This window comes from Ambystoma mexicanum, chromosome 2q, assembly GCF_040938575.1.
Source record: "Ambystoma mexicanum isolate Mex_15411 chromosome 2q, UKY_AmexF1_1, whole genome shotgun sequence".
NCBI classification, from domain to species: Eukaryota; Metazoa; Chordata; class Amphibia; order Caudata; family Ambystomatidae; genus Ambystoma; species Ambystoma mexicanum.
Window position 1 is genome coordinate 563,979,540 of NC_090924.1, and position 144,179 is coordinate 564,123,718.

The window sequence follows — 144,179 nt, forward strand, 5'->3', positions numbered from 1 at the left end:
ATGACAATGAATGTATGTGTTTTGCATTAAGCATAAATATGAAACATACATTTGATCATTTGTGACCAAAAAGGAAAGAGTTGTAACTTAAATGCACATATCCAGGAGATAGAAGGAAGCAGTAGCTGAGGTGCAGTTCATGGTTTGAAGCATGTACAGGTTAATACCCAATGTTTCCATGCCAGCATTTTGAATCTGAGAGTTGTTTCCTCAGAAGCTTAAGAAACACATGGAATATAAAACAGTTCCTTCATGTGGCACTAACTTCAAACAGTAATAGCCAAATCACCTTATATTCAGCTTAGGGCCATAACTTTGCAGCTGCTGGTGGTGTCACTGTACTCAATGCCCAAGCCTGCCACGCCTTAATTGTCTATCTGATGAGGTCACTATTCACTGACACTCGTTCCTGTTCATTCAGCATTAGTTATTAATACACTGACACTAGTAAGCTTGGGGTGCATATTAAGATACAACTCCACTGACATCCTGACGACTTAACTGGCACGATCAACTGACAGGAGCTGCAAACCCCAGAGTTTTCATGATAGCAATGCGGATGTTAGCCGTGAAAGAAACCTCAAGATTGGAGAAATGCACAATCTGCGGATAAACGGATTAACTATCTGCTGAATATTTTAAAACACTGTAAACATATTTTCAGTTTTACTGCAAAAGTCAATTTTTGTTTCGAAAACATGGTATTTTTTCTATATGATTCCTGACAATCCATTTAAAAATTTAAATTAGTATAATAATAGTATAATAATAATAATAATAATAGACTATCATCCACTATTTCCCCCTCGGTGTGCTGCCCTTCTTTTTCCTCCCATGTCCCCCTTTTCTCTCTTGTGTTCTGAATTTATTTATAAAGTGTGGTTACGTATCATCCTGTTGCTGAATAAAATGCCATGATCAATCATCAATTACCAGAACGTTTACAATCTTCATCAATCTAGGTTTACATGAACATTAAAGAAGAAGTACTCATACACATTCAGAATGGAGGAAGGGTTATTTGAACAACCATGCAGAGTAAGTTCATTAATATCTATTAGGCTTTCTCTGAAAACATACTAGGGAAAACAATGGCCCTCATTACGAGGTTGTTGGTAGTCATGGCACTATTTGCACCATGACTACCACCAATAACGGTACTGTGTCCGGATTGGTGAAATGGGGACTTACCGGTCCAGTCCGACCTTGGCGGGACCGGTAAATCCCCATTCACCAAACCATTCCCCGTTCCCATTTGAGCCCCGATAGGGCTCAATGGGAATGGGGAGGGCGCAAATAACGTGCCGGCGTATGCCAAGCCCGTTATTTGCGCCCAGGTTCCTTAATGGGTCCCGTCCTTAACACCTGGTCAGACCAGGCGTTAAAAAAGGGACCCGCTAAGGGACCTCGTAGTAGGGCGGTAAGGGATTACCGGCACCGGTCTCCTTACCGGTGCCCGGTATCCCTTACCGCCCTACTCGTAATGAGGTCCAATGTTTTCCTCACTTCAGAAACATATCTGCGTGTTGGTCATAACTCTATGTTGGAATGTGGCTTCTGAGTTGAAAGCAAAAATGCAGGACATAGATTGGCAAATGTCATGGCCAGTAACTTCCCTTCCTTTATAAACAGCGATACCTGACATGTTGTACCCCAAGAATGAAAGCCCAGAACGCCTCATGGCAAAGACATCTAGGTGGGTTTCTGTTTTCATGTTTTGGCCAGACTATGGATTAGAGAGTGAAAGGAGATGCAGTACTTATCCATTTTATTTGAGGATAACTCTGTCCTTTACCTTATTAACGTAATAAGGCAAAAAGAAAAGGAAAGAATCCCAAACAATGGTTCAGGCAGACACCCACCCTCTTGAAGGACATCAAGAACGTTAGTTAAATTAAACTTTCTTTGTTGTCGAATGAGATATTAACTGTAATCTGTCTCCCAAAAATGTGTTAAATGAGAAATTATTCCTGGAAGGTGAGATGTGCTGGGTCCCAGGTACGGATTTTGTATCGTCTAGACGACTAAAACAGTTGGCATCTTAAATTGATGTCATAAAGTGTTCCCATTTATTTTGTTTCAACAATGACAACGTTGCAAAAGATCAACCACCTAGACCAGCATTTAGAAACGTTTAGTGTAGCACACATTTGTAGGTGAATACATGTATATGCCCTTGGTGATGATTGTTAGTCTGTTCAGTGAACAAGATTGAACACGATTCAAACAGTTTAGAAGTTTCAATTTCAAGAGGGTTGACTCCGAAAAATATGAATTTTAATGTGGCTAGCTGGATCCAGTGGGATTCAATTGGACTATACACATTTCTCCCAGATATGCAGGCATCAATCATTTCAACAATGGCAGAAATAATTCACTGTCCAACTTCTGACAGTCAGGGAAATCTACATAGGTTTGCCAGCCTGGTGCAACATGGAAGGTCCTATTTTACCTCTAAGACCTGAGTTCAAACCAAGAATCCATAGATAAGGACGTTGTATGATTAAAAAGCAGGAACACAAAAAGTATACTCCTCCATTTGGTAAATGATTGGCACTGATATTGACACTCCATAAGTCTATTTGAATTAGAAGAAACCAAAGGCCAGTTGTGCATCATTATGAAATAGGGTAAATGTCAGAAGACCTGGGGTTGATAGGGCATTCAGTGTTAATATCTTGGAGTCAAATCGAAGTGAACATTTTTAGTATTTGTATGAGAATAATAATGAGTATCGAATGGGCAAGTGCTGTAATCATCCCTTGTTTGGAAGTGAAATCCATGTTTTCACGGGGGACTCTTCCCCTGATTAAGTACCGATGGCAATCGACGACATGAATTAAGTCCAGACACACGATACACTTCGGTTCAGCATTTCTTTTCCTAAAATGATCTCTTCTACTGGGCCAGAGTAATTAAAATAGCTAATTTGGTAATGTCAGCAGGGAAAGTCCTGCCTATTGGAGATGGCATACCTATTGGCAAAGCAGGAATACATCAAGATCCAGCAATTACAAACCAATGTGCTATTTAAGTCATTAGTAAGATATTTGGCAAACGTCATTGTATTTGCTGCACAGGCAGTCTCCCACTCAGGGTTAACATATGTCTTTAATTGTTACAAAAGAGGTACAATTGAAAAAGGGGCATCTATATCTTGAATGTATAGACATTTGACTTGTGTTCAAAAGTATCCTGCTGCCTCCAAAGCGTTTAGTTGTCTTTTGTAGTATGTAAATAACAAGGCTGTCTTTATAACATAAACATTTTAATTAAAAACGGATTGAACTGGAACAGTTTTAAACAGATTATGTTTTAGGTGTAATGCAAAAGAAAATGGTCTCCCTAAAGTGAAAGCGTGTTCTCATGCTTTAGCTTTCACTCAGGTGTGTTAAACTGGATGTTGCCTGTTACATTGAAGGTGCACTGAACCAAATATCCTCCAAAAAAGGGAGCTTCTTGCTGAGAGAACTCTTGCTGTGAATGTTCCTGTTCGTTTCTGAAATCTAGATTGAATAGATACATTCAATGATTGAAAAAAAGATGTATGAAAACTGCAGGAATCACATGTTTATTTACAAGAAATGCATTTATTGGGAATTAATAGTAATTACTGCACAGAATACAGGGCTTCAATGCGCTACAATTGTATTGTATTGGCAGGGAGTAAATAAATGCACTGGACGTCAGTTACCTCCTGCAGAGGGTGGGAAAGACGTGGGATTATAGAAAATAAATCTACGTTGGCTATGTTGTGAGATAAAAGGGCGTGTTTATCTGCCCAGAGCACTGGGCTTTAGGTTTAAATAGAGACGGCAGGAAGAAATAATTCAGCTAGGTAAGGATGGCCAGAGTGATATCCACCTATAGAACGCACAATGGGCTCATTACGAGTTTGGTGGTATCTCAGCGGATATACCACCTAGATGCCACCAAGCGGTATTATCGTTACTGCCACTTGGTCCAGCGGTATTACCACTGGTGGTATTATCTCTGGCAGTAACAGCGCCAGATTCCAAGAGGCGGTTTGGCAGTGTAAATCCCCAAACTGTACTTTCATGCCGAAGGTGACCATTTAAAAAAACAAAAATAACTAATTAGTTGAGCAGAGTCATTCCCTATTCTGTGCAGAGCGGCATCAGTTCTAAACATAGATCCCAACATCTGACAGCTCGGTACTTGGCGTTCAGTACTTCTGTGGTCCACCAGAATTAATTCATACATTCTGTTCTTTTCATAATGTACCGCTGGCAGAAGTGTTATTTCTGGAATACCTCGTGTGCAATTCCAGAAATACCACCCCAACAGTGGTAACCTCGGAAGTTATTAATCTTAAATGTTGTGTTTGTCCGTTTCAGCCATCAGTATAATGAACGAAATGGCTAATGTACAGTAGTGTTTCAGACTAATGCTGTATATTTCTTTTAATCAGAAAAGGGGCACTACTGCATTACGCAGGGGACTTTTCGTGATATTACCTTTGGTGGAATTATCAGGTGGTTATACCGACGATGTTTGGAGGTAACTCTCTTTACCTACAAAAAACGGCAGTATTACCACCCGGCAATTCCGCCAGAGGTAGTACCGACACACGGGATAACGCAATTACCTCCACTTTTTTATGCGCACTCCAAAACACGTAATGAGGGCCATCTGGGCAGTAGTTGATGGTGCCATATCCCCATGCAGGTATGATCCATGCATGTCAATGTTCATGATGGGTGCGCAGTGCCACCCACGTGTATTTTGCCATGATGACATGTTCACCCATCAATCACGGGCTTCTGTTGTGAGCGAGACCCACCGCCTGCAGGCTTATCCACTAACACCTTGCATTATCAAATTCCCATTTGCTTAATGATGGTCAGAATGTGCCATGATGCCTGACAGCTGGATGTCCAACGTCATGTTACGTTTGTTTCAAAACATTACATTTATCTTGATTTTTATATTTCTCAGCTACACTGATATTTCATCAACATGATGTACTTGAGTCATTTTAACATGCCTTAACTCCTGTTTTCAATAATGTTAATGGTACAGGCTGTACTTTCATGCCGAAGGTGACCTTTTTTTAAAAAAAACAAAGATATCAAATTACTTGAGCAGGGTCATTCCCTATTCTGTGCAGAGCTGCATCCGTTCTAAACATAGCCCCTAAGATCGTACAGAGCGTTACTTGAGGTTTAGTACCTCTGTGGTCAGATTTCCCCCTGGAGAAGCTGCCTAAATGTTTTATGGTGTAATAGAACGTTCTCTTCGGAACATGCATTTTATAATAGTAATCTCTTTTCTTCTGAATGCCATTCCTGAATAGGCTTGATACACAATGTGCCGTTCTTAATGCCTTCAAGCATACAAAAGCAGGAGACAACCTTAGGACAATGCTGGAGTTGCTTACAAGGCACGCACGCGTATTGTTTGTGGAGCTTTTAAGTTTTAGTAGCATTTCCTATAACACAATTAAGTCTAAGATGTGCCAGTGTAATCATATGGGAAGATTGTGTGAGGCATAAACAAAAAAAACAAAAAAAAAACACTGTATGTGATCAGGCTGATCAATATGACATTCAAATAATTAGATTAGCCTCATTATTTTTCAAAGGGTTGAGTTTATGCTCATTCATTTATTTGGTGATGTTCCTTCCATCCCCATCTCCTAAAGCATATTCCTCGATTCACTGATGATCGGCCTGGTTTTCTCTATATCAAATGCGCTCACAATTGACAGAACATTTGTCCCATTTAGAATTGGGCAGATTTTGGTAAGACATATTAATTAATACATTTGGTCGTTTACAGAATTTACCACAGGCTGAGTGAGGTGTTGTTTCTGCAGTACCTCGTGTGGTGTTCCTGAAGCGCCACCCCACCAGTGGTAACCTCCGAAGATACTCATTTTTAATTGTTTGTATATCCATTTCAGTCATCAGTTTGATAGATGAAAGTGATAATGTACAGTAGGGTTTCAGACTACTGCTGTGTATTTCTTTTAAGCAGAAAAGGGGCAATACTGCATTACATGGGAGAAGTGGTTGGGAGGGATATCAGAGATGCCTACCTTTTCACCCCCTTCCAATGGCCCATTGCAAACATCTGTTTTATTCATTGAAGGAAAGTACCTGTGTTTCTCATATGTACAGTAAAAAAAAGATAAAAACATGTATGAGACATTTTCAGCACAGTGTCCACCTACACTACCACCTGATGTAATACCACTGGTATATGACCAAAACCTGACTTTGATTGATGAAAAAATAGGTGATATTAGACACACACTTCTGTCTTTACCATTACTGGCCAACTCATAATGACCCCATTAGCCTACTTATTTACACATCTAAGTGAAAACCAACCTCTTTTACTATAAAAAACAGGCAAATATGTGCAACATAAAATAGGGAGTCAAAACAATTTATAATTGAAATATATAGTTAGTAGCCTAACAAAATATTAACATTATTAACATTAGGAAAGGGAATTACTCTCTCTTTTCTCTCTAGCAACCCCAATACCTAGCTACTATACCTCCCACTCTGCTTTCTCCTATACTCCCTTTAGAGCATGCCATTCTTCCAGTCTCACTCATGTTCCATGTTCTTCCTCTCCTCCCTCCATAACTTATGGCCACTTGAATGGCTGCCCTACCTGTAATAAATCTCGCCCAGTGTGTCTTACTTTCATCTTAATCTTCACTTTCTGTGCCTAACCAAAACCTGGAACTCATATACTCTAATACTACTGCTCCTGCCATTCTTTTTTTCTCTTAATTCACATGATTCATCCACTCCCCCACCTCTTCAGTATAGGTTGTGGCACTGGACTCGTGTTTCATTCTTCAGTTACCCTGGCCACCGTAATTATTTTTTCCACCTTTGAATAACATTTCATGTGCACTGTTAGGGAGAATTCTCCAGAATGACTCATTTCCCTTACCTACTGAGTCCCTCAGCAGCTTTGCTGGATTTCTAGGATTTCTTTTTTTCACCTGGTAAGAGTGTGAGCCGTTTTTTCCACTCTTACATGTGTTTTGTTGTGTGTGTTTACCATTTTCTTGTGTTCATAGACTATGGAGCCTCACCTACTCCATAGGCATCATCTTTGTATTGTGTGTTACACAGCACCTTCAGTGCAGTGACACAGGATTGTCTTTTAGACTTCCCAACTCAGGCTCCATTTTCTGGGACTGACTACTGTCTCCCAGAACATGTAAAATTGCCATTAACTCTATTAGTCTTTTAAAATCCACATACCCAGTAGACCCTATCTTACATAGAGTACTGGAAAGGGTTAATACTAATCCCTTTTTGTCTGTTTCTCTTGGAGCATTGTTTAGCTCCCTTTTCATCAGGACTTGGCTGCTGGCAGTGGTAACTACCCTATTTTTCCTACTACGGTTATCTTAAATAACCTTGGTACTGTTTTAGGCTATCTTGGTAGCCTTGAACTTAAACCCGCTAGACCTACATGGTTCCAGCTGGGTTTATTCACCATTTCTTTTTGAAAATGTCTTTCTCGTGTTTTACTCTGCACGCCAAACCAGGTTTGGTTCCGTTGTTCACTGTCCTTTTGCGGGCTTCTGCACAGAAGCCCTCCTTAGGTGCCTGAAAGTCCGGGTAGGCAGGATGTGAGGGAGTGGTTTTAGGACCCCTGCCATGTATTCCCTTGTTAACCCAAGTCACACTCCTGTTTGATTGGCTAGGTGACTCTACCGGCGGGACAGCCACTTTGCTGTGTGATTGACAGCCAGGCTGTGTGAATGGGGGAAAACTGCATAAAAAGCAGGTCTCTGGGATTGGATAGGCAGAGTCGCCACTGGAATGAAAGAACCAACGAGGAGCTGACAGAAGAGGACCCCTACAACGACTGAACCACCCGGTGAAGCCCTGCTGCAGGTCTGAATCTTCAAGCTCCAACGACAGAGAAGATCTAGCAGGATTCTTCTTCCCCTGAGCTGGTGGGACCAACCAGTTCGCCCAAACTGCAAGCCAGGACTCCCTCCTCTGGTCAAATTTGCTGCACATAGCTACAGCGAACCAGATAGCTGCTTGAGTTTTAAGGAGTGCACCTTTTATTAGTTGCTTTGCTCTGCTGCTGGTTTCTTCCCTGGGCAGTGTAGGACCCTCCAGTCTCCCTACTTCGTGTAAGTCCGACAGTCGCTTCAGGAACCGTGAGCCTGCAGGAACTGCCAGGAATGTCTGCCTCAGCTACACCTTCTTTCCATTTAAAGGTACTGTGCAAATCCGGTGGTTCGTTTCGTTCAGCCGCGGTGAGGGTGTGTGAAACCTTTCACCAATCCAAGGGCTTGTCCTTCTCTACTCTTTAACTAACTTTTCTGCCGACCAACTTCGTCCGGAACTCTTGGCAAAGACTTAACTGTGTGATCTTGAGCAAAAGACTTTTGTCCTATTGACTTTGGCCCTAAGCCTTTTTGATTTGATTGCATCACCGTAGTTCCTCTTTCTAGATTGCCCTGCTTAATTACCTGTTGGTGCTGCTCAATTTCTACCTGATGTTGTCTTTCCCTCCCTTTTTAAATTACTGGAGTGCCATTTTTCTCATACGTCATTTTGAGTTTAACTTGTCCATAAACTATTGAGAGTGGTGTGGTGTATTAAGAGTGTGATTCTTATACTGCTTTACTTTAGTGAGATGTTATACACTTGATGTGTAAATAAATGTATATTCTTTTACTCAGAAACCTTGGGTCAGTGTTTGTTTGAATCATAGTAATTGCTGTCCTTTGTGTAACTATTGATACTGCTCGCCTGCTCTTGAGATAAGTCTGGCTGCTCAGCCATCGCTACCAGTTTACTGTGTAGAACAGGCTTGTACCAAAGGTGAATTTGTACTGTCACTTGTTGTCTTAATTGTGTGTGGTGTTCCCAAAGGGTACTGCATATAATTCTGCCTAACATGCACCATCAGATCGAACCCCCCCCCGGCATTCTTAATCGTCTACTGCCCTCGTGGCCCATTACTGTCCTTTCGCAGTGATTTGAACATGCTTCTATCCTCATTCCTAGCACTTGGACTTCCTTTTTTTTGCTAGCTGACTTAATGTAACATCTCCCTACTACTCACTTGGCCTGCCCCTGCTTTTTTTTTACTTTATTCTCATCATCCCTTTCAGCTCCCTTATATAGTTCAGACTCCTTGCTAAATCTTATGTTCTCATCTCAACACGTCAAGTCCCCTATCTGTATTTCCCTCTTCTTCTAGTTAGATCATTCTTATCTCTCCTCCTCATGTTATACATAGTATACATATTTGCCAGTTTCTTTTCATTCCCTTCACCCACTTTCTCTTGTGAACTTCATCTCTTTGATACCCCCATTTTGAACCAACATTAATAGCTCCCTTCCCTCTATTAACAACTGTTCTTGTCTCTCTGTAGACTCACCCTGCTCTTCTCATAAAGTGGCTTTACTCATCACCCTCAATGTTCTCCATTCTGCACACCCTTTCCCCCCTCCTAAAAAAACCCTCAACCTTGACTAACTCCTGATCTTTTTCTACTATGTACTTCACTCTGGTGAGCAAAACATTGCTGGAATAAATCACAGCCTTCCTTTGATCTTCTTACACGTTCGTCCCTGCATTCTTCCTGTGATTCTTCTCTGCTGAATGCCAAAAAATACTATTACTCTGAGTTAATTCTCCCTCTTTCTCCTGATCCATGCAAACTCTTTCAGACCCTTAATCTCCTCCTTCTTCTTTAATTGTGGGCCACTAGGCAATCCTCATCATCTTACCCTTCCCTTTCCTTCCCTTCCACTTCTCTGACTCTCTTGACTTGCTCATCTTTCTGTCTGACTCTGATACTGCCAGCTTTATTGCTCAGCCTTTTGCCTCTACCTACACCATAGCTCCTCGTCTATCATTACTAAAATCTTGCCTTGACCTCGCCCCTTTCTTATGGTCATCTTAAATCTTTCTCGCTCCACTTTACTTTTGCCCCGACCTTTAAACATGCAGTAGCTCTTCCCATTCTTAAAAAGCCTTCCCTTGATCCCTTCACTCTAGATAATTTCTGTTTAATCTTTCTTCTTCCTTTTCTCTCAAAAGTGCTTGAACGTTTTGCCTACTCTCAGATTTCTAGCTTCTTGTTTCAAATATCTCTTTTTTCTCCTCTTCAATCTGGATTCTGGCTTTCCATGTCACTGAAACTTCCTTTTTAAGCATGTCTAACTCCTTGCTATCGGCATGCCATGCAAACCAATCTTCCATTCCACCCCTTCTAGATTTTTCTGCCGCTTTTGACACAGTGGATCACTCTCTCTTTTATCTTATCTTGAATCCTTAGGCATCTCTGTCTTCCCTCTCAACTGGTTTCAGTCATTTCTCTCAAATTGCTCCTTTTCTATCACTTAGGGTGATGGCACCGCCCCATCCTTCCCACTTCTGTCTGGGGTCCCCCAGTGTCCGGCACTTGCATCTCTCCTTTTCTCACTATAAAGCTCCTCTCTTGCCAACAATATTAATACTTTTGGACCTTCTTGTCACTTATATGCTGTCGACTCTCAGCTCTCTCTTTCTCTTGTTTACCACCTCTATTCAGTCTACGATCCCTGCTTGCCACCTCTCCATTCAATCCTTGATGCACTCTTGTTTCCTGTACATTAGCTCTTCTAAAACTGCTATCTTATTCTATCCTTCTTACTCCATTTCGTCATCGCTTCCACTCACCTGTGCTATTTCTTTCCACCTTCCCTTATTACCCTCTCACAAAATGCTCATAACTTTGGCATCACCTTGGATTCCTCACTCTCCTTTGATCCTCATATCCAACACTGCTTGCTGTTGCTGGTGTCAGCTTTTTAGGCCCATCTTTTTTTGTCCTGTCAACTGATCAAACTCTTCATCTCTACTCTGACTCTAGCATCTTCATTACTGCTTCTCTCTCTTACATGGTTTTCCTGCCTACCAACTAGCTCCCGTTGACCAGCATGTAACGCTGCCATTCATGCCCTTTTCTTGCTCCCTTGCTCCCTCCTTGCACATCCATCTCCAGCTCCAATTGGTCTATTTCTTGGTTCCCTTTTCATGCACATTAACTCTTCTAATTGCTGTGCATTGTTTTCAAACACAGCCATGTTCTTGCTCCTCCTTAACTTTCCTCTTTCGTTTCTTTTAATGCCAATGCTCGCTCACTCCATTCTTAAGTACAAATTCATCTGGCAGTCCCTAAACCCCCTATACCTCTACCCATTTTCACTCGTCCTCCCTCTTGGCACCAATACGTTGGAACACTGTACCTTTCTCTATTTGGTCTTCTCCAACGTTGGCCTATATTGGTTCTTGTAAAAAAGAAACTCACGTACGATTCTCTTAATAGTTTTGTGACACTTATTTTTATCATCCACTATTGTACCATCTCTTTTTGTGCTGCACTTTGATAAAAGCACCATACAAATCCAATGAATATAAATACAAAATGCAAATACTTTTTAACTCCCTGAAATGATTTTACTTTTAGATAATAGTGTGTAAAATACTTTATGGAAACGTATCTGGACCTTCAGCCTCCTAGTTCCTAATGATACACAAGCTTGATAGTTCATCCATAAAACCACTGCCCTCAAGCTAATGAACACAAAAGGTTCTTCCAACACATAACCTATTAGAATAATTTCTGCCAAGCTACCAACCAAGATGCAGCACAGAAAATGCCACTATCCTGGTAGTTGACAACACTCTTCAAATCCTAGCCAAACCAAACTATTGTTTCTGGTCCAGCTCAAACTCTAAACTTCCATTAAGATGGCAGATGCAATGGCCTCCTCCAAATCATTTCCTCCTTGGAATCCACAAATCTGTCCCATGCGTGCTCACCTCCTGTCAGAAACAGACATCAATTCATACTAGACAGGTGTCAACAGCTTTCTTACATCATTCAATAACATCCACAGGGACCAATCCTCTCCTCAGTCTCCTCAAACCTCACTGTGGAACCCCTTGGGAAGCACCTGGGCAACTACACCAACAATCCACACTACTATGTCTGCATTTTATTCACTTATTTCTGTTTGCAGATGGCTATGGGTGTCATCAAATATCGCTACCACACTGTGGGGTTATGCTAGTTGCAGCCTACCTGTGGTAGGTTGAAGTGGTATTGTTTGTACTTCTTTACTTATTAACGAACCCTCTTTCTCTAAGTGGAGGTGTGACATCATCTTTACAAAAACCACCAATATGTTGATGATGCCTGGCTGTGTCTGAAGGTCATCTTTGTTTAAAATGAAACACGATGAAAGGCGGCAACTCTCTCATTTAGTACTAGATGTCAAGTGCCTATGTAAAACATATTTCAGCTCCTTCAGAAATGCCAGTAAGCCAGCCAAACTTCAAAGGAGGCTAATAGAAAGAAAGTTATACTGATTTAACCAGATGTTCAATTCCAGCACTGGATAACTTGGATTCATCATCATGGCATCTTCTGCAAAGCTCTCATATAAAACACAAGAAACATGTAGGTGTTTAGTAGCTTGCTCTACTTTGCAAAATCAAGCACTTCCTCCTAGTCACTAGCCGTATTCCAAGCCTTCATTTTCTCACACCTGTTTTTGAGCAATGCTATCCCTGCATGTGTCCCATCCTCATCAATGGGCTGATTAAACACCATCTGACAAGACATATGCCATCTCATCAGCGGTTTAAAGGAATTTAATCACTTCACTCTTAAAGAGCTGCACTAATTTCCCCTCCCTGCCTGCATTTCTTTCAACACTGATTTCCACTCCATGTCTGCATTACTTCCCCCTACTCCTACAAGAACAAAAATATGCAATGACAGCTTAAATAGCTGAAAACGTACAATATCAGGAGGCCACAGCAACACAATGAATGATCATATTCCGAAAAACTAGAAGTTCACAAAAGGAGGAAACATGGAGTAAGGCATGAAAGTAGATCTATTCCTTAAACCAGACTCATTTTCCTCAGCAGTGAAGTTGTTATTTTCAAAGAATTGTTTCAAGTCGAACTTACTCATGAACTGTCTGAATTCAATACTAAAAACAAATATGCCATGCGAATTGGTAGTCACAAAACCTAGACCTTTCTCTAGTACTTATATTTCATGTACATTAGGTCCATAGTTTGAGAGGTTGGTTACAACTGCCACTGATTGTCCGCCTGAAGATCAAACGCCTAAATGGGTTAGGCAAATATTTCCCCAAGCCAGACTCCCAGCTATGGGACTCCCCACCTCTGAATATTCGACAAGAATCTAATTTCAAGCTTTTCAGAAAATCCCTAAAAACATGAATTTTCTGTTAAATCTTTCTTCTCAGGATTGCTTAAGAGATATTGGGCCTCATTCCAACCCTGGCGTTGACGCCGTTATCTTTCCGACTCCGCCATGGTGAATGGCGGAATTACCGCCCCATTCCAAGGTTGGCGGGGTCGGTAATGCCCCATTCACCAAGGGCCCTTCCCCATTCCCATTTTTGCCCCATAGGGCTCAATGGGAATGGGGAAGGCGCTAATTACGGCACCGTAAATTACAGTGACGTAATTAGCTCCTAGGTCCCTTTGCGGGTTGGTTTTTTAACGCCTGCAGAAAGCAGGCGTTAAGTACCAACCCGCAAAGGGAACTCGGAATAGGGCGGTAAGGGTTTAACGGCACCGGTCTCGTTAACGGTGACCGTTAACCCTTACCACACTACTCGGAATGACCCCCATTGTATCTGTCTCATCCTTTCTGTTTGTCTTACGTTGTAATTGTGCACCCAGAAGCCTGTGGGTTCCCAGTGCTAGAGAAATAAATACATACAAATACAATACTCTCCTTCTTGTTATCCGTGGTTCCAACTCCCAGTCTCCTGGGTCTTGATTTTTCTCTAAAAAAGGTCTTTCATTGTATGGTCTCTGGCTTCTTCCTCTATTCCTACAACCTCCTGTTCTTCTGTTTCCAAAATTGCCACTTCGGGGTCCTGCTTTCATATGTGGTTCGAACTCATGAGCTCTTGGTTCTTCTCCAGACGTTTCCTCATTAGAGCTATAAAATGAGCTGCTGAATCTAACTCTTCTGCCACCACCTTGCCTGATCTGATCTGTATTTTCTCTAAGGATGACTGTACAGGTAGGTGCTTATGATGTTCACACGATATTCAAGTGCAGGATGCTTTTGGGAGCTAGTTGCAAAGTCAGGGACCTTCCATTTTGACCAGTCATTAGTGTGTATTTGTTGCTGTAGGACGTTATTTGGGAGCTAGTTTATCCCCAGGTTTCATTAATCCTGAGCAGCCGTGTCTGTGCATTTGTTACTTATACTAATTGTTACTGCATGATGCTACTTGTGAGCTATTTCGTAATTCAAATACCACAAATCCCTTGGGTAGCACTGATCTGTAGTTAGAGGAAAGACAACAATGCAGTGTTAATGTTTGATGTTGCACGCACATTGCTGGAGTGTACACTTACAAGGAAGGGATCACCAATGATTCGCACACTATGAAGGAGCAGCACTGGTTCTTGTTTCAGGGCTTTTCAGGTAAACTGCGAAATGAGACCACATTTACATTTTAATATACGCGCTTTCACCAGCCTACCTTTTTTCGGCACCTTTATTCAACGAGTGTACTGCGTTTTTCTGCTTGCAGCATTTTCAAAGCATGCAGCGCAGGCGCACAACATCATTGAGCTGACCTGGCTAAAGCCCCCCCCCAAATGTTAGCTATGGGGCGGGGCTTTTGTGTCCTTTAACAGTTCAAAGGATCAGGAACATGCTTCTGGGCGCATTTTGTTTCTTCCGAGGCAAATCTACTATCTGCTCAGGTCGGATGTTCAACCACTGCCCGTTCCCTCCAGTCACATCTTCCCTGAGATACACAGGCTGCGTCCCAGGCTCTGCAGCCAGTGATGTAATGAACTCGGCTACACGTTTATTTTGTCATCAGCAGCATAGCCTTTCTTATGCATGTTGGTGAATTTCCAATTGAAAGAACACTAGTCACCTTGCAAATGTGACTCTGTGACAGTTAAAGCGGGCAACCCAATAAAGCACCCTTTTAAACATGTGTTCATACCCATAACGTCTAATAGCTTGATATGCTAAAAAGTAAAGTTTCCTTTGATGTTCTTAGTTGAATGTTCTTAAAACCATACATAGCAACACGCTGGAGGTTTGTGACAAATCTCCAAACCTAAGTGAGTTTATGACACAATTTATTTTATTGTGTGTCTTAAAGCTCTGAAAATAAAGTGGGTAAATAGATATTTTGCCTTTTGCATCGTATAGTTTTCCAATCAGGAAGTGGAAAATAAAGGTTCACTGATATTACTTTGGCCCAACATGCTGCTATAAGCATTTACATGTTTCCATGATGCTTTACTATGCAACTTGTATATTTTGCAAGAAATCTCTATAGGACAGGATTATGGTAGGTTGACACCCAAAACATGCCCCTATACAAGTAAGTTTGCCACTCCTCCACCGTCTCTGAAGTTAGCACCTCTCCCACCATTAGAAGGGGTAGCTCCTGCCGAAATCCTAGCGTGGTTTCACCCCTGTATGAGCCTCCTTACATTTTGTTAGGCAAAGAGGTGAAGGAGCCAGTGGAGAGATTTCAGGGCTGGAGAGATACAATCCCAGGGCTTGAGGCCAAGGACAGGTTTCGCAGTCCTGTTCTGGATGAGTTGCAAATGGTCGAAGAGTAGAGACAGGTAGATTTAGAAAGAGGCTGTTACAATAGTCCAGCCTAGAGAGAACCAGGGCTCGGGAGACAGTGAGTTTGTGGGGGAAGGAGAGGAAAGGCAGAATACCTCTGACAAGGTGCAGTAGGAAGTTTGACTTTTTTGAGACAACAGTGATGTGGGCAGAGAAGGAAATCACTGAATCAAAGATGACCCTGAGGTTCTTAGGCTCGCAGCTGGGGGGAGGAGGAGGGCCAAGGGAGGCCAGACAGAGAGTGAGGGGAAAGGAGGGTGAAGGTGTGCCGATGAGGAGCATCTCTGTTTTGCTGGCATTCATGCAGAGATCGTTGGGGGCACACCAATCATGAATGGCAGTTAGGCAGTTAGAGATGAGTGAAGGAGAGGAGGTGGCTGAGGAAAGCCTGAAAATGAGTTCAGTGTCATCAGTATAGCACTGGGAATTGGAGCAGAAAATGGCAATGCAGTGGGCGAGAGTTACCAAGTATTGGTTGAAAGGCCAGGGCGAGATGTTTAACCCCTGGGGAACCGCAGGTAGAAAGGGAGATAGATGAAAGGAAGGTCCCAAGTTGAACCTGGGAGGGTCAATCAGAGAGGAAAGAGGTCAGCCAGGCCAAAGCCAGATCAGCGATACCCAGGTTGTCATGGAGATGGTTGAGCAGGATGGTATGGTTGACCTTGTTGATGGCAGAAGAGAGATCGAGTAGGATCAGAACAGAGGGAATGTTAGCGTTAAGGTTGGAGAGCAAATCTCCAGCCAATGTGCAGCATGAATAATCATGTATCTGTAGCAATCATATTTGTCAACTATATATATACATTTAATGTGGTTGCATTCTTTGATACAATATAACAAAGGTGAGGTGTATGTTAATGTTAATGAATAGAGTAGGTTCTACGACAAGCCTTGCATCTCACTCTAGGTGTGTAGTAGCCCCTGGTGAATTCCATTGAATTGCATCTCATTGCCTAATTGGAACGAAATATGTAGGGCAGGCTTTGGGGATGTTTTCCCTCTAATTTTCTATGCATAGTAAGTGTTTGTTATACCCTATGATATGATTATATTCTGTAGAGTGCTTTAGAATCCAGCATGTATCATACCAAACGGGTCTTCTTTCAATCGTTCTGTACTAGACACTTTATGAATGAATATGTGTATACGAATGAGGATTATTAAGAGTTGACATAGTATATTTGTTGTTTGCACACATCTGTTTTAGATGTTGTTTTATGTATACACATGTGATTTGCATACAGGGTCTCATACTTTTCATTAATCTAATTAAATACTATTACATTGTACAATAATAATAAAAATGTATGTACTAACTGTGTAGTATGTAACATGCATGTGGGTTTGTTGTTTATAAAGTACTAGAATCCAGGGACACCCACCTGCGTAGGACCCTGGGGTCTCTGTTTGTAAGTGGTCATCTGTGTTTTCTACTACCTTCAAACATGCTACAGGAATTCCTATCTTTAAATATATACTATCTCAACCCCTCTATTTCTTCTAATGTTCGTCCTATCTCCCTGGTTCCTTTTATTTCCAAAATTTTGAAGGAATCATTTGATCTCAGGTCCCCTCTTTTCTAAATCTCCATTCCTTGCTCCCGCAACTATAATTTGGATTCCAGCCATTTCACTGGAACTGCTCTACTTTCTGTTACTGACTCTCTTATCTGCTCGACATTCTAAGCACTCTTTTTCCACATCTTAGTTGTTGTCTCCATTCCTTTCAACACTATTCATCACACTATTATTTCTTCTAGACTTCTATCACTAGCTCTGTCCACAAATAATTCTGCTCCTATTTGTCTAACTTTACTTAAGCTGTCTCATGGGTGTGTTACTCATCTTCTATTCCTCTTTATTTTGTGTTTCCCAGAGGGCCTGTCCTAAGTCCTTTATTATTTTCTATTTATACTATTCTACTGTTGCTGATTGCTTCTTCTTATAATTCTCCCATATATTTGCAGATTACACCACATATTCTTATGTTTGTTGAGTCTGTGTATGATACACTTTCGCTGCCTGTCTTTCTTCTATTAACTCCTGTGTGTCCTCACATTTCCTTCATCTGAACTCATTCAAGACAGAACATTTTCTTCATGCATTCCTCCTCCTATTCCTCCTCTTTTTATTTAATATCTTTTACCTGAACTAAACTTGTTGCAGATCGCTCGCAATCATTTTTCAATCCCACCTTGACTAATATTCTCGCTACTGTGCTTGCTTGTGGTTTTCATCTCTTTAATATATGCAAAACCTGTCCTTTCTTAACATTCCCGGCAACTAATCTCATAGTTTCTAGTATTGTTCTCGCCCCCCTTGACCATTGTTCCTCTCTATTTCTTGGTCTCCCGGTTTCTCATCTTGCCCCACTTGGCTCCACGTTTCAATCATTTCTACTTCACATCTGCTCACTCTCCCGTCATAGTTTCATTTCTGTTGCACTTAACTCACTTCACTGGCTATCTTTTGAACATCATCTGCAATATAATTTTCTTTTTGTTGTTTTTAAATGCCTCTATAGCAAGAAACCTCCCTGTTTTAGTTCTCTTGTATCCTAGAACCAACCATTATACCACCTTTGGTGCCAAACTTGTTTTCTTTTCTCTGTTCCTCAACCTCTTTTTGCCAAAACACACCTCTTTTCCTTTTCTCTGCTAGCGCCAAAACACTGGAATTCCTTTCATCTATTCATTCTCTTATACTGTACTCTTCTTTCCTTACTCAGTTGAAATCTAATGTTTTCTCCACTTTGTAAGGCATAACCTTATTGAACTCATTAATTGTACCGTTTATTGATTTAATAGTTTTGTCTACTCTGTTCAGCACTTTGGAGATAAGCTATATATAGGAACAAATAAACAAACAAACAATGGCCCTCATTACGACCCTGGCGGAGGTCCATGGTGCAATTTGCACCATGGACCATGGCGCAGAGCTGCCAACTCCGCCATGGGGGTTGGCGGACTTACCGCCCCATTCCGACCTTGGCGGGGCGGTTAGTCCCCAATCCCCATTTACCCTTCCCCATTCCCATTTTTGCCCCATAGGGTATAATGGGAGTGGGGAAGGCGTTAATTACGCCACCGTAGATTACGGTGGCGTAATTAACAAGAGGTCCCGTAGCGCCATGGATTTTTCCGCCCGGAAAATCCGGGCGGAAAAATCACCATGGCGCTACGGAAAGTCTTAATCTGGCGGAGAGGTACGCCATGCATTACGCTGGCGTATACCCCTCTCCGCCAGGGTCGTAATGAGGGCCAATGTGTTTGAATGCTGCTCAGTTTAGTCGCAAATATTGTTTAGGCTTACGTAATTGGCACTCCTGTTTAGTTTACTTGGTTGGTGGGTGTTGGACCAGAGAACATGGCTCACACAATCAATTCATGACAAGAGCCATCAAAGTGAATTCTTCAACTATCACCAGATATGTGGGCAAGAAGAGGTTTTATAGCAGTGAAATGATTGTCATTCTTCCCTCCGTAAATTAAGGTTGCTTGAGAAACTGTATAAATAAGAGTCAATACATTACTTTGTCTCAGAACTTGATAAGGAGAGAAACAAATCTAATTGGTGGTCATATTAGTTCATTTCGTTTTTTTTTAAATAATCCATAAAACATCAAAATAATAATCAAAATTACAGTACTGTAGTCCGACCACATCGTTGTGCCAGGAAGTGGTTAATTAGTCCAGAACACAGCAGAGCGGTGAGCGGAGCTGCGAGCCGAGGTGAGAGCAGTCTGCAGCAGTCCGCTGCAGACGCGGAGTAGAAGCGCAATGGAGCCTGAAGTGCGTCCTCCCACACCCCCAGTAGGAAAGGCCAAGACGACCTACCGGGAGTCGGAGGAATGCGGAGAATCAACGTCTAAACCAACACAGAAAATGAGAGGACCGGAGGCTGATACCTCGGACGCCGCGGGGGCTGTGGCCAAGAGAGCGGAAAAAGCAAGAACCCCCAGAGGTAAGCTCACAATGAAAACGCATCAGAGGCAAGCACAAACGAGCTTACAAGCTTTGTGGGCTGCGGTCCCGACGCCGGCGAGTCCAAACGCGCCTGAAACTGTGAGTCCGAGTTCTCCCGTCAGGTACGCCTCCGTCCCCGCCGACGCAGTGCCTGCAGAGTGCGGAGTGCAAGGAAACCAGCCGGTGGAGACGGAGGTGGAAGAAGTAGAAGAACCCCCGCCATGGCTGGGCGGGAGAGAGAAAAAGAGCATACCTGACCCAGTTGCCATCCCAATCGTCCGCCACGCAGCGGGGGCCCTAGCAACCATCCTAGAGACGAGTGGTGGTGGCATCAGGGTTGTCGGAGGACCACCGGTGTCACCACCTTCGCAGGGCGCCTGCTGTGGGGCGGGCGGAGAAGGGCGGAGTGAGGAGGTGGACGACGTCTGGAAGAGCCTGAGTTTGGAGGTGCCAGTGGGTAACCTGATCCACAAAAACATCGACGGGTGGACTCCCCTTACATGTAACACCCCTTGGGAGAAACGCTCCAACCCCCCCGGCAGCCAAGCCCCAGTGGATGCACTGGGGACAAATGTGCAGATCCAAAATAACGTGGAGAAAGGAACAAAAAAGACATTGCTTTCCCCCGTGGGAACAGAAAAAAATATGGACTGCCCTAAGAAAACTTTGAACATCATGGCAATGATCCACTCAGACCATAAAAGCAAAGACACAGACCAGAGAAACACAACAGTTGTGTACAAAAATCAGGTAAAGGAACACAAGGAACTAGTTGAAATCAGTTCCGGTGAATCGCCCTCAGACAGAGATAGTGATGAAGTCTTTGAAGAAGATAACAAATGAGGGGACGCACACAGAGTAAGCGACCAGGAGGACTCAACCAAGGAAACAGAGGACGAGAATGTAAAAACCTGTGTAAATCAACAAAAAAAGAAAAAACTCAAATCTAAGAGAAACCGAACACCTCGGAAGGCATCTTCAACTCAGGAAAAAAAAGGTGTACAAAAGACTTGAACACAAAAAGTAAAGAAGAAGGAAAGATGTCTAAAAGAAAAAGACCATCAAAACTTCCAGCACCGCTACTATCCTGCCCCTTAAAAACATTCTTTACCCAACAGTACAAACGCAAACTAACAGTGGACTCAGAGGTATCAGATGCAGAGATGCTCGAAATAGCGAAAGAAATCATGCCAGGGTCAAAACTAAGAAAAACAGACGATACCCAAACCAAAAACTCCACACCTATGGGAAAAAAACCAAACGTTGCAGTATGCACAGAAAATAGCGATGAGAGAGAAACCGAAGCCCAGTGCAAGAGCAGGGAAGAGGATCAACCTCGAGAAAGACAAATGGAATCCTCTAATCCCAAGATCTCGTCGGACAATGAAACTCCAAACTCAGAGCCCAAAAAGAAGCAAAAAACCCCAATAACAAACAAGGATGAAAGGACAAAGGCAACCGTAGAAGATCATATATCAAGCCTGTCCTCAGAGGAAACCCAAATACCCGTGGACCTAACAGAAGACAGTGAACAACGGCCTGCATGCACGAAGCCGCACTTGATCATGGAACTACAAACATCGGCCTTACCATCCACAAGGAACTGGGAACTCCAAAGGACAACTCAGAAGCTACAGGCGGGGAGAACGTCAACAAGCCAGGACCCTACTTCACAAACAGAACACCGGGGCCCACAAAGTATAGGTATGTCAAAAAGAGCTGAGAAAACCCAAATCTCTCCTAAAAATCGCCGGCTAAGCGACATTGCCGCGGCCATTCACAAAGACACCTCAAACCAGAAACCGGACATGATAGCAACCATGTCGGCAATGTCAATTGTATTAGCGCCTTTCTGGAAATTATATGAAGCACTAAAAAATGAAATACAGGTCAATACAGCAATCCTCAGAAATATGAGCTCAAAAATGGCCCATGTAGAAAGCTATATAACGGCCATAGAAACACAGAAAAATATCCAGGAAATAAACTGGGAAAGAAAAGTCGAGGCGCTTGAGCGAAAAATTGAACGTCTAGAACAACAAACTAGAAACCCTACACCATCTCAGGGTTCAAACCTGGGAAATCCTCTAGAACTCCAAACACAGAAACTGCACAGTGGAACAACAGGCCCGGAAGCCCGAATCCAGAAAGTGCTCACTGTGATAAAAGGCCCAGAGGATATAACAGAAAAGATCCAGACGCACATCCGGCAAACTCCCTGGAGTCACTAAACTACTACCAGGACAATCAGTCATAACTCTAAAAAAAGGAGAGGTGAAAACAGATGAGATCGTAATCCTGGATGATCCCTGCTCCCCGAAGAACATCGCCCAAAGATCTCCACGAACAGTGGAAGAATTTATGACAGACTCGCCGCTAATGAATGTATCACAGCACCGGAACCTATTGACCCGGACAACAGAAAACAAGATTTAACTTCCAACGTAACAGCCAAAACAACGAGGGAAGTAGAAAACATTAGCAAAGAAAGAGGAGCCTCGAGTGAGGAAAAAGCCGAATGGAAAGAAACGAAACAAAGGGACAAATCCAGAAAGAAAGGCTACGCAGTCATGTCCACCGGTATGTATTTGAAAGGAAATACACCATCTAGACGGAAAGAGAGTGCGAGAGATAAAAGTAATCCGAGACTCCAATCTCCCGTGGGAGAAAAGAGGAAAATGGAAACGACAAACAAGAGTCACACCCGTTTATTTAAACTCGAACAACAAATTATCACAAAGGAGTACTTAATCTTAAACCGACCAACCATCCTTCAGATCATGAAAAAATCAAAAACCCTTAGGGACGTAAGGTCAAGGGATATCGAGTTGGTAGAGCCTTATCACAAGGGCAGGACGGCGAAAGCCTATTTACATGTAAAGGCTGAGAGCATCATCCACATGGACAAAGCAGTTTTTGAGGAAATGGCATCAATGGCACTCCAGCTGACTGAAATGACAAAGACCAAACGAGAGGAGCAAGACTGGAAAATAACAAAACTCAAAAACTACAAAGCGCATCATCACTCAAAAACAGAAGATCTATATGCGCACAACCGATGGAACAAGAAGAAGGATAAAGAAAATGTGCATGAAGACATCAAACAATACCATAGAGACGATTCACGAGACCAGAGAGGGGCCTTGAACCACGCAGACTCAAACTCGCGCAAAAGAAGTAACGTGGACGACAATCGTCTCCACACGAAACTAGACCAAACAGAAGGAGTGGAAAAGAAGACCGAACACCACAACCAGCTAGACATTCCATCGCAAAAGTGGACGACCAGAAGAGCCCTAAAAAAACACGGAACTTCCGACCTTCAAGAGGCCCGTGGGACTGGTTTGCATCTACCTGGTCTAAGAAAACTATATAATAGCAGCGAGCAGGGCCGGGCCTCGAAATAGTGGGAACAACGTCGACCATCGAGAAACACTTTGGCAATTGTAAATTGCTACTGGAATCCCCAACGAACAACCGTAAAAGATTTCTGCTCAACGATGAGTTTGACCTTCGATCAACTATATGAAGAGTTTGATGAAATAGAGATAATGGTATGTGGGGACTTTAACGCAAAATGCAACAAAGAACACCCGGGAACGTGGACAGACACATCTTTGGAACTTGGGAAAGCCTGGATGGAAATAATCAGCTCGAGAAACCTACAAAATATAGGCGCCCTATTCCCCAGCCAATTGAACATTCCAACTTGGGAATGGGGTGCCTCTAAAGCGACGTTAGATTACAATCATCTCCGCGGCCCTAGCAACAAATAAAACAAGATTTGAAGTCGTAAAAACGATTAATAGCGACCACAACCTACTTACATTCACTTGGCATGGGTGGAGACCAAGGAAACCGGTCTACACGGCCACGGTGGGAATGAATGCCCAGCAAACACGGCTATGCCTAACGGAAGCAAACCTCAAACAAATAAAATTGGTCTGGGAGAAAAAAACATCAGCTAACCGACAAAGCAAGAACAAAGAGAGACCAAATTATCTTGCTCTGCTGCTGCCATACAAGAAACCGGCAGGAGCCAGAAGGACGCCCCAACCACACACTGTCCACGCTTATAACAAAGAGCTGGTAGAACAAAGAAAACTAGGGCGCAAACTAAAAAGAAGGGCAAAAAACACAAAAAAAGAACAAGACTGGCGGGAGTGGAAAACTGAAGTAAAAAGATACACAAATTGGCGGAAAGAAACTAGAGCAGCGCAACACCAACTAGACGCTGAAGAAATGTTGAGAACATTGGCAACAAATAGATCTAGCAACTACTGGTCATTAATCAAAAAAAGCAGCCTTACATCGAACTCAGCTCCGATAAATGCTGTCCCAGAAGCGAAATGGATCGAGTACCTATCGAGGGAGTTTGAAGAGCCCAAGGCATCAGTAGAACAGACTAAAACAACCGCAACCACGACCTGGGTATCCACCTCAAACCCGGAAGTTATCGAACTAAAAATCTGAAAATTGAAATCATCTAGAGCTCCAGGTCCAGATGGATTAACAAACACCACCCTCAAGCAATTTCCAAAAGATTGGGCAGAACTGATTGGAAGGATCTTCGAGGAATGCGAAAGAACGCAACAAATCCCAGAGTCCTGGCTAAAAGCTGTTATTGTCCCGATTTATAAGAAGGGTTGTCGGGAAGACCCAGTAAACTATAGACCAATCGCATTACTAGACATTATGGGAAAGATCTTCTCTTCGATCATTCTGGACCAGTGGAGGATTTGGGAAAAATCAGCAAAGTGTAAAGACACTTACCGGCTTCCAAAAAAATGGATCAACAGCTAATCACATCTTGACAATTAACATCTTAAAAGCCAAAGTAAAAGAAGGAGCACCCAAGATCTATCTGGCGTTTGTTGACCTGTCAAAAGCTTTTGACAAAATAGATAGAAACCTGTTATGGAAAAAATTGGAAGCCTGGGATTGTCCCAAATCAGTGCTCGACCCTCTAATCGCACTACACTCGCACACAAATGTAAGAGTGAAGCTTAATCAAGAGGGCACCTTATCGGAGTTTTGATCTGTGGAAAGCCTTTCTAGAAAGAACCTGGAAAGCCGTTTTAGAAGAACCTGGAAAGAAAAACTCTTCAAATACAAGACTTCCTTTGATAAAATTACAGGTTCACCTGAAATATAAATCAAAATAAAAAAAAAATTAAAAAAAAATTAATACATTTCATATATATCATATAAAACATTTTTACAGACACTACTATGGCAAAAGTATATAAAACCAGCATCATCTTCAATTTAAAACACATATCAGGAAGTTACAGGGCCATTTCCAAGACGTTAAGTATTATATTGCCAAGTTGTTTTGAAATAACAAGTGGAAGCAAAGGCATTCTTAAAATCAGGAAGAGATAATAATAGCAACATATAAGAGGGTCTCCATTGCAGTATTCCACTTTCCCTGAGAATTGCAAATAAAAAATGATTCATAGCCTCATTGTACATGGGGCAGAACAGTACAAGCTGAGACAAAGTTTCTAACTCAAAAGCTAAAGAATGAGCATCATCATGATTTAAGTCACTCGGCCATTTACAAGTTTTAGCTCTTAGAGGAAAACGATTTAGCCCGGTCCTTAATTAAGCAATAAGCCCCGAGCCACAGGGGCATCACTGAGTCAGGTAATGCCCCCAGCCGGGCCCATAAAGCTGGGGTAATAAAAGTAATAAAAGTAACAAAAAAAATGTTTAAAAAATGGCCAACGGGGAAAGGAAAACAAAGTCTGCTTTCCGTTTCTATGAAGGCCATTGAAAAAAATAGAAATAAAGTAAACAAAAAATAGCCACCATGGAAATGGGAGAAGGGACTACAGGTAGTCCCTCCACTCTTTCCATGGTGCCCATTAAAAAAGTAAACAAAAAATACTATATGTCGTCCCTTCTTCCTTTCCATGACGACCTGTCACCGATCGGGAGCGGACGCGCTGGGGACAGAAGTGATCCCAGCACGTCCACTCTCGAAATGGACTTCAACAAAACTAAGTGGGTATAGGGGGTGGGGAGGGAATTCTGTGGATGAGGGAGAAAGACGGAGTGGAGAGGGGAAGTGGGACACCACTTACCTCATTCCCCGGAGGGGGAAGATGGCGGCCTCCAGCTCCGAGGCTGCTCGGAGTGGGAGGATTACCGCTGGTAATGCCCCGTTCTGAGCCTCCTCATTGGCTGAGAGGCTGCCGACCCTCCAACCCACCATCAGGTACTAATCAGGAATATCCAATGATATGTACATGTGACCAGTGAAAGGTATGCCACAGCACACATGTGTCATGATCTCTGCTTCCAAAAGATCAGGACTTGCCCGACTCCCTTGGAAGCAGACCCATAACCCCGGTTCCGAGTGCCAGCCAGTCCCAATTGGGACCTTTTGGACCCTGTCCTGGCGCCAGTGGCATCAGGCTCATAAAGATGCCCAGTCCCAGCGCTGGAAGCGCCGGGCTCATAATGCTTGGGTGGACTTACCTGCAGCAGACCATGCTGCTTACTTACCTGCCAGTTGAACCCCTGATCCTCTTCTGTTTGGGACTACTTTTCCTGTTGGGTGGGGCAGGAGCCACTCCCTAGGTTCAGAACACTGGAACTCTTCTGGAAAGCAGGAACTCTTTTCTTACCTAGGCGTGGCTGTGGGTGGAGACACCTAAGCACTACAGGAGGCTATTTAAACCACACCCGATGGATGAATCTTGCTTTGTGTTATTCTGCATTCTCTGCAGCAGAACGCTCATCGTGTCTTCTGCTTCTGATCCTGGGCCTAAGGGAACAAAGGCTTACCATCCTGGAATCCAGTCTTCAGCAGCACCTGTAAAGACAAAGAAAGAACAGGTTAGCACTACAGTCTTCAGTGGCAGCGCATCTCTTACCTGGTCCATCGGCTGTCACCAACGCCTCGCGCTGCATTGTGGCATCTGAAAGACAAAGGCTTACCTACTCTTTGCATGCTCCGGAGGTCTTCGCACTGCATTCCGGCATCTGAAAGACAAAAGCTTACCAGCTCTTCGCACGCTCCGGAGGCCTTCGGCGCTGCATCCCGCATCTGAAAGACAAAAGAAGGTGCGTTTAAAGACATTGGGCAACTTTATTACTCACGTGCCATTACTCCTTCCCACGCCGAATCCAGTGGGTATTCCAGCACCCTTCAGCTTCTCTAAAGCTCCGAACTTTTACCTGCAAGATAAAAGGGACAGTTAGTGCGCATCGTGAAGCAGGCTACAAGCGCTTACTTACGTGCTTCCAGGCGCTTCTATTCCTCACGCGGGTTCGATCCTCAACTCTCATCAGCCCGCCATCCGCCATCGCTGGAACCCTGCAAAACAAGAGATATCATTACAAAAGACTTTTAAGACATTTGAAGTGCCCAGAACTTACCGTTCGTGCAGTTAACGACGGACAGCAGTCCTCTGAGGTCAAGAGGCCTGCACCCTTATCCAGTGAAGAAACTGGTTACGGCACCCTGCCCGGAGGCAGATGGAGAGCTTGGCGTTCACTTACCTAAGGTGAGGGCGTTAACCTTTGGGGTTCTACAGGAGAAGAGAAAGGGAAGAGGAGAGAGGAACCCAATAACCCCAGTTCATTAATCCCATATTTTCTATCTGCAGACATCTTACTCTTCGAGTCAGACATACAGTGCACAGAGGTCCAGCCCAAAGAGCCAACCGTGTGTTACACATCACCTTTGAAGATACGGCATTCACCCAGTCAAGACCGGCGCCTCTGGGGGAATCAGGTGAGCGTTACAACATGCTAGAGGAGAAGGGGATATCCTCTCTATTATCACGGGCCTCCTCTCTATTATCTCTTCATAGGGACAACAACTATAACTGTTTTGGGAATCTAGCAATGCTTTTCAGGTTCTCTAAGTACCATCCAAATCCCACGTTCCTCAGAGATCTCTTGATGAAAGCCAGTCACCCATTATTTTGGTAATCCCCTAAGGCATGCAAATTGCTTATTAGAATTTTGGGCAGTTTGTCATCGTTATTTGACTACAGGGTATGAATTCAATGAGAGTACATCAGTAAGATGGGTCTAACCAGTTTCTAGGTGAGCAATATAGGTGGAAGTAGGGGGAGGGATGCCAAAAAGGCATGAAAAGAAATGTTTCTTCACACTGTAGCATTCCTAAGTATCTCATGGCTATAAGCCCCTGCGTCTAATCCCTTGCACCTGCAAATGGTCAACATGTGCTCAAACAAACGCTGTTGATACGTCTTCTTGGACCTCAAGAGACCACTGATAACTTGATTAATTTTGGACCTCTGGCTGTTTAGATTTTCCTTCCAGGTGAGCAGTTGATTGAAGATTATACCTACGTATTTATAGTTTTCACACATCATTTGCCTGTGGCTGTTCAAGTTTATTTGTAAGGAGCTCACTTTTTTATTTGAAAAACACATAAAAGAAAATTCTTTAATCAATGGTATGACATATCATTTTCGTATTTGTCAGCCAATACTTTAGGGGTCTTAGCAAAAAGAACTGCATCATCTGCATAACTTAAAACTGGAATGCTGTCAGAGCAGGTAGCAGCTTGAACTCCTATCTCCCTGATCTCTGATATTAAAAAGATATCATCAATACCAAAAAAAAAAGATTGATGACAAAGAGAATCCTGACGCCCCAAAAAAGCAAAGCTGATCTGGAGGAAACACGGAGCACCCAGGACATTTATTCTCTGCTTTTGAAGGTGGCCCAGGATATAGGTGAGATGAAATCCTCTTATGTAGATTTGAATGTTAAAGTCTCCAGTCTGGAGGGTAGAATTGGCCAGATAGAAAAAGATTCAGCAGGCCTCTCAACGAAGATCACTGGTAGCTACACAGCATATAATGATTTAAGGAGAGATCTAGAAGATTTGAAAATTAAGAATTTGACATTGGATTTGAAATAAAGATCACAAAATTTTAGTTTTATGGGGCTACCTGAGAACATAACTAAAGATGGGCATCTAGAGGATATTTTACATCCAGTGCTAACAGAAATATATGGGCAAGATGTTGTATACCCAGGATATCTGGATTACGCTTTTCGGGTTGGAAAGTCTGATAGTAATAAACCCAGACAAATATTAATGGTCTTTACAAAAATAAATGCTAAAGAAAGAGTGCTAAGAGCAGCTCGAGAAAAGGGTCAGGTTCTTTATCATAATGCACAAATTGCAATATTCCAGATTTCCCAAAAGAACTGGTTGAAAAAAGGAAGCTTTTCACATTGGCAAAGAAGCTTGCAAGGGAAAGGGATGTTAAAACCATTCTGGTAAAACCTGCAGTCCTAAAGCTCTATTTTCCAAATGGAGTTAACATCACAGAAGTTCCTGAGGAGGCAAAAAGGTCTCTTAATGGCAATAGGGCACAACTAAATAAAAGGATTTAGAGGGGTTGTCTGGTGCTGGAATGTGTATGTCTGTTGTTGGTTGTGGTAAAATTCGATTACAGTTAGATCGGAAAAAAACTGCTTACAGAACATACACTCCTTAGGTCTATTACTTACACACAATGGGGGTCATTCCGAGGTAGGAGGCTATTAGAGGCATGGCTACCCCCTTACCGGGTACCAGGTCTGGGTTTGTTGAATGAAGAATTACCTGGTCATTCCGACCTTGGAGGTCCTGGTAATTCCTCATTCAAGGAACCCATCCCCATTCCCATTTGAGCCCCCCAAAAGGGCTCAATGGGAATGGGGAGGGTGCTGACAACGGGCCCGTTGTTAGCGCACTGGTCTGCTCGTGGGACCCGCTAAGAATGCCTGGTTTTACCTTTACCGGCTCCATTAACCCCTTACCGCCTACAAAGCAATGACCCTCAATATGTTTTTAAGGTGCTTTGAAACAGTAGTATTGAATTCATACAGTCAAAATGGTGCCGATTAAAATGTGCAGTTTAGAATTATTTTGTTTTAAATCTAACCTTGTGTTCTTTGTGATGCGTGTCATCTCGAGGAAGTAGTTTAATGGCCGGGAATGGCACACATCACATTTTCACAAGGTGCATTTTTCTAATACGGATATGGCCTTGTTTTGATTGGGTGCATTGAGGAGGATTGGAGTGGAACCTGAGTGTATTACTGGTAAGGGAAAACATTTTAGTTAAGACATTGCACACATACCCCATGTGCAGACATTTCATGACATCATTTGCCTGCAGGCAGCGCCTCCAAACACCACGGTTGTAGTGTTAATAATGAGGCTTGCAAGCTGGCGCAACTCCACCGAACTGTGTGTGCACGTTGCCCGAAGGTCTCAACTAACAAGGGCTTGTGGGGGGAACGCCTGATCGTGCGTGGTTGTTCCTGCCCAGCTTCCAAGTTTACCCAGGGACTCCAGATGAATACGCTCTTATCCGGGTGCTTTGATCCCTTTCCTGCCATGCACGCAATACCATCAGGTAGCACTGTGTCCGTTGGTCTGTTGGCACTTCCTAACAACATCTGATGAGTGAACGATTTATTTTATTTTTTTGCTTCCCACCCTACCCCTCCAAATGTGCTCATGTTTCCATTCAAAGCGAGTTAACTATAGTGAACGGCAGACATTATGGCCTCCGCTAAGGCAAACGTGTGCTATGCCACATGTGGATAAAATAAAAAGCAATTGTGGGTTGATCGAAAAATTTCTTTATCATGTTGATAATGCACTTAGTTTACAAACAATTTTGAATTTGAATACATAAGTATGTTTGCGATGGAGGGGGGCGTGGCTAACCGCCATGTAGAGCGGACGTGTTTCCTGAGAGCTCCGCGCTGATGTGCCATGATAAGCTGTTTTAAGTGACTTTAAAGTGCTCCGGAACCCTACAAGTTGCACCATCTGCCGCAGAACCTCCTCAGCAACTTTTGCACCGTCTCCCAGGCGTGCGAAGAGGGTCGCCGAGCGGATTCAAAATGGCGGCTCCCGCGCCCTGATCCCTCAAAAGGCCGGAGCGCACTGTCACCACTGGCGACGCTGCCCGCCGGTGGGAGAAGAAGATCCTGAGCTGCCGACTTGCGACGGACCCGAAGGAGGAGACTGAACAGCTACACTCATCGATCGAGAGGACCAACCCGGACACCCCTGCCGGACCGCGCCATGCCCGCGGCGAGCGACTGAGCTGTGGTGTGGCCTGGATGGTCGCGAGGGCCCCCGGCGTGAGCGGTGGCCGACCGGTACCGCGGAGGTTGGCGGGCGCGGTGCTTGAACTGAGATACCTTTTGCTTCCCGAAATCGGCCTGCTTTCCCGCAGCCTCTTATCATCGCCCCGTCGGCCCTGCGGTGGGAACGAGGGGCTCCCCTGCTGCTAGCTGCCTCTTGATTGCGCTCCCGGCATTCTCGGTGTGGGGAGGCCCTGTGTTGACGACATGTCCGGCAGGAACGGCAGGCCCAAGCAACAGCGCCAGACCACGATGGACACTTTGCAGCCTGCAAATCCCCTAATTCTGACACAAACAAAGCGTCCTCGGACGCTCAGTCTAACCCCACGGCAGTCGCGGCTTCGGAGCCTAGTAACACCCAGATACTCAAAGCCATCAAGCTTTTCCAGGCAACGATGGAAAACAAAATAGATGCCGTCGCCACAGACCTGGGCCTCCTGCGTCAAGATGTCCGCTCCCTGGCCGGCAGGACTGAGGCGCTTGAAACACAAGTCCGGGAAAACACGGAATCCAAAACTCACCTTCTTTGGGACGTCGATGAGCTTCAGCAAAAGGTCAAGAACTTGGATGACCGAGCCGAGGAGGCGGAAGGGAGGGCTCGCTGGAACAATATACGTCTCCTCGGACTGCCAGAGGGTTCCGAAGGCTCAGACCCCACTAACTACATAGAGAATCTCCTGCTACAAGAAGTGGGAGCTGGCAAACTCTCCCAGGGCTTCACCATCGAGGGGGCCCACAGATGCTTGGCTAAGAAACCACCGCCGGGGGCCCCACCCAGGCCAGTGATAGCGAAAGTTCTCAACTACTGGGATCGTGAAGTTATTCTGGCCTTTTCCTGAGCTGGCGGCCAAATCCAACGGGACTCTGCTAAAATAGCCATATACCCTGATTACACCTTTCAGGTCCAAATGAACAGAGCGCAGTTCATATACACCAAGGCCAGATTGAAAGCCGCCGGGCTGCGCTATATGCTCCTGTATCCTTCTAGGCTTAAAGTACTGCATAACAATAAGGCGCACTTGTTCGACACCCCGGCCCAGGCAAGGGACTGGATGGACGGATTACAGATCCCTGATATTGAGGAAAGGAAATGGAGACCGAGATAACGATCCTCCTGTCATCCTGGTGGGAACTTTACTTGTTTGAACTGCTACACAGCTGATTGGATCCTCCTTGCGGAGACCCGGAGTCCAAGTTCACCTTATCCCCTGATTGTTCCCTCTTTTTTTGGGTATATATACCCCCCCGTAGGGCACCTGAAGACCAATGCACGGTTCAAATGGAGCAGAAACGGGACAGTCATAACGAGGGTAACCTCGCTGGGCCAGTTCTATGTTTGGAGTTCTTACAGTTAAGTTGGGAAGGTGGGAATTGGGGAGTTTTTGCACAAGTTGGGGACATATACTGGGACATATCGAGACCATGGGAACCATTCACATGCAACGTAGCACCTCCTAGATCCCGAGCTCCACCCGTTACACAATTTAAACCACACTACACCTATGGCTGACACAATAAGGGTCGTTACTTGGAACGTCAGGGGCCTGAACAGCTTCGTTAAACAACGGCGTGTCCAAACCTACCTTGAAAGATGGAAGGTCGGAATCGCCATGCTGCAAGAAACTCACCTAACTCCCAAGAAACTCGAAGCCCTGGCTAAAACTTGGCGTGGTACCCTAATAGGTTCGACTTACTCCTCCTACGCCAGAGGGGTTCTGATTTGGATTGCCCCTACTGTTCCTTTTAAACTCACTAGCACTAAAACAGACAACGAAGGTAGGATGGTGGTGGTGAGCAGCTTCATTGAGGGCAAAGAGGTATGCCTGGTCAGTACTTATGCACCCAACCATGGCGCGACTGCCTTCTTCCATTCCCTTCACACGCGACTCAGCCCGTACGTGGACAGAATTATGATATGGGGGGTGACCACAACTGTACCCTTGACCCTCTACTTGACAGATCCGATAACAAACACGATCGACCCTCCCCTCCAGCCAAAATACTTTTCAAACTAATCCAACAGTTGCAACTCAGTGACCTATGGAGGGTCCAGCACCCCGAGCAACGTGAGTATTCCTTCTACTCCTCACCTCACGCCGTACACACCAGGCTGGACTACATCTTTCTCAGCCTAACGCAACAGTCTATATTTGTTGATGCGCGCTACCTGCCTAGGGTGCTGTCGGATCATTCGCCCCTTCTAGTAACCTGGGAGGGGTTCCCGCCCACACCCCCTATACCCACATGGAAGCTGAGGGCTGAGGCCCTACTTGACTCTGCATTCAAGGAACGCATAAAGGATAGCACTGAGGAATATTGGCAATATAATCTGCATAGCGTTAGATACTTGAGCACATCTTGGTAAGCATATAAGGTGGTCATGAGGGGCGAGATGATTGCAGCAGTTGGGGGAGCTCAGAAATCCATTATATCCTCGCTTGAGCGCGCAGAAAGGGACCTGAGTACGCTCGAAGGCAGGGCTGACCCATCCCCTGACCACTTACAAAAAATGGCTGAACTCAGACAAACCTGCTTAACTCACTTGGAATCCCTCGGTAAACTGAGTTACGCCAAACACACAGAGAGAATCCATGCGATGGCGGATAAGCCCGGGAAACTCTTAGCTTGGCTCAATAAAAGGGAGACCCCCAGGCCACCCATCTGCCATATACTCACCCCTGAAGGCATGACCGTACATACCCAACAAGAAATCAATTCGGTCTTTACCGACTTCTACCATAACCTGTATGCCGAAGCCCCGCCCCCCTCTGACACCAGGATCGAAGACGCCCTTGATGTCATCGACCTACCTACATTAGACTCGCAATTGGCTAAGACCCTTGACGAGCCCGTCACCCCCAACGAGGTCAGGGTGGTAATTAGATCGCTACCAGCTGGGAAAACACCGGGTTCGGATGGGCTCCTGGGGGAATTTTACAAGACCTATGAGGAAACACTTGCCCCAATATTGGCCCAGGTCTTTAATGAGGGCTTTGAGTGTGGTGCCTTCCCGGACTCCATGAATGAGGCCGTGATTATACCCCTTCTTAAACCGGGCAGGGACGGGGCAAATTGTGGTTCATACAGGCCCCTCTCTATGCTTAATGTTGACTGTAAGATCCTTACTGCCCTGTTTGCGAATAGACTGTGCAGAGTTATCCCTCTGTTGATCCATCAAGACCAAACGGGATACGTCCCGGGGCGCTCCATCACCGAGAACCTGCGCAGGTTACATCATGTCATCTATAGCACTGAGGGACGGCCGCAGAAACTTGCAGTGCCGTCACTTGACACCACCAAAGCTTTTGATTCTGTGAGATGGGACTGGCTGTATGCCACCATGGCCAAAATGGGAGTAGGCCCTGTATTCCTAAAGTGGACCCAGCTAGTTTATGCCAGCCCCACCGCGAGAGTACGCACCAACAAAACCTATTCTGCTAAATGGTCTCTACACAGGGGTACCCGCCAGGGGTGCCCTCTGTCCCCCATGTTATACATACTAGCCGATGAACCAGTTGCGGCCTACCTGAGACAGGAATATGGGGAGGGTGGCATTAAGATAGACAGGGTGACCCACCTCATCTCTATGTATGCTGACGACACCCTATTGTACCTACAAGACCCTGAGCACCTCCTTCCCTACATCCTGGAAACCCTGGACTGTGTCCACAAGCTCACCGGAATCCAGATTAATAGGAGCAAGTCTTGCCTTTACCCCCTCGCAGCACTTTACACCGATGAATACAGATCCCTCCCCCTCTAGATCTAGAATGGCAGGCAACTTCTTTCAAATACCTGGGGATAACCATACACCGCAACCCAGGCACGGAACACATCCTTAATACCGTAAGGGCCAAAGATTCTCTCACGAAATCCATGGAGTTCTGGGGCCGGCTCCCGCTTTCGATGGCCGGGAGGGCTGGTCTCCTTAAAATGGTCGCCCTTCCCCGCCTACTACATAACTTCACCAACGTCCCCTTCAACATCCCCCCCTCATTCCTCAAAGAACTCAACAAACTCTGTAGGGGCTTCCTCTGGCAGGGGGGTAGGCACAGAGTGGCGTTGGAGACTCTTCAAAGACCATACGAAAGGGGCGGACTTAAGATCCCCAACTTTGAGCTGTACTTTCTTGCCAGCCACCTGAGACATGTCACGCAATGGATGGCCGACGAGAGCACCACGGACACTCGCCTCCTCCAACCGGCCCTTCCCCGGTTGTTACTCAGAGGAATACTGTGGGCTGGGGAGAGTGCTACGAGACACTGCCCTTACCTCGCCAAGCTCGGGATCCGGCTTTGGAAAAGGGCCTGCAAACTGGTTGGGTCGGACGACCCGTTCTCCCCACAGATCCCTATCGCTGCACTTATGGTTAATCATCCTTGGGGGAAAGTTGAAACTCGTACACAATGGGAGCCCCTCGGGGTGGCCATGCTTGGGGACTTGTTTCAAGAACAGGAAATGCTAACTTTTTCGGAACTCTGTGAGACCACGGGCCTCCCGGCAGGTCAGTTCCTGTTGCACAGGGTGGTCGTACAGGCCTTGTGCAGGAAATGGCCGGTCGCTGCCGACCTGACTGAGGAGAATGAATGCATTGAAATGATACTGAACTCCGCTGAGGGGGGTCATGAAACCTCATGAATCTACGATGCCCTGTTGTTGGGTATGACCAGGGGAGACCTCAAATGCAGGAGTAAGTGGGAAACGGAACTGGGCCTTGTTTTTGAAGACAAAGATTGGGGTGATATAACCCACTACCATAAGAAGGTTTCCAGGAACGGCCACTTGCAGCTTATTCAACTGTACATCACCAATAGAGCGTACCTCACACCTGAAGCCATATCAAGATTCACAGGTGCTGGAACCCAATCATACCCCAAATGCAGTGAACCCAGGGCGGGAATGACTCACATGTTCTGGGGCTACCCAGTAATCCGGGAGTTCTGGTCACAAGTGAAGGACAGAGTGGCAGGCGCAGACATCGTAGTAGAGGTGGACGAGCCCACGGCCTGCATCCTGGGCAGATATAGGCGAAACAGGAAGAACAAACCCCTATCTAAGCTCACTGACCTTATATACATTACAGCCAAAAGATGCATTGCCATGGGGTGGAAAAGCCCCAGAGGTCCACACATGCCCCTATGGTGGGGAAACCTTACGAAGTGGATTATAGCTGAAACCGCGGCATGGGAAACGGCTATCCATGTGCAAAGACTAGATTCTAGCGAGGAACTACACCGTTGGGTGGCCCTGACGGTGCCCTTGCTCCACCCGGAGGCTGATGATACGGAGCGGAGTGGAGAGAGTTGCCCGGATACGGGCACGGACTAGAGAGGAACAGTGAACTAACCGTGGTCTTGGGGGAGGGGGGAGGTTGGGGTGGGTTTTTGGGTTGTTTTCTTGATATGCTTGATCAATCACCAATGATGTTTGTTTTATTCTTGGTTTATCTCATGTTATTAAACCAATAAACAAATTAAAAAAATATATATATATATATATGTTTGCGATGGAATGTTTAGTTTGTGAGGGGGATCTGTCAGAAACAGAGTCTGCAGCCGCCAAATCAAAAAATGTGCTTTTCTTCATCAGCAGCTCATTTATATTTGGCTGAGGGGTTTGCCGTTTATGGTAATAAAGTTGCTGCGTGGACACTGGTGAGTTCCGCCTTTTTAGTCACTTCTCACTATTGTATTTAATAATACTTTACGCTGAAGCCATTTGACATTTAGGGGCCGATTCATGGAACAAATGTGCACCGAAATCCGTGGCGCAAGCGTGAAAAAGCAAGCGCACACGTGCGATTCATGGAAGGCCCGACACACACAGCGAAGGCGCACAACGTCAACGTCAGCGCACACACCAAAAAGGAGGCAGAACATGGGGCGGAACACGCGGAATGGGGCAAAACGTGTGAAAAAGAAGGCGTAACTGGGGAAGTACTGCAGGGAAATACACAGAATGCCCACACGCACGCAGACAACATGTATTCATGCAATCGAATACGGGAAACCCGCGCATGCCAAAAGACACGCACAGGCATAAACACGTCTAAACACGTCTGCCACACAAAGGCAGGCGGAAGCATCCCTGCTCAGTATAAAAGTGCGAGCAAACAACAAACACATATACACAGCTACGATGAATGCCCCATTTGTCACAGCACTGATTGTGGGACACTGCAGGAGGAGGAGAATAGCCAGGCCCCGCATTCTTTTGCCCAGGACCAGCCTTTTTGGGATGCCTGATGACCAGGTCTATGGCAGGTATAGGTTTCCACCTCGTATCACCCTAGAGCTGGTCAGGGAGTGGGAGGATGACCTCACATCACCCACCTTGTGCTCCCAAGGACTGAGCCCCTTCGAAAAGGTGCTCAATGTCCTGCATTTTTTGGCCACTGGGTCATTTCAGCAGACAACTGCCATAGTTGGGGGCGTCTCACAGGCCACGCAGTCATGCTGCCTACACCAGGTGTTGGCAATCATGACTGCACGCCACTCAGTCCGCAGGCACATATACATGTCCAGAACACCCGCAGAAAGTCAGGCCATGGTCCTGGACTTTTACAGGGTGGCACACTTCCCCAAAGTGGTTGGTGCCATAGATTGCACCCATGTGGCCCTACGTCCACCTAGGGCCCCTGAGCACATCTATCGAAACCACAAGCACTGGAATTCCATCAACGTACAGGTTCTATGCGATGCCAAGGGAATCATTCCCTATGTCTATGCAAACTATCCTGGGTCTACCCATGACAGTTTCATATACAGAATGTCCGCCCTGAGCCGGGCCATGGAAGCTGGGAAGCATGGCAACACATACCTCCTAGGTGAGTACAAATGCCTGTGCACATGCATGCATGTCACACACAGACAAACACACAAACCCAACTAATCACAACCATTATCACCTCCCCAGGGGATAGTGCCTACCCTCTGAACATGATGATGCCAATACGGAACCCCACCACACCACCCTAAGTAAGATACAAAGCTGCCCATATTGCAACCAGGGGCATAGTGGAGCGCACATTCAGAGTGCTCAAGTCACGCTTCCACTCCCTTGACCGCTCTGGCGGGCAGCTACTAAATGCACCCCCAGTAGTGTGCAGGATCATTGTGGCAGCATGTGTCCTGCACAGTGTTGCAACACGGCAGGGTATACCGGCGGACATGGTGGTGCCCCACATCCCCAACCACATGCACAGGTGCTGCCCATGGGAGGGGAAAGGGCACATGGGGAGGCACCCCAGACCCAGTTTGTGGCCACATTTTTCACCTCAACTCCCACCCCTGTGGAGTGCACACAGGCCTGGCACATACTAGGTGACAATCGATGATGACAAAGAGACAGTCAACTGTCACAACCCTACCACCCTGAGAATGTTGCCACGGAAGTGCCACATTGTGTGCATCCCTAGCTACTTAAACATAACCAAATCAGTGTGACCAAAAGGAACACATGCAAGGTGTACATCACACCACCCCCTGAAAAACAGGCCATGACAATCACTGGGATGTCACCCAAACCCTCCCACCCCACATCACCTTTGTCTGCCACACCATGACATGGCATGCAACAGCAAAAGCGAAAACCAAAAGCCCAACACATGACCAATTAAATACGAAGTGACATGTAATAAATGGAAACAGGCCTGAGACAATCACACCTGACATGGAATCAGGTCAAATGACTGACCAACAACCCCCCCCCCCCCATACAAAGTCATACACAAATGCATGCCACCAGCGGTACCATCAACAAAAGACAGAATGCCTGTTGGTATGCACATCTGCAAATTCCTAACCCGTGTGCTGTGTTGTGTCTCCTGCAACACACCGCTCAGCACACAGCACAGTGAGCAGCCAGTCTGTTAGGGATACACCTTGAGCATCATATAAAAAGGACAAGCAACAAAAATAACCCATTGACGCATGTACACGATCCCCAAATGGTAAGTGATTGTGTGCTGCAGAGACACAGCATGCCAGAGAAGGCAATCTGTGTGCATGTGTGGGCATGGAAGGGTGGTTGTATGTGTGGTGGAGCATTGTGTAAGTGTGTGTGTCAATAGGGACATGCATGCGATACATGCGTGTGAAATCAAGTGACCCTCAGTGTCCTGTACACATCACATGTGAACATTGCCCATGTGTACACCCCAGTATGTCAAACCACAACAATCCCCTGACACCTGAAATGTAAAGCCAACACAGGAACAGCCATTTACCAGAAGAACACATCATGTACATAGTACCCCACAATGACAATGCAATAGAGTGCCCAAACACTGTAGCCCAATGGTACTCTCCGACAACAAAAGCCCCTCCATCATTTACTCATCCCCATGACCTTCAGAAGAACTGTGACTGGGTCCGTTGACTTCTTCCTTCTAGTCTACCTGGCTTCAGGATCCCCCTAACTTTGCTTTCCTTGTTCTACCCTGCGTGGAAATAGGGTCCAGCCCCGTCAGAGGCCACCTTGACTGGTAAAAATACCAAATCGCAGAGAACTCCAAGGAGCCAAACCCCCAAAGCCTGTAGCCCACAAAAAACCCTGGAAGAGTCTCCAGTAGATGACTTGAAGTTGCTGAATATGGCCAAGAACATGTCCAAGCAGAATGACAGAAGAACTACCAAGGTAGCACAGTTGAAGAATGGATCAACAGGATGGGTAGCATTTTCAGTACACAATAATCAATGAAGATGCAACAACTGATGGGTAGTGTCACAGCTCCAGTCTCCAGGCGCAGGAGTGGCACAAACCAACCACCCCCTCCGCGGTCTGGGCACCTGCAAGGTCAAACTTACACAGGCCTCTGAGACCCCAGCGGGGAAAGAGGGTTAAGGATCCGTTATTTGGATAGGCATCGGTATTCAGGATTACCGGAAAGAGGGACAGGAGAGGGGAGGTGGATGGGCAAGGGAAAGTAGGCAAAACACAATATCCTACTATTGACAATTACACATACTCAATCAGAGAAACCATGTTCCTCATGCACATTGTACAAAATGGCTCAAAGCCGAGACAAAGAGAGACTTTGTCTGGGGTGAGTGCTGGCCTCCTGCCTGCGCACTCTAAGGTCGGGTAACAGGAGCAGTTCAATGCTGTGAAGAGAGCGTGAGTTACTATTCTGTGTGTGTTTTCCTCACACACATGACACCATTTATGCCTCAAACTTAGTGACTCCTCCACACACAAGCACTCTTGTCTGCTGCTTCATTCGTATCCTCTTGCTTGCGCCCCCGTGATGGTTCATACACTGTTAATGCGTTATGGCCGCCACACGTGGCCCCGCGGTAAATGGAAGACCATGTGGTAAGAATCACACATGATAGAATGGTCCTTGGGTGAGCTGCTAGGCACGTGTGGCGAGGTGCAACTTCAGTACAAGTTGCGTTCTGCCAGCCGTGGATTTCTATAGGTAGCGCACATGGCAATTTGCATATGCTAATGATATGCACTGCACTTGAGTTTGTGTGGTGCTGGGTGCCCCCCCTTGCGCTGTATTAGTTTGTGTCTAGGAACGCTACTGCGCCATTAACTTAGCTTCTATTGAGCAGGGTGGACTCGCGGATATGGCTGACGCCCCCTGTGTGTGCCCCTGACAACTGGGAAAGCTTCTTGACATTTTGTCCTCAGCGTGGCTTAGCTGTACTGGGTGCATCTTCCCCAAATCCTGGCCAACCTCCCCAGCACTGGCACAACTTAGTTTGCATGTGTGAGCGGCCTGGAGGAAGGTCGGCTGGGGCATAGCCCCTCGTGCTGCTCACCTTGCTTGAAGCTCCTGGAAACACGTCTGCTTCTGTCGGACGTCTGAGCACAAGCCCTGTGCTTCTGCTTGCGCACGCATGCGCACGTGTGCCCCACCCAACATGGCAAGGGTTTAGTAGTTCTTGGACCGGTGTCTGCTGGCAAAGGTAGTCTGGATGCTCCTTTTCCTGCAGAAAGGGCATAAAAGGCATCAATAAGTATTGAAAGTTTACTGTGAGTGTCATCATGCTGGTTGTTAATGGGCCAGGTCTGAGACCTACATCCCAACTCCTCCCACACAACCCCAGGTTCTGTACCCTGACAGGTAGAGCTGGAACTTGAGTCGAAAATAACCAAGGAGGCTGGCACAACAGGATGGTTGCCCTGAAACCCAATCATTCATAGATGGTGTGAACAAAGAAAGGCAGAGACAGCAGTCTTGAAAGGCACAGAGAATGTGACATAGCCGGAAACAGCTGACAGCAAGTCTAGAGCCAGTCTGGGGTGCAGGGGGGTGTAGGGCCAAGGGAGCATGCCTACGTGGAGTACCCGCATGCAGGCAGAACCCACATGCACGTCAGTCATGCGATGACATAGTCCCAGTGCTGTGTGAAAAGACACCCCAGGCTACATGCAGAAGGGCCAGTGAGCTGGAACATGGACCGGAGGGGCTGCCGGGTGACTAGCATGTGAGTAGGGTGCAGGTGTGGTGATGAGGACAGTCCCCATCTGCTCTACATGTCCAGCAAGCTGCACAACAGGCACGCATCAGTGAAACATTGCATGACTCGCACATGAGAACCATGTACACATAGCATGTAGTGGCAGTCAAGCACAGCACATCAAACAAGCAAACCACTCATGGTCTGTACAAACACGCGACAAAACTCACTGGACGGGGCATCCAAGTCCAGCATCTCTCCCACTCCTTCATACAATTCTGGCGGTATGATCTCCGCAGTGACTGACTTGTGCGGAGTGAGAGCTTCCCCCTCAGGTGGTGGCCCACTGCCAGTTACCAGAGTCATGTTGTTATAAAAGGCACGCTTTAGCTTAGCAGAGCGTCGGAGGTCATCCCAACACTTTTTGCACTCCTGAGCTGTGCGCACCTCATGGCCAATTGCACCAACACCCTCTGCAACATGCTTCCAGTGGGACAAATGCTGGAAAGTCGTAGTGTGACAATTCGAGCCCACTTGCATATCACGGTTGTGTCCCAACATGTAGCCTACAAGGAACTCCGGTTCCTGCTTGCAGAAAGGCTTCTTCCTCGACATGCCGGAGGCCGGAGCCATGTCTGGGGTCACAGTTTCTGCTGCAGATGCAACCTTCCTCCTCTTGGACAGTGGTCCGGACCCTGACTGGCAAATGCCGACCTGATCAGTATGGGCAGTCGCGCTGGTGGATTGATCCGAGGGATTGGCAGGTGGAACAAGGACGGAAGCCCTGACTTGCGTCAGTGGCTGCTGGGTGCCCTTGACTTGACCCTGTGCAGCAACATGTGCTGTGTCATGGTCATTGACCAGGACTGTCCTGGATGGTAGACTCACAGCCGGGGTGGTGTCGGCTGCATCTGCCCATGCACTTGCCAACACCCGGCTGCTTGGGGCAGCAGATGACAATACTGCCCCAGGGACATGTGCCTTGGTCAGGGCAGCCCTGCGTGCACTTACTGTGTCCCTCCCAACCTCCTGGAAATCATCCTGGGACTCTTCAGGTGCCAACGCAACATGCCCTGGCCGACAATGAGCCTGGGTGGTGGTGTCCACAGCTGCAACAGCAGCTAACACTACATTTGGGCCCGTGGCAGTCGATGAAACAGACTGCTGGGTCACATGGGCTCCAGTGCCGCATCTCCCGAAACCACAGGGGGTGGTGGCATGACTGCACCAACACGTGGCACAACATCATGCTGAAGTGGTGCACCCCTCTGCAGCCACCCTGGACACCCTGGATTCCCCATACTCCCTGGTCACCCCGGCCACGTCCCTGACCAAACCCCCACCACGTGGAGTACGCCCAGCTGAGGCACCCCTCACCTTTCGTGACCTCGCAACCATGGCACAGATGTAGTAGTGCCGGCACAGATGTAGTAGTGGAAATGGGAGGTGTACACGACAATTGTCCTGGGTAATTGGGGTAATTGGGGTGAAGGGGGTGGGATACAAGATGTTAATAGCACCCATGTGCACCTTCGAGCCTGTATTTAACCCCGGTGATAATGTGATGGGTCACGCAATGCTCAGGCACACGAAAACTGCAGTAAAACCCTGCAGGAAACTCCCGGTAGCCCACGTGTGTGGACACAGTGGCACCCAGGGACACGAAAAACACATACGCGTGGGACACACAGGCTACTATGACCTCGAAAATGGGTACGCGATACACAGCTGGACCCGCAGTGGAAAAAATAGCGTGTGCGACTAACCGTCTGACTAGCGTGATAATGAAAAACAAGCATAGCCAATACCCCGTGTTAGGGAGAATTCTTCTTCTACGGCTAATTTCCCTTACCTATAGAGTCCCCCAGCAGCTTTGCTGGATTTGAAGGGTTTTTTTTTTCTCCTGCTAAGAGTGAGACTCTTTTTCCCACTCGTAGACATTTTTTCTATGTGTGTTCTAGGCTATTTTTGTGTTTAATGTCTATGGGGTTTCTCTCACCTCCATAGGAACCATCATTATTCACATGTGTTAAACAACACCCTTCGTGCAGTGACACAGGGGTGTCGTAGCGACCCCCAAACATAGACTCCATAGCCTGGGACCGACTACTGTCTCCCAGGGCATGTAAAGTCCCCATTGATTTTACTAGTCGTTTTTTGTGAACTAAACCAGGACAACCCAGCTTACTATGGAGGTACAGGGAAGGGTTCATAGTTTTTCCCTTATGTTCATTTTTCGAGAGGGTACCGTACAGTCCCTCTCTCAAAGGTTTCTGGCTGGTGGCAGTAGTTACTACCATAAATATTCGACCACGAATATTTCCCTATGGGATTTTCCCATTGTTCGAGGCTACCACTTTTCTGACAGCCTCTAACATACCGCCGGTGTATTTTAATGTTAACTTTACTCCGGTAGGTTTTATTTGCCAGAACTTTAATATAACTTCTTTCTCGTGTCTTTCTCTAAACTCCTAACCCAGGTTGGGGATCCTTTGTTCGTCCTTGGAGGGCTTCTGCCAAGAAGCCCTCCTTTTGGTGCCACTGATTCTGAGGTGGGTCTGTTGTGTGGGCGGAGAGTAGGACCCGTGGACAGGGTTGCCTCAGCAACCCATGTCACACTCTATCCTGATAGGTTGGAGGGTCTACCGCCAAGATGACCACTCCACTGTGTGAGTGACAGCCAGGCTGTATGAATAGGGATCTTTTTGCATAAAAGCAGGGTCCTGAGGACTGGAAGAGCAAGACGTTGCCACTGGAACTAAGAAGCCGAAGAGGAGAGAATCCAAAGACATATGCAACGACTGAACCACCACTTTTCTCCACACAAAGAGAGAAGATCTTCATCCGAAAGAGCCTTCTTCCCTTGAGCTGGTGGGGCCAACCAGTTTGCCAATTGCCCTCCCGGACCTGTCTTGGTCGAATTGCCAGTTCCCTATACTTGGAGGCCGGATAGCCAGGCACCAGTCCACCCGGACTGTGATTTAAAGGAGCGTACCTTTTATTCGTCGGGCAGCACCACGGCTGGTTTCATCCCTGGGTAGTGCAGTAACTCGAACCTTCCTCCACGACGAGAGCCTCTCTTCCTCTGCTGGATCCCACAAACTGCAGGAACTACCAGGAACAACTGACACTGCAGGAGCCACTTCTTCATTTTAAGGTACATTGTTCTGCCAGGCCGCCCTTTCTGAGTGGTAGAGCTAAAGGTATTTTAAATACTTTACCTACCTGTTGGGTTGGCCATCCCTCTCTCTTAACATTGTCTTTCACCTTCTGCATCCACCTTTTTGAAATCGTTAACCAAAGACTTGACTGCAGCTACAAGAACATTTTTCTCCTGGGCCCTTGCCCTGTACCACTGACTCTGGCACAGGCCTGCTGACTCTAGCTAAATTTGTTAGAACTGCCTTCTCTAGATTGCTTCTCAACTAGAAATGTGTTGGTGCACCCACTTCCTATGACCACCCTTTCCTTCCCACTTTTAAACCTTGTGAAATGCCATTTTGTTCAGTTTTCATTTAAGTATTTTCTATACTGATGCACTGCCTTGCTTAAAATGGTTCACAAACTTATGGAAAGTGTTGCTAGGGTGTGTAAGAACATATTTCTGTATTACTTGTGCTTTCCCTCCCTTGTGAGAAATTGCTAGAGTGCCATTTCTGGTTGGTTTGCACTGTGCCGTTTTGCTCAGTTTTCATTCTTGCTCACACTTTTCTACAATTTAACTAGGGAATTGTGTATACTTTCTTTGACCGAATTTAACTTGCTTCAAGAATTATGATAGATGTGTCTAATTCGAAGTGTATAAAATATATATCTATATTCTTTTTTACTACAAAGCTTTAGTCAGTGTTTCCTTGTTCCATAGTACTGATGGCCTATTGTGTAAACCCTGAATACTGCTCATCTCCCTCTTGAGATAAGTCTGACTGCTCAACCACAGCTACCAACTTAATCTTTGTGGTACAGACTGATACCAAAGGGGATTTATTGCTCTCACCTGTAGTCCTAATTTTCTGTAGTGCTCCCTAAGGGAACTGCACAGGATTATGCCTAGCACTCTGCCAGAAGAAGAGATATGTCCTTGATCCGCTGTGAAGTTGTGATGGCGCACGAAACAACCAGAAGTAATAACACACGTCGATCTCTACGCAAGGCACGTACAGCGAACTGCTATCCCCGCTCACCTTTAACCCGTGCTGAGAGTAAATGCCAGTGCATCACGTCATTTCCGCGCTTAGTCCCTTTCCTCAAATTACACGCATTAACAAGCAGACGTGCTGTTTTTTCACGTGCAGAATCACCATGCACCCATGATGAGGGAAACGTATGCGCGTATCACGTCACATACGCACTTACGCGCTAAGGGCCTTTCCTCGAATTACACGCTGATGTGCTGTTTTTTCAAGTGCCAAATCACTCCATATCAAGCTGGCCACGCGACAACACACGGAAGACCACGCTCTGCCCAGAAGGCCATTTTCCTACCCCCCAGACCCCCAAGCAGACTCCCACCTGCCATCTGCTGCTGCATGCCTGCCTGCTGGCCACGTGCCCTGCCATTTGGTGCCTACATGTCAGCCATCTGCAGGGGTCCAGTTGCTGTGACCACCCCTGCTGGAACAAAAGATTCCCGACTGCTGTACCATCGCTCCACAGCCCAGCCCCAGGGCCCAGTTGGCCACCCACACCTGCCTCAGGGGTTGCCATGTCGAGGGAAACACCATCAGACACCACTGACAACCCTCAGCCAGAGAGGCAGAGGGCTGCCAGCTTCTCAGCAGGAGAGGTTGGCATCCTGGTGGAGCAAGTCCCGGTGCATTATGATGCCCTCTATGGAAGAAGACGCGCCGACAAATATGAACGGGACAGGATCTGGCTGGACATCGTGGTTGCCATCCACGCGGAAGGGGTGGCAACCCGCGACATACAACACGTCCGGAAGCGCTGGGAGGACTTTAGGTCCAGGGCCCTTTGAAAGGCCCGGTGCCTCTTGGAAGCAGCGCCAGTTGTCATCCGTGCCACCTTCCTGCCCAAGTATCACTTGAGCGGCACCTGACCCAGCAGCCAGGCTGGTGGAGGACACATCCCTGCCACAGTCGGGAGTCAGAGGTCCTGCAGGTGTGGCCACCCCAACAACTGGACCCCAGCAAGAGGAGGACGTGCAGGCATCGACCAGCAGGGCACATGCACGGCCCCATTGATGGGCCACCCACCCCCATATATGGGCACCTGCCAGCAGGCCCTGACTCTTGTCCCCCCGCACCCTCAGCCATCCCCATTGACGGAAACCTGCCAGCAGGCCCGACTCATGTCCCCCTGCACCCCCACCCACCCCCATTGACGGAAACCTGCCAGCAGGCCCCGACTCATGTCCCCCGCACTCCCAACCACCCCCATTGACGGGAACCTGCCAGCAGGCCCCGACACATGGCCCACCAAACAACATGTCCTAAAAAATCAGACCCATGGCCCTAATGCCAACCCAAATCCCCCTTGCCCTCCAGTACAAGCATGCAACTATCCACAGCACCCACTCCCAAATTACCCATGCCATGACAGTCTTAAAAGAACCACCCTGCCCATGCATAAATGCACAACAGAGCCACACAGTGGAAATGCATGATTGATGCAATGTTCATTGAGACATGCACAAAACCAATGATAGAACACAACACCAATCATGAAGTTAGAAATGTTTTTATTAAAAACATAATGAAGTAACATAGAAGAAATGAAACTTGAAAATCAATATACAATGACAGATATAACCAAAAAAAATGGTAAACCAAGGGAAAAAAATTAACGTCATGTTGAATAAAAAAGTGGTCCATTGCCAATGTCAATAAGAAATGAATAATCCAAATGAAAGAAAACCATTCAACCATGGGAAAATAGAAAAAGAAAGTAAGTACAAGTCTGCAACTATATACAATGGAAGTCCAAATGGTCCATGATCCACAAACAAAAGGAAACCTACTAAAAAGTGCTATGAATAAAAAACTATATACATAAATTGGAGCAATGTCCATGAACTCCAAAATAAAATAAAAACAAAGGAAACCTAACACTAATGAACTATGTACAATGGCGGCGGGCAAGTCCAACGGCTCAATTGTTGGTGTTCCAGGCCAGGGCATCATCGAACTCCATGTCGATGTCCCGGAGGCGGGCCTCTTCTCTGGCCTCGAGGTCTCGCAGGAATGCAGTCATTGCCTGTTTCAACTGCCTGTGAGTTGCCTCGAGGCACTCAGTCTGCCTTAATGCCCTGGGCATGGAGTTCTCTGCCCTGACCATAGTGAGCCGTGCCTCCTCTGCCCACCGCCGCTCCTTATCTATCCGCTGGACCAACCGCTGCCACACAGAAGACACTCCCAATCCAGGGTCCTCCTGCCCTCTGGCCGATGCCTGCCCCTGTGATGTTGATGGCCCTGAGCCATGATGCCTCCCACGCTCAGCCTGCTGCTGCCTCCGACGCAACTGCCTCTGCCACCACGACAGCATCCGGGATGATGGAATCCACCGGCGTCATCGTGCACATGCCCTGCCCAAGGATGCCGGCACATCCTCCATCCGCTGGGATCCAGTTGATGGGGTGGCCACCCCTGCTGGACCTCCGACTCCCGACTGTGGCAGGGATTGACTCTCCACCAGGCTGGCTGTGTTGGTTGGGGCAGATCCACAGGGGGCCCTGGTGGCATCTGGGCTGGAAAACGGCACAGAGAATGACTGGCCTATAGTGTTCACAGAGGAGGAGAGGGTCGCAATACTGGGCAACACATGGAGGAAATCCCAAACTATGGTCCCTCCCCACTGGGCCACGTTGGCACACAGCTCTTCATGATGACGTGCGTGGTCCCTCCAGGAAGCACGCATGTCATCACGAATGTCACGTGTGCGCAACGTGACACCAATCAGGATGGACTCAATCCGGTCACGGGTCCCCTCATCCACAGGTAGAGGAGTGCCAGATGATGTGGACCTCCCCACTACCTGCGGACGGGCTTGGGACGGGGCATCCCTGCTGGTGCATGGTAATGCAGTCAGAGTGTCAGGGACAGAGACATGCACAGGCACCTCCACGGTGACCTGTGCTGCCTTCTGCCCCTGCCACTGGACTGCACCACTTGCACCAGTGGTACCACCCCCACCAGGCCCCTGTGTGGCTCTGTAGCGGCTTCCACCTCCTCTATACACAATATCAACCTGGATGGCTCTGCACCGTCTTCTGCCGTTGAAAGCCCCTGTGGGGGCTCATCCAGCCCTTCCACTGCAGCCGTAGTGGCAGACGCGGCACCAGTTCCCTCGCTCTCGGATGATTGTATTTCCTGGGAGGGTGACTGGGCCTTGTATCGCCGGCCGGTGGAGGCATCCCTGCCGCTTTCCTCCACAGCACTGTCTCCGCCCTCTTCTTCACTCGCCGCTGTGTAAAGGGAGACATTGAACACAAGCATCAGGGTACTGAACTATAGTCCCCTAGACACAAAAGAAATAGCACATGAGTGACACTGTCAAACGTCACTTCCATCATGTCCCTCCACAATACATGGGTCAGTGCAGGCAACACACATGCAGGAACAGGCATGGCACATGCTACATACATTGTCATCCATGTCCAAGGCACCGTAGTTGCATCCAATGGTGGGCTGATACTCACATGCATCATGGGACATGCTGGTCACATGCACACACATCACCTGAGGGTCATGCATCTAGCCCGGGATACCCCCAGACACAGTGGATATAGGGATGACTAGGCTGTATCAGTGAATCAACACATTGTCACAGGCATGTGTCCTGCATCCATGGTGCACACACTACCCAAACACACGGACATGTACATCATGCATGTCCATGACAGCAGCACACATCTCTCACACCCCAAACATGTCAAAGTACAGACACAGGCATGCATACATGTGTGTGTTCTGCATGCTGCACCGCATGATGCATTGTAACACATACACCATCCATGTGGGTCACACCTGACCCGACTCACATGCAGCACCATCATGTCCCTGCACACACACATCCAAACATGACCCATGTCACACATGCAGCCAAGTAGCTAACTACCAGCACACTGCAACATGCGCTTTCATAAACGTGAATGCATGGCCACTTACCGCTCGACTCCAGACGGGCCTGCATCCTGAGGATCTGGTGGTGAAGCACTGGGCGAATGCGCTCCAGGACCCTCATCTGCTGGGTGGTAAACTGGACCTGGCACCCCACTGCATCCGCCACTTCCAAAAGGAGCCGGGCCTTCTTGAGGGTCCTGGACTTGTAGTCCTCCCAGCGCTCCTGGACGTGTTTGATGTCGGGAGGTGCCACCCCCTCTGTGTTGATGGCACCCACTATGTCCTACCAGATCCTCTTCCATCCTTCCTTGTCGGCGCGCGATGGTGTGAAGATGGCATCATAATGCCCCAGGACTTGCTCCACCAGGATACCAACTTCATTTTCACTGAAGCTGGTAGCCCTCTGCCTCTCTGCTGGGGGGTTGCCACTGGTGCCGGGAGGTGTTGTGTCAGACATGGCAACCCCCGAGGCAGGTGTGGGTGGGCAACTGGGTCCTGGGGCTGGGATGTGGAGTGATGGTACTTCAGTCGGGAGTGTTCTGTTCCAGCAGGGGTGGTCACAGCAACTGGACCCCTGCAGATAGCAGATGTGCAGGCACCAAATGGCAGGGCACGTTGGCAGCATGCAGGAAGGCAGCAGCAGATGGCTTGTGGGAGGCTGCTCGGAGCTCTGGGGGGCAGTAATTCAGCCTTCTGGGCAGGAGCGTGGTCTTCTGTGTGGTGTCGCGTGGCCAGTTTGATACAGAGTGATTTGACACATGAAAAACATCACGTTTGCGTAAATTCCGAGTAAAGGCCCTAGGGCGTAAGCATTTAGGTGACGTAACGTGCGTGCGGGCGTTTCCATCCCCACGGGTTGAATGTCCCACGTGGGTTTCCATCGCTCTGTACAAGCTCTCCGTGGGAAGCGGTACGTGTATTCCGAGGGGTGCGAGTGGACTTTTACAGTTTTCTATGCGTTTTCATGGTTGGGGGTCTGTATGCTGGTCCACTGCCCTTGGCGCACAGGGCGGGGTTGGGGGTGCAACTGGCGCTGCTGCTGTGTCGCTGCGCTGCTCTGTGCCACGGCTGGTAATGTATGTTGAAATCCATGAATACGCTGTGCGCTGAAATGGGTTTTGGCCCACATGGCTGGCGCAGAATGGATGCCAAGGTTGCAGGTGAAGGCGGAGATGGGGAGCTGTGAGGGGGAAAGCGAATGGAAGGAGGGGGAAGTGGGAGGGAGGGTGTTGGCAGGAAGGAATGAGACTTTGGTTTTATCAGTCTTTAGGGCGAGAAAGTGGGAGGACAGCCAGGATTTGATAGCAGTGAAACAGGAAGAGAGCTTAAGGTGGATGTCATGGTGAAGGAAGAGAAGGAGAAGAAGAGTTGGGTGTCATCATCGTAGAAGTGGTGAGAGGCACCAAAGGAAATGATGATTGGAGCTAGGAGGGAGGAATATAGCGAGAAGAGAAAAGGGCTGAGCACAGAACCATGAGGGACGCCAAAGTTGAGGGAGTAGGTGGGCGAGATGCGGCTGGCCCAGCAGACTGCAAAGGTGCGATTGGACAGGTTGGAGGAGAACCAGTTGAGGACAGTGCCAGTGAGACCAAAGGAGGAAAGAGTGTCTAGATGTAAGGGGTGATCAACAGTGGCAAAGGTGGCTGAGAGGTCAAGAAGAATTAGGACAGAAGAGTGTTTAGAGTAGTGTGTGGTGAGGAAGGTGTTAAGAACAGAGGTAAGAGCAGTTTTAATAGAGTGATTGAGGCAAAACCCAGATTGAGTAGGGGGAAGGAGAGAGAGGTTGCAGATGAATGCTGAGAGTTGCCAGTAGACGTGACGTTCAAGGAGCTCAGAGAGGAAGTGTAAGAGAGAGATGCAATGAAAGCTGGAAGCCAAAAGGGGATTAGCAGAGGGCTTTTTCAGGATTGGGATGCTGGTAGCCAGCTTGAAGGCTGAGGGAAAGGTTGCGGTAGTGAGACAGATGTTGAAAAAGGAAGTAAGGTAGGGTATAAGGAGAGGGTAGACTTTGGGAATAAGAGAGGTGCGGAGAGGGTCAGAGGGGGCAGCAGTAGGGTGAGATTCTGACAGAAGGAGGGAAACTTCAGAGTGAGAGACTGGTGTGAAGTTAGACATGGAGGAGGATGGGGTAGCGGGAGATGGGGAAGGGGGAGAGTATGAGGAAACGAAGAATATTTTGGCATAAGGTGAGTCCCTTAGAGGAGAAGAAGTTTGCAAAGTCAGTGGGTGATAGAGGGGAGGCAATGGAGTGATCAGGGGTAGGAGGAGAGAGGAGGCAAATCAAAGTTTGAAAGATACGGCAAGGGTGGGAGGATTGGATTTATTGGAGGACCATAAATAGCAGACCATTTATAAATGAGGTTGGACGTCAACTATTGGATGCAGGTGGGACAAATCTCACATTGGGGGGATTTCAATTTGGTTGTTGACCCGGTAATTGAACGCAGTAGCAGTCTTGTCGGAGGAAAAGGGATATGGAAGCGTTACATATGCTGATGCAGGACTTGACATATGGAGATTGGAACACCTAACTGGAAGGGAATATATATTCCACTCAGGGGTACACAACATATATTCTAGAATAGATAACATCTTCACTTCAGGCTTAGTAACTCAACATTTTAAGAACTGTGATATAGAGGCCATTTTTATTACAGACCATGCTCCCATTACAATGCAACTTGCTCTTAATTATTCATCAGACAAAACACATATTTGGAGAATGAATACATATATATTAAAAGATGAGGAATTGATAGAGACAATGGTGTGTGAGGCAGAAGAGTACATTGAAAATAATTTGAATAGAGAAGAGGGAATTGATACAGAATTGGTGGGTTTTAAATGTGTAATGCGTGGAGTGTTCGTGAGACTGTCTGTAATTAAGAGAAAGAAAAGAAAACTGAATTATTAGCTCTCAGTGCTTCAGTTGTAAGAAAACTGGAGAAACTGGTGATGGGTAGTTCAAATGTGAGGAAAAAATCTGATTTGCTGAAAATGAATATGAGTTGAATAAAGGTTTAAGTGAGAAAGCAGAATGCGCACTTTGTAAGACTAAATCTACCTATTATGATGGAGGAGAGATTTGCAGTCCGCTGCTGGGACACCGTTTGAGAGTGAATTCTGCGAGCACAGCTATCTTTGCGATTGAAATAAAGAATGGAGTGGTGTCGTACGATCCTCAAGAGATCAATGAAGAATTTAGAACCTATTACGAAACTCTATATAACAAGGAACAGAGTGTGGATTCAATAGAGATGGATACATTTCTAGCAAAGCTACCACTAACATGTCTATCAAATGATGAAAACATTGTTTGGAAGGGGAAATATCAATGGATGAGAATAAAAAGGCAATAGAGGATTTAAACATAGGAAAGTGCCCAGAACCAGATGGTTTACCAGCAGAATTTTATAAAGCTATGCCGGAGGAGGTACTTAGATTACTCAAGGAAATATTCTCATATGTTAAAGGCCTGGGAAACTCTTCTGGCAACACTTAGACATGCAAAAATATAATTAATCTTGAAACCAGGAAGATCGTCTTTAGACCCAGGTAGCTTCAGGCCTATTAGTCTAATCAACTCAGACAGTAAGATATTATCTAAAATACTGGCGGACAGATTGGAAAGGGTAATAACAAATCTAATACACCGAAATCAGGGTGGTTTCATAAAAGGGAGAGTCTTGGCATTGCATATGCAGAAGCTTTTGGCAACCTTGACAGATGCCAGTAAGTTGAAAATGGAAACAGTGGCATTATCGCTAGATGCAGAAAAGGCCTTTGATCGCGTTCAGTGGGAGTTCTTGTTCAAGACAATGGAAACATTTAATTTTGGCTCTGAATACATGAACTGGGTTAAATTGCTCTATAAAAGACCTGTGGCCCAGGTGACAACTAATGAGAAAATCTCACCTACATTTGAGTTACAACGGGGGACTCGCCAAGGATGCCCATTATCTACATTGCTTTTTGTTCTTTCAATAGAACCTTTGGCAGTTGCAATCAGAAAAGATAAAAGAATCCAGGGAGTTATTTTTTATGGGATCACTCAAAAGCTGTGGTTATATGCAGATGATCTTCTCCTTGTTGTACAATACCTAACTACATATGTTCCTGCGTTAATGGATCTAATTGATTCATTTAGCAAAATCTTGAATTATAAAGTCAATTGGGCTAAATCTGAGGCATTGCCTTGCACACAGGGAACTGGCAGTTTAATGATCATGAACCAAGGCTTTAAAAGGTGCCCGGAAAAGATTAAATATCTTTGAATATGGCTTGCAAGAGACTTCTGTGACACAATGTATTTAAACTTAAGGTGCACGATTAATAAGATATCAGCAGAATTTGAAAGATGGGAATCTCAAAAGCTGTCTCTGGGGGGGCAACGTGAACGCCATTAAAATGACAATAACACCAACAATTACATATGTTTTGAGCATGATCCCACTGCCTGCAAAGAGAACAATGATGCAATAGAGAGATAATATGATCCAATACTTTTTATGGTAAAAGAAGTGTCCATGGTTGAAGTTAAGGAAACTACAACTCCTAAATGACAGAGGAGATCTAGGGGCCTCATTACGACAGGTGCAGTGTCAGAATGAAGGTGGCCGGTACGGGACCAACCCCCTTCATTCCGACAGGGCTGATTACAAGCTCCCCATCGCAGGACCCGGATTGCACGCCTGGTAAAACCAGGTGTGCTTTTCGGGTCCTGCGAGGGGAAGAAGGAGGTAACAACGGGCCAGTTGTAATCTGCCTGTTGTTACCTCCATCCCCATTCCCATTGAGCCCTATGGGGGCTCAAATGGGAATGAGGAATGATTCCTGCAAGGAGGAATGACCGGGTCTTCCAATGTTGGAATAGCCCGGTTATTCCCCATTGCAGGAACCCAGTAAATGAGCCTGGTTCGGTGGCAGCCATGCCAAACTCGTAATGAGGGCCTAGGTTTTCCAAATTCTGTTTGATACTCTCATGCTTTCATGACCAGTCACTTCCTGCAATTTATTTCTGTGAGTTTGGATGATTGGCCTATTGCTGAGGCTAGCATGGTAGGTGCACTGAACACCTTGGCAGTAATGGGAACCACAAACAAAGACTGGGACAGATAATGAGTTTTAACTGACTTCCTGAGGACAACTTGGAGAAGCATTGCAAAGGCAATTAATATGACAACAGACCAAATGATCTCGTTATCAATATGGCTGAATCGTGCAATTAAATTTTTAAAAAATAGATTATTTTGCCCAAATTGGTTTCAGTCTGAAGTAAGAAGGATTGATGAACTGTTTGAATCAGGGAAATGGTGTTCGTTCAAAGATCTAAAAGAAAGGTTTGATTTCAAAGAATACACATATGGAGAATATTGAAAATTGAAAAATGCATTAAACATTGTAACTCCTGCACCTACAGATTTGACGGACATTATTAAGGTTATAGGCAGCCAAGATCATATGGCATCTAAATTGTATAAACTTCTGAGCAAGAATTTAGGTTAGAATGAAGAATTCATGGCATCCTAGCCAGCTAGTCTGCAAGTGGAATTGTCACAAGAACACTGGGAAGCTTTATGTTGAAATATTCCGAGAATGTCCATGAATATAGGGGAAAGAGCATGACAAGTAAAATTATTGAAAAGAGTGTTTTGTTCACCAGACCAAATGCACAGACACGGCTTAAGTTCTACAGATTGCTGTTGGAATCACAGTCTTGCACGGGGTTCATTAGTGCATATGTTCTGGGGATGCCATGAAGTAAGAGCAATTTGGAAAGGAATAACCGAGGTGATGAACAGAGTCTTAAGGGAAGAGAGAGAATTTAACTTTGAAACATTAATTCTGGGAGAGGACACAGATCTAGAGGATCTACAACATCACCAAGTGACTTGGATCTTGAGGAGTTCAATGGTTGTAAAAATAATGATTCTTCCTCATTGGAAATCTGACACTTGTCCTACCATGGGAATGTGGTTGGAGGAAATGTACTCGCTATGTGAAATGGAAAGTTATGATGTCATTACAACATAAGGAGAAGGCATTTTAGAACATTTGGGGTGGCTTCCTGAAATCTGGTACGGATTAAGCTAGAAACATTTGAAGTGACACTGAATAAGATAAGTTAAATTTGTATTTCTTTTTTCATTTGGATATTCAATTGAAATGAATTTAATGTAATATTCAGAGGAGTAATTGCATGTTTGATAAAGTTTCAGATATCATCACTGTTAAGGTGAAGTGAAGAATGAGAAGGGCCCCCTTTATTTTTCTTTCTTTCTTCTTGTTCTTGTTATTTTACATTGTATTGTGAACAAATGGTTGAATTGTTTACCAGAATTTTATATAGTGCATGTTGGTAAATTAAAAAAACTAGTTGCAAAACAAATAAAAAAATGAAATAAAACCTTCAGCACTTGAGGCTTATAGGTAGGTTGAAAATAGGATGAATTAACATAAAATTTGAACAGGATTGTGAACGTACACACCCCTTCCTAACACATTCCCCCACCTGATACTGGCACTTAGTTCACCCTCTCTGCCAAAACAAACATGCACTTGTGAGTCACCATGAAGGGCCTCCAGTATCTGAATCATAGGTTTCAGGACTTTCATCTCGACTAAGCTTCTCCAAAGGAGCCTCCTGTCTATGTGATTGAAAGCAAAGCTTAGATTCATTAAGGCTACACAGACAGGAGACCCCAGAAGAAGGGCTTATTTTGCCAAAATCAGTTATAGGTGTAAACACTTATTAAAAGTTCCCATATCTGCTCTAAAGGCCAACTGGGAATCTGAGATCTCTTGTGCAATCGCCCATTCTTCCAATCTTTTCAAAATGATAGCCAAGAAAATTTTTGATGTACTGTCCAACAGGTAATTTGGTGGTTAGAAGAAGCAAGGGATTTAGTTTCCTTTTTTTTGTAGCTAGGTACGATGACAATGATTTACCAGCATGCTGGAATCTGATCAGTGGAAATATTTGCCTTAAACACTTGGGTCAGAAAGGGAGCCAGTATATACATATGAGAACTGAATATAGATTGTTTGGCACCCCATCTGACCCATGGTGTCTTTAAAGATTTCTGCTTCCTACTTCCTACTTCCTAAATGTAAAGGAAATTAAATATGAAATTGATGATTATATAGCATACACAGAATGAATACCTAACTGCACAGAGTTACCACTAGGGTAATAGAATGTGCAGAAATGCTTGCTTCAGTTTATCTTAAAAACATGGACCGCTGGAACATTTAAGAGTCCTAAAACTTAACCCATTTGAGGTTCTAGCTATAATGTTCCTGAAAAAAGATTTTGCATCGGAAGAAGTCATTGCCATGCAAAGGGCGTACCAGTGTCCCCTGGCAATCTCTGCCCTTCCATTGGCCAGTCCAATTGTTTAGACAATCTCTTTCTGCCAAATGACAGCAATCCTCCCCTTGGGGGATGCTGCCTTAAGGGCTATGAGAAGGGCCATTTATCATTTTACAGCCAGCTAAGAACAAGGATTTGAGAGCTTCAGATTGTTTTCTCCCATCAGACTTTATGACATTAAAAATGTTCCCACAATTGGCAACAAAGCTGGCAAAAGTGCTGGGAATTTCTAATGGGGGCTATTTAAGTTTCAGCAAATTGTCAAATGTTCCTTATTAGTGGCTAGCACCTTGTTTAAGATCCCAAGCTCCCTATCGGCTTTCCACCTCAAAAACCGCCTAAGTGCTCCCCTTAACACGGGTGGGGTATGAATGGCCGCTGTGATTTGCAATTTTCCCTCCCCAAGCCCATATATGTGAAAGTGGGTTATGATCACATTCACACTTCCCGGGGATCTCAAAACCACACACAGTGCCCCTATAGGAATGTAAGTTCCGCATTTGATCATCCACATTTTAGCGAAGGTTTGAATTTTAACTATGGCCAAGGGTGTGAGACTCATATATGTGACTCAAGGGTATCTAAATAGTTGCCAATACACAGAACACATGCTAGAAAATAATCACTTTGCTCCAAGATGCCACAGTTGTGAGAAGATTTGCACTAAAAAATGAAACTAACATACTAATTAACCTTACCCATTTAACATATAACAGACTCCCGTAATAACATTTAGTGCAAACCAGTCCATGATATAAACTGGATCCAGATTGATGGAAATGCATGATGGTCTGGAAAATAAAAAATAAAGTAAAAGTGCAAGCTTAAAGATCTCTGTGTTTTTGTGGAATATGAGATCCGTTCTGCCAAAAAAAGTGAATTGTTTCAGGGCAGGAAGCACCAGGGTAATGTAATCTAGCACTTTCTCTTAAGCAATACAATTAGAATCTAAGTTAAGGCACAAAGGAAATCAAAGGAAATCACATGCTATTTTAATGGGCTGATTTGGCAATGGGAGGTTCTTTTTTTGGTTGACACATGGGTTTTAGAAAAAGGTTTGAAGCAGAGAGGGTAGGGGCATTCACTCAATCACTGGGGAAGGAAGCAGAAGTGTTGGAAGAGAGAGCTGACTCCAGGGCCTTATCTATGACTGAGTAGGGGGAGTTGAAAGGCTGACTCGTTCATTCCAGGTACAAAGGGAGTGGACGTGATAAGAATTCTCCTGTCCCATCCTGTCTGAGCTAAGTCAGAGAATATTGCCAATGGATTTAGGTAACTATACAGTAATTGAGGGGAATGTACTATACGTGGGAAATGCTTACAGGTTGTGTGATAGAATTTCTTTTTTTTTAAAGTAGTTCACAATCTATATATTATGTGGATTTCCATTTATGAAGAGAGCTTTTGTAAAATAACAGGCTCCTAACTGCCAAGGATTGTAAGAAAAATATTCAAGATTTTCTTATCAGGCTGTGCGCTGGCTAGTCAGCAACAAATGTGTAACTGAAGCTTATTATTAGGAAAGCTATTTAATGTGTGTGAGTTCTCTAATGAAATGCATTTTAACAATGTTTAAGTATAAGTCATTGTAAAGGTGTACAGCATAATGCAACTGTTTTCTGAATTTTAACATTTTAAAAAAGCCATACAAGAGAAACACGAATTGGACTAGCATTATTATTATGTGTCTTAATGATTGTTAACACATAAGTCCAACACGTGTTAAGCCTATTTTACCGTAAAAAAAATGTTACCGTGGTAAAACATAAAATACATTGTTTTGGTTGGGAGTTGAGTTTTCAGAAGTGCTAGGTGTGTGTGTGAGTACAACTATTTGTTGTTGTTGGGAAATAATCAATGTATTTTAAAGCACAGCCAAAATGGAATAGGGGTAATATTGTCAATACAATATTAAAGAAGAGCATGAGCTAATTATTCAGAGTGCACTAGGTTCAGTACTTGTTTGCTGTTAATTACCCTGGTGGAATAATTAGCAGTGTTCAGAAATGAGTCTCACCACTATAAAAATACCCCCAATGAAGATCACCACAATATATTATGAAGAGCTAACAAAAATACCACCATACCAAAATATCACAGCATACCATCAGATACTAAATATAGCCCTAAAAGATTTCTAACACCCCCCAACTTCAGAGGGATCAAATAAAGTCAATTATACTGTAGAATCTGCCATTATTGAAGGTTAAATTCCCAGTTGTTCCAGATTGGGACCCGCCATTTATGTCTCTAAAGCCTGTTTCCAACATTATGTCCCCATAAAAGAAGAGCACTGTTGGAGTGGCTTGTTTCCCAACACATGGCTTTGGAACAGAGAATGCCAGCTCCTCCTTGTTGTCGTAGAGTAGGTCCTCACCTGTACCCATTCTGAGATTGAAATCAGCCCAACAATTATAGGAACATCATGACCATAATGGTTAATATACATATGCTCTTGAAGAGCCTTAAGAAAAATACCCAGCTCATTCCCAGTTTTGTTATTGTAAAGATTGACAAACCAGAGGGGTTTAACTCCCCTAATAGAAACGGTCACAGAAAGTACTTTAGTGTTGCACTTAGTGGATTGTCTTGTTTCCCACATTAAATTGGCTGCTATATAGTTGGCCAACCCCCCAGAAGGTCTGTCCTTTGTACCTACCCTTATAGCTGGCTTGTGGAATAGAAGAAAACCTTGAAGATGGATTGCCTCAACTGCCCAGGTTTCCTGAAACAGGATGACCTAATGACTAGTGCTTCTTTATAAAATCCCACCAGGCATTGTCCTGCAATTTGCTTTTGAGAACTGCAATTTTCCAAAGCAAGATTTTTAGCCTCACAGTCCCCACTGGAGACGTCTTTGGGATGTTGTTGCCATTCCTCTTAGAGCCCACTATAAGGGTCTCTCCAGCCCTTGTGCCAGATCCCAAAATCGCCTTTTATTCACAATATTGCTGATTTCACAACACAAGAGAAAGAATATTGTTGCTTTGGGACTCCTGCCAGTCAATCTTCTCTAGGCTACTGTGGCTGGTCAGAAGAAGGACGCAGACTCTGTAAGGACATTTTATAAAGTGTTTTGTTAAAGAAAAGAATAAGGCTTATCTTTCCCTATCACTATATGGCATACCTACTTTATTAAGGTCCTCGTAGGTCATGAGTACTAGTCTAAATAAATCAGTACGCTGTCCAAATTTAACCTAGCTGACCCTACCATTAAAATGACTCCCTTTTCCTGAATGCCATGTCTTGGCCCATATGCTTTCTGGATTGTAATGTTCTCTTTAGTAGACCATATGTAAATAGTCTCTTGTAACCAAGTGTCTGAGCATGTGCATACCTGAAATAACATAGATAATTACTATGGGGATTGGACCCTTTGACTGCTATTAGCATCTATGCTATTTCAGGTATGCACATGCTCAGACACTTGGTCGACATATAAGCTTTGGCAATGTTCTATCTGAATGGGAACAGTGTCTTACCCTTCCGTTTTTACTTTTTTTCATCTAGATTTCCTTACCATTTGACTTTTTCTACGATTTTACCAATTGTTGGTAAGTGCCTTCACTTGGGCCGTTCTTTTTTTTTTACAATTTGTCTAAGCATTACTAACTGTATAAGCTTGACTTAGAATTTTATTTACTGTTCTTTTCAGGTATTTATCCTGCTTTACTACTTTCTAATCATTTAGAGCAATTGCTCATTTTACTACTGGATTCACGATATGTTTCACCATCCCACGTGCACATTCATGTAATTTGATGATTTTTTTGACCCCTCTTTATGGCCAACCAATTGGGTTTTCTTACTAATTTGAATTATGTATTTTCCCTTGCTTATGGACCACTACTGGTTCCCCCACATGCAACAAAAAACTCTTGCATTCTGGTATGTTCTTGTTCTTCTTTTTCCTTTTCTTTGTACATAATGTCACTGTTGCAACACTTGTGAATGTACGATCTTTTTTGAACCAATGGCACCAACATTTGTTTTTGCATGTATTGCTATGTTGATTCGTTGTTTTCAAAAGTACAGCCTTGATAACGACCAGATTGGTCGAAACACGTGTCCGCTCTTTATGACCAATAAACCCTGCATACAGGCAGATGATCTTTGGTTCCATATTCTGATGTGATTGCATATTTTCTGGAACTGCGCATTGGACATACCTTTCATCTCATTGTTTCTGTATTACGTTTCCTGGTGCTTCCTAGGGGGCACCAGAAAAAGGTTTCCATCGCAGCTGATCCTCACACTTATATTAATTAGTGGCATTCACTAGCACACTGCTACCTTACGACCCCCAGGTTTTTCTGCTGATTATTTAACCCTACACTCAGGTTAATGGTGCTCTTATTCTAAGAGAACAGAGCTTCATCACACCATCAGCAGATACTCCAACATTATACAAAACAACTTAATGTCACAGCAGATATTTAATTACATCACAAATAAAAGGAGCTTTACTGTGACTATGTAATGTGATATAAACGCACTAGGCTCTAATATGGGAGCTCCGGCTCCTCAGCGCTAGTCATGTTGGATCGATATCACAGTAGAAGTTAAACAGTTCTCATTTAATCAATGCAGTGATCTATAACATTACTCAAAAAGGAGCAGATCACATCACATATCACGCACATTTAATGATTATTTGATCAACACCGCAAGATGAGATGTAAACATGGTAGTACGCCATATTTATTCATATAGGATTATGATCATTATTAAAGTGGAGTATATCATGCCTAACACAAATTTTGTATGTTGGTAAGAGCGAGTACAGCTTTTACATTAGCTATCAGATCAACACAAGATGGCCGTATAATTTGTAATGGTACGGCCACCCTGCCAGGCGTAAACAGCATTGTCATCTCCATGATAACGGATGCTACTAAGGAGGCACAGATACGACAGCTTGGGCTGCTGCCACGTATGCTGTAGACCATCTCATGGATACGATTTGTAAATTAGGTAAGAGTCAGAGTTCATGCTGACCCTCTCCAGTATCTAATATTACTTATGACTTGTGAGACATGCTTGCTTCTGCTGATTACAGGCCAGTGAGCCATATTACAGAATACAGCACAGGTTTTGGACACCAATGCTCATTAACATGAAATACTAACTTTCAAATGCACGGAGACTTTAATCCACATGCAAACACTCCGTTATCCTAAGAGAGAAAAGCAGAGTTGCACAGTTAAATGTGACCTTATGAGCTGTCGTCACCACTGGATGTAAAGAAAATCAATATGCAGGTGTCTTTATATGCACGTTCTTTATGGACACTAGTTAAGTACATAGGATTAACAGATGCACGAGGGTCAGAGACCAATGAAGCATAATTTGAAACAATGATATGTATGGAGAACTGTTGAATAGAGTATAGGATCACTACTGATTGAATTTATGGTATCTAATGTGTGTTTTCCCTATCTGTATGTTGCTACCTGTTGTTTTCTTTACTGTAGGCGCCCTGTCATTGATTTGAACATGAAAAATGGGCACTCATAACTGTGATTACATTCATGTTGCAATGGCTTGAAAATATGTTGTAAAAAAGACTGATATACACACCGGTGATTTGGTGTGACCGATTAGATTAAAAAAGATGTATACTTACACAGCAAAGAACTTGAAAGAACTTCTTTATCTCACTCTACTTTGATATTTTGGCAACAGTAAAAATTTAAGAACAGATTGACCCTTCTTGGGCTAAAGGGTGTGCAGTCCACACCGATGGCTCATAAGCCTTGGTCTCCTCTCCGCAGTCTCACATAGTCACGCTACCACTAAGCTCTCTACTCAAGAGCCTTTTTATTTCTCCTCTTCTTGCACACCAGTCTCGGAGCATTTCTCCTAGCGTCTGTCACCCCGTCATCTTGGAGCCATTTCAAATGATGTGGGCTCCACGCTGAAAGCCAGCTATACCTCCTTCAGCTGTATTATGCACAGGGGATTTGCCTGTCCCTCTCGGCTCTCCTTCTCAGTGGTGAGCTGGTCCTTTTCAACCTCCTCACCACAGTCCCTTTTCAAGTTTGCAATTAAAGGGATAGCTTCAATTTCATCTTGACAATTATATTGGTTCACTTTATCCTTAATTAGATCCTGTAACTTATAATGTTCTGGTAGTTCAGACAAGTCCATATGAGCAATCACATGGAGGGCATTAGGGAGTTCCTCATGGGAACAGGAGTGCAAAGAGGGAGTCTCTCCTGATCAGGTTCCCCTTGCCGTGACCCCTATAGTGGGTATTGTGGAGCAGGCTCACCTCCCTAGCCTAGCGAAGGGGCTCAACGTTGGGGAGAAGCAGCAAATCCCCTCTATTCGTCACACTACCGAAACAGTCCAACCTTTTGGAGAGTGCAGGGACTGTTGCAAAATTCACTCATTCCCCAAAGTACAGCCCTGAGTGACCGTTCTGCAGCCACCCTGTCAGAAGCAGCTCTTGGTTAGAAAATGTGGGTTCTGTCAGGTCCCCTACTGTATTTGCACTCCCCACACCAATTGGTTTGTAGAAAAACACCCTGGGGAAGAAAAGCCATCTCAGACATGATTAAGGAGCTATGTGATCCTCATCACAGAAAATCAAGGACCTTTGATGGAGTATTTAAAGTGATAGTTATAAAGTTTCCCTGGAGACTCTTTTCCTCGTCCTACCCATATGGAGTGTTTATTCACCAGAAGGTCCCGGCCCCTAAGTAAGTTACTCTACATATGTTTTGAACACAATCAGTCCCTTTTTTCCTTAGAAATCAGACTTCTTTTACAAAGGGGGCAGCATGATGGAGAAGATCCAGAATAAAGTAACCCCCTATACCACTGGAGACAATATCACCTCTTAACCAGGAGAGATACCTCTTAACCCTGTCTCTCAGTTATTCAACATTACCTCGGATTGCATCTGTATTTTTTAAATCCACAATCTCCGTTTATTCTGCTCACCCAGTGGCCATTGGTGACTCCTCAGCTATGTTATGCCCAAATGGCGCCTGGGGTACTTTATTAATTCTAGCTAACCTTGGTCACCTGATAGGCCGACCCTCAACTGTTGTTAGCACATTCTTGGGATCTGTACAGTTGCCTTTGGAAGCACGAGGGCGAGATTTGTATATGGGGGCTTTCTTCGTCACATTCCCGAGCCCCCTTTCACTTACAGGGAGTCCAGGAATAATAACATGCAGGCCTTTATTGGACTTATAGTGCTTTTTGAGATTTTTTCCAGATGAAGTTCCCTTGATCTGCCTGGGAAGTGCATCTGTTTTGGTTCCAAGGCTTAATAAAATCTCATGGATATTTAAAATTAAAGATGGTTTTCCATAATTGACAGCCTTTTCCTGAGGGTATATTTTTGGTAGGTCTCCTTCAGGTTTGCCACTTGAGGGTTAGTGGAAGTGGAATTACCTCCAGCTACTCCCCCGTGGGTATTTCCCATACAAGTTTTCTAGGTTGGCCGGGGAATATTGTTCATGTTTTTTTCTACCTGGCTTAGTATCACCTACAAATTATCAGCGATAATAGTAAATCACAGCTCTCTTTGCTGCCCATACATTTTTCTGCTAACTCAATTATTTCATGCAATGCCCCAACAGTCTTTTTGTATTAGAAAGGGTTCAAGAGAGCCATGCCAACTTGAACATTTCTTAATACTGTGTTTAGACACTGTATTTGCCCTAGAGCTTGTGCCACTATTATCCACACATTCACATGTTTCATAACCTTAGATTATTTTATTTTTTTGCTGTCAGCCCTGGGTCAGGCCCCAACTGTTCACACGCCTTATGTTTGCCCATTCCCCCAATCATGAGTCCAACATGTATCAAAATAGAACACAGAGGTGCAATAAGCCCAGATGATGTAATCAGTACTAGTGTGAGAAATGTCCAAAGTAGAATGTGCAAAAAAAGTCCAACAGCCAAATGTACACAGACATAAAATGTCACAATGGGCTTCCCCTTTTTATTTCTTGCTCCCCCTCTCCCACCCTTTCCCTCTTCCCTCCTTAAGCATCTCCCTCCATTCCATTTCCCGCCACCCCATCCTCACCCCTTCCTCTCCACTTCTCCCCCTTCCCTCTATCTAATTGCTCTACATACTGTTTTGTTGACTGATTCAAGTTTGTAATTAGCTTTTATTGTTACTGTTATTGTTATGTTAAATGTATCCTGTTGTTATATGTGCAGCGCTTTGGTCTAAAGCGCTATATAAACCTAATAAATATAAATACAAATATAAACAAGGGTTCCAAAAGGCAGCCACATTTGAGGTGCTAAGCACAAGAGCGGGTTCATATAACATAATAACGTATATTAATATAAGAATACATATAAAAATATATAAAAATGTGAGACTAAAAAACAACTAAAGAATTACCTAAAATCGCTAAAAAGCTGTTAAATGGGACACACTCAACAACCCACAGTTCCACAAGTTCAGAGTTAGGAAGCTTGCTTCAGGCAATAAAAACAGAAGAAATGTTGCAAAAAGATGGAATGTCCAGTGCTTTAAATGGGCCGAGGCAAGCCGGGGCCAGGCCCCGGCAGTTTCTTTAAAGTGGGGCCGCGCCGGGAGATGCGCCTGCCATTAAGTCAAACAATCTGACAGAAGTGCCAGCCAGTCGCAGCAACGCTGTGTCTGGCTGGCACTTCTGTCAGTCACTGAAAATTCTTCTGGTGACCCCTTGTGCGAGGGGTTACCAGAGGACGTTACTGTCCCTTTGTTTCCCCAGGTCGCCGAGGCGTCTTTAACCCTCAGCGAACCTAGCGACTCCTCAACCTATTTCGAGGTTTATAAAAGATGGATTGAAAAGTACACAATTCAAGCCATCTTTTATAAAGCTTTGTCAACGGACAAAGGCGCCTCAGGCTTTGTCCTTCGGAAAAGCTTTATAAAAGATGGATTGAATTGTGTACTTTCTAAGCCATCTTTTATAAACATAGACATGTTTTAAAAAGATGGCTTGAAAAGTAAGCAAAACATAAGGTATGCACACAAATATATAAACGTTATATATGTGTGTTCCCACTTTACTATGGTTTGTGTACTATTCAAGCCATCTTGAAGTACACAAACCATAGTAAGGCACGCTAACAAACATATACATGTAAGCATTTATATATTTATGTGCATATCTTACTATGATTTGTTTACTTTTCAAGCCATCTTTTATGAACATAGACATATTTTACATATTTCTATGTTCATAAAAGATGGCTTGCATATTATGCAAACCATACTAAGGTACACATAAAAATATATAAATGCTTGGATGCATTTATATATTTGTTTGCGTACCTTACTATGGTTTGTGTACCTTTTTAGGCCACGCCCATCCGACAAGCCACGCCCCCAAATGAGGGTTCCCCTCAATTTCTTACCCCACTCAAAGCCGTGGGAATGCCGACGTGCTTGGGAGCTTAGCTGGAGTTCGTCTACTCCCCTCCCTTCTGTTGGCACTTCTGTAATAAAGTAGCGAAAGCGTATGAAAGGCACGCTCGAAGGTGCGGCCCACAGTTGCTCTCATGGAACAGGAGATTGAAAGGCAGAATGCTAAAGGCCACAACCCGTAGGCACTCTCTCTGCTGATTACTGGTGCCATATCCGTTGGAAAGAATTTTCAGAGTTACCATGTTACAGTGTTACTTAGACTTCATAAGGATGTCCAGTGCAAAGGGTTTGGCTGGGGCAGTGGGCAGTAAACACAGACTTGTAAGTAAAATCCTAAGCACATTCCAGTCCCTCTTTCTACATACTGACTGGACTCCAAGTCTGCAGCAGAACTACAACTGTAACATTTGCAGAGACAGGGTTGGAAGCCACAGACAAATCCACAGGCAAATCCAACCAGCGGGCAGATGCTCCAGTAGAGCAGTTACACTGTCATAACTGTGCCAGTGACCAATAAAATAGATAGCATCCTAGGGTTCGCAGAAATGATAGTGAAGTGTTATAGTACCGTATGAGCAGCAGGGAACAACGGGAACAGCCCGCTCCCAACCCTGCTCCACGGACCATGCATCACCCTCCATCCCTGCTCCGCCGCTCCCAGTCCTAATGCCTGAAGAAAATGTGAAAACAGCAGAAACAGACCCCTGCCAGCCTTTCTCGAATCCGCCATTGTAATGTTTCATGTCCAAATGTCAGAGAAACTGCAAATTAGTGGATGATTCAGAACATATTCTTTTCATTTTAGCGGTTTTATGAACTTGACTTTGGGTCACCATCACATACACATCTTCCCAATGATCAGGATCAGGTGGAAAGATCAAGGACTCTGTAAGAAGAAAGAAGCATGTTTAAATCCGAATCAGAGTAGGTGCCTCATCCTTCTCCTCAGCTTCTGTATCAATTGACAAACTCGGCATGCAGTCCATACATTCCGCTAGAAAGAACGGTACATCCTCATATATAGGGTCTACAAATAAGCTCTATTTTAGTTACTTTATTTTGGATCTCCTGTCTAAAGATTTCCTGTATAGTTTCAGCCTTATTTTATTCGTTAGGTTTATATGTTACATTCTCAGTAGACTCATCCTATTTGTCCTTTCTCTCAGAGGTAATTGTCACATGTACTTCTTCCTCTTCATCAAATGTACCTTCTTTGTTCTGACTTTGTTTGGGTTATTTAAAACAAAGTGAGATCACAAAGCTACAATTGATGAAGGTTGGGAACACAAATTGTAAATGTAAGTAGGCACAAGATTTTCAACAAACTCTGGGGTGTTTTATGAGGTATAAAATAAGCTTGTTTTAGGGCTTGGCAGGTCCCTTTTTCCATACCCCATTCCACATCCCTGTGAGTGATTTTTATGTTTAATATTCTCCTCCTGTCACTGTCCACTTGGAGTAGTTGATTCATTTTTGGTAGGGTATCAAGGAACATTAATGCTATTGAATACCTATTACGTTCTCATCGATTGACCAACAACCTATATCAATAGTTTCATGATTTGCACTGACTGATAGAGCTTTTCCATGCTTTCTTGATATTCGTTAGTTTGGTTCTGATAATTGCTGCAATAAAGGTTACTCGGACTCCACTCACCCTGGTACTGGGATTTAATATCTTGAAACTAATGAGGAAGAGGACGAGGAGAAGGAAGGTTGTTTTGGTAGGTGGTTCCAGTTGGAGGTGATATATTTATTTCCCAGGAAAACATCTGGTTTGGATTCCCATGGGAACATAGACCTCGGTTTTGATTATACCTCTGGTGTTGGTGAATATATATATAACCCAAGATAGGCCAAGGTATTAAAAAACAAATATAAATCCATGTTTGTATGGTTTCAGTATTTTGCATGCCAGGTGTAGGACTATGCTGTTAGCCCTCACCCGAGGTAATTCTCTATCTGCTAGTATCCTTAACAGTGAAGGAGTAGTTATTTGCCCCCCTTATTTCAAACTCCAATGAATGAGTGTCTTTGAACTCAGATACCTTAAAGGCAGCTGGTGCAGGTGTTTTATTTGTATTTTAGCAAACGTCAGATTCTGAACTTCATAGATTCTTTTAGCCTGAATAATAAACCACTCTAATGACCAAATGTCTTCAAAATCGTTTACCAATTAATTAACCACATATATCAGCAGGGCATGACAGAAAGTAGTTTTAATGTTTATTTGTATCAACATGCTTAGAGGTCTTGAAAAAAGTGTGCTTGACATCCTGAGCAAAATCTCAAGGTGATTGATCCTCAGCATACAATAAATTGGCTTTCAAACATTTATTTTCTTCTTTTTATTAGAGGCATATTTTAGAATTGCCTCTTTGAAGGTGGACTCCTTATGGGGTTGTAATGTCCAGCACAACAAAGAAACAAAAATACTTACATGACTATTTAATATTATTTTGGTCTCATTTTTTTTTTATCAAGATGATGGCATCATCTGTTCGTACAATTCAAAGCGTTCCCAAAGAGAATAGTTTGCATTTTATAGGAAGGTGTTAGAATGATGTAAATTCATTTGAACTGCTTGACTGTGTCATGAATAATGGCCAATTTGAACCTTCTCCCAGGAGGGGAGTCACCCCCTTTGAGGCAAGAGAGGAGAGCCCTCTCAGCAAAACCCGCCATAGGGTACTGAGCAAGTGGAACCTCACTGGGAGTGACTCCCATTTTGGGGACAAGGATTCTCATTCTGGTAAGGAACTCCCAGTCTAGAGTACATTGCATGCCTACATGGCAGTTGGAAAAACTGTTATTACTTCTATTTTAAACCCACCAAATAATGAAATGTTTTCAATTTCGTTGGCTTCAGGTAATGCTTGATCCTACCTGATATCCACAGTCAAAGAGGAACGAAAGACCCTGTTTGTTTGTTATGACGTTCACAAAAAGACATTTGAACCTAGAATGGAGGACAGAGAATCCTACTCATATGCGAGCCTCTGGCGGGGAGACATCATGGAGTGGCAGAGCCACGCCAGACCGTGGAGCCAGCAAAAGCGTGGAGAGCGAGCTAATGGCTAGTGTGATGCTGGAAGACTAGCTTCCTGACTGACCAAGAAGTCAATGTTGGGAGAGAGACGGAGATGGTAAAGCGACCGTCTCACTTGGTGGCTTGAACACATGGAAGCCGCGTTGGGCCTGGGGCCCGTTAACAGATGCCAAGACCAGACCGCAGCAGAGAAGTGGGATACCCGATCTCTGCATAAGAATTGCAACAACTGCCCAGCTGAGTATAATAAGGAAAGTGACCACTCTGAAGAGGCAATGCCACTGATAGGGGTGAACCATGGTATCAGAAGCTGGGAAAGAGTTACAGTAGCCCAGAAAACCAGAACGGGCAGGCACACTACCAAGGCCCTGATAAAGAAAAAATGTCAGAGAGTCAGAGGGCTTTGGGGAGCCCATGGAAATATACGCAAGTCCAGAAAACCCAGAAGGGTAGATGCTGTATCACGGCCCTGATAAAGTAAGCTTTCCAGAAGGCCAGAGAACTTTGGGGAGTCCTGGAAACCGGAAACACAGTAAACAAAACTGGGAGGATGGAGAACCCAGCGGGTTAGAGTGTTTAAAAAGAGGATAAGGACATTGTCAACCACCAGGTGAGAAATTGCAGAAGTGTGTTATGAAAATCTTGAACAAAAGAAAGAACCAGAACAAAATTTGCTTCTGGGTGTGCTCACTCTAAGCTCTACTTCCGGATTTGCTACTAAGATCTAATCAATAATTAGTTAATCGTAAATAAACTAGCAGACTTCAATTCAAACTGTATTGTGATAAGTCCATTTTCTAAACTTTAATTGATGAGGCATAAAGTGTGCCTAACTATTCAGTGCCAAAATTTAGAATGCCAATGCATTTCGTCCATCACCAGGGCTTTAAGGCACTGAATTGTGTGTCACAATGTGTGACTATACTGTTTCAATCTTGAAGCACCACTCACCTGTGAGGCATGTAGGGGCTTGTTTGAGCAGGAGCCTTCCACTAGTTGAGTGCGTGCCTTTCCTGGGAAATGGCAGCCATATGTTATCTGTCTAAAGACTTAAATACTTGGCATACAGAACATGAAGTGAGACAGAGGACTGTACTGTATGAAATATATGAACTTAATAAATGTTTACAACCTTCTTCTTGGAAAACGGATCAAAGTGTTGGACCAGGCAGATGCCAAGGGCGGATGCTATTGCTCCTGCCTAATCCTCCTTTTTGTTACATTTTCCTAAGTGGTAGGGCCAGTTAAATATTATGATTTGGACTAAGGACTATTTCGAAGCACTTTTGCTTTTAGTTTCTTAGGCAGGGAACATCTGTCATAGTGGTAGGACTAAATAGGTGTTTTATTTTTATTTTGAATAAAAAACATTCAACATGACACTACTTAGTCTGACTCCTTCTTCTGGTTTGTCACATATGGTGTCAGAGTGGGATGTATGCCAGCTGATACAAGCTGGGGTCCTCTGCTATTAACAAAGTTGACAGAGAAGGCCAAAGCCCCTTCTCTGGCAACCCCACAGTGCATCAACATTGATGTATATAATGGAGGGCACTGGTAGGTCTGAGTCTTTATCATCCACCAGGAACCTACATCATACTTGCGACTAAGCCCGGATTGGCCTTCTGACATGCTTAGAGGTTGCAGCTCATGTGATAGATTAGAATTATAATGGGGACATGAAAGTGATCCTCCATACCATGGGACTTCAGCATATTTGGTTAAAGAGGGGGAAGCTGTAGCACAAGGAATCCTTAAAAAAGCCCTCACCCCAGTACCCAAAGAGGTGGACATCTTACTAGAAACAGAGAGAGGGTCACTGGGATTTGGAGAAGCTGACCTTGTTAGAGAGAACCCAGGTATAAAAGAGGCCGAGGACAACTCCCCATTACCTGATCTTGCCTTTGCACAAAGGAACGACCCAGTCCTAATGGAAGACTTTTGGAGGGTAACGTCAGAAGAAACAGGGCATAGTCAAGCTGGTCCCTTCTTATTTATAAAGGAAGGGTTACTTTATCGAGGAGACATTGGGAAAGATTACCTTCACTGAGAACAACTGGTGATCCCACATAGTCATGAGAGGATAGGGTTGGATCTGGCCCATTCCAATCTAACGGCAGCCCATCAGGGGATAGGAAAAACCGAAATTCAGAAAATACCCTGTTTCTGCTGGTCTGAAGTGTTCACAAATATAAAGAACTATGCCTCTGCCTGTGAGATCTTCCAAACGTCTATGGTCACTACATTTCTCTAGGCCCCCTACAACCACTTAACATCATCGAAGTTCCTTTTTCCTGCATAGTGATGGACATAGTGGGCCTGCCAGAAACATCTAAGTTGAGAAATAATTCATACTCGTGATTGTTGACTATGCTGTTCGGTATGCCGAAGCATATCCTCTTTGGGAGAATACTAGTCAACAGATCCTGAAACATTTACTTCCTTTCCTTTCCCAAAAGATATCCTCATGGATCAAGGTACCACTGGTATATTGAAAATGATGCAGGACGTAAAAGAAATACTGCACATTAAATCCTTACATACCTCCGTGTATCACTCACAGACAGATGGCCTTGTGGAAAGGTTTATCCAGACATTAAAAAGAATACTCCACAAGCTGGTAGAGGCCAATCGTAGAAACAGTAATGTTGTGAAAACAAAATCAAAATATTGAGGCTGAGTACCCCAAAAGGAAATACACCGAACACGGGTTACAAAGGAACATACAAAGTACTTTATTTTATACTGAATCCAGTTACAAAAACAGAGCAAAATCAGATAGCTATCGGCCCTCAGTACAAGACAATGAACTCCAGCGTGGTTCAGTGTGTTCAGTGAGAGACGTTGTACATTAGAATGCATTAGTTTTTTATAAACTTGGTGGGCACGATATCCAGCCCCACTTCGGGTTAATATTCCACTTAATACATCACCGATCTCGGGTTCGTGCCACGTCTCGAACAACCGCATATAACTGGTTTGCCTTTAATACATGTATCAACAAGCCTATGCAATAACTGTGTATTCTAAGATTTTCCCTGCAGGCCTTCTCAAACATTAATACACTGTAGTTAAACAGATGTTCTATGTTCAGTATTTGAATACATAGTTTCAACATATGCTCGTGGATTAGTTTCATTGCACGAGTAATCCTTTTACACACAGGTCAACGAAGGACGAGGTCTCAGTTCACGACCTCAACAAGTGGCCTGCAGGCAAGTTAAATATTAGCTATGCACAGAGGTCAAGACGGCCATGTTGTATTATGGAATGACATCGTCCACCATTTTAACTCACAGGGTGACTTTTACAAAGCGAATCCTAAAATGGCGGATTGACCTAAAATGGCGGCTTGCATTGATTTAAGGTCACGACCTTGCAACACGGATTCTTTCGCAAGCGACTTTCGAGCAGCTTGGCGTCGGCCAATATTCATATATTTATTGCAATATGAGGTACGATATAATTTCACTTTTGACAAACCCTCCTTTTGGCCTATGCCAAGTGCTAAAACTACTTTGGATCTCCTTGCAAATAACTCCATGCATCATCGTCCATGCACCCTGAATCACTGTCAGAAATATCTACTGCCATTAGGCCTTTTGCTAAAATATCTTTCAGCACATATTCTTTGGAAGTTTTATCCGGGGCATACATTTTATGTCCTATCAAACCTATCGCTTGTGCGCAACATCCCCCTAGCATCGAACACATACCAGGCAGACACTGAATACAGCAACAAAGAAACAACAGGATTCCCATAATAATTAGCAAGACCGAAAGTACCTTCCAACCCCAAAATCGCAAGAAGTCCCAGAACCAAGCGCTCAGATCCCAGTTTCCCTCGGGAATATGCACTTCTGAACTAAGGACGTGCAGATTCTGTATTTCCTTGAAGATAGTTGGGGAGGAATCTGGTACGAAAACACAGCACACGGACCCCAATAATTTACACACTCCACCACGCTCAGCCAGAATGACATCTAATGCCATTCAGTTTTGAAGTGCTATTAATCTTATCGCCTTTTGTTCTAACGTCATATTATAGAGTATGTCCGTGGTCCGGTTGATGGTTCTCTCCAGTACTCTTGCTAGTTTTCTGATATCTTCTGATTTCGATATCTGCCTCCAAAATGGCACAACTGATTTAGCTATATCTCCCAAGATTTGTGCTGGGGTGTCTCCATTCTCGGCCCGCCGTGGATGAGCCTTCGAAACTTCTCTTGTACTAGCTATAAACACCCTAGGTAACAGGATCCCTAAATAACAGGTTCCCTGCCAATCCCTGGGCAACCATGGGAATGCTACATTACCGCAGACAAAGTAGACAGGTTCGGCTACATACAAAGGTCTGTTTTCCCCAGTCAAATTTGCAACGTTGGCACAACCTAGAAAATTTTCCATTGACTGAGTTCCATTCCTCTGTATGCAAAAAGAAACTGAATCGGGGCTATGGTTAACAGTGTAAGAAGGAGGCATGGCATCCTTATTGCCTATTGGAGCCATCTTAAAGGAAATCAAAGATTGGAAAGGACGAGACAGTTTATCAGAAGGCCTAATAGGAGCAACATTCAGTTTACTCCTGTTTGCGAAAAGTGAGCATCCTAGAGGAGTCAAAACACGTTTCTCAAAACTATTCAAATTGGTGCCATCAAAGTTCCCTGAGATGCTATCATTCCTCCGGCCAAAGAACAGTGCTCTAAGAGAAGCATGGCAAGCAGTTGTCAACAGTAAAGGATAAATATACCAACCCAGCCCCTTATCCCCGTGTTGCGGTAAATATGAGCAGACCCAACAGTTAGATTTATTAAAAATGGCATGCGTAGCATTCATGATAAGCAGTAGAGTATTATTGTGGTACCTTTGTCTGTGCTGAGAATCCCTAGGGGATAGAGTATGCAAATGTAGAAAGGGAGTAGGAACAATAGGTGCACTTTCAGTAGGCAACAAAAAATCTAAGGAATGAGTTTCCTCGAGGTACCGCAATTCTAAGGCAGCAACTATTAAAAACCCAAATATCATTATAAAAACACAGCAATACATCTTCTGGGCCCAGGCATTTTGTCCATTTTCCCGGTTGGTCACCCCCTTATTTACAAGTCCCATACGAGAGGTAGCGGTAGCAGGCATTGTAGTCTTCAAATGAATACCTCAAAGTTCATTGCTGGCGACCTCCCGGTCGAGTGACTTCTTAGTCCTTCCACAACCCTAGCCAACAGAATCCCCTTTCTGAAATTTGGACAAAAACAAGCCCTCGATGATCCTTTTCTTCTTCAAATGCACAGCCGAACCGTGCCGTAAGTCTATCAGATGCACAGCAAAACCGTGCCGTAAATCTATTTTCGTTGACGTAGATTATACCTTACTTTTCCTGGTACTGATTGATCCGGAAACAATATGTCATCACTTCCTGCTGGAACCAACGTGTCGGAAGCAAGTGAATGTGCTGAATTTGAAATAGCAGTTTCCGGATGCAAAATTTTTAGAGAGTGTGGAAACAAAATGGCAGCTTCCCCAAGCCTCACGGGCTCAGAGAGATTCTCCGACACACTCTCAGTGCTACTTACTGCTTTGAGATCGTTGGTTGCAGTGTCAGCGAGGGGTACTGTTTCTTCTGTAACGTGTGGCACAGGGTGAGGAAGTTTCTTGACGTGGGACACGTGGATCCAGTTCTTTCTCCCAGCGACCCGCACTGCTGTCTGGGTGACCAACAGGATTTGGAATGGCCCATGCCAGCGAGGAGCGAGGCAAGAGGAGCGCTCAAAAGATTTGACGAGCACCCAGCTACCAGGCTGTATGCTGTGGCCCGGGCCCTCATGTCGCACAGGTAAAGCTTCTCGTACCTGGTGATAAATCAAATACAGGTGTTTAGTCAAGTGACTACAATAATCTGAAAGTAATACATTTTCAACATTTCTTAATGAGTTACATTTTGGAAGGTTCCAAATATTGGCAGGTCTCCCCATTACCACATCAAATGGAGAGAGCCCAGTCTTAGTTTCAGGGGTTGTGCGCATGGATAACAACACGATCGGTAAAGCATCCGGCCATTTTAGTTTGGTGCCGGCACACGTTTTAGCGAGCTTGTTCTTGATGATACCGCTGTGTCTTTCTACTAGTCCGGTTCTCTGAGCATGTCTGGCCTAATGGAACCGTTTGTCAATTCGTAATGCCGTAGATATCTGCAGAATTACAGCAGTGACAAAATGTGGACCATTGTCCGACCAGATAACTCTTGGCAAACTGAACCGTGGGAAGTATTCCTTTAACATGATTTTTGCAGTAGTCATAGCTGTAGCATCTTTAGCAGAGAAAGCCTCAACCCATTTACTAAAAGCACAGATAACCACCAGTACATATTTCTTATTATCGCATCATTCCATTTCAATAAAGTCAAAGTGGATCACTTCAAAGGGGACAGAGGGTGGCCCAAAACTACCCCTTGGAGTTACTGTCCCTTTTCCCATGTTGTGTTGTAGGCAAATCATGCATTCCTGGACATAGCACTGGGCAATTTTTGAAATTTTGTCATTTACCCAAACTGTCTCTAACATTTTTGTCATCTTCTGGGCATATACATGTGTAGGGCCATGGGCCATGATGACCATCATCATGACATACGCGTCAGGGAGTAGCAATTTCCCTTCTACTATGTCCACCCAACACCCGTCATCGTCAAGTTTCCCCAAGCCTTCAGCCCACCTTTTGGATTCTTCTAACGTGGCATCAGCTTGGACAGCCCGTCCAGACCCAACAACCTCATCCATTGCATAATCATCTACAGACTCCCTTGAAACATACATCTCTGTAAGGAGATCAGTAGCAGTTTGCCTAGCTTTCTGATCAGCGAAAGCATTCCCTTTCCCTACATCATCTGTAATCTTTCAATGTGCTGCACATTTCAAAACTGCTAACTGAGTAGGGAGTGCAAGCGCTGAGAGCAGTTGTACTATTAGGGAGCCATGTTGAATTTTGGTGCCATGCGAAGTTAGGAACCCTCTATCTGACCAAAGTCTCCCAAAGTTGTGAACCACTCCAAAGGCATACTGACTATCAGTATATATTTACTGCAAGCCCTTCGGAAAGTTCACAAGCGCGGGTCAATGCTATAATCTCTGCGGCCTGTGCAGAATTATGCGTGATTCTCTTAGTTTCCACAACCGTGCTCAATGTAGTGATCGCATAAGCAGCTGTGGATGTACCATCCGGAAGTTTGAAGCAGGAGCCGTCACAAAACAGCTCTCCTTGCGGATTATCCAAGGAGATATCTTTCAAATCAATTCTACCCTTTGTCTCTTGTTCGGTCGTTTACAGACAATCATGTGGCACTTCATCGCCGCAAGGAGTATCTTGCGGGAAAGGTAGGAGTTGAGCCGGATTAAGAATACAACACCTCTTAATTTGAATATGAGGAGCAAACAAGATCAATTCATATCTTGTCAACCATGCAGAAGTGAGGTGTTGCGTTTGAGTTCGGTTCAGTAGAACATCTACAGAGTGAGGCACCATCAGGGTTAGATCATGGCCTAGGACCATTCCCTCACTCTGTTTTACAGACGCAGCAGCAGCAGCGACAGCTCGCAAACATCTTGGCAAAGCGTATGCTACAGGATCAAGGGCGGAAAAAAAGTAACCGCACAGCCTATTCTTCCCTCCATGTTCCTGCATTAATACAGCCAAAGCACATCCATCACAGTCATGCACAAACAACACAAAGGCCTTTTCATAGTTTGGTGTGCCCAAAACTGGTGCAGAGCATAATGCAGTCTTAAGCAAGTCAAACGATTGCTGGTGTACCACGTTCCATGGCAATGGCAAAGAAATGCCCTTCTTTGTCAAAGCCAACATCGGTTTGATCACTAGTGAAAAATTTGGGATCCACAACCTACAGTAAGAAGCCATACCTATCAAGGCTCTAACTTCCTTCTGTGTATTTGGGACAGACATGCCAGAAATGTGTTTTATTCTTTCAGGTGTCAATCTTCTTCCCTCCTATGACAGGAGATAGCCTAAATAGGCGACCTCCTGACAACAATATTGACATTTTTTAAGTGAAGCTTTGTGACCATGCTTAGCTAGATGGATAAGTAATAACACAGTGCCCTCCTTACAGGCACTATCAGAGTCAGCAGCTAGAAGCAAATCATCAACGTACTGAAGCAAAGTACATTTAGAGGGCAGTTCAAGGGTATCAAGTTGTTCTTTCAAAGCCCTACTATAAATGCTAGGACTCTCTGTGTGCCATTGAGGTGCACGAGTAAATGTGAACGAGCGTCCCCCTAAGGTGAACGCGAACAAATATCTACTATCCTTTGTGTATAGGAATACTAAAGAAAGCATTCTTCAGGTCCACAACACTAAAGTAAGTAGCTGTAGCTGGAATCATGGTTAGGATTGTTGTTACATCAGGCACAATTGGAAATTGTGGAGCCACGACTTTATTAATGGCACGTAAATCAATTATGAAAGGGAATGGTATTGCATTATCGCCTTTCTTGTACACGGGTAAAATCGGACTGTTACACAAACTCCCTGAAATTTCTTCAATCACCCGCGATGCACAAAATCGGAAACAATGCATTTCAAAGCTCGCTCACCCTCAACTGAAATCTTATACTGAGGAATGCGTGGCAGCCCAATTCCATGTTTCAAAACTATCTTGACAGGTTCAATCTGTAAAACACCAACATCATTGTCGTCGACAGCCCACAAGCTCTGTGGTACATTAATGAATTCTGGAGGCAAAGGTCTAGTCAAGAATTGCGAGACAGAAAATTGCTGTGGTGAAATCGTCAAGCGTACTCCATCAGGAGAACAATAAATCACTGCATTTAATTCTTTGAACAGATTCAACCCCAGCAAGTTCTCTCCGCAATCCGAAGTCAACAGAAATGGACAATGGTTGGTAAAGGGACCCAAAGAAATAGGTACCGGCAAAGAAACCGGACAAACAACTGGTGTGCCAGAAAACAGAAACATTGGTTTGCCCTGACAATGGAATGTCAGGGCAAAACAATGTCGGATTTTTCCTAATGTCGGGAATGGATTGTCTAATAGTGTTCACTTCCTGTCGTGAAAACGGGACGCTAACAAACTGCGATACATAATGTGCGGGAATGTCCACAGCAAGTGTACCTGCTGCAACATTAGCAGGAATCTCAACCTTTGGGACAAATTTCAGAGGTACCTCTCTCAAAGGCAACTGAGATATAGGCAACTCTGAACGCTTACTAAGCAACATAGCTAAGTAGAGTGCTAAAGCAGTCAAAGAAGTGTCAAGTGAAAAAGCTCTCTTGTAAATACTCAATAACTCTGTGGGACAACTAATCTTCCTTTTTACACACTCATCCTGCAGGTACTCTACCATTACCTGTATCACTTTCCTCTGCATTTCTAGCGTATATTGACTATATGTGTCATATACTTCAACAGGAGTTATCAACATATCCGAAATCCATCTAAGTGCATCTTTCGTACAAATTCATGCTTCCTCAGATATCGATTTAAGACAAGGAAGGAACCGTTTCTGTACATACATATTTTCCTCCTTGTCATCCTCATTCTGTAACTTTTCTAACTCCTTTCTATACCCAAATATCCTCTCGACATGCTCATTTACCTTCTCCACAGTGTCTCTAGAAAATGCTAGAGTATTTAGATCCCTTAACCCTTGCGAGAGATCCGCAGTTCTATGGTAGTTATCTTGCTACAATGATACTTTGAAGACAGGATTATCCAGAACATCCCACCACTGGTAGACTGTGGTGCTGCCGGCAACTTTATTGATGACCATTGGGCTCAGGAGAAGGGCCTGGGTCGTAATAACAAGTTTGTGTCCATACCGGTTCAAGGTGTAGATGGAAACCCTTTAGTGTCTGGACCTATTAAAGAACAGACCCACATGTTATTCTGCAAAATATCATCTCATGTTGAACAGATCAGTTTTCACATCATCAGGACTGATCATTTTCCAATAATTTTGTGGTTACTGCACCTTTGTCTACATACCCCTTATGTTAATTGGACAGTTGGAACCATTTATTTAGGTTCTGAATATTGCGTAGCCCATTGTTTGACTCAGGGTGCCATTGGAATTAATTCCCTGCATCCGGATCCTCACGAATATGATCCTGTGCTCTTTAGCCAGATGTGTCACCTTCCTGATTGCTATGCACACATACGGGATGACCGTCATATTGATTTGGTACCAGATGAGCCTATTGCTTTTGGGCGCATGTATATGCTTTCACAGAAGGAGAAACAAGCATTGAAGGAATACCTCCAGACAAATCTTCAGAATGGACTAATAATATAATCCACTTCACCAGCAGGAGCTTCATTATTTTTAATTCCTAAAAAAGACACAGATGAACTCCGTCCATGTCTGGATTATCGGGGTCTCAATAAGATCACAATACCTGATCGATACCCTATGCCCTCATCCCAATATATTGGAAGCTGTTAACGGTGCTACGATCTATACTAAGCTTCACCTTACAGGGGGCCTATCATTTAATACGAATTGCAGAAGGGGAGCAGGACTCAGATGGCACATGTTTCATAACCCCAATTAGTCTGAACAAATGCATTTGCAATGTTCTTCAGAGAATTAAGTTGTATAGAAAACAGGAAATCCAGATCCAATTTGGGCTCCTTTTCCACAATGGGCACTTTAACATTAGTCCATGACGAGTGAATAGACTGGCAGAGAACCCCTATTTCACTACATTTAGCATGTGAAACCGTAACCTACTGCACCAAGGATATATTTTGCAGGCACACACTAAGGCTTGTTGGTTGCAAAGTAGGGGGAGCCAGTGTGCTTTGAAAGTCATGAGTAAAATTGCCTCATTACCACTAACAATAGTGAAACAGTTTGAAGTTGGTTAAGACCTACACAGTGGAAATTTTAGGGAAGCGATAGCTTGCAGGGGATGAAAAATAGAGTATAAGGAGGCTGGCACCTCAGGCACTAGAGCCTTGACAGCATCGGTCTCTCACCTTGCTGTTTTTTATTTATTTATAAGGGGCTCATGCATCAAAGCCTGTTTTTATCGGTTTTCGTTGGTGCTTCTTAAGACAAGTCTCAGTTGGCTGACGAGCAGGGGCGAACGACAGAAACGTCCAACCTGCTTTCTTCCATCTGAGATTTGTGACAGTCTTCAAGCGAAGTTGGTCAAATGGTAGGGCAGTTAAACATGAAATGAGTGTGGACTTCAGCCAAGGAAAATGCATACTTACTGGAAGATCTAAAAAGAGCATCAACCAAAGCCATATTATTAATAAGCTGGATGCCTTGAGATTCCAGCTTACCCATGATTACTTGACATTTAGTCAACAATTCTAGCAGCAATGTTGCAAGGATGTTGAACATAACTTCTGAGGAGCCACTCTCGTCAGCCAAATCGAGGGGACCAGGTGAAGTAACAGAAGTTGATGATGGCAAGCCGTTGGAGTGAAACAGAGAGAGAGACAGATGATGACCTTGCAAAGGGGACAAGTCACTAAATAATAAAGGCATTCAGATCATGTTAGTCATCTCCACTGGCAACAGCTCTTGATTGGGTTGCAAAATGTGTGCTTCTATGAGAAAATTAACAGCAGTTGGCATGACTCAGGCAGTGTCAATGGAGACATTCAGTTCATTCCTGCTAACCCCCTGCATAAGGTTCGCCCCGACTGTTGCGGATCCAATAACAGCGAGGAGGTAGGAGCAGATGAACAAATACAATCAATGGTAGATGGTTTCATGTTCTGAATGGCCCCCAATTACAAAATTGGCAAGATAAGACTCCTTCCCAGCCCTCTATAAAATGGGAATAGTCATAGAACTTCCAGGTGAGCCATATAGCCCATGCCACTGAACTACAGATTGAACTGCTGACCAAGCAACTTTGAGGATGTGGCTGCTGGAACAGAGTACTATCAAGCAGACTCACAGACCTTGATGATCCTGATTGCAACAATGAGGGACTGATCCAACCCATGGAGCAACCCATCTTGAAGATACCACTGCTCTGCTAAGATCAAGTCTCACAGAGCCTGTCGAGCTTCCTGTATCTAAGACAATGCTGTGCTAATCAAGATCAATCAATCCAACTCAAGGATATCCAACTACAGTATGAACCCATATGAAGCACCAAAAGGCAAGATTGATACTGTTCAGCTGCCAAACAATACATCAGTGAAATAGTGGAGTAGGTCTCAGGCCTTGGAACGCTAGGTAACCTGAATACTAGGCCTCATTTCGTGCCCTTAATAATGGTGAGCTCACCTTTCAATACCTTGACTCAAAGAAAGTTTTAATTGGTATTTGTGTGTTTTGTTACCTTTATTTAATTACTAACCTATTGTTAAATCTGCCCTGCACTGCAATTCCCAGCAATTTTGCCTGCTTTTTGTAGATACTCAATCTGTCTATAGTGTTTGTTTCCCATGCAGGGGTTGGTTGATAGTTCATTCAGATTGTATTGTGTTTATTGAAGAGTGTTATTATTATATACAGGCTTGCTTTGACATTAGTTTTCTTTTCTTTCTTGCTGTGCTGTGTTTGTTGTAGGACAAAAGGCAGCCCTTGGTTAAAATAACGTAAGGTGAAGGAGGCATACTATCTAATTCAGTTTGTTTAACCCATATGATTGAACCCCTGTGAGCCAGGTTGTCCTACAAGTTAGTTTGGGCATAGCACATTGAAGTCTGTGTCCCACCCTTTACTTTTTCTAGCTAGAGGAGGGGTTTGTCCCTGATGTTTCTTTACATCAGTGTAAAAACAATACTGAATTTCACACTTACATCTAGTCATGTAAGACACTCATTTTAAAGAATTAAACTCCTTCACAAGATTTCCTTTTTCCCAATAGTGCTTATGGAGAAGGAAGATGGTTCTGCCCACTGCAAATGTCCCTAGCTGTCAAAACCCTTGTCTTTCCATGAGTCCTCTTTGGCAAGTATTTCCCCTTCCTTGCCTGCACCTGTTTCCCCACTAGATTTTGATCCTTTGCTTCTGTTCACCGTCTTTGCTCCATTCAGCGATGTTTGCCCTTAAGCACCTGCTCAGTCTCACAACTCCAAGCCCTAGCTGCATGAATGACCCCATGCCCACCAACTCAGATTAGATTTTTTTTGTTTTTATTCTGTGTATTTAATGTGTTTTTTCATGTTAAACAAAGTTTCAGGGATGTATCTTCATATAATATTTTAACTGTACATTTTGACACATTTTCCATTCAATAACCGCAACATGATGAATTTCAGAGTGGTGATTTAAAAGGAGTAGTTACTAGTAAATCACTCTGCCTCTGCATCTGCATTGTATTTGCATTGCATTTCTTATTGTTGGTGGAAAATGCTATTTACGTTGCTACATTGAAGCTCATTTTGCTTCTGTGTGTATACTGCAAGATGGGATCGCTTTCGTTGTCACTTATGTGCAAACAGGTCCCCATTGGGCCATTTTATTTTTTAACTTCGCTGACGACACCCAACTGGTGTTTGAACTTAGTGGTAACTACGAACAGGACAGCGAAAAACTCTCAAGAATTTATAACATCATCGAAAGTTGGATGAAGGACAATTGGATGTGCTTAAATGCCACCAAAACAGAGCTCATGATATTTGGATCATCTCATGGCAGAAAAAAACTAAGTCCGCAATACACAGCATTTAAGATCAAAGAGACTCAAATCCCTATAGCAGATAAAGTGAAAACACTAGGCATGTATCTACAGGCATCCTTAGGAGCAGAAGCCCACACCGCTTACCTCAAGAGGAACTGTCAATATCATCAGAAACTATTGAAAAAAATCAGACCCTTGCTGAGCCCACAAAAAAGCACAACAATAGCAAGAGCCACAATTCTCTCCTGATTGGATTATGGCAACTCTTTACTAATGGGAGCCAGCAGCAAATCTCTAAAACAGTGCCAAGTGATCCAAAACAACACTATTAGAACAATCACCGGTAAACCTAAAATAGAACATGTCACAAAGGACAGAAAAGATCTACATTGGCTGACGATCTAGGAATGCATTATATTTAAAGCCCTTACCCTAGTACATCGATGTTTGTATGGAAAGCGCCAATCTACCTAAAAAAACAATTCATGTGGTATGAATCAAACCGCAACCTGAGATTAAACAAAACTGGTCTCATCCAAGTTATTCCAACAAAAAAAGCAAAAGGATTAGGTAGGGCTTTTACGACCAAAGCTGTCCTTAAATGGAACAAACTCCCTCCCACACTGAGATTGGAAACCAACCACCTACTCTTCAGAAAACAATTAAAGACACTTCTCTTCAAATAGGAGCTTACCTTGTTTCTTCTGCTAGCCCTACATCTTCTCTTTGTCCTGTTTTATGTGGCCCCCGCCGTGTCCTGTTTTCTATATTTTAGTCTGTCTTAATGTAAAGCGCACTGATGCCTGCGGGCTGCAGTGCAGTATAAACATATAAATAAAATAAATAAATAAATAAATAATGTGTACTGCGGAGTGCAGAAGTGCAAGTAGAGTGGCAGGTGGCGTTTACAAGGATTTCCTATGGAATTCGCCTGTTTTCTGCAAGCAGGCGCTTTCCATAGGAAATCAATGGATTTACGACATCATGAAAATCTCATTCTAGCGTAAAACCAAGTTGTTTTGGAAAGTGGAGGGGAAAACGAAGGCAGAAACATAACACCCACTTCCCTCCACCTTCAAAAAGAATGAAAATTCCTGGCGTGTGCATGGAGGCATTAAGACTGCTGTATCACAGTTACACCTGTCTTTAGCACCTCAATTTAGAGTGTGTAGCACTTGAAGATTAGCCCTATTGTGATTTTGTTGTATTTTTGGCTAAAAAATCTAATTATGGATCTTTAAAAATGCACTTCACATAGTATCAATAACACACATCTATGTGGTCCTCAAGTCCTGGGTAATGGCAGAAATAATCCCAATCTATAAAAAAGGTGAGAGAGACCAGGTGACTAATTATAGACCGGTATCCGTGCTTGATGCTGCCGGGAAGATTTATTCACGGGTGCTCCTTGGCCGTCTCCTTGGTTGGATAAATGATTAGAACATAATTGACCACCGATAAACAGAGTTCCAATGTGTAAGTACCATTGTTTTAGACTTTCCCTGCTTCTCCAGAAATATGTGAAATGTTAATCTGTACGTACTCCCAGAGAACTTGAAATCTGCTTTTGACAGTGACCCGAGATCATGGCTCTTAGAAAAGTTGTTGTCTCTAGGCTTCCCAAGAACATTAATAAATGCCCTGATTGCTCTTTAAAGTGGTAACAAAGCGACTTTGCGCTGGGCCCTGACTGATGATTGGACCATGCCTTTTCCAGTGGAGAGAGGAGTTTGCCAAGGGCGTGGCCTGGCTTCAACCTTTTTTGTTTATTCATAAATGCAGGGTTTGAGTGTATTGAACAAGTTCCCACAGATGCCCCAACACTGGGACAAGATAACATTCCGCTTTTATTATTTGCGTAAAATGCTGTACTAATTTCAATGACGCCAGTCGGTTTAAAGAAACTCTTTTACTCTTTTTAGCAAGAACATGGTCTGGAGATGAATTAACCAACAACAAAGACCATGGTGTAGTCTCCACCTAGGAGGAAGGAACCAAAGCTAAGTATTGTAATAGAAGGTACAATTCTTGAACAAGTATCTTGTATTATTAGCTTGGCGTGAGATTTGAGAGTAGTTGCACATGGCGAACACAAAAAGAAAAGGCAGATATAACACTTGGGAAAACTGGCAATGCAACTGTAATGTTTGCTAACTCTCGTGAGAATGGAGATATTAGCCCCTCACTTGAAGTATTTAGGGCTAAAGCAAAAACAGTGATAATCTATTGTTCAGAACTATGGGATACATTATTTTTAAAATATTGTCTACCATAGAGACAGACCTATTATGCTTGCGAAAAGCAACTACTACTATCCCTATGAAATCGTGGGTTATCTGGAATGGCATTGCATTTGACTTACAAGCAAAGACAGTGCATTATTGGTTATGAGGATGGTCCTTAGAGAACTTGATTAAATAAAGGGAACCAATCTCAGATTTCCATGAGCAGGATGTTGGAATGGAAGGAGGCATGGCCAACTGCCAACGAAAATGGCTGCTTAGATTCGACCTTCCCATTCCCCCTGCTTAACTTCCCAAAATGTGAGTGTGCAAGGGGCGCGATAGAGACAAGAAAACCAAAATGTCAGCAACGACGATGGGGACAGACTTACTGCAATCAAGGCACATATTGGCAGCAAGAAAATAATCATAAGCAAGACTTATGCCCCAACAGCAGATAAAGAAACCGTTTTCTTAGGATCTCCACAGATCTGGGTAAGAGCCCAATATTGATTGGAAAGGAATGGAATCTGACGATCAACCCGTTATACATAAATCTAATAATCACAGGGATGGAAATGCAAAATATAGAGAACATCTGAAGCAATTAATGACAGATGATGGATTCTTGGAGAGTACTAAATCCTTCAGGCAGAGGATTCATTGTCACCTAGTGTGATCAACAACATGATACAATGAGATACTGTGCTGGAGGGGTCCCAGACCAGGATGCTGTGAGTATATCATTAGGTACATCACTGATGAGACCACAGATGAAAAGGTGGAGAACGAACACAAGCATGATTAAGCACCCGGAGGACAAGCAAGTGCTTAAACACATGATAGAAGAGTATTCGTATTCAAATGAGGGCTCAGTTAACAGGGTGAGCAGCCTGTGGGCAGCACAGAAGGCATATATTAGGGGAATAATAATACAAAATAGTGCAAGGAGAAATAAGAGAGACAGGGACACACATGCAACACTTGAGAAAAAAATAACCTGTTTATCGCGCCTTTGTAAAGGAACACCTTCAGAGAAAAACCTAATGGAAGTTTGAAAAGCAAAGTATGAGTTGAACATGCTGTTCACAAAAACAGCAGAACATGCTCTATTCAGATTAAAGGCAACCCACTATGAGTAGGGGAAGAAGGGAGGACTTGAGTTGGCAGCACAATTGAAACAGAGAAGAGCAAGTAGTGAATGCTTTAATCAGAAATGTGGACACAGGAGAGAACATCACAGCTCCTAGGGAAATAGGAAAAACATTTTGTAGATTTTACAAAAACCTACCTTCCCACCCCGACCCGAAGGAAATGGAAGGGTTCATGAGCACCATAACACTTCCCACCCTGAGAGATGAAGACAGGTGCGTGTTAGAGGGCCCATACTTAGTAGGGGAAATTAAGGCGTCTATTAAAGGTATAAAGAAATGAGTGCAAACAAGTAGCCAGGGGAAGATGGGCTACCCATAGAATTCTATAAAGAGGAGGGGAGATGTTTTCAGGAGCACTGACAATGCTCTACAAAGAATCAGTAGACGAAGGAACACGAGATCCAGAATTTAACAGGGCACTGATAACAGTGCTACCTAAACCAGGGTGAGCCCAAACAAGCTGTAGGAGTGATCAATCTCCCTATTTAATGCATACATTAAAGTTCTAGCAAAGGAACTACCAACAAGACTTCATAAAGTTATCACACATTTTGTGCACAGAACTAAAGTAGGCTACATGCCTGGCTGCTCAGTAAGGGATAGGTTATCACACATACTCTGGCAGGAAAGAAAAGGTGAGCCAGCACTCTCTATTGGTGCAGAGAAAGCCGCTGTTAGAGTTTAGTGGGGGTATCTTTCCTGGACACTAGAATGATTTGGCCTAGTTGACGGCTACAAACTATTATAGTCTCACCGCAGCGCAAGGGTAAATACTGGAGAGCACATTTCGGAACCATTTCGAAGTTGCGAGAGGCACAAGGCAAGGCTGTCCACTCTTGCCACTGTTATTCACATTGGCCTTGGAACCATTGTCTACCACAATACGGCGAACTGCAGACATAACATGAATACAGACACCAATGGGGAAATGAAGGTCCTGCTATATGCAGACAATATTATGTTAACCCTAGCCAACCCCTCATCTTCTATAGCAAAACTACTGAAGGTTGTACAAGACCTCTCCACCTTTTCAGGTTATAAGATTAATTGGGTCAAGTGTGAAGTGATGCCACTGAACAAGAACAGCACTAAAACCAGCAAATCATGCCAAATATTTAGATGGGTCGAGAAAGGCATGACATACCTGGGGATACAGTTAGGCCTAACAGATATGGTCAAAGACAACGCTGAGAAGGCATGGAACATAATACGCCTAGAAATGATCAAATTCACATCACTCAAACTGTCTTTTTGGGGGAGGGTGGAAGTTGTAAAAATAGTAATCATAGAGAGGCTAAAATACACATTCACTATGTTTCCCCCTTGAGGTTTTGCCTCTTCTGAAAAGAAGGATTTTGTGGGATATAAAAGATATTGTGTGGGTAAGCATGAGACCATGGCTTAAACTAGAGGAACTATATGTCCCCATAACAGCAGGAGGCCTTAACTTGCCCAGCGCAAAATTTTACTACCTAGCACACCAACCCTGCCAGGTTGCGGCATTCTCTTGGGAACCAGAAATGCGACCAGGCATTGGTCAAGTTAGAGAGTATTGGGTATGTTAAAGGGGGTGGCAATGATATATGGTGAGAGAGTTGGGAGCAAAAAACATCCAATCCTAAGGTCCACCATAAAGGCCTAAGAACGAGCAGACTCATTAATCAAGGTGGATAGCCATTGGCAGAGAGAGGCCCCACTTTGGAACAACAAAGTCATTAAAATAGGGGGGAAGTGCATACCATGGGCACAGTGGGAAGCCATGGGAATACTACAGTTTAAGCGTATGTGGGACGGAGTGAGGCTGCTTAGCTATGAGGCCATAGCAGCCAAATGTAACCTAGAGCAATTGAAATATGTACAACTCACACCTTGTGTCGCAAGAACACACAGATACGTTAGGCACATTACAAAAATCTCTTCAGTGGCAAAAGATATAACAAACTGGAATGGAGAAAAGGCCCATATAGGAACCCTTTACATGGCATTGAGATATTCTATGTATGGGGACAGCACAAGGAATGGATAGTGGAGAGGTGGCAATAAGTGCAGAACACACAGCTGAGTGAACACTTGGTTAATAGCATTGTGGAGAACTAGGATAAAGGCAGCTGAGAAGCTCGGCCGAAGTTAACTCAGTTCAAAATTCTGCAGGGGTGGTAGTGAACTCACAAGAGGCTACACGCAGCAGGTCTCCAGCAGCAAGCTAGGTGTTGGAGATGTATCACGCAAGAAGCACACGTCCTGCATATATTATGGTCCTGTGCGAAACTAGAGAGCACACTGGGCAGGCACCCATGGATCAACACAGACCACATTAGAAAATAAGCTCTCGTCAACTCCTATGCTATGCATATTAGGTGAAATGTCACAGAAATATACTCTCAGAGCCAACTAATTGAAATGGCATCAGCACAGATTTACTGGTTGCCAAACAGGGCATATTAAGTTTATGGGTACCGAGAAAGGACCTTTCGCCTGGGTGGCGAATGTAATAAAGATGGTGGCATATGAAAGATTGATACACAGAATTTAAGACAGGGAGAACGAGTTTTTATTTACATGGGGCAAATATCTATTAACGGGAACAGATCTTTGAAGGCTCAGAGACAACCCTCCCCTCGCCTCCGATTTTGGCTTATACCTCCATCCACTATTGGTAACACCATTAGATACAATAATATAAGGAACACACAGGAGGAGGATAGGCTCCCATGGACAATGCATTGAGATAACTGAATACTACAGCTGACGGAAGCATATAGTATGAATATCTCTATACACTTTAGTTCACATTAGTTCTGTTTCTGCTTTTTCTTTGGAGAGGCTGGTTAGATTTTGTTTTTAAAAAGGTTTTTTTTTTAGGTTTGCCTGTTGCTTCTTTGTATTTATGTACTACAACTATTATGGAAGATGTTAGTGCATAGTAACAGGCTTCTGTATATGGCTGACGTATACACTGCCAATCTCTGTTGTAAACATTTCAACCAAAAATGTTTGATTAATACAAATTATGATCCAAAAAAACAAAAAATGGTGGAGTGGCATTGCCATGGTGTAGACATGTTAAGTCTATGTTGAAGTGTATAGATTGTGGGACAGCGTGGGCACATCCAACATGTATTACCACTAGACTAAACATCATGGTTAAATCAGCTTATAATGATAAGACACATGATTGTATCTTCATATTTATTTAGAGTACTGTATCACGTGCATATTGGAAGATTACGACCAAGTTGGGTTATGAGAAACATTTACATCGGATTTCACCAGATCCTTATGCATTAGGTTTAAATTGGGCACCTTGGCATTAGGATCAGTAACCAAAAAATGGAATCCATCACATGATGTTAAGTGTTTATGTTGCACAGACATTTTGGAGACGTTGGTACACTTCTTTCTGATCTGTCCACAGTACAAAGATTTAAGAATTGCGTATCTGAAACCTATTTTTATTTTCTAATAAACGCGGAAGTAAGGAGCACTGTGGAAGCAATGGCACTCTTTAAGAGGCCCCATGATACAAAAGTAATATATCCGTAGCCATTTCTACCAATAGACAAAAACATGTAGCTGCTTATGTCGGATCTACTTAATCCATTGACATATTTCTGTCTGGTATTATTGGTTTAACCACGATTTCCTAGGGTGTATATACACTGTGATATTTATCTTTAAAAATAATAATTATAGCCGTGCAATATTATAAATATTTTGCAATTGTATTGCTTTCAATATATGATGTTCAGTGCTTTATGATGTGTTGATATTATGCTGTTTTGCTTTTATGTTGTTTAACCGAAATAAAGGTTATATGATGATGAAATAGGTATGCATCTCTAGCCACACAAACAGCAATCTCGATACGTAACTAAAGCAAATGGCGATGTTGAGTGGAAAAGCTAATACTGTGCGCCCTTGACATTTCTAGTGTCAACACAAAAGGATCACGAGCTATGTAAACTCGAAATGTACAAACGAGGGGGATAGCCCAGGAAAAATTTTCTTAATGTGTCCAACATGGATATAGATTTAATTTTTGGAAACTCTCCATCGAGACCTGTGGAAATGTTGAAGGTCAACTCATGTATTTGTCTCTAAACACCACTCTAATTCTGCTGATTAATAGCTCCCCATTCGACCCTTACATTTATGAGAGAACCCTGGCTTACATCAAGTGAATTAGAACGAGCTGGGGCTGACTTTGGTTTGAAAGGCAGACGGGCATGCCCTGCCTTTTGAGTTCACGAACAGTCCTTTTAAATGTGTTTTGACTATTGATGTTCTGCAGAGAATTATGACTCTCCCCAAAAGATTGATTTTGCTTTCTTGTTATTCCCATTTTCACATGAATAGTGTATACTGGCGACCATATAGTTGTTTGCAAATAATTGTAATTGAAATGTTACAATACGTGTGATGTACATTTTTTTTTGTAAATTATTCAATGTGAAACGGCATGTTGAGTCCATCAAATAAAGTTCCGAAGTGGATACAATGTAAGTAGAACATTTAATTAAATATTGGTCGAACTTCAGAGGTGTATGCCTGGAATACCAGATTATAACTGATCCTCGAAAAACTGGATGTAGACACGAAAAGTGATCCCTTGAAGATAGATCAAACACGCCACGTGGAAACAAACACGTGATCTTTAATGCCAAAGGCGTCCAATTATCGCTAGATGGCATGCATCAGGAATAGGAGTGTCTCTTCCGCCATGGTCCGACACTTTGGACCCAAACTGCTGAACATATTGCCAAAATCTGAAATATAGTAGCCGTCTGTTTCCTCTTTGTCTAAGGCACATGTTTGGTATAAAGGAAACCAGCACATGTAAGATAACATAACATGTATACACGGATTGTTCACATTGGTGGAGTAGAGCATAGGCAGAGGGGATATTTCTGCCCTGTGGACATTCTGCAACCCACAATGCAATGCAACCCCATCCCAAAGGTGAATTGATCTTAAAGCACAAGTTAAGCAAACCAACTACAAAGGATACGATGCTAACAGTCTGGCAGCCTAGGAATACACACTTTAGCATCTGTGACATTTAGTACTCAGATCAACTGCAAAAGCCGCCCACCAATGGCCGTTAGAAGAAAGGTTAACAAAAGGAGAAAAGGAATTGTAGCAATTGGTAGAGTAGAACATAGGCAGAGGGGATATTTACCCCCCATTCTCCTTGAACATCGGGAGTAGGAGTGTCAGTTTTGCCCTGTGGAGATTCTGCAACCCACACTCAGTGGTCGAAGTGCCGGGAGCGGTCGGGAGCGGTGCTCCTCTACTTTTTTAAATTACGTTTTACAGCTCCTATACTTTTATTTTAAAAAGAAACCTTTCCGGAATGGTTTCGTTTTAAAATAAAAGTGTAGGAAGACGTTGCAGCTTGTACTTTCAGTGCAGTGCACTGAACATTCCATTAAACGGCAGGTGCAAGTGTTTGGGGTTTGCATTGTGTGTGGGAGGGGGGCCTGATGATGGAGTTTGTGGGGAGTGGGTGCAGGCCAGCAAGGAACATAGTTCCACTACTTCTTTTCGTTCACTTCGACCACTGCCCACACTCTCATAAAGCACCGGGGAAAGCAAGGCTTCTGGTTCCTCTCCTGCTGAACACAGAGTTGGTGAAGTCGTAGCATGCATCTTGCAAAGTTAGCAAGTGCTGAGCACTTCAAATTGGGGACCTCACATCATCATCACCATAACCTTGATTAGGGATGGGAGGAAGGGAACGCCAAAGCTGTTTGCTGGTATGGGAGAAGGGGGAGCAGGAGCAAATCTTGAAACAGGATGCTACAAAGTCAGCCCATCAGATTGCTGAGTTGTTATATGTCTCAAATTTCTGAAGCAGCCATCATTTCACAGGCGGAAAGTGGCAACAATGAGTGCAGGCAGCCCCACCGAGTAGTCATGCACCCCATGCGACTGCTTATGGAAGGGATTTGCACTGGACTAATAAGCTGTTCCTTCCTCCCATGATTTGGAAGACATGCAAGGCAAGGGAGATGATTAAAACAGCGTATGCAGAGGGTAACCACGGGGGAACTTGTTGTAAAGTTTCCGGAGATACCATGCCCAGCTTTGCCCTGACCCTTAACTACAATGTGACCTCCTTAGAGGAAAGGAGCACCCAACATGTGGGAGACATACGACAATGGAAGTTAACACGTGTTGCCCAGCAGCATATTTGCATGCAAGACAATTTTTTAAATGCAGTTTAGCCGTGCACCGTTCCAATGATCGTAAGGTACAAGTCAAACTATCCAACTTTATAAGATAGGCCTGCCAGTGTGGCAGCCAAAGGAATACAAACATTAGGATCTGTGAAATTCAGTACTCAGAACAACTGCAACAGCAGCACACCTACGGCCATAAAAACAAATGTAAAAAAACGAGAAAATAAATTGCAAGAGAAATAGCTAAACTCGCACAAGAATTGAATAATTGTCTGTCACCAAATCATTCCTTCCAATGAAACTCCAGTTATTTCTTTGACATGCAAGGAGAACCCCAAATACAATATAAGCGATTGAAAGAACCCTTTGACCTTTATGTGCAAACAGTACATGGACCAAATTATTCAAGTGAGTGTAAGAAGTCTTTTAATAATACATTGTTTAGGGAACTTTAAGTGGGGAAGTAAAGTGTATGAAGATGCTAGACACATGATGTGACAAGAAAGTAAGTATAATCTTAGAGCATTATCACTTCGGAAAAAAGGCGCAAGGGCAAGGTGAATCAGTTGAACAGTACAATACTGCTCTCCGATGTTTTGCCACTTCCTTTGAATTTTGGAAAAACCTTGAGGAACACCCCGAGATCATTTTATGTTGGAGTGCAATGATAGCATGGTGAGTCAACTCCTAGGGTCCAAAGGAAATCCTTAATTAGAAGAAGTCCTTAGAGTCGCTAAGGAAGTGGAACATTCAAATACATGTGCAAATGAACTGGAAAAAAGAACACAACCTGAATTGAAGAAAGGGGAACTGTTGACATCATCTGAAATATTGGTTGTTCAAAGCAAGAAGAATGAAAGGAAACAAAAACAATTTGTAAGCAAGAAATCCTTCCGTAGAGATACAATTGAAGGAAAAGATAGAAAAGCATGCTTTCAACGTACAATGTCTTTCATTTGTCCAACAGTGAAAGATGTCCTGCTATAAAAACGTTATGCAAGAGGTGCAATTGCAAAGAAAATCTCCCCAACTGCTGCAAAAGCAAATCTGAGAATACAGAATACATAGATGAGTTGTGTGAAGATTCAGAAGAGTACAAATATATGATCGAAGGGAGGACAGAATCAATTATGGCAATTCAAGATGAAGATGCATATGCAGAAAAAACAATGGCTAAAATAAAGAGTTGCAGTGGACATGGTAAATCACACAAGCTTCAGCAGCAGGGGTAAGGCAGTTCTCATGTGAATTCTGATCTGTTTGCCTTCATGGATCAGGGAGAGAAGCTCGCCAATGGTCTCCCTATTCAGCCGCTACAGGGTAATCAGCTGGATATCAATCAATGGCCATGGTGAGGGCCTGCCTGAGGAATGTGCACTTGTCTTGCAAGGTGTCTCCTCCTCCTCTCTGTGCCCTGTGCTGCTGTTCCTCCCTCTGCTGCTCAATGTGGAGAAGGAGGAGCTGCAAGTACAATTTAGCGACAGCAAGCGGCAGCGTGTTGTTGACAAGTGTGTTTGGGTCAGTTGCAGACCATTTGTAGTCTTTTAGAGTGGATTGGGTGCACATGTATGCATTTACCTCCATCAACTGTATGCGTTTACCTCCATCTTTTAGGTGGAGATAACTGCCCTGTGTTTTCAGTGGAATTAACACAGTATTTTGGTGGTATTTCAACTTGTGATATGGTAAAACTACTGTTTCGCATCTTGGCGGTAATTAAGCCAGCAGAAATAACGCTGATGCTAATTCCACCTGATGTTGGCGATAATTCCACCAGCGATAATTACACTGGGGCTAATTACACCGGCGGAATTCGTGCCATCCCCTAATATGTTGGTGTGGTAAAAGTGGCAGTAATTCTGTTACTGCCACTTTAAATGTATACCACTGAACTCATAATGAGCCCCAAAGCCTCTTTCGGAACGAAAAAAAAGAAGTGGGTGACTACTCGGCAAGAATAGACATTGGATGTGAAGCATGTGCCTGGTATTCAGATATAAGTGGATTGCTTATCATAGACGGTCAAGAAGATGATTAAGAAAAGCAACAGGTTCTTAACATAGACCAGGACAGAGTGTCCATGGAGGAATGGGACAAAGTTATCGGTCTGGATGAAATGTTAAAAAAATTGAATGAGGCATTACAGAGCGGAAGGATGGATGAGAATGGATGTCAAACATTTCAAAATGAAGCAATAATGATGTTACAAAGTGAACTGCATGTTGCTTTGGGAGGTGATCAAAACATTCCACCAGAGGCTTTGAGAAAATAACTATTGGTATGTGCCAATGAAGAACACCAAGGGATGTCAAAAACAAAACCATTAGGCATGTTTATTTGTGGCAAGGTATGGGAATACAAGTTGAGAGATTAATTAGCAGTGATCGAATTGATTGTGAACGGTCGTGAGCGTTGTTCCACTCCTTTTAATTTTTACATTAAACCATATTCACCATTCTGTAAAGAGCATTTGTCTATTCATGTCCTTGTTTGTTTGTTTGTTTGTTTATTTATTTGGTATAGCGCAAAACCAAACCCGAAGGGGTAGCTGGGCGCAGACAGTACAATGATACTTGAGAACTTGGTTACAGGAAAAAATACAGTTATACAGTTTATATTACTAACAAAGTTGCATGTACAAGAAAATGCGAAAACAACAGTTCAGGTTGGTTAATCAGATATCAGATCATAGTTACAGTCATCTGGGTCTCTAGAGCAGGTGGCAATGGAATGGTAAGCTAAGTGTCGTTGGAAAGTATCCAGGTGAGGACTTTTCGCCTGAAGCTATGGTAAGGTTGGTCCATTCTAAGATCCAGAGGGAGTTTGTTCCAAGTTTGCGCAGCTATGACCGGAAAACTGGAGCCGCCAGCTGTACTCTTTTTATATCTAGGCACCACTAACGTATAGGCGTTAGTCATTCTAGTAGGGTGGTTAGAGGATCTCTCGTTGACTCTGTTTACCAGGTAAGGGGGAGCTATATTGTTAAGACATTTGGAGGTAAGGGAAAGTGTTTTGAGGGCAATCCTGTCTTTGATTTTTAGCCAGTGGATATTTTTCCTAGAGGTGGAGATATGAGCTCTATTAGGAATATTTAAAGCTACTCTAATAGCGTTGTTTTGGAGAGTTTGGAGTTTATCAAGGATATACTTGTTAGATCCTGCATATAGGACATTACAGTAATCCAACTTGGATATGATGAGTGCATTAGCTAATGTAATGCAACTAGTCTCAGTTAGAAATGGTCTGCATGCTCGGATCAATTTACAAGTATATGCAGTGGAAGATGCTAGTGAGTTAGTTTGTTTCTTGAAGGTGAGCGCTGAGTCGAGATAGACCGAGGGTTTTTACTGCAGGCATCACTTTGATGACATTATTGTCGATGTTGAATGAGGCATAGTTTGGGTCAAGTTTTTTGATGGCCAGCTCTGAGCCGAGGATCAGTAACTCAGTTTTGTCATCATTCAAGCAGAGGCCGTGAGATGCCATTCATGCCTGAATGAGGAGATATATCTTATTTACTAAGGCCGTGTCTTCCAAGAAGTTGCCCGAAAGGGGGATAAGGATTTGAGTGTCATCTGCGTAATTAGTGTAGATGATACCTAATCTGTCCAACTTGTCAAACAAGGGCTTAGTAAAGATGTTATACATCGTCGGAGATACACATAATCCTTGAGGGACACTGCATGAAACTTGTGTGGGATCAGCGGCTGCTAGGGGGGAGAAGACTCTCATTGTCCGGTGTGCAAGGAAGGATTGCACCCAGGTTATGGCATCACTTGAAAAATGAGCGGCAGAGCTGAGGTGATTGCATAAGACTGCGTGATCTACCAAATCGAAGGCCGTGGATAGATCAAGGAGGAGTAGCATAGCTGATTTGCCATTGTCCTTCAACTCGTCAATTTGGGTCTTGAGGTCAATCAGGGCTGTTTCAGTACCATGAAGGGGACGGAAGCCAGATTGCAGTGAGCCTAGTAGATTGTTAGTTTCTAAGTAGTCCTGAATTTGCAGGTACGCTACTCTGTCAATAATTTTAAGCAGAAATGTGACATTGTTGATAGGTCTGTAATTTGTCGGCATTGCAGGGTCAAGTGTTTGTTTTTTTAGCAAGGGAAGCACCCAAGATTGCTTGAGGTTATTGGGCACTAGGTTAGACTTAAAGGATGCATTGATAAGTTTAGAGATGAAGGGGGCTAGGTATCTAGCTGCATCTTTTATAATTTGGGCGGGGCAATTGTCACCTTTGCAGTTGGAGGGCTTTAGAGATAGTATGATTTTTTCTGTTTCCAATATAGATATGTGTCCAAAGCTAAATGGGTGAGGGGTGTTAGGCTGGTTTGGGAGGAGCTGTGGCTGAGGTGTAGGCTCCGTTGGCAGGAGCAGGGAAGCTTTTTTAATGGCAATTTTGGTTTGGAGCAAGCTAATTTTGCCCGCCATGGCATTTTGTATATTAGTGCACCAGAGCTTATTTTTAGGAATGTTATCAGTCGGGGGTATGGGTGATTCCATTTCATGGAGGATGGAGAATAGCTCCTTGGTATCTGATTTGGACTTAGATATTCTATCGTTAAAGGTATTTCTTTTAGTGCTTATGATTTCCTTTTTATACTGTTTGGCGAGAGTGGCTAATTTAATTTTTTTCTCCTCAGTGGGTGAGTGTTGCCAAATTGACTGCAGCTTTCTTTTTTGAATTCTGAGGTCTTTCAGGTGTGGTGTGAACCAGTTGTTTAGGTGACAAAGTTGTTTGCTTTTGCGTGTTTTGGTAGGGGCAATCGAGTCAAGTGCCTCATCGTGCTGTTATAGGCTTCCACAACCGACATAGGGTCTGTGGTGTTATCTAGATTGTTGAGAGTAGGGAGGAGGTGGGGTAGGAGTTGTTCTGCTGTGATGTCTTTTTTACTTCAGGTAGGGAGTGGCGGGGCCATAAGTATAGGTTTGGGTCGGATAAGGTCAAGTGAGGCATTGAATATAATTAAATAATGGACAGTCCAGGATTGTGGCACTATGTTGGTAATGCTAATGTTGCAATTCCGATCAGCAACCCAGTCTAGGGTTCTGTCTTTGGCATGAGTAGGTGAGGAGACTTTTAGTGTTAGGGTGTAGTCATTCAGAAGTGAGGCAATGGATAGGGCTTGTTTGTCATTACATTCATTAAAGCCTACGTTGAAGTCTCCTAGTAATGGAATTTGAGCGTGGTCTTTAGTATTATTAGTCAGGATACTTGTTAGGTTGTCTTCAAAGGTTCCTAGTGGTCCGGGTGGTCTGTAGATGACATACATGGTGAGGGTGCGGTTACAAGAAAGGTGAAGTTTAGCAGTAAGGAGTTCACATGATGGAAATAGCAAGGTAGTAGCTAATCTGATGGGTAAGGTCGATTTATGGATGATAGCTAGGCCACCTCCTTTGGTGTTGGGTCTATCGACTCTTAGTAGTTGGTAGCCATCAGGTATAGCTAGCATGATGGCAGGGCCAGCTGCCTCATGGAGCCATGTTTCGGTTATGACTAGTAGATCTAAATTCTCATTGGTTAGAGTGTCCGAGATCTCTGTAGCGTGGGCTACCATGGATCTGGCATTGATGAGAGATCCAGTTAGAGAAAGGGTGCTAGTTGGTTTAGTCGAGGGAAGTGGTTTATTTTTAGTAGGGGTGACTCTTTGTGCAGGTGACTGGTTAGTAGTTATGGGGGCAGGGTGGAGAGTGGCAGATTTGAGGTATTGCGGCGTTTGTTAGCTAGATCAATATAGCCTCTATAGTTGTGGTGGGATGATGCTCCATGAAGACGGGACAATCTTGCCCTCAGTCTCGCGTTTCTGTCCTTAGGAGGGTATGAGGCAGCGGATGCAAGTGCCATGGTAGTGAGGAGGCTCAGTGCAAGGTGTAAAGTTTGGTGTTGGGTGATTTTCATTATGGTGGTAGGCAGGGAGGAGTTGCTGATAGGCAAGTCCAAATTCGGGCTATAAGTGTAGTCTAGTGCTGTGTGCGAAGGCAAGTAACTATATAGGTAATGGCACTTCAGTAACAGGGAAGTCTAGGCAATCTATTAAGAGACCGTATAATGGTGGTTGGGTAATCTAGGCAGGTACAAATGGACTGGGACCTAGGTAGGCAGGCAACTGGCCAGTGCAAATGGAGGCAGACTAGGCAGGTACAGATGAGCTAACTAGGGCAGTGTATCGCCTAAGTACGTGAGGCTGGGTTGGGTAGCGCCTGGGTTCGGGTAGGACACTTAAGCCAATGGAGCCGTAAGGCAACTGCTAAGTTCGAGGTCGTGCCTAGGCTGCAAAGTTGAAAGGGACATGTGCGAGGACGGTAGCAGGGTGCCAGAGTGCAGATCTAAAGGCACAAGCTGGCAGGTTGGAATGCTAAGGTGCAATTGACTATGGTGGTGAAAGCAATCATGTTACTAAAGATCCAGAGTGCGGCTGGGAGAGGCATCTGGCCTACCTTATATTTCGCATAGCACACGGGCCTCAGTCCTATCGCCTGCTACTTCTGTGGTAGGTGGAAGGAGCTCCTGCTTCTCCCTGGTGCAGCTGGAGATTCTTCTGAGTGTGAGGGCTCCAGCACAGCGATTCAGTTCGGTCGGAGATGTAACACTCACAGACGCCAAACAGGCAAATAAACAGGCCTTTTCAGTGAGGGCCTTCTCGGGTGGTGGGCCGGCTTCCTCCTGCAGGTGGGGGCCTGGCTATAGGAACCAGACGATGTGGGGAGCGGATGCGGAGGGGACAAGAATCGTGGCTATGGGCTCAAAAGGCTCCAGACAGGACGCACCGCCTTGTGCAGTGTGCCTTTGGAAGTGGGCCGGCTTGAACCTGCCGGCTCTCTATTGGTCCAAAAGTAGGATCTATGGGCCAATCAGGTGCGGATGGTAGTCCTGGTGTGTTTTTACACACAGGACTCGGTGTGAAGATGGCGGGCGGCCATTTTGCAGAGGCTAAGGGCTTCGAGTTCGCTAATGGTACTGGCTGCACTCCAGTGCTGTAGAGGCCAGATCGAATGCAGACAAAGACCCTTTTTAGAGCGCCACACTATAAAACGAATTGTGGCAGGGGTCCGTGGATGAAATTGTAGATTTCGCGCTGGTGGGCTGCACGGATATTAATGCAGCAAAGATGGGGCAGGAGGCCTACCTTGTGGTTCGTGTGTGCCTCCAGGCACGCCACTGCTCCTGCAGTGGGGGGGAGCTCCAGCTCCTCCGGAGGCAAAGGAATGAGTGGGGGAGGTGGGTGGGCGGGTGACTTGACAGCTATGCCCGTGATAATAAGTGCGTGCGTGTGTGTGTGTGAGTGAAGCGGCAGCTGTCGCAGCAGAATTAGCCCACCAGAAAATGGCCTTAGTTACTAGTCAATTAGACTATTGCAATTCCCTGGCTGCAAGACCTTGTCAGATATTGCACTGCCGAGACCACAGTTCCATTACCTTTTTTTTTTACATACTTCTACCACTGTTAATACCACTGTTAATTAGAGATTGTGACTCCTGTGAAAAGTCAAGTAAATGATGTACCAGCATGACAATTTCCCTTACTGTTCTGATGATCTCTACAATACTGTGGGAGAGGGTTTGTTTCGAAACTGTAGGCCTTGTGAAAAGTCAAGGTATACAGGTGTATTACATGGTTATGCTATGTTATTTGTTATGTTAGTTGACATTTATATAGTGCTCTATATATCATTGGTATGACCTTGTTAGGCAAAGTTTGCATGCAGTACCCTCTAGGACAACGGCAAACAACTATGACTACAGATCCAAGCAAAACCAACATTTGGTATAAGTCTTTACCTCACAGTTTTTGGGAGCGAGTTGAGCAGCCAGGCTTATCATAAGAGAGAATGTGAGCTTGTAAGGGTGTTTCACAGAGGTCTACAATCACAAGTATTCAGATAGACACTTAACCTCAAGGTTTCTTGGTTAAGTGTCTTAATTCATTACACAGTCAGTTAGAAAACATTCACTAAAAGGAAGCAATCAATATCACACACAAATATACTACAGTACTTCACACTATCCGGTTCTGTGACATTTAAACTAAATTGAAGGAGGAGCAAAATGGCATTCAGAGCATTTGAAGTAGGAGCAAAATGCATAAGATAGTAAAACAAATATTACAGTTACTCTTAAACAGTGCAAATAGTTTGAGTTCACCAGAGGAGTTGATTCAATGCAATAGGTAGACCAAAGTCAATGGGCTAGAGTCTTGTATAGGTAAAAACGGTTCTGGTAGTTAAACTGAAAAGTTTTTGTCACGGTTCGTAGAAGTAGTTCGTAGAAGAAAGATTCAGATGTCGGGTCACAAGCTGACTAGGCCTGCAAGTTGCCAAAGTTTTGTGCACTTTCGCCGTGAGAGGTAAGTGCTCTCAGTCAGGTTTTCCCAGTACCTTATATTGAAGAAAAAGATGCAAACTTCTGTTCCTGGAAGTTCCTGCAGATCTCGCTGTTCCTAAACCTCAGTCGTGGGGACAAGAGGGAGGATGTTGGGGGGCTCCTGCACTGCACAGTGACTGGTCACAAAGCTGGCAAACTGGCAAATCTTTGATTCTGGTACCTGTCATCAAGCACACAAACTGGTGTCCTTCTCCCTGGCTATTCGGTTTCCTTCAGCACTCTGAGGAAAATACAACCAGCTCCGAGAATGGTGTCCAGGTGGCTTACAAGTTGATTGGTCCCACCAACTCAAAGGGAGAAGTCGTCCTTGAAGGGCTTCTCTGTTGAGATGAACTTGGCGATTCGGACCTGCAGCAGGGATCTACCCGGGCAAACCAACGGTCCAGGAGTTTCAAGCAGCCGTCTTCTTCCAGCTCGTCTTTGACTCTTTCATTCCAGTGGTCGACTCTGCCTTCCAAGCCAAGAGAGTCACCTTTTAAACAGGTTTTTCTCACATTAATTCGAGCCTAGCTGCCAGCCAGCCAATCACGCCAGAGTGCGTTTGGGTCTCTTAGGAGACTAAGCACAGGGAGTTTTGGTCACCTCTGTCACTTCCTGGCCACCCCAGACACTCAGGTGCCAGAGGTGGTCATCAGTCCTGAAGCCTGCCATAGGTGTAGGTACAAAGGGAGCATACCTGGTTTGGCACACAGAGACATATTCTAGAAGGACCTTTCCAAAAATGAAATGGCAAAAAAAGAAGACCGGGACCTGTTTAAACAAAGGAGGCTCAGATGCATTCTTGAAAAACATGGCTCCGTGATTTTTAGCTATCAGTGTTCGCGGTCGGGAAAAACCATGGTAGTTTGTTGTAAAACCAATGCCACCAGCCATTTAGATAGGAAAGGGTAACTTTTGACTGCTACATGAGTTTCTAGACATAGGGGATACTAGGACTCCCCTCCAAGACTCTATTGGAAGATGGTGTGTGCTCGGTCTAGGAATTTAAAAAGACTAGCAAAGTCAATTTAACTTTACATTCTCTGGGAAACAGTAGTTTATCCCACAGAAGGTGTTAAAAACCTTGGGACAGCCTAAAAGGCTTCCAAGTGGACTGCCCCAAGGGTGCTGTGTGACACACATGAACATATGATGCCTATGGAGTTGTCTAAAACTCCATAATGAAAGAACACAAGAGTAAAACACACATCAAAATACATGAGATAGTGGGGAAAAGGCTCACACTCTCTCCAGGTAAAAAAAATCAAGTCCTCAAAATCCAGCAAAGTTGCTGGGAGTCTCTAAGGTGAAGGAAATTAGCACATTTATGAGAATTCTCCCTAACAGACCTCAAAGCGTTTGTCAATTGAATGCCCTCAGGGACTGTAGTAAAGGTCAGTTGAGAGAATAGGGTATCATAGGGTGCTTGGGAGCGCTTGTTATGTGTGCAACTGATACGATTACCTGATGGTAGCTGCATCCTAGCACTAGGTGTGGTGATATTGAGATCAGTTGAATGTGTGCAGTCTGTAGGTTAGTCTCCGAGACTGGATTCTGGCTTTGTTAGGACTGTGTAGGATGCTTATGTGTGCAGCTGCGTTCTAACAGGATGTTGAGGTGTTTATGGAGTATTGTTCGTATGTGAGCAGCTAGGCCGAAATTGATTGAGGGGTGTAGTTGCATTCTATTGTGTGTGGGTGTAGAGTAGAGATTGAGCATAGTGATAGGAGATGTGAGTGTGTGGAGTGGAGGTTTTTATTCTTATGAGCCCACTGTTCCGGATTTCAATTACACCTTTTGCGATTGCTGTGTTAGGGTGACCCTATTAGTGACATACTAGTCATTTCCAGTGGTGACATTGCTTGGTATCTCCTTGAACATTTGTCTGCAGGTTGTAATCTCTCAGTGGCCTTAGATGGTCTTAATAGGCATTATGGAAAGAGCCATGTTTTTTCAGATTTGTGGAAGGCCAGGTAGTCATGGGTGTGACAAATGTGTGGGGGAAGTGAGTTCCACAGAATTGCGGCCAAGGTTGAGACGGCAGATCCCCCAATCCTAGCAGAGCTGGAGGTTGGAATCACTAGTAAGAGGGCAGTGCTCGATCTGGTGCATGATGGGAGGTAGGGTTTTACCTTCTTCTGTAGGTACGTTGGGCCGGTCTTGTGCACTGCTCGGTGGGAAATGCATAGGGTTTTGAAGATGGTCCTTCATCTGACAGGGAGCCAGTGGAGAGGAAGTAAGGAAGTCAATGACACGGTAGTGACTCACAGAGTCACACCACATGCCACGACTGGTGTAGCTCCATTCAAAATGCTCAAAGGTATGTTGTTCTTAGATGGGGAGGCTGACTGTAAGTAAGATACAATTGGAAGATGTTCTTGAATGAATAAGACAGGCACAAAACAAACAAGGCTGCATACAACCTACATAATGCAACCCAAGAATTTAATGTCTGAGAAGGTGAGTGGAAATGCATTAAGCTACACCCAGGTTTGCAAAGGCAATGTCTGATTTGGTGTCAACCTGTTAAAGTTACTGTAAGAGTAACAATCTTATTACATGGAGCTGGTAAAACTGTAGATGTAAGAGTATGGAATATAAATAGTGTGAGTAGGAGCAAGACTCATTTGACAGTTAGAAACTGTGCAAATTGTGTTAGTCGCAGGCCAACAGGTACAGTGTTTCAAGGTAACACGGTTTAAGCAATGTAATTGCAAGCATACCCAGGAGAGAGAGGCGCAGACCCACCTACCTGAGTGGATATGTACATTAAATAAATGCATTTGTCTACATTTAATATTATTTCAGTATAGTATGTATTCCATACTACCACTCTGTTTTAGTGTTACATTTAATCTCTTCCATGGCACACATAGTTAGTTTAAGTGTGAGGTACGGTCATGTTCATTTTACTGTACTCCTGTTTTGGACAATTATTTACCATGTTTTTATCATATTATAGGTACTATATTACAGTTAATTGCATTCACATGCTCACTGTGAAGGAAGGAGATATGTGGCATTCTCTTAGAATGTGGAACACGGAACACAGTTACCTTGTCCCAGGATCCAGATCAGGATGGGAGTAATTTGAAGGAAGTTTGGGTGGGTCATATGCTGGATAACACAAAAGTGTGAAGCAGCGATCATTTCATAGACACAATTGGCTTGCCTGTAAGATGTGAACGCACAAACTGAAGGTACCTTTATGTAGTTTTTTAAAAGGCTAGCAGCAAGGACACCGATGTGCAGAAGGAGATGGTGGAGAGGCCAGCACAGTGAATGGAGCCAGCATATAAATGTGGAAAGGGTGAATGAAATCAGTGCGGACACTGGGGCAGAGGTGCTTACGGCAGGTGTGAAACAGTTGTGGAACTGGCGTATGTTGGGGAAAACTGAAGGGTGAAGAGTGCTATATGACCACCCGTGCCTCGGGCGGCCCACATGCATGCATGCACACACGCACTCATACAGAGAGGCACGGGACGTGAGGCTGCCTGTTACGCGTCCCGGCGGCAACTGCCTGCACGGACGCCGTTTATTCAACTGCGCATGTGCGGTCCCAACCGAGGCTCGCGCATGCGCTATGCTACACTGGGACGTCTAGCGCAGGAGGCCCTGGGATCCGCTGGTAATGATCCGAGGCAAGCACACAGACTGAGGCCCCTGTATCGATGAGTACTTGTGTCGGCACTCCCTGAATGTCCACAACACATTTGGGCTGCCTCTTACTCCTTGCCCCTGAAGCGATGCTTGAGATGAAGAAAACTTCTTCCTCTTCCTCCTCTTCCTCTTCAGCTAACTATAGGCTTTGCATTTCCTGCTCCAAGGCTGCGATGCTCCTCTGCCTCCTCGAACCACCACCCCTTGCCCTGGCCGGGCCCCTCTGCACCGAAACCGGAGCAATCCGGGCGTAGTGTCCGGGTCCATTGCATCGGCCACATGACCTCGACTTGGCCGGACAGTCCTCGGAGTGGGGCAAGTCATATCCGCAGTATTGGTAGATAGAGTCAGACCCCTTCGGTTGGCAAGACTCTTGCTTTCTCTGCCCCCACTTGTCTTTTGCCATAGCCCGTTTCCCAACAGCAAACGCATCCTCAGATGCCCCCGGAGGCACTGCTGTGTCCATTTTAGCGCCTCTCGACTCCGCCAGTTCGTACGTTCTGCCACTGTCCAGGATTTGCTGCAGGGTCCAGCCCGGTTCCCTCAACACTTGCCTCCGTAACTTGCCAGATGTCCATCCTTGGAGAACCTGATTCCTTATCATAGATTCATCATTGTCCCATCGACAAGTGGTGGCCATCAATCGCAGTCGAGCAAAAAACTGATCAAGTGACCCCTCTTCCCGCTGTTTCTCCCCACAGAAGAGAAATCTCTCGTAATCCACATTGGAGAGCGGTATAAAGTAGTTTTCCAAAGCAGTCTTGACTGAAGCATAGGTGACTACCTGCAGGTTAAGGGACTCATATATGCGTATGACCTCCAAACCTGCCGAATACAACAGGGTGGCACTCTTCGCATCATCATTGGTTATCCCGGTCGCTGTAAAGTACGTATCAAGTTTTTTCATCCATAGCAACGATCTTGGGCCCAATTTCGAAGGGGGACCTGACACATCAAACTCTTGCATCGGCAGTAAAGACCCCTGTTGTGTTTTCACCACCACTGCCGAGCTTCCACCTCTCCGTCGCTTCCTGCCATGTTTACAGGTTGCACAGGCACCTCCTTGTGGCTTAAAGGCCGCAAACCTGACTTGGGTGGGCAGTGCACGTACCTCCAATTACTGTCCGGTGAAAAACAATGTGTCCTTGCTCCCTTTCTGGCACTTAGTGTCTGTCAGAAGTGGGCCGTCCTCTGGGTGTCGAAGACGGACAAAAGTTCCCAAAAATTGTTTATGAGGTGGTAGAAGCAGCGCACAAGCACCTTTTCAGGCCGCTACTGCTGTATACCAGCTGCTAGAACATCAACGAAATGCTCCAGCCGGGTCCGTGACTCACCACATCGTAACGTCACTGATGGTCAACTTGCCGTGTGCATCGAGCGAACGCTCCGGTGGCATCCCACCTTCGTTGCCAGTTGTTATATGACCACCCGTGCCTCGGGCGGCCCACACGCATGCATAAACACACGCACTCATACAGAGAGGCACGGGACGCGAGGCTGCCTGTTACGCGTCCTGGCGGCAACTGCCCGCACGGACGCCGTTTATTCAACTGCGCATGCGCGGTCCCAACCGAGGCTCGCGCATGCGCTATGCTATACTGGGACATCACAAAGAGTGACCATATCGTGCTGAAAAAGAACACTTAACCATTTGCAAGCCGGTGGCCTAGCTTGTCCACGGTGTTATGCCTAGCACTGAAAGGGGTTGCCACTAAGAATGCCAATGGGTTGACTCTTACCTTGATAGACAGCAAGGTTATCCCACATTCTAACGTAGAGCTTTATACACAAGTGAAACATAAAAGAAATATATGAAAGAGGCAGCTTACCGATATGCAGGATATTTAAAACCAGGAAAACTATGTCACTAAAGATACCTCCTGCAAAGGTATTTTTTAATGAAAGTTTTAATGAAAGTGGCAACAATAGAGTACACAATAATTACATATTCTGGTTCAACTTGACTCATTACTAAAAATTGCATAATTTCCAATTTTAGATGCATTGTTTTTTTGTGCTATTTGTTTTGATTGTTGTTTGTGTTTACATATTGTAGTAATTGGTATTCACAAATGTTCCAATGTTCCAAACAATATGCTGTAATCATTAACAAATGAGATATGAAAGCAAAATCATATATTATCAAAATCTGTTCCATCGCATCCTATTATATATGAAAACAGTAAATAACAATTGGGCACTATTTCAGCTAAACAGTCAGTCTTAGACATCTGCTTTTAGCCTAGAGGACACTGTTCAAACCATTGGTTGGGGCAACTCAGCCTTCGATCCTTCCAAGGTCAAAAAATGTGATAATCTTGCACAGTCATATTAGCATGAAACAGCATTATTCAATCATTTGTAGTTTTTAAATGCTGGATTGTGAACCCCATCTACCCTTTGAATCTAAAACATGTACAGCTAGAACTAACCTGGCTGCAATGTGCAGGAATAAAATCAAGAAGGAAGAGCCAGGGGAGGAGCCTGAGCTGCATGGATGAGCAGCTAAAGCAAGAGAAACATAGATCCGATGCGGATCAGAGAATTAAACTGGTCAAAAATGGACTTGATATGCTTCGCAGTGGAGTGGAAACAGAGGGGAAGGTATTGTTCCACTCCTGAAATAAAACACAGAAGAATTGAGGGAGAACTCGCTGTTCACACCAGAGATCAAACGCAAGACAAGATAGCAGCTGAGAGATATGATATGATAAGCCATTTATAATACACCTATTCACAAGTGTTTTAGGCACAAGACAAGGGAAGGCAGATGGAGGACAAGACAAACAATCTTACTAGACCTTGTGTTATTCAACTCACGCAAGTGCGACACCACCAAGTGCAGGGGGCATGGAGAAGGGGAAGTGTCAGGGAGAAGGGAGGAGGAAGTGCAATCAGAGCAGCAATGCTCTGAGTAAGTGCAGCCAGGACAGCACAACTCTGGGTAAGTGCAAGGAGGAAGTGGACTGTAGAGGTTACAGTTACAGCCTCTATGTGGGTGGTAATCCCGGAAGCAGTGCAGGCGAGACTGATCATGGAGGACCCTGGTATACAGTGAGACTCTCAGGGTAGCCAAGCAACAAGTCAGCATCGCAGACACTTGGTCAGCAGGAGAGGGAAATTGAGAAAGCAAAGAAGAGGAATGTCTTAGGCTGCTTCTAGAACTTCAAGTGGTCCGGCTCAAATTTGAGAGGGCAAGGGAGGCCATTCCAGAGCGAGACACCCATAGAGGAGAGAGATCTACCCCCACTCCCTGCCTAGAGAACCTTCTGACCCTCAGAGAGTTGGAGGTAGCTGAGCAAAGGGCTCAAGAAGGAAGGTATTGTGGAAGAGAGAGTTGGATGTAGTGCAGGCCCCGGTCCTGGAAACCCTTGTGGATGATGCAGTGGGTCTTGTACTTGATCGTTGTAGCCACCCGGAGCCAGTGGAGAAATTTCAGGGCTGGAGATGTACACAAACCCAAAGGCTAGAATCCAAACTGGTAAAACGATCTCAGGAGCTGGAGATATCTAGCGGGAAACAGGACAGGGCTGTTAACTCTCCCCCATACTGTTTGCCGTGGTGATGGAACCACTAGCATGCCTTCTTAGAAATCAATGCCAAGACATGGGCATAAAGTATAGACAAGAGCACCACCTCATCTATCTATATACAGACAATGGGCCTCATTACAAGCATGGCTTGGTGGGAAAAAATTGGCAGAAACTCAATTACTGTCAATGTTCCTGCCCGGCATACTACGAGTATAGCCCTGGAGCGGAGGATTTATGTCCAGCATCATGCTGGAGGAAAATCCCCCAACTCTCAGCTAAAAAATAGGAAAAATTGTCAGAATTACTGCAGAGAAATTGCCTCCATGTAATTCCATCAAAAAAGCCCCATTGAGTAGTATGGACTAAAAAACAAAATAAGGACTTAAACAACCACCGCCACTTGCAATCCAGTGATAATACCACCGGACCAAGTGGTGGTAATGGTAATTCAGTTTGATGGTATCTGGGCAGATTCACCATACAGATACCATCAGATTCATAATGAGTCCCAAAAATACCACTGATGGGGCAAGACATGTTAATGAGGAATTGGTGATAATCAAGAGCTTTGGCAGGCTCTCTGGATTATATATCAATAGAATCAATCATGCGCATTCCCCCTACACCCAAATAACTGGACTCTGCTTGCCATCGCAGACTGCAGTTGTCAGACTGCAGTTGTCCCCTGGCTCTTTCCGATACTTGGGCATCAACATACACAGCACCATCCTGTATGCTAATAACATGCATACAAAATTAGACTCACTGGACAGTTCAATAGTATTCTGGAAAAAACTACCACTCTCTTTGATGGGAAATTGATGATTCCACCACGATTCCTTTACCATTTTGCTAATTTTCCCTTTCTAATTCCAACACAATTTTTCACCATCTTGAATACTAAACAATTTGTTTAATTTATTGTTTTAATACATGTATAGCCTCACAGCATTATGTATAAAATAGAAACAACAAACAAGCCACAATAAGAACAATCTTAAAATCTTGAAACATTAAAATCTATGAAATTCTTAAACCTTCATTACATTAAAATCGGGATGTCTCTGGGACTTCTGGACAATCAATCAGATGAATTTAATAAAACACTCCATTTGATGGTATATTTAAAATATCAATACACTGCCAGTAACATTTAATCATAAAACATATAAAATTCATATCATCAGCCTGCATACAATTATCCCAAATCGTGCATATATCATTACAATCAAATTCGTTATCAAGCGATTTCAAAAAGCGTGATCTCACCATAGTTAAGATTCTACACTCTACTAACAAATGTTTAAGTGCTTCTAGTTTGGATTCACCACACAGGCACAGTCTATAATGTTGCAAAATACCCAGTTGTGCGCCTTTGACTTCCAATACATCACTGAAGTCAATTTTCAGTAGGATGTATTTTCGAAAGATCTGTGGGCATGGATAGGCCATAATATATAGCGGTGTAGTAACACGTTCCATTCTGTAGCAAACATACATACTGCTATTTCTTAGTGTGCACAGCTGTATCATATGTTCGTCTTTACTATGATCATTAATGGTGAATCTCAGCCATCTTTTGAACACAGGTTTGAACCTTGATATGGTATTAGTGTCATAGCCGGCAACCCATTTTTTACATAGAGACAAGATTTTCCATAAAGTGCCCATTTTACAGCATTGGTCAATCAAAAGAAATGCATGAGTGTAGGTAACTGCAATTGTGGTGTTATCTAAGTGCTGCAACTTTTCCTAGCACATAACTGTTCTGTACTTAAAGTCTGCTTCTATCCCGTTGTGTTCAAATTCTAATAATAAATAAGCAACCGAGACACAGTTGGGTAACCAGAACAATTTGCGCAATATCTTTGCTTCAAACTTCTTTAGTTCTTCAAGATAATAATGGCCCCAAATTTCAATTCCATATTGAAGCAGAGGTGATATTTATGTTGTGTATAACAGCAACATTGCATGTGCCGAATAGCCGACATTTTCCCCTATAAAAATGCTGATTGCATTCACTGTTTCATGCATTTTATCTTAATTTCACTCCAATGGTAGCACTAATTTAATTTTTCATATATGTGGACACCTAGGTATTTATACACCTGAACTAGTTCTATGATAAGAACTGCATATGCCCACCATATTTTTTTTGGGGCAATCCGTTGATCTGAAAATACCATTGTTTTGCTTTTTTCTATGTATTAGCTCAGATCATTTATTCTTCCGTATTCACCTAGAGCATTAAGCATAATTTGCAAACCATTAGGAGTGTGGTCTAGAAGTAACAGGTTGTCTGGGTAAGCAAGCCAGCTTACAGTGGCTGTGGCTGCTTTGACTGGACAGGTATGCAGATGTGATAAATGCTTAATCAGATCAGCTAGATAAAGGTTGAAAAGTGTAGCCGCTACGATACACCCCTGTTTTACACCTCAGTGTGAAGTTTCCCTTTCCCATCGAGACGTACACATACCAAAGTATCTTTATACAAACGCATTAGCATTCCTAATAGCCCAAGAGGGATATTCCATGCTAAAGGTTTACGCCAAAGTTTATGGCGATTCACAGAATCAAACGCAGCGCTGAAATCGATGTACGCGCAATAGACTTTTGTTTGACGCCTCTTCCATGAGTATTCGACTGTAGACGTGAGTAACAATATGTTGTGCGAGGTGATAGATTTGTGTCTGAATTCTGTCTGAATGAGGGACAGAATATTATTTATGTTAATCCACGATTTCAGTTCTTCTAATAAAACTTTTGCAAACATTTTGGTGGGGATGTCAGGCATCGTTAGCATTCGATAATTCGAGGGGAAATTCCATCCTCCCTTTTTGTAAACTGGCAGGATGTTGCTTTTAAGCCAGGAATCTCTTGAGCTGGCCAAGGTGGCCAATTTCATTAAATAGAATACGAAGCGCATGAGACCATGTTGCTGCAGATAGTTTAAGTAAATTGTTGCAGACCCCGTCCCGGCCCGGCAACCATAAGGTTTTAAGGCATTCAGTAATTACACTAACGTCAAGAATTGACGTTTTGCATTCCCATGTGTTTGCTGGTAACACCACCAATTCCTCATTAACTTCTCTTGCAACCAAAGATAAGGTAATGTGTCTTACCCATGCCATTTCATCGCCACAATTTATAGACAGTTATCTTTTCATCGTCCCACCTATCACATTCCAAATTTCAGTATTATTTTGCATTCTGGCTAGCAATTTTCATCCAGTTTTCTTAGTGCAGTTGCTTTTATGTACCTGTACCCATTTTTAATACATTTAATATAGGCACTAGTCGCATTAGAGGCTTTGCTTCCCAGGGAAGGATACATCATATTCTCATTTGTTTTTTCACCCCTGTTATCCTTCTATCAAGGTATATATGAGAATGAAAGATTATGGATCTAGCTATGATGTTATGAATATTTAAAACATTACATTTGTGTGCTGGTTTTTGTCTGTGGACACCTTTTAACTTACTATAGCACTATGTAAATAAATATTTTTGTACTTCAATGTGGAACTGTATTTACTAATATATAAGTGAGTAGCAATTTGGCAGATGAGATTATGTTTTTGGTTTTGGCTTTGATTCTCCACTCATCTCTATGCTTACAAGTGAAATTTGCGGAACACCTCACGTTTTTTGGTAAGATCAAGATTGATGGCATCAATGGACAGTACTTCACTGACATCTGTTGAAATATTTTCAATAAGTTCATGCACACTGTACTTGGAGGAGATGCTGTAGGACATGCTCCTCAGTGAGTCAGGCATCATGAATACAGACGACATCAGCATGAAGACAGTGAATCATCAACTGCACAGATGTTCCTGCATTTCTACTCGACATTAGTACAGCAAGCTGTTCGGCTGGCCGGTGGCTCTTCAGCAAGTTGATGTAGAACCTGCCCTTCCACAATTGTGGAGTCAGAAGGAGTTTAATATGTGGTCAGGACAAATGTTTCAAATTGCAAGAGAAGCATCTTAGTGCTGCATTTTGTTGAACCACTGACATTTATACACAGGAACAGTCATTTCATTACAGAAGCCTATGCAATAACATATACCCATAGCCAACACAGGAGCCTGTACAGTGAAAATGATTTGTTTTCTAGTAAAATGTTGCTATCGAAAAGTGGAGCAGGGTTTTTTCATGGCTAATGTGGCTAGGAAACTCAGAGCAGTATTCATGACTTAGATAGCCTGGCAAGTTTCTGACTTGCATAGGACATTGCCATTAACATGTTCAACCCTAGAATTGTGGGATCACAATCATATATTTGTGGGCTCAACCACACGGCACAGTCACCCATTAAATCACCTGAGTTCTCACAGGATGAAGCCGGTCAATAAAGTTATCAGGCTCTCTCAAGGGATGTACACCCGCCCTAAAGTATTTGGGCTCCTTCATTGGTCACAGCCACACACTAAAGATCTCGAGCAGCCACTGAGAGGAATATATTTCCTAAATGACGCTAGATAGAAATGTGCACCCTGGGATTGCTCAAAGGGGAATTTTCAAACATTCTGTTCCATTCCATACTGGTCTTAAGTCAATAACATTTAAACAGGGCTAGAGATATCTCCCATAATGCTCAGAATGTGGAGAGTATAACACAGTTGGCCACAGCATTTCACAAAACCCACACATCATCAGACAACGCCTCCCAAAATTAAACATTCTCACAATTCCAAAAGCTGTACTGGGATATCCATACACTACAGGTTTTCTCAAAATCTCAGATGTACACACTAGCCCCAGTCACTACCAAACCGCTGGTCACTTTCAAAGTGCATCATTTACTGAGAAAAAAAATAATAAATAAAATAAAACTCTATGTCCCAAACGGCTATTAGAAATCAGTGCAGGACAGTGGAAATTGACAGGACAATGAGGGACTGATAATAACCTAAACAAGCACATGTGTTAAGTTGTCCCAGGAACTTTAAAAAACCTGTCATACCCCAGCAAATGAGAGAGCAGACTACTGGCGTCCAAGGTTCCCCCCTCAGTACTAGATAATTTAAAACAGGACATTTCTCTATACTTCCCCATGAGAAACTGAATTGTATAGCAATCCACATTAAAAACAAGATTTCTTGGCAGACAGGGAGATTTCAGAATGATAGACGCTCTAAATTTAAGACACTTCAGCAACAGTCAGTGAACCCCAGAAAACGGATGGAAATATTATAAAAAATCAAGTGTTTCTTAGAAAAGCTCTGAGAATCTTGAGAGGGGGAAAGCAACCCATCTGAAAACATCCGTCCCAAGCACTAACTGCGAATCCAAGATGGCTGTCCCATCTCTTGACACCTTTGCTCCTCCATCGCAGCATAAACAACATATTATCAACGAGGATACATGCCAATCTCTTTTCACCAATTGGTTGACAGTCTCAACCCACCCTTAAAGATAGCAGGAGCTCTGATTGTTTATCACAGCCCTGATGGATGGAGACTTTTTTTCATTGCTCCCTTGAGATCGCTGAGAAACTGCTCCATGGAGGAAGGCAGTGCAAGCTTGAAAGGCTTGGAAGGAGAGACTGGGAGCTGCTAATACCTTAAAGCCCAGGGTGAGAAGCTGGCCAGATCCGTACATGAGCACAACAGAAATTCCTAGGGTAATTGGAAAGCCAGCACCTGAGGCTTTCCACCAGAAACTGCAGGAAGGGTAAACAAAGAAACAAGACATGTGGCAGTAGAGAGGCATAATATCCTTAGCCTTAAATAGACCCAGAATGAGAGTGTGGAGAAATACCCATTCAACCAGAAGCGAACACTGAGAACCTTTTCAGAAATCTGAGATATGTGAACAATAAATACAGAGAAGCTTGGCAGAGGTCTTTGATAGATCTGAAGAGTTCAGACAAAGGAACCTGCAAAAGATTTATGAGAGACCGAACCTGAGGCTTACAAAACCCAAGGTCTGCAAAAGAATGGAATGGATTCCAGTGAAATCAAGTTCTGGAAAGACACGTACATTGAATTTAAGAAACCCAAGCTCGGCGAGAGGCTATTGAACTATGTGTTATAGAACAGACCTAGATTCAGGTCTTCAGATCTGTGAGGCTGAGGTGCACCCCAGAAGGGAGACTTCCAAAGCCTGGTATTGTGAGATGTGTAATCAGGAAGACTAGTGGAGGGTCACAATTGTGAACAACCCTGTTAGAGCCTTTTCCAGAGAACCTGTTTTTTTTGTTTTTTGGTGTTTAGAATGGGGTTCAGCGCTGAGGGTAGGCTTTGTGAATGCTTCTGGTGACCAGATTATTTAACATTGTTTTCCAGACAGGAGTGTTACTAAAGGGAAAAGGACTCGTTAGGATGGAAGATTTTCTGTGGGCCACATTTTTTGTTTGTTTGGCAGATGTAATTAATTTAATCTTTGGAATTAATCTTGGTTTCAAAGATTATTTCATGGAGAAATGTGCCCTGTTCTAACACCCCCTATCATGAAAGTCCCACTCCAAAATGTTGGGACAAGAAACATAGGGCCTCATTACGACCCTGGCGGTAAGGGGTGTACGCCAGCGTTAGCTGCGCCGACCCCTTACCGCCAATTACGAGGTCCCTTAGCGCCATGGAGGTTTTAACACCCGCTTTTAGCGGGTGTTAAAATCCATGGTGCTAAGGGACCATGGAGTTAATTACGCCACCGTAATTTACGGTGGCGTAATTAACGCCTTCCCCACTCCCATTATGCCCTATGGGGCAAAAATGGGAATGGGGAAGGGTAAATGGGGATTGGGGACTTACCGCCCCGCCAAGGTCGGAATGGGGCGGTAAGTCCGCCAACCACCATGGCGTAAACGTAGTTTACGCCATGGTGGTAAAGTGACGGCCCAGGCGGTAACTTACCGCCTGGGTCGTAATGAGGCCCATACTGTTTTAATACAAATATTCTGTTTTATATAAAACAATAAACCAACATTAAATGTGATACCCTATCTTTGAATACTGTGAAAGTCACTCATAAAGTTGCTCACAAAAATTACGGGGAGCTTGTCTACAGAAGAAAAACACTGGTAGAGAGTTTCCCAGACCCCCATTTGTTTTGCATGAATTAACTTTGGGTTTCACCCTAAGTTAACAGGGCGATCCAGACGTGGACCCCTTGCTCACTGTTCTTAGAGAGGCAACAGTTTCACCTCACTGATGAATCCAAACAAGGCTGAAACATGTGTATGGGGTTGCTGATGGTACTCTTGTTCAGAGAAGAATTGCCAAGCATTTCAGCGCTGGACTGCCCCTGGGCAGGACAAAGGATGATATGGGGGGATATTTCTTCTCTGTGAAAGGGACAGTGAGCTAAAGACTTGGTAGAGTCTCTCCCAGGGGTTATTCACCCAAGAACAGTTCATTGGGCTGTGTTTGTTCTGGTAGAGATTCCCAGACCCCCTCACCCCCTTTGTATTCCATCATGAACATTCAAATTATCAGCATTTTTCAGCATTGTATTTCTAAGAAAGCACAAAAGATTCTAATAATATTTCTCCAATATATAATTCATTTAATGTTGTCTGACACTATCGACAAGTGACATTGGGTCACATATATCTTTTTTATTCTAGGGCTGATTCTACCTAAATGTTGGGCCTTGTTGGTTTATAGGTTGAACATGATACAAGAACACTGCGTAGGGTATGTTTGAATACTTGATCTTCATACTTGAGTTTAGGATAGAAGCTTTTAATTTGGAGAGCACAATATCTAGATTCCTTTGACAGATCACACAAGCATGAAAGCATAATTTGATATAGAAAATAAGTCAACACTTTATTTTTATTGGTATTAAGAGTTCAGCTACTGAAGCAGTACAGCTTTTCGTAACAAAGCTATTTGGAAAAATTGCATTGGTTATTTAAATTGGTAATTATTTCATGGGAATGAAGAGGAGAAAATAGTGCACTTCATATTCCACTTTAATTGATATAAAAAGTAAATTCTGGATTTTTCATTTAATACAAACTATGGCTTTAACAGGTCAATAAGTCTAGCATTACCTGCAAATCTGTGAGCCATGTTATAGAGCACGGTCACAAACTCAGATACAAATTGCTCCTAATTAGTATATGGCTACATTCAGAGTATGATATGTTCTGCACAACCATATGTTCTAGAGCAATCTGTTTTAAATATCTACAAAGTTTGATTTACAGTTTCAGCCCCCATTTAGTGGCATAGATTATAAATGAATTCCTGCAAAAGATTTACATTTGCTTTTTGGGGGTGAATACATTCTTATTTCAGTGTATTTTTCTGTGTGACAAGGGGATGTATATCTCTTCTCCCCTGTGGAATTATGATAAAACTGGACTGAAATAGTTTTTTTGTTCTAATTATGTCTTGCATGGACCTGCACACTTATTGAACTTATTTTAAGGAATCAAGAGTAAGACTCGGACACAGTGGCATCTTGAGTGTGGGTTGCAGACTTTTTTTTGGCATAAACGAATATGCGTCAGAGAAATTCTATATTTCCCTAATTCTAAGAGTGGTGTCCCTGCTTCAACAAACCTAAGGAACGTCTATGTCAGGAGGTTAAATCATAAAGTGTCCTCTGTCCTGTGACAAAATCCCTAAACTGACCACTACACGCTAAACTTAATATAATGTGTACATCAGGTTTTCTGTAACTTAATACTTGTATCTTTCCCAAAGTTACCAACATAAAGTTCTAAGGTGCAGCAGAACAAATGAATAGAGTTCTACTTGGCAAGGGGGTCTTACCTTTCCCTTGATTTCTTCTGGTGGTCCCAATGTCACATTGTTAAAGTTCCAGTTTTATCAAAGAGGAAAATGCTCTTCCCTTTAATTTCCATTAAAGTACACACTTTATTTCAAAGTACATAATTCGAATGAATACACACCGTTCTATTGAATGGTTTGTTCAAGGCTGAATGCTTTTCCCCAGGGTCAGAGACAGGTGGCTTCTGCCTTTCCCGGGCCACATAGGAGATGCTTCCCTCTGGGGAATCAGTGACAAGACCCTGAGATTTGTCACACCATATATTCAGAATCACAAGAACTTTCTGAATCACACACATCCTTTAGGATATAGTGATCTGAAGCATATTAAAGTTATTGAAATATGTAATTGAATTAATTCACACGTATTAATATGCAATGTTTATAAGCATGTGATGCAGATCACTTTGCTGAATTATGATGTCTTTTTTGTTTGTTGAATCAAGCAAAGGACCCAAAGATTACAACCAATAACATGCTTTCATTATTTAATATCTTTAAATGCCTGTATATTAAAATGTCTCTATATTTCATGTCATTGCCATTCTCTATTAACCGATAATAAGTGCTGAACAATTGTTCTGATATCGCAGGCAATGAAGCAGACACATGCATAATGATGGCTTATTGCTCTGCTCGGGTCAAAGGGTTCAAGTTTTGTATGCACATCTGTACATTTGAAAATACTTATTACTAAAGAAGCAAGCCTATAATATTTGACCTTGCATCCCGCATAAACTGTGGAGCTCCATGAAAACTCAGTTTTTGAATTGCAATGGGTCTATTTTGTGTTTTTTTTCTTTTTTTATAAGAGCTTTTGTTCTGAATACCCACAGCTGTGTCTTTTAATCTCAGCTAGTAGATTTGTCATTGTTTAATGGTGGGCCTATTTACAAAGAGCTAAACTCTGGACTTTTTGCCTTTAACATCTTTGTTCTGGATAACTTTTAAAATGTAATAATATAGGCCTTGGCAACAAAATATACTCAATATGCAAAATAATTACTCTACCTCCACATGTCATCGTCTGGCACAATATGAATTACACTTTATCTCACTTTATCAAAAATGGCCACACAAATAAACAATTTTTGAAGCAGACATTTAGATGGGAAAAATAGGCCCTTTTTTCTGTTATGTTTAACATTATATGGCTGAAAATCCTTGCACAATGCACATTGTTTAGGGAAATCATTAAATGTATATTTAATAAACATGGCATAATCTAGGATGTAACTGGAGGGACAGAGACTCTTCAGATTAGAATTAAGAAATGTATGATTTGAAGAATCACCACTGCAGACATGTCACACTGCTGAACTAATTAAGAGTTCAGTGTTAATGGCTGAATTGTCATTAATATAATTAATACATTAATATTGTATAATACGCTTAATACCAGAGAACAGTTTCTAAGCGCAGGACTGGGATTCAAACCTGTGTTGCTCTGCACTGTCTTGTTTGTAAGAAGAACGCATTGGCCCTGAGCTATATTCCCAGTCCGTTATTAACAGAATTACCATATTTTTTACTGTTCCTCCAAACTCAGAGTCCTTTAATTTTTGTGGGATACTTCCTCTATCTGTGCCAGTGGAACTACCTCCAAAAAAGGCCAGTAGCTTCTCCATGTAATGATTTTCCTATCCATTGTGAAAGGCTTTTCATCCCTTTAATGTTAAACATTAGAGAAAAAGTGCTTATTTTTCCCATCTAAATGTTTGCTTCAATACATTGTTTATTTATGTAGCCATGTTACAAAGCTTTTTGTTTGAATAATGTTGCCACGCCGTCCTACTACATCTTTGTCCTGTTAATATACTTGGTGTTTTTGTGTTTGTGTAGCGCCTTGTTGCCTAAGGGCTTTGGCGGTCTATAAATATACATAACAGAACATAACCTATATTTTCAATGACATGGGTAAGGTGTTTCACACAGACATGTCATATGTAAATCATCACATCCCCCTGCCCAGTATACTGGCTGAGGTTTATGCCACAAATCCCAGATTCTATATGAAACACCACTTTGAAAATCTGGTTGCAGCATTGGACTTTATGCATGGTTCAAAAGGTGTAGTGTAACAGAAATCAGTGCCATTTACTGAATGTACATGTGAGCTGCAATCCAGACCTTACCGTGAGCCACTTTGGTGCCAGATTCCCAGATTGACCTCATAATGCTATGCTAATTAACAGTCCTCTGATAAGATACATGGACACCTACAGTGGACAGAGTACCAAGATGTTGGGTATGTAGCCAAACTGTCATTTAAATAGGCATGGTTAGCATAATTATAGTGAGGTTAATGGAAAATGGACAGTGAAGCAACCCAACAGACATTTCAGGTACCCAAACCCATGTTTTGTCTTGTGCAAGATTCACATGCCTACCAGGACACCAGATACCATGTCTCACACCTTCCAATCATGGCATGCATTTGCATTGTAGTCACCTGTTTACCAACACACATATTGTGCCTGATAGCACTACATATACCAACATACAATAGGTGAAAAATGTTCAATAGCGTATAACACTAATCCCCCGTGCACAGCAAGAGCACAGTAGCTGTTAGGGAGATTTCTCCAGAATGGCTCATTTCCCTTAGTTACTGAGTCCCTCAGCAGCTTTGCTGGATTGCTAGGATTTATTTTTTTCACCTGGTAAGAGTGTGAGCCTTTTTTCCCCACTCTTACCTGTGTTTTGCTGTCTGTGTTTAACTTTTTTTGTGTTCATAGACTGTGGCGCCTCACCTACTGCATAGGCATCGTCTTTTTACTGTGTGTTACACAGCACCCTCAGTGCAATGACACAGGGTTGTCTTTTTCAGACTTCCCACTTCAAACTCCATTTTCTGGGACGGACTACTGTGTCCCAGAATATGTAAAGTTACCATTGACTTTATTAGTCCTTTTAAATTCACAGACCCAGTACAAAGTATCTTACATAGAGCCCTGGAAAGGGTTAATAGCTATCCTTTTTTGTTTGTTTCTCATGGAACATTATTTCGTTCCCCTTTCTTTAAGATGTTGCTGGTGGCAGTGGTATCAACCCTATTATTCCTACTGCAGTCTATTTAAATAGCCTTGGTACTGTTTTAGGCTAAGTTAGTAGCCTCTAACTTAAATCCGCTGGACCCCATTTATTTTTATTTGATTCCACCTGGGTTTCTTTGCAATTTCTTTTTGTAACTGCCCTTCTCGTGTTTTACTCTGCACGCCAAACCAGGTTTGGTTCCTTTGTTTGCCGTCCTTTGGCAGGCTTCTGCACAAAAGCCCTCCTTAGGCTGCTGAATGTTTGAGGGGGACAGGATGTGAGGGAGGGGTTTGAGACTCCCTGCACAGGGTCTCCTTGGAGACCCATGTCGCACTCTTTATGATTGGCTGTGATCACTGTCCCGCCGGGACTGCCATTTTGCTCACACTTCATTTTGAGCTTAACTTGTCCAGAATCTATTGGGTGGTGCGTAGTATATTAAGTGAGCAAGTTTTTGTACTGCTTTACTTTAGTGAATTGTTTTACAACTGATATTCTTTTACTCAAAAACCTTGAGTTAGTGTTTGTTTGAACCATAGTATTTGCTGTCCTTTGTGTAACTATTGATACTGCTCACTTTACTCTTGAGATCAGTCTGGCTGCTGAGCCATCGCTACCACTTTACTGTGTAGTACAGGCGTGTACCAAAGGTAAATTTATACTGTCACTTGTAGTGTTAATTGTGTGTGGTGTTCCCAAACGGTACTGCATATGATTCTGCCTAACAGTAGCCCACCAATTTATGCACGGAAGTAGGCACCTAAACGCTTTGCAAAGCCAGGAAAATAGTGAATTCATGGAAGTCTTCAAATGATAGCAAAATAATCCATGCACCTCACAAAAAGCAGGGACCATCAGGTACAGATTACCTAGGTAAGGGCAGCAATTGGACTAGAATGTTGGGAATTATGGTTCTGAGTTGGAATATGATGAGAAACGAAATATGGTGTAGAACACAAATGATAAGGAGGAGGATAGCTTTGACACCAAGGACATATCTCCTACCGAGTCGCATGCAACACAAATGTGGTAGGGTGAGACCACGAGAGGTACATGGTGTAAGAGCATGTCTTCAATAAATGATCCCTTCAAGATGAAGTTCTCCTCCATTTGCAGGTGCCTCTGTATACCAGCAGGTACCTTAGATAATGCCCCCAATCAAGAACCACGGGTCACCACAAAAGATGTCCTATGATGATGCTCCCATCACACCCAGGGTGTGCATAGAGTAGACATTTGGATTGCTACATCCAAGGTTCCAATGCCACAACCAAACAAGAGAGGGGAAGTGCTCATGTACAAGCCAGAGAAAGTTTGTAAAATTGTCATTGAGTATGCAATACTGCATAGCATGTGCTTGCAGTGGTACATTCCCATGCACCCAGAAGGTGAACTTGGCCACCAATACATTGTAGATGATGCTGAAGCGCGAATGCCACATGGGGGTCGATATATGGATGGCAGGATGGATGCATCATCTATCAGAAACAAATTGATAACTATGTTTGAGCACATATGTATGTTCCTATAACCTGACTATTGTACATCAATATAATTACATCTGTGAGACACCCAAAGTAATGCATTATTTTGTCTTGCTGCTCACATGTTTTATTCACTCAAACATGCCCATGCAATTACACCCCCTCATCACAAACGCCCATGCCCTCCCACCTTCTTCATCTCCAATACCCATGCTCTTCTCCCTCTCTCATCCACAACACCCATTTCCCCCCACCTCTGCTATCCACTACTTCCATAACCCCCCACAACCCCTGTCCCCAGAACCAATGACCGTGCTATAGAAGTCCCTACTTTCATCCATGCATTACAAGTCCTGACCTAGCAAGTGGGGAGCATGATAGTAGCCAGCATGAGTGCTGGTACCAGAGTGCTGACACAGATACCTTTGTGGCAGTGGCAGAGAAGGAGCTGACTGTGTCCTCCCCTGGTATGCTGGAATGTGAATGTAATTACTTTCAGAACTTTGTAATTGCTGTGTGGCACATCAGCTCTCTCACCCTGTGCCCAACCAGGGTGATGCCAGCAGTGCCATCTGCAATTCTCCTATTCTGCCTCTCCATGGCACTGACCAGCCACCTTAATGCTCTCTAGATGTCTTCCTCTCATAGCCTGTGAATATTCTAGTTGTTCTTGGTCAATCCTCTCAATGCGCTATTAGTGCTGCTTAATCAGATTCAGTCTCTCCCATATGTTCTCAAGTGTTTGAGGTGACGATGCAGTGCATGTATAAAGGTGTGGGAGTAATGGGGAAAAGGGAAAGGATGGGAATGGCATAGGAATCTGTAAGGGTATTGGGGTATTGTCCATGCTGAATCTGACAGGAGTACATAGAAGGGTGTAGGCAACAGGTGAAGGGGAAAGTGTCTGTGGGCACAATTGTGGTCTGAGAAGACGACACATGGGAGGCAGTGGTGTTAGTGGTGATGGAGTAAATAGTGGCTGCTGTCACATGAAGGGCAGTGTTGATGGTAGTGAAGGTGGTAGTGGTGGCAGCAGCAACATAAAAGACAGCAGTGGTGGTGGTCAAAGTGGTGGTTTTCACAACAGTTTCCTTAATGCCTGAGCTGGGAATGGTGCTGGTGGTCAGTGTGTCAACAGGCTACTTGGGCATGGATGGTATGGCTGAAGGCAAGGAGGTGGTGGTAGCATGGGTTGATATAAGTTGGCCATCATAGCTGTCTGGCCCAGATGTGCCAGTCAGGATTCATCAGGTTTTGTGTCCGCGTGTAAGTGAGGGAGCTGAAGCATGCTTCTTAGTGTGGACTGAGGATCTCTTAAAACTTATTGAAGGCTGTCAGTTCCAACCTCAGCCGCACGAATGCCCTCCGGGTGAGCCATCAGGACAATGGAGCTGACCATCTCATCCCATGGGTTCAGCTTGGGAGCTCAGCTTGGCTTTTTTGATTTCTTAGCGAACCATCCCTGCTACCACTAGCTGGTCCTGCACCTCATTCTAGATTGATGACTTCCTGTGGTGTGTGGCTTTCCTTCTCTGGACTCAAAATAACTCTTTGTTGGTAGCAAGCATTCCTTGTGTGGAGGAAATAGAAAATTCCTTTATCTCGTGCGAGAGAGGACAACCTCGATCAATGGGCCTCATTACGAGTTCCGCGGTAACCCGCTGGTGATACTGGTGGGTTGTCGCTGAACTCGTAACAACATTTCCACCCCCTGTCGCAGGGCCTGGGATATCAGGCAGGGGAAAGTGTAAGTCCCCATTCACAGGCAGACTTGCAGTGTGGTGGCCCAGAAAGGGTGAAGGTATGTTGCTACTGGTACCCTTATTTCCGTACCACCACACTTGTAATGAGTCCCACATCACGAGAATGTTTCTAGATAGCTCTGCTGTTTCTTCTTTAGAGTCCTCTGCCCTATCTACTCCTCTTCCAGACAGTGCCCCATATGGGGCGAGGTTGGGCTCGGGAGCTAACATGAGCTTGGGCCCAGCATTCATCTCTGCCCAGAACATGTTTTTTCAATGTCCTTAATGGACACGACAGCTCTAAATCTAATTTTACAGCAACTTGACGAGCTGTGGCCTGGGCCTTTAATTGAGGAGTCACAGCACATGCCAAATGTGCCAGCCAGCAATGTCAATGCATCCTCTATTCAATGTCTGCAGGCACAGGGTTCACTATCTGTGCTGACTGAGGAAATTAACACCATTGATCATAATACTCTCAACATTGATACAATAGATGACTCTCCAGATATGGAAGAGCTCTGAAGGATAAACAGGAAAAATCACCACATCAACAGCAGAAAAAAGAAAAACACACCGAAAGGAGCCAGAATAAATCGTAGGTCTTCCAGGAAATTATTAAAATCATTACACATCCCGGATTCTGAAACACTGTTTATCTCACATATGAAGCCAATGAAACAACTAAAAATCAGAGAATGTATGGGTGCCTCAGCACTCATGAATGAAGAAAAGACCAGTTCTACTCATTCAGTACTGGAGGCACCAGTTTATGAGCTGGCACCACACGAGGACTGCTCTTGCTGAAAGAATGACAAGTGTGTCAAAGGAAATGGGCACACAAATAGATGACTTCCTGAGGCCCTATATGGAAAGGTTGCCACAATTGAGTAGTGAACTGAGGGCTTGTGATAAAGGCTTCCAGAGCAGCACATTGCCTAGGTAGTTATGCCATTTCTCTAAAAGTCAAGCCAATCCAAAGAAAACCTGCAGAAATGGGTGGGAAGGTGACATTTCATCTGAAAGTATGGTGAATTGTATTTACTGATCCGTCACCAGTGCTGAATGGGTATAATCTATTGCCATTAATTCATGACATTCCTATGAGAAGATTGATAACTTCTCGTTACATTGTTCTAGTAGCTTATGTAGATGACAACCGTGCAGATCTGGTGGCAGTGGTTATTCCCTCTCAAGTTCTCAGAGAACTATTGTTATCAGAAACTGTTAATTTTAAATCAATGGGGTACGACAAAGGTTTGGCATCTGAGTGGAAATATGCTCTGCTAAAGAGGAGATCTTCACATGAAAATAGTCTTCCGAGTGGTTGCCCACTTCAAGATTTGACAATAAGGTGTAACATTGACTGCACTCACTGTCTTCTAGCTATGAGTGTGCTCTTCCAACTCAACCTGCGGGCAATGTAACCAGCATGCATGGCTTCAGACATTCAGTGTGGTAATAATATTTAACTCAGGACGTGTGCCACTACCCAAGTTATAAAAAGTAAAGGTTTCTCTTTTTTGAACAAATTCTCTTTTTTGAACAAATCATTTTTACTACGAATATTGTAAGCATACATTTTCCTGATATTTCATTTTACTTTTGATTAATGCATTTTATATATCGTGAAGCACGCTCATGTATTCTTGTCTTGATATAGACACACAAGCTGGTCTGATTTACACAGTTTTCTGTCTCTCCTCCTTTGGACTACCTTGAGCCATATGAATTATGGATCCACTGATGCTTTGACTACTTTCATTTTACAAAGAACCCGGAATCTGTGAAGTAAGTGGCATAGTGACCACTGATATTACAGTTCCCTTAAATGGCAGTAATTATATCTTTTGTGATAGTGACCTCCATGCCTCCCATTCTATTTTTCTCTTAACAGATAAACAATTTAAGAAGACAACAATAGTTGACTACTAAACACAATTATTGGGTAAGTGTGAGTGAGTCGATTGAGGATTAGTAGTCATTTAGGCAATTACCTCTCTAAACATGTTTAAGAAATGTATCACGTAGACTTTATGAACTTCCATTTACAATGAGTTAATTTTTTCACATCCTTATGTACAGGTGACCAATAGAAATAAGAATTGAATCTCAAGTGCCACATAGTGAAGTATGACCAGAAAAACGGTCAATAAACTATACCCCTGAAGAATTTCCCAACACTTTTGGAACATCTCTTATTTTGGGAAAGAAACATGTCAGGTTGATATTAGTATGAATTATTTGTTTTAATCTTTTTGGGTTGATATTAGACTGGATTATTTGTTTCAGGCCTTTTATGGCTTGATGTGTAATATTCGATTTTTTATGTGCAATATTTTTGATCGGTATACGTGTTTGTACGATATATTTGTTAAAATGTGTTTCATTAAGTTTGTTTACCACTGCAAGGGTGGTTTTTGTGCTGTATACTATTTTGTTGGTCCATTCACGATTTCTTTAAGTAGGTATACAGTATCTCCACATCTATTATTTTAGATGGAGTCTTAGGGCCTCATTACACGGACGGCGGTAAGGGTTTACCGGTACCGGTATTTTTCCGGTACCGCTAAACCCTTACCGCCTTACTACGAGGTCCGTTTGCGGGTTGGAGAATTTAACGCCTGCTTTTTGCAGGCGTTAAAAACCAACCCGTAAAGGGACCAGGGAGCTAATTTTGGCACCGCAATTTGCCCCTATGGGGCAAAAATGGGAATGGGGAAGGGCAATGGGGGAAGGGGGATTTACCGCCCCACCAACCTTGGAATAGGGCGGTTATTCCCCTTTCCACCAAGGCGGTGCCGGTATTTTACCGGCATGGACCAAGGTGCTAATAGCACCTTGGTCCACCGCCGTCCGTGTAATGAGGCCCTTAATGTTCCTTTAGTGACATGATATATTTGTATGAATTTATTGAATGTTTTGAAAAATGTAGAAAGTGTCATGTGTTGAAAACCTTTATATTAATACATTTGTTGTATTAATCACTAAGAACCAGTGGGATAGAATTGAATTTTTTCCTCCAATAATTTGTTTGACTTGGGGTCACCTCTGCTTCCTCTGGTCTACTGTACTGATGTGCATCACACTCGGTCTCTTTTCTTAGACGTTTATGCAATCTGTGCTATACCAGGTGTAACCAGGGTGTATAACAACCTGGTGTCCCTTTTGTCTTTTGTGTGTGTGTAACATTGACTGTGACAACCGTTTTTTTTTAGTTCTGGTAAAATGGGAAAGGACAGATTCCCTGACTTGTCGTGGCTAGCAGCTGCAATAAATAAAAAATCCATGTCCCCGTACCACGACTCAACAGCATCATCTTTAGTAAATACTCAAACATAGGTATAGTATCATGGAATACAATAGGTAGCAGCCAGCCTCTAAATAATGTCGATATATGACTAAATTTGAGACAATACTCTGTAATTATTCTTCAAGAGAGCTGGTTGACTCCACAAGTATACATACATAGGTATGCTGTAAGTCTGCAGCTAGCCAGGAAAAGGTCCATTGGGCCATCCAGTGGAGGGCTACAGACTGCAATTAAAGGTTCTATGGATGTGTCCTAAAGGATACTAAACTGGGTACTTATGGAATCTTGGCCAACTGGTATGTTTTTGAAGGAGAGTTCAGTTGAACATGTTTTGTTTTTAATTAATATTTATTAGAACTGAATCAAAAGTTCTATCCAGTTACTCCTTCAAAATGTATCACTCCTAATGGAAGAGTGTCAGATCACTGAATGCAAATGGTTTGTGTTATTGATGGGAGATTTAAACACTAGATTAAGAATCAATAAGCAGAAAGAAAAAGAGGGAGAGGACACCTTATTGAATGCAGCTATATAAAAGGTTGCAGGGATAGATTGGTTAGTATTTATGCGGAAGTGGAATCTGCATTGCTTAAAAGGAAACATTGAGGGTGATTTGGTTCTGTGTGACACTAAGTCAATTGGAGCCCAGTCAACTGCAATCGACTATGCTGTAGTAAATGGGGACTGCTTTTGACAGATGTTACCATCATTAACATAGACTTGAGTAACCACAGGATCTCAGTGCTCAGTTCTGACTGCCTCAGAAAGGCTGGAAAGAGGAGGGTCTTGTGGGAGGCATTGTTAACTCAGCTGGAAATCTGATTAAATGGATGAGAAGTAATACAGAAAGATGTCATTATAGGATCGGAAATATTGATACGGGAGGTGTTGAATGCAATATTGATGATCCTACTGAGGCCGATACCTTCTCACTCTTCCTAAAAGATGCAATCCACAGCCTAAATGTGACTTTTGGCGGGACGAAACGGCTCCGCCCATATACATTTGATGCCGATGTCAAAAAACACAAAAGGGCGCTCAGGAGAGAAATTTGATCTATGAACTACTTGCATATATTCCTCAAGGCAAAAATGTTTCTACTTACGGGAGCTTGCCAATGTTATAGAAACTGACTGAAGCAACATAGAAACCTAATGCTGAGTTGATGCCTGACGTCATCATGAAATGAAAAGTGGGTAGGTTTTGGTCAACAATCAATAATGTAGAATCCCCTCAATCCGTAATGCAAATAAATCCTGTAACTAAGGCAAATTGGGTAGACCATTTCTGTAAACTATAGACTGATAATACAGATACTAAAGAGACAGTTCAATATCCGAAAGGCTCAACATAGTCTCTCAAGTTCGATTGTGATGATGTACTAATGGCCATAAAGAAAGCAAGTAATTTGCATTTGGTGGGGCCAAATGGCCTCACGAATGTAGTCTTAAAAAAGGCACCACAGGCATGGTCAGTTCTATACAACTTATAAGAATATTATTGAAAGTAGAGAAAGGCCAAAGTAATGGAAATATTTTTATGTGGATCTGATATTTAAAAAGGGTTGCAGAGAAGAACCAATAAATTATAGACCGATAACTCTGCTGGATGCAGACAGCAACATCTTTAGTACCCTACTGCTGAATGTGCTACTGTAAGAGGATTCAATCCAGCACTACAGCTAAGTCAATGCCTATTCTGGGATACTGAATGGAAACCCTTATTGATATATCTTTATGTCCAGTTCATGAGTTCTGGATGACTACCCCTATATAACACCCCTCTCTTGGAATCCCCCTGACCCCACTGAGCCAAGAAGTAGTTCTGTTTTGCAAGTTTAAAAGGTTTATTTGAGAAAAAGTAAACAATATATATATATATATCGCACTTTTATGATAAATTAATAATTAATATCACACTTCAGAACATGAGCAGTTAACAACAATGGGTAATGTTCTACTAACAAACTGATTTGATTACCCAGGAGTAGTATAAAGGATGAGATGAGGTAGCACGCTTGGGAATAGGAACAGAAGAATAAGGTGGTAGAGAATGCTTTATCTAGTTTCAGATGGATGCAATGTTGAATGAAAATGCAATACAGAAAATACTCAATATGATTTCAACAAAACAATGTAATCACTTTTCTCTGGCAATCTACTCCCCCCCTTATGCAATGTAAGTAAATGAAGGGGAGAGCACACAGTTCTTAGAAATGCAATCAAATGTAATTCAGTTCACCCCAGCAAGCTTAGACTACAGAAGTTTGAAACACAGGCAAAAGGCTTTGAATATGATGACAATGCAGTGAGAAATATGCTGAAAATGCTTTTAATTCCATTCAGGAGGTTCAGGGTGAGTGGTATCTAGTTAATATGAGTTCAGGCTCACTCTAGCAATGATTCAGGGATGGTTCTTAAGAAGCAAACGAAATTTGAGCAGTTCAGGCAAAAGCTGCTGATTTTTACAGTAAAGAAATCGGGCCAAATCGCAAATCGCGGCAAAATTTGCGAATGCGTGAATCGTGATCGCGGAGAAAGTATAAGGAGTACGAAGTCGGTTCTAGGCTTGTTGGAAAGGTAAGATTCTACGCTTTCAGAGGAAAGTTAAACCAAGTTCCTAGCACACACGGTTCCAGAGATACGGACGATTAAATAAAGGTAGTTTTTCGGATTTGAAATTTTAAAAGTTCAAAGCGACAGGTTACAGCTTGCAGCTAGAAAATGACAGGTGACAGTTAAGAGGCAGTTCTGGTTAGATTAAAATAGATTGAATAATATTATTTTAACTAAGAGATTGGTTCTGCACAGTTCTGCTAGGTACTCACAATATATTTTTGAATTAGGCCTCGCCACGGATCTGGTCAGGTTTTGGACTGGACTCTGGTTCTGGTCTCGGCACTTCACAGTGATCTGGATCAGCTCTCTGGTTCTGCTAACAGCGGTCTGGGTCCCTCTGGATCTCTGGCCTCTGGTTCTGGATACTGCTCTGCTTTCTCTGGGTACAGCACTGCTTCTGGATCTTTCTGGCACAGGGTTTCAGGCCAGAATCAACACCTGGGTCCGGCTGTGAATAGTCTGCAAATGATTTTTGGGCCTGCTGACAAATACTTTTGCTTGCAGTGGGCCTTCTTGGTTCAAAGTTCTGTAGTCTCTGTTTAGCTTGGAAGTCTAAGTGTAGGATCTCTGGATGTGAAGTCCTCGGTCAGCATGCTCCGCAGCAAATGGAATTGAATCTCTCTACCTGTCCCAGCAGTCTCTTTTTATGTGTTTTGAAAGTGGGTGTGTGCCTGGGCCTAGCTAAGCCTGCCCCTTTCTACTTGTCATTGGCCCAATTCTCCCCTCTCCCATGATTGGGGAAGGAACTGTGAGTCAGAGTGATGCTGTAGGTTTTATGGGTCAGAGGATCCTCCCGTGGTCAGTTTGCCCACAAATCTATATTTGACCTAAAGACATATTTCATAGATACACAGTGGTTTGAAATTACATGCACCCATCACGTATCACATGAGGTATAATATGTTCAAACACTGATGTTTCTAAGAGCTTGCATTCAGAAACGGCAAAATTTTGCATTTTTTAACTGGTTTTGCAATATTGGTTTTTCATTAAAAATTATACAAATATACACGGCCTGTCCATACATACTCCAGTAAATTCCCATGTCTCTAGCTTAAACACAGAGTCTGTAGTATACATAAATAGCAGGGTTTTGCCCCAGAACATCACACAAATTGGAGTTTGGGCTTGAATCGAAAGTACATTTTTTAAATTAAGGCTCTCAAAGTTATACATTCCGGTCATTTGATTACAAAGAGTTATCAGTGTTTCTGTAAAATATATATTTTGCTTTCAATTCAGTTCTCAGAGTGTTGGAGTCCGCCTCCAAGACTTGGGTGGGTCAGTGATCACATGTGTCTTCTGGCAGGCAGGCCTTTGTTGACAGGAAACAGTCAAAATCAACATATTCTATTCAAGTGCGAGAGCCTATTGTGTGGTCTCCAGGAGGCTCCCAGCCAGTCTGCCTTCTATCAATCAAGAGGTCATGTGAGATTCTAACTCCTGGTGTGAATCCCTGGAGGTGAGAGGTTTCCCAGCCTTTGGCCTGTTAATTAAATCAGATTGTCTTCTGGGAACAGCATGTGGTTAAGATTTTAATTAACTCCCAGTCTTTGATGTAAAGGCCTCTCCTGCAACTCCTGACATGCAGTTTCCCTGTCATAGTTTAGACCGCTAGCGCCTCCCTCAGTCAGTCAAAAGCGGGTACTGCATGCAATTTTTTTGGATCAGTCTTGAATTCAAGCATTTCAAACAAGAGATATTACATGGAAGTATATTGTCCAGGTTCAACAAATGGCATTGGTGTAGTTCTGCAGTAAAATAATTTTGTGCCCATAAATTAGCCATGTTTGACCTGAAGAAAACGAATTCCCACCAGTTATGGGTTGCTTTTGGCAATCAGCATTGCCCCTTTGACAATGGTTTTAGGCTCTGTGCCCTTCTGTGCTCACAACATAGGCAAACATGGGTGGCAGCCTATTCTTCATGCATTTCACTGTGCATTTTCTGGGAAGTTCTGGCCATCATGATGTTTTCCATGCCAGTACTGCACAGTTTTTGTGGTAGGGCTCGGATGCATGGGTAAAAACATCCCACACTACAGAAATTGGCACTTGAAACAGAACATCTGAACACATTTCAAGTCCAGTTTTAGAAAATTGGTAGGCAACACTTTGAATGGTCTAATTGTAGATTGTCTACAATATAAAGCACGTGTTCTGGACTCATCATATGTTTTCCTATGTTTTGTGGATTTTATATCCGTGTTTGACTTGATTAATAGGGGCATATTGTGGTATAAGTAAGCAAACTGGGGGCTACCGGTGTGTCTACTCAATATTCTAGTTTACCTGCACTCGAAAACCCTAATACAAGTAGGATTAGACCAGATGGGATATTTAACGAAATATTAACATGCAGAGGGGGTTACACCAGGGTTGTATCATGGTGCTTTGCCTATTTAACATTTATATTTGTAACCTCTGTGATTGCCCTGAGTCTTGTGGGCTTGAAACGCCAAATGTTTCCCAGCATATAAAGTGGCTTTCTTAGGGCAATGATATTCTGCTTATTGACTATACTGAAAGTAGTTTACAGAGATTGATTGGGGGAATTACAGATTATGCTGTTGCAAATTATCTAAATATTAATAAGAGCAAAACAAATGTTTTGAGACTGGCGTGCTGAATGATGCCCATTACATTTGTTTGGAATCCTGGCTCAACTATTTAGGAAGTGGTAGACAACTTAATTTGCTTGGACTTCCAGATGTTTCACTGTGCAAATGAAACAGCACTAATAGCATACTTGCCTCCTAAGGGTGACATTAATAAACACAAAATGCAGAAATCGTTTGTCAAATATGGGGGCTTAATGCTAGAGCTCATAGTGAAATTGTATACTGCATAAGCCATACATAGATCAATTATGGCTTATAAACAGTACCATGGATATTTTGATCAGAGATGGAGGGAATAGAGGCTGGGATATGGAGAAGTGTTCTTCGCTTGTCTCATTGTGTCCGAAATGCTGTGATAAGATACGAGCTAGGACTCATTTCAATGAAAGCAAGACTCATATAGACTGCATTAACCCTCCTGGGCAAGATTATAAATCCCCCAGAGCGTTCTTTATATGTTGATCTGCAACAAATGGTTTGCGAAATGTATTGAAAAGCTGAGGACCTTGGAGAGCACACAAGAAATGCTGTTAAGATGAAAATTACGTTAATGGTCTGGGACAGGGTTTATACACGAGCAGCAGTTGGGCAATACAAGTTATATCATGACATACTGCTAGAACTTAGACAGAGGGCATGCTCACCCGCCTATCTAAAGAGGTTCCCTATATGACCTGGAGATACCAATTCCTTAGTTTGAGATAAAATCTAATCCACACATGAGAACTATTGCATATAAGGAATATGGCTGAATTCACTGATGTAGTGTGTAGATTTTGTAAAAATCAAGCATCAGTAGAATCGCTAAAGCATGTCCTGTGCTGTTGTCCTGAGTTAAGGGAGAAGCACTTTCAAAGATTTTAGGATGATTGAAGTCATTTGGGCAAAAATGTGACTGGGTATGTCTACATCGATAATAACAGGAGCACTGAAATTGTTAAATAATTGTGGTTTGATCTATAATATATGATGTAATAATATGGGGGTTAGATTTAGTTCCAGGAAAGTAATGTGAATTCAAACAGGTGTCATGAAATAAGCAGATGTAAATTGAGACTTGTTTTCATGCACAATAATTAAAACAATTTTAGATTATTGTGCATAAGGACAAGATGCATTTTAAAATAGTTTTAGTCTGGAGGATAGATATTCTGTATTCTTTCTCCTTGCTTTCTATTTTCTTGTCCTTTTTCTTTTTTTCTCATTTTTTAACAAATGAAAAGTGCAGATCTTAAAATGGTTTTAGAGAAGGGAATGAATTATGAGAATACGTTTGATATTAAGTTCTTCTTTCTTGATATTTTATGTTTTTCTCTGTTGCGAAAGGATGTTTTATTTAATTATATCACAATAAAACAAAAACAAATAATTAAAAATAAATATTTGTAATGGGCCACCACCTCCTCAGCCATTGCAGCCAGCCCTGCCTAAGAGAACTTTGCTTCTGGATCCTCATTTCATGCAATTTGCTCTTCCCATTTTCCCTCTGACGTGATTGCACCATCCGTCACCATTGGATAGCATCATGAAATTACTGATTTTCAATGGATTCAGATTGTGAGGGTAGCTGCCACTGAGCTTCTCATTTTCATTGTGACACTATTACGACCTAGTGCTATGTCCACCAGTTTTTTAAGACATTTTGATCCAGTAATAACTCCAAATACATCTTGCATTAAAGGCAAACACTCCACAAATGGTTTGAATTAGCACACAGTAATGATTTTGGGCTGTAATTCCTCCAGATGAAATTATTGTTACCACCAAGGTGATTGGTGCATACCATGCTCTCATATTACAGTGGTAATTCTTATGGACACATTGGCAGACATGTAAATTCCATGCAGAAGTGTTCCCACCATATTTACTGAAGAATTGTTTTAATTAAGATCTTCCTTATCATTTCTGGAACTTCCCCTATTCCTATTAGTTCCTATAAGCATTCATGCAACCCCTAACACTGTTACAATAACACTGTTACAATCTTGAATTAAACTGTTTCAAAACCTTTCCACATTGTCTCTTTCTTTCTCTCTGCTTTATACCTCCCCTATATGTATCAGTCTCAAACCTGGCCCTGCTACCCACTAAAGCTCTCAGGCTTCCTCATAGGATGCAGCTAACCACTGATGTTCTAAGGCTCTCCCACAAAGCATTGTTTTTGCCGCCCACTAATGTTCACATGTTGTCCAACAATGAGTTGCCTCCCAATACATTTCTCATGCTCTCCAAAATGGCTGCCACTTTCACATGTTGGGAGTCTCCCTGTGATGTCAGTCCCTCGCCCATGACCACTTAATTCCTGCCCCCTATACAGTGACCTACAAAAGGTAGGATTCTACAGCTTCATGCACCTCTTCATGTTGGCTGCCATGTCTGAGTAGTGCAGCTCCAAATGGCTTATAGTCACCATGCAATGCATGAAATATATGACAGCATGCCTTATCAAGCAGTTTAGGGTGTTCTGCCAGTTGCATTCCATGCCCAAACACGTGTGTGGGTGGTGCTGGAAAAAGGTGCCTGCCACAGGTAATTTGGCAGCAATTAGAGAGGGTTTTGGCACAGCATTTCTGATGTCACCTTGATTCAACTTCCCCTTGGGGAAAACTAGGACCAAATTCCTCACTAGCTTTGAGGAGGTGTGGGCATCCAGGTCACTTATGGACAGTCATGGAAGGGGACTCATTTGCACTTTAACCTTACTTATGGCACCAGCAAATACGGTTTGTCATGGCTGTCATCCCCTCTGCATATAATGTACTGTTTCCTTCCTGCCCCTGATCCACCTTCTTTAGACAGTCACAGCCTGAAGAAGACCTCAGTCGCCTCCCCTGATGGCCTTACCTGGTGGCAGTGCAAAATACTGCCACACCAGGATTTTTCATACTATGGGGAGTAGAGGATGCCACTCCCTGGGGTACCTACTGGGCTTGCCTCCCCCTGTCCACAATAGCAGGTGCTGGGTGAGCCTCTTGCAACACATCCTCCTCATACCCCTTCTCTAACACTAACCTCCTCTGCCTGGTAGATACACAACCTGCTGTGACATTTCCAAAGACGTTTTCTCCCCCAGAAGCATCTCCTGACAGACCTCCCCATCTCTTTAGCATGCTTACCCTGCTAAGGGGAGATCACTTTGTACTCAATCACCCACACCCAGACAGGAGCCATACCATGCATCTCCTCCTGGGTGCTTGATGAAACCACCCCCTTTTTCAGCATGATCAGCAAGACCTTCTGCTCCTCTATCAGCCCTGCCTCACTGCATGAGAGGTTCTTTTCCCACTTCTTCTATCGGAGCCTGGACCAGAGGCATTGCCTTCCTTTCCTCTGTGCCTGTGTCCTCCTCCGATGGCCTTGGCCCGGTATTTGGTCATTGCATCGATTGAAATAGCATTGAATCCATACTAGAGAAAAAAAAGAGCATCGAAAAAAAAGCATCAAATGCTTATTTTTTGTAAAGGTAAAGGGTTTAGTTTAATTAAAATGTTTTTTAAAGGTCAAAAAAGGGGTTTGGATGGACCCCCCCATTAAAAAAACATGAAAATATATCATTTGATGCTTTTTTTCCTATGCTTTTTTTTCTCTGCTATCGCATTCAATGCTATTGCATTTGATGCAATGACTATAAACCCCTCGGCCCTGCTTCCTGTCCCACTCAATTTCATGGAGGCCTCCCCAATTCCACAGGCTCCACCATAGGGACCGCATGGCCCGGGTCCATGAGCCAATGCCAACAAACAAGGTTACTTGCTCTTCATTCCTCATTAGTGAATACTCCTCTGTAAGGAAAAATGCTGTTTATTTCTATATTATTTGTTTATTGAGTTTATTATTTGAAGTTGTCAAAACAAAAACACCAAAGTAAATGTAAAATAATGTTTAATTCCAAAGAAAAGTTTGATGTGAGTGTTGAACCTGGCTCTGCTGATTTCTCGGTCATGTCAACAAGTTGCAAATTATGCATACCATATTGCTATGTTACTTGGCATTCATATAGCACCTTATGTATCATTGGTATGATCTCAAAACGCTGGCAGGTTGAATACCCTTGGGAACCGTAGTTCAAGTCAGTAGAGAGAGAGAGAGGGTCATAAGGTGTGTGGGTGCACCGGATATGTGTGCAGCCAGTAAGGCAGATATTATTCAAGGTTGAGCTCTGGGCCCACTCCTCTTTAATTTGTAAAACGAATTATTTTAGATTCTCTAGTCTCCTTCTTTTTGATGAGACACAGGTATTCTTTCAATTCCCCTAATTCTTTCCTTACGTGTCTGAAATTATTACTCTCTCTCTGGATGGCACTGCACTGCCTCTTTCAAAACCTATCCCAGACAGAGGTCATCCATTCTCCCTGCCTCCAACACCATCTCCATTCATACTATCCCGTAGCATTTTTCTCCTTGACCTAATTACTCAATCATCCAAGTCTCACAATGGCGGAATCCTCCTTGAGAGTGATTGTCAACTATATCATTTAATTGCACTCTTGAACATCAGCAAAATCTGCCCCCATATAACTGACAACAAAACCCTTATCTCCCCCTGATTATCAATAGACTGGGCTACTGTTGTAGCCTATTTGTGTGTCTCACTCTATATTAATTCACTCAACTCAATAAAATAGTCAACTCTACAGCCAACCTAGATCTTCTACCCCAGCAGATTGTCACAACACTTAGTAGCGTTACAAGCAAAAATGTTTGAGAAAGGGAAGGTGGGTGGATAAGGTGAGTGGCTGCAGTGGTGGCGAGCGTCTGAGTGACTAGAGCATGGGCCACTTGGGTTTGTTGCATGGTCTGCTATTGTTTGATGTTGGTCGATGTTTGATGTTGATCGTTGTGTGCCTTTAAAAAGTGTTTAAATAATTATGCATACACACCTGCTCCAGCATAGAGGAGTGTCATTTTCTTCATGTGCCTTTGTGATCCAAAGGGTAACAGCTGAGCTTTACAATTCCTGAAAGAGGCCAAGTGTCTGGGTTAAGTGTTGTATCAAATGAGGCTGTTAATAATGGAGCATTGTCTACACACATAGTCCTCTTGTTGCCTTTCTGTCTTAAGTGTGTTAACTTGCAAATTCACCCGCTCTCCACTAGACAGTTGAAGGGCATTTTCATTTACAATTCACCGGCATGATTTGTTTTGATGCCCTTGAAATTAGGAGTTGTGTTATGGAGGTTCTCAATTTAGTTTTATTGTAAAGTCATATAAAAAAGTCAAGGAACCACTAAACAACATTCCAGTACTAACCCATCCATAGCCCCTAGCTTTGGCTTATGTGCAGTGAGCAAGTGGCCTACTCTTCTGATACAAGAAATAGCTTATATTTGCTGTGCAAGTTTAGAGGTTGTTGCTTGTTGAGGCAAGCTCATTATATCCCTCCTTCCCTGTGCAGTGACGGTGACGGGATGATTATACCCTTCAGTAATTAAATTGAATTTAGTGGCCAGTCTTCGGAAACACCCTCTCCTTCATCCATTCATTCATTTCCCCAATGTGACCAGGGACGTAATTTCACCAAAATGCCAGGGGTAGCGGAAGTGACGTCACATGACCCTTGACCACTGATGACACCACAGGAAGTGATGTCATTTGACCCCACCACGAAGTGACATCATGGGACTCGATGGAACACGACCGTTTACCCCTTGACAAAACAGGAAGTGGCATCACATAGCATTGTTTCTGAGCACATTATGAAAAATATGATTACAATATCACTGTAATGTGATATACATTTCGTACAAGAATGGATCACCATATCGGCAGAAAAAAAACATGCTATAACTGCAACTTGTGAAAAGCGAAATACATAGTCCGAAATGGATACTTATTCTACTCTAAATGCTTTTTGGAGGTTTGTGTCTGCATCGTGAATTTGAGGTGTTTAAGAACAAACTAAATCAGTGACTCACCCCCTGAAGTGTGTCTGAAGTAAACCTTTCATGAGACTAGCAAATATTGTTCAGAATTCCAGAAAGACAAATTATTTGTCTTTCCTATTCGTTCTTATTTAGGGTCACTACTCAGTGTTACACTTGTGGAACTCCCTGTTTTTTTTAAGAAGCCTGAACAAGAAAGCCAGCCACTCCAGAAACAAAGAGGCACATGACATTGGCCACAGCTCAGATCTTCAATTTGTAAAAAAAAAAAAAAAGACAAAAAAAGATTTTTTTTTAGGTGTAGCAAGGGAGACCACAGAGGTAGCAAGGGAGACCCCTGGCGATCCCTAATTACATCCCTGACTGGGATCACTAAGAACTGGTGGGAACAGCGTGAAACTGCGCTCACTAGGGGACAGCACCTGACTGGGCTCTCTTGCACCAGCGCCCTGAGCGTGTGTCTGGTTTGCCTGGATGAACATCATGAAGCTGAGCTCACGACAGCACCCTGGGACTTCAATACTGAACAGCACATTCCTAAGTTCTCTGCAGCGCATAATGGCCTGATTCTGAGCAATAAATCAAATAAAGAAAGTGTCATTCAGGAATGGAGCAGCACTTTTCTTATTTGCTCCATATTCTGAATGATTGTAAATATACACATAGAACATGGTGTAAAAAAGAAAATTGTTGTTCCATCACGAAATTACCATTTACCTATTTTACATGGAGCTCAAAATCAGCCGCTCAGCCTGTCATGGTGAACAGTACTGAGATGAACCCACTGCAGAATCCTAACCTGCAGGTGGGAATTGAGATGCATCTGAACCCAAACATAGAGCTTCTGCTGCAGCACTAATGTCTAGGTCTTCTGCGCCTGGTTATGACCATTCTGGAGCTCCTGGTGGGAGAGGGAGGCTATGTTACTGGCGATCATCTATGCCGCTCATCTGTTCCCTTTAGAAATTAGAAGTAAATACATACAGCACTGACAGGAGAAATGTAAGCAAGTTTTTATGAAACGGCAGTGAGTGCACTTACGAGCATGCAGTGATGGACGGTGACAGTCTGTTCACTTCCTGTCACAGAGTGTTTACTATCTATCATTCACTATATGAATATCCTAATTCGAACCCTCATCTTTGTAATACATTTTGCCAGCAAAGCAATGGAATTACATTACCTAATCGAAATTAAATGTTTCACTTGAAACGCAACAAAATGTGAATTCTTGTTAGCACTGCAGCCAGTCTCACCTATGTCCCAGCCTCCCAGGCTGAAATGCGTCACTTACTGGACGACCACCACTAAAGATAATGTGACAATATGTTCTATGGAGACATGACCATCTCCTTTCAGTGACTTCTTTTCGCATTGTGTACCTGCTTTCCTTAAATTCACCTCCTGGCTTAATTCCTTGACTTACACATTCCTTTAAAAAAGGAAAAGGGATGCGTGGTTTGCCACTGCTTGAAATGGCGGGTTGAAGCACGGCTCCCACCTCCTTTCTATTTTTATTAATTTCCTGAGAGGTATCAATATAATATTTTCGCGTTACTCCATCTTATCTCATCTTTCCGGTCCTCTACTATCCGACAGAGTAGTTCTGGGCTGCGCTTGGCATCGTTCCCTGAAGCCGAGCAAAGGACCGATGCAGCGGGGCGGCGTGATGAAAGATGCCGCATTTCATGTCAGCAAAGTCAGCCGCCTATGACGTTTTGATGCGGTCATACCCTTGGAATCTTCAAAACACCTGCAATCTGCTATATCTAGACTGCTGAAATAAATTAAACACTGCAAGGTACTTTATTTTGAATTTAAACACCATTATCAGGAGTTTATTTTTCAATCTTTACACAAAGGTAGCTCTATCAATGTATTTCTCCTTGATGGAAGTAATTGTGGTAATAGCACTTCATCTTTTCAACACTATTTTATCAACAGATGGTGACCATATATTAAATGAGGATTATAATTGGAAATTGTTTTGCTCAATACTCTGCCTTCTGGTGACTTCAGTTCCTGGACAGTGCAGAGCCAATATGATGTTTTGTAATTAGATTGCCTTCTTCAAGCAATATTTTTGGGATACGTTGTGCTCTTAAAATCTGGGCACATTAAGAAGGACAGAGTGTTGCCGAATCCATTCAGTTGATCTAGAGTGATTCCTAGCTATTCTGATTCGGCTTTTATTATGGCTTCTTTAAAAAAAACAAGCAAAAGGATTTGGGAATACAGAGGCCTCTGCGCCTGTGGCTGCAAATCTAAAAAGACCAAACAGTGACTCTTGGCCTCCTGACAAGCAATATTGGAGTCTAATATGGAGACTATTTTACAAATAAGATCACTTAAACCCATCATGGAAAATACAAACATCAAACTCCAACAAATGGATGAACGTTCAGTGAATTTTGAAAACAGAATCAAAGAAGTAGAAAGAAGAGTCAGCATTTTACAAGATGTTCAAGATGTTGCCACTCGAATTACCTAAGTGGATGCACTCTTCAGAAACAGAATGAGGATTTGGAAAAAAATAATCATAGAAACAGCCTCCATATATTTGGCTTTCCAGGGGGACTTAAAGGGGACAACATTGCTCTTTTCCTCAAGAAAAACCTTCCTAGCATTCTTAATCTACACTTTTCGACTGTTCTTAATATACAAAGAGCACGCAGAGTGGGGTTTAAAAAAGTAAAGTCACCACGCCAAGGACAATAATCTTTCTGCTCCTTGAATATACACAACTTTCAATGACTGTGTAGAATGCAAAAGCAATCGAGCATCTGGAATGGAATGGCCGCAGAATTTTTATTTTGCAGGATGTGTCTAAGGTTCAATGGAGGAAATAATTGCTCTCTTATAATCCTGTGCTCAAGCAACTGAATGTGAGATATGGTCTTGTTCATCCCTGCACCTTTTGAGTAACCATCAATGGCAAAACATCTTCTTTTATGGATCCTTCTGATCTAAAGAACTTTATAAGACTACAAGAGTTGGAGGCAATGGACACCGGAGCTACAAGTCATGGATATTTTTTTTTCTTTTGACTGACACTGGATTCATTATAATATGAAATCTCTTTCAAGTGAATTTCCCCTATGCAACAGTTATGCACAATAATTACGCGAAGCGGGCAAATACGTGTTTTACCTGGCATTTCGTCCCTTTGTGGGATGCGCCCACACCCTTTCTTGGTACATGACATTGCAACCTTGACTTTCAAACTTTTTATCCCTGATCTATCTCACCTTCTTACAAATTTTGGGTGGGGGTGGCTAGAGCAACACAACTTCAGAAGTTTCCATATTTTAACACCTTGTTGTCAGATTTTGCAATCTTTGCTATATTTCCCCTTTCTTTTTTTTTGGTTTTTCATCCAAGTTTTTACATTTTTTGAAAAGCTAAGTAAAATTGCTTGTGCTTTGGTGTATGCTATCTATTGGCTGTTTATGAATTGCCTTGACTGTTCACAGTGTTTGAAGTCAATATTTATTGTTAAGATTATTTTGCTGTCTTCTCTTGGACTATGACCTTAAAGCTCATGACATGGAATGTTAAAGCTCTTCAAAATCATATAAAAAGATTTCTAGCTCACATTAATAGATTTAAGTCAACTATTGCTTGCTTATAAGAAACTCATCTATTGCCACAAGAGTCCATGAAATTGAACATGTTTTGAGTAGGTGATGTACTAGCTGGTCAAGTGGAAGGCAAACATATTGGTGTGGCAATCTTAATTAAAAAAGGGCGTCAACTATCAGATCCAATATAAAGATAGTGATACTAAAGGTAGATGGATTTTGGCTAATATATCTATTGACGCTCAGATTTGTTCAATTCCTAATGTATATGGACCCAGTATCCCCAACCCCAGCTTTGTGATTGATTTGAAACAAAAGATATTACAGTCTAACCTCCCTAATCTGGTACTCAGTGGAGACTTTAATAATAGTATAGACCCATTTCTAGTTAGAAGATCCTCCTGTCAAATTAAAAATAGCAAATCCCATACTAAATTTGTAAGATGTTTGTAAGTAATTTGTGTTGTTGATTCGTGGAGGTTTTCATACACTACTGAGCTGGATTTCACTTTTCTCTTTCTCTCACAGATTACATTATATTGTAATGATTACATATGTGTTGCAAATCCTTAGTAACTGCAACAATGAAATCCACTATTCAATGTTCGCTAATTTCAGATCATTCTCCCATAGTAACTAACTTGGAATTGGGAGGCTTTAGAAAGGGCACAAATAGATGCAGATTCAATAATTTACTACTGAAGAAAATAATTTGCCTTGATTTTCACCAGTTTTTCTTCTAAATTAATAAAGCTGATGATCATTCACCGGCTAATAACTGGGATACCTATAAGACTGCCATGCGTGGACACGTTATTTCATATGTACCAAAGAAGAAAAAAGATGTTAAGATGGATCTGAATACTCTTTACGCTCAACTGTGAGACTTAGAGAACAACTACAATGGAACAGCGAAAAACGCTCTTTTTATACAAATCCATTGCTCTTCGCTTCTCAATTGATATGAAACTGGAGGAGCAATCTTTTGGTGTTGTATTAAAGTTCAAGTCCAGAATGTAATAATCATCTAACAAAGGAAGAATAGCTCTAGCCTCAAATCTTAAACTCAAAAAGGAGAGATATAGAATATCTGCTATCAAGAATTATTTAGGAAAAGTAGTGTCCTCTGATCTGGATATTGTGAAGTTCTTTACCAACTTCTATGAGAAATGATATTCCTCAGAGCACTCACACTCGAATATTGATTTAAATAACTTTTCTGATTTTATTAAATCTAATCATCCAGTGGACATTGATTGAAGTAGCCCGAATGAGCCCAGTCATCTAAATGAGATCTCCAAAGCCATTAAGGACCTTTGCAAAGGTAAAGCTCCTGGACCTGGTGGGTTTCCTGTGGATTATGGTGCTCATTATTCTCCTACCCTCACACCAAAGCAAGACTCTTTATGTCATTTTTTTCAAGGCCTAGTGTGTTGTCAGGTAACTTTATGAAGCTCTTCTGATCCCTTTTCCCAAACATAATAAAGATAAGGAACTTCTCAAAAACTATATACCACTTTCGCTAATCAATTCTGATTGTATAATCGTTGCAAAGATTCTGGCCAACAGAATAGAGTCCTTCACTCATAAGTTAATTAAACCTGATAAGGTAGGATTTGTTAAAGGAAGAGTTATCTCAGCGAATAATAGACTATTTATGAATCTTCTTCATTACATAAATAGAAAGAATCATTCAAAAAATAGCTACATGGCAGAGCATTTGATACTGGAAAAGCATATGACCATGTAGAATGGGATTTTCTTTTTGTGGTATCGTATTGGAAATGGCGTTATTCAATTGGTTAAACTTTTATATTCCGATCCAAAAGCATCTATATTTATCAATAGTCAATTCCAACCAATTGTCTCTTAATAGAGGTACAAGACAAGGATGTCCCTCGCTCCAATTCTATTTGTTTTAGCCCTTGAGGCCCGATTGGAATTAATTCACATAATTAGAGATATTGTAGGTGTTAAATGTGTTAATTCCAAATTCAAACTGGCTGCATATGCTGACAATATACTCATCTTTTTAGAAAATCTGAGCACAACACTCCCTCATTTATCAGATACAATTGATTTTTTTCTCCCATTCCTCAGGGTATAAGTTAAAAAGAGACATATTTGATATGCTTCCACTTAATTAATACTGTATAAATCAAGATTGTACTCCTGTAAGCCATAGCTGGTATCAAGTCTCTATTAAATATCTGTGTATTTCAGTTGCATTTACAAGTTCTCACATTTTTAAGATAAATCTACAAATCTTGCAATTAAAGTTGTGTGAATCCATTGCCTTATGGTCACCATTTTTCCTATCAGCATGGGGAAGATTGGAAGCCATCAAAATGATGTTCACACCAGTAATATTATACTATTTACAAATGTTCTGATTGCTGCTACCATCCACCTTTTTTAAGACTATTAACAAAATTCCTATTGATTTAATATGGGGTCCTAAGCAGAAGACGATAATTGCTTGTAGAAAACCTGAAAACTTCTAAAGCAAGCCAAAAATTGTTTTTCTCCTAATGAAAACATAAATGTACCTACTTGGTTGATGGCTGAAAAATACCTAGTATTACCATTCGACATCAAGGATACAATTGATCTGTTTAATGGTTCTAAAGTGTGGTTCTCCAAAACAATTTATATCACCATGTCCTACTTGAAAGATTTCCGCTTTCACCAAATTAACAAACCCACCGAGGCATTTTCACCTTTCATATGGTATAATAAAATCATTACTTTAAATGATAGACCTATTTGTTGGAAAGCTTGGATTAATAAAGAGTTACATTTATTAATCAGATAATTATGGGAGGTGATATCCTTACTGCAGAGGAATTTAAAACCAAATTCCCATTGCTAAGATTTCCCCCTAGTCAATATCTTAACTTAAAAAATGCATGTTTGGATGCCATGAGCCAAAATTATATCTATACATTGATTGGCAATCCTTTTAGATTACGCTTTATGGAATGCCTTGATGTCTTTAAAGCTTCTATTTCTACAAAATTGGAAAGGGAAGGAGACCTCCTCATTTTAAATGGTCATCTGAATTGCAGTAGGGAGAACATTGTGGGACTAATTTTGATGTTGAAATATGGTCCATGGTTTGGACTATGATAACAATGATGTCTGTCTCTGCAAATTTATCCCAAAGACTGTATTATTTCATGCATAGGACTTTTATTACTCCTAAGAAACATTTTATTTTCAAGATTTCTGATGATGATTTATGTGGATCTTGTCACTCAGCCACTGGGACATTTAGTCACATGTTTTTTTAATGGTCCTGGTGAATGCTTTTTGGATGCAAATATGGAG